This window comes from Pinus tabuliformis, chromosome 3_1 (assembly GCF_031772625.1).
Source record: "Pinus tabuliformis cultivar Carrire ecotype Pingquan chromosome 3_1, CPIR1, whole genome shotgun sequence".
Taxonomy (NCBI): Eukaryota; Viridiplantae; Streptophyta; class Pinopsida; order Pinales; family Pinaceae; genus Pinus; species Pinus tabuliformis.
The window spans coordinates 768,606,572-768,750,750 of NC_142301.1; the positions used below are offsets into that span (position 1 = coordinate 768,606,572).

The 144,179-nt window shown below is 38.3% G+C and overlaps 1 pseudogene; it reads left to right on the forward strand.

The window, feature by feature from the left end:
* The first annotated feature begins 5,745 nt into the window (after nt 1-5,745).
* LOC149189642 (potassium channel KOR1 pseudogene) lies at nt 5,746-109,369 on the forward strand (annotated as a pseudogene).
* The last annotated feature ends 34,810 nt before the right edge of the window (nt 109,370-144,179 follow it).

The window sequence follows — 144,179 nt, forward strand, 5'->3', positions numbered from 1 at the left end:
TTAGGGTCTCAAAATGGTTCAAGACACAAAAAGCTATAGACAAAATTCCAAAATAGAAAAATATGTTATGAGATAGTGGAATAGGTGGGTGGCCACTGATATCCACTAGGATCAATCCTTCCCCCTTAAGAAGAAATGGTCTCCATTGTGTTAAATGCCTCCATTACATAAGGAAGCTTATGCTAAATGTTATGAAACCAGCTCAAGAAAAGATAGAAAAGATATATCAACGCCTTAGAATTCAGCCTCTTCGAGGGGGCAACCTCTTTTACATTACATAAATGAACAATTCTTGGATGATACAAATGAAAAGACCTCCTTTCTATATATAGGAGTCTAAGGGGTCATAACATAATCAGAGCCGACATAACAATAATAATGTAAGGGCACAATAATAACAATAGTGGGCTTCTATGTGGCACAATAGTAACAATATGGGCACTACATGGGTACAACAGTATAATAAGTGGGTTGTACTAATAATAATAAGGGGTTACACTAGTAGTATAGAGGCCTAACACTAAACATGGCCTCCGATGACCCACTTGCCTTGTTATAGGATTTGGCTTGCTTTGACAACCCAATGAGTTGGATCATCTATTGGAATCCATGTGTCAACGATTTGATCAATTGTTCTCTTTTTAATGCAATCTGGGTTGAGCTCTATCAGTGTCAGTTACTCTGCAATTTCCGATGTATCCAACAACGATGTAAAGTATGATTGAAGGAGGTCCACATTGAACACTGGATGCAGGGCAAGGAAGGGGGGGATACTTAGCTCAAAAACATTGCCACCCCATTGACGGTGCAAAATTGCATTGTTATATCTTAATGGTATCTCAAATATGAGGTCCCCATTAGACCTCACACCATTTGGGATAAGATTCCCATTCGAAAATGTTGGCCAAACTACCATCTCGTGTTTGGTGAAGATTAGATTTTGGATGAATTAAACAAGGAAAGGGAAATTCTAATAAAATTACTAATGAGATACAAGTAATAATAGTTTTGTGGAAGCATTTTAAATGAATGATGCAAAGAACATTGCAGCATATTTACAAAATAAACATGCACCTCAAAAAAATAATGATAACAACTTTAATTAAGATACATGACAATCAAAGTGTTCTAGCTATTAATTGTAAAGTAGCTTGCAATTAATAACTAGCATGTAAACATGAGGAGAAAAATTATGGCAAGAGCGATGGAGTCGAGGGTTTCGATGGTTTGTGGCTCTCATTTGCCCACCACGTTGAATGATATCTCTGTCACAAACACACTGCCAGTCCCATGGTGCGTAAAATGGCTTCTGGTTAACTACATGGAATCCATAACCTGGAATACTCTTGAAGTATTATTGCATGAAGAGGGGTACATAGATCTTTGCTGTTTCTTGGTCTCCATGCCAGCGAAACTCATAGTTTCGAAGGCGGAAGACACCTTTGCGGTGGCCTGTGGAATTTGCCTTAGCGCAGAAGAAATTGAAGGCACCAAGCTCGATTCTGGTGCTCGAGCCACTCAGCGCGTAAAGGAAGGGGAGCAGTTTTTGAAGAAAGACTTCAGGGTTATCCAAGTGGGGGGGTTCAATGTCACAGATCTGCACAATGGGGTCACCCAATACATAATTCATCGAGTCCTCAAGAGCAGACGTCAAGACACCGACACTGTGGCAAGGTCAATAGCGTTTTTTCCATATCCTTCCTATACACCCAATCTAGTCCAAGATGCGTTTGCAGGGTCAAGGCACAGTTTTGGATCTGGCGTCTTGACCATGGATGGCAGTCAGATGCTCAGATCTGCAGTTGAACCAATAGATTAGAAGCCCAGAAGAACAAGAAGCCTTAAAAAAACCCAGATCTGTGGGCAAGCAACTGTCAGGCGGAAAATTCAGACAGGCACAAATCTGAAGCAGCTTCCTCTCTTGAACCAGCCAAATCTGCTTGAGGAAACACATGCATTTCAGATCCAAGTCAACCTCTCAGGCAAAACGACAATGCAATGGGTATGCGCAACAGATCTTGTGTAAGATCTTCTGCAAAAACTTGAACGCCGACTAGGGATCCCCTCCTCTTACCTTAGACTGTTATATAAGGGTAAGCAACTTATGAATCCCCTTCCTCTCTCCTTTTACAACATTCAAAAGGACGCTTCTCTTGGGGCTTCTTTCCATTTAAGAGGTGGCTCCTTTGGGCAAACCTCCTCTGCTCCCTCTTTCTCTTACAAGGATGCAGCCCGCAAAGACGCTGCTCAACCTCAGTTCTCTTCAAAGGCAGCCCAGATATTCCCTCCATTAGCTTCTCTAATCCCGGGATTGAAAATCGCTACCAGATATTTGCAAAATCAGCACTCATATGCAGATTTAATGGGCTATGGCCTCGCACAACAGATCTTTACCAATGGGTCCATTCCTCTTGGACTAAAAAATGCAAGATCTTCTTATGTTCAAAAGGTTTCTTCCTGGTGGTTTTTGACTCAAATGAAGACTACCAGAAAGCCTTAACGGGAGGCCCTTGGTTCTGGGGTTTGGCTGGGCTTTTTCTTACCCCTTGGTTTCCAGACTTCGACCCTTCTACAGTTGTCATCTCCAAGCTTCCCATTTGGGTCAGGTTCCCGAATCTTCCGGCTCATTTTTGGGATTTCTGTGTCTTCTTAGCCATTGGAAACACTTTAGGACGCTACCTGGCTACAGATACCTCAAGAAAGGAAAATGGTCTCTACACTTACGGCAGACTGTGTGCAGAAATACATATCAACAAAGGACTGTTGGATCAGATTAATCTCAAGTTTGGAGATTTCCACTAGACTCAGCCACTGGATTACGAGAATACAGCCTTCCGCTGTCGCCATTGTCATCAAACAGGGAACCTCCAGAGCACATGTTCCCAGTTCATAGATAAAAAGAAGAATCTGAACCGCAAGCCCAAATCCAAGAGATGGAATCCTTTTGAGCCTCCCCGCCCTTTAGACGATTTAGATTTCTCTAGTTTGGAGGAGGAGGAATCTGAAGTAGATGTGCAGATTGATGAGGAAATTGAAGCTGATATGAAGAATGATGAGATTCCGATGGACGCTCTCTCGGTTGGTCCGGAGGTTCCCTCTAACCCTCAGATTTCTTAGAAACGTTCTCATTTATCTTCGTCCTCAGACTCTGATAAGGATACTCAGCCGCCAGAGCAGAATAATCTACAACTTGTTATGGCTCAACCAAACTCCACTGGGTGGGTCAAAGTGAGCAAGAAAAAAGGCAAAAAATGTCGTATTGCAGGAACTAACCCCTCGGGGTAGCTTTTTCTGCGCAGTGCTATCCTTTTGTCTTCCTGTGCTTTCTATGGCCCTTTCCTTGTCTGTCTCTAAGGAGCGAGGTTGATAGCCTATCACCTCCGGCTCCCTTGCTTCTCTGCTCTGCTTGTATGCAGGCTTGATTGTACTATACTTTTCTTCTCTTAATAGAATTAGTCTTTATTCAGAGAAAAAAATAACTAGCATGTAAACATACAATATCAATAAACAATTCAAAAAATGTAAGCCTACGATTAACAAAATAGTTCATTATCTTTCAACAAGTGAACAAAAATCACATACCATCAAACACCCATCAAGAGTAGTCTTACAATGTTCAATAAAATGTGAAAGAAATGCTTGTCATGGCCCTAGAGACTTCTAAATATTATAGCTGAAATATTCCATACACAATCATACAATATCTCCATGAGACCCAATAGTGGGAATGCAAAACTGGAACTTGATCCTCAAATAAGTTTAAAAGCTTTCCCTTTCAAGTGCTCTAAGAGTCACAAAAGCCAAAAGTCCCTTTCTCTAGCGTAGAGGGTATATTTATACAAAAGTGGGTGACCGTTCACCTTCCATGACTTTTCATATACCCTCACGTATATTTTCTATTTCGCTTTATTTCCAATTCTATTTTCTTTACATATTTACATGTAAAACTAAAATAATAAAGTAAACATCCTTTATGGGAATAATTTCAAGATCACCAAGGAAAGGGCTTGGAATTGTAATTCTTGTGTTAGGTAAGCAGGCCATTCCTTTTAATCAGGTGTTATGGACAAAGCTTTGTTTGATATCAGCCTTTCATATGTGATCTCACACTCGAAAGAAGTAGGCACTATTATTTTCATGCCATACTGTACCAAGTGGAATAGTGTGGAGAGCATCGTGTGCAACTTTGTTGGTTCCACCACGTGTTCTTTGATGGCCTCCTTGGTAAGCTTCATGTCCTTTTGATTGATTGACATCTTGTGTTTGTTATCATTTCTTATGTCTCCCACTGAATCTCTTATTTTGGTCTTATTCCTCCACGTGCTCCAATGAGAACTATTTTTTGGGATTTGATTAGAACATCCATCATGTTATGAAGCTAATAAATATTTAGAGTTCTATTTACGTCCCTCCCTAGCTTCTCTTGGGCTTGGATGGTTAATTTGACTTTTGCCTTATCTTGTTCTTTGTCCATCTCATCTCTTCTTGGTAATTTTCCTGGTGCATTTAGGTGTTCCGTGTTCCACCATACATTATGTCCACAACTATTAGGGTTATTTCTGTACTAGAACTTTTTCTTTGAGGGAATTTTGAATGGCCATAAGCATGGATGCTGCCTTTTCAAGTATAATTGCTTCATCATATCTTCTAATAATTTGTTTTCTTTTAATGTTGCTACTTGGAAATCATCATTTTTGGAATTGAGGTTAACAAATCTTGATTCTCTTTATGACGCCTCTCATTTTCCTATTGTGCATTGCCAAGGCTCCTCTCTAGTTCCTTGATCCTATCCATCAAGTGCTCGATGTTTCTTTCAATGGCAGCTAAGAAAGTTGATCTTGCCAAAGAAATGACTTTGATCTTAAATTACTTGTATAAATTTATAATTAATAATGATAATAATTTAATTAAAACATAATTTAAGTTTTAAAGGAAAAAATAAATTTCAAATTTTGCTTATTTTTATTTTTTAATTTATTTCATAAAAGTTTGTTTAATAAAACAAATAATAGACATTCGTGATAAAGCGATAAGTATTATAAAGACTTGGACAAATACCCTTAAATCTAAACTATAGAATTCAGTTAGAAGATGCTTCTTTTTACTGTTAAATATATGACTCTAAACACTAGTCACTATTGACCCAGAGGCAAATTTACTCGGAAAGCAAAATTTCGCTAGAATCTCTACGTCGCTGCTAGAAAAGAGATGAGCCGATCGACACAATGGAGGAGGAGCACGAATTTGTGGAGGCCTAATCTGCCTACTATCCAAGAGATCAACCTCACTTGTTGAACTCATTTGGGTGATCACTTGTCATTTTAGTTCATTTTGGGGTAATTTAGTTTTATAAAAAAATTATTGATCTTCTACTTTAAAGAAAAATCCAAATGTCTATTAATTAGACTACAATGTGCATCACATTGGAATTTATTAGAATTTAGATAATGGAGGAGTAAATGAAAAGAAAATTTCAGATTTATGTTGTTTATGAAAATAAAATTTAATGATGGTTATTTGATTTTCATATTTTTATTTTAAATTTTACACAGATTATGAGCATTAAATATATTTTACACAGATTATGAGTCTTTGATCTTCTTTAAGCTTGTTTTGTTTTTCTTCCTTGGATGCTTATTTCTCTATCTCTCTCTTAGGTAACCTTCTTGTTTTAGCATCTTTACTCTTGGATGACTCTCCATTAGTAGGTTTAACGCCATCTGTGGGTTGAGAGCCAATGTGTTGATGGGGCTGGATTCAATGAAGTCATCAATTGGGAGCAGTTTGTCCTTGTTCATTAAAGAATTGGGTCTGGATCGAACCTGCACTGACTAGAGTCAGGAAATCAAAGGCTGAAGTCAGGAAAGCGGACTGAGATTGGTTAAGGGTTTTTGTCACAACTTTATGAATGGATGTTTCTGAGATTTCATTATAGAAGACGATGGTTCAATCTATAGATGGTGGTTGTGGTTTATCCTGGTTTCGACATTTTATTCCTGTTGCTTTACACCCTTTGAATTTGGGTTTTTTCGCAGCTTGCCGAAGCGTCTATGGGATCTTGACATTTTGGCACAAGTTGGTTTATGGATAGACCTCTTTGTTCAGTTCTTTCTTTCCTGCAGAGATTCACATACTTACAACATGGTGTGTGATTGTCGGAAAATTGCTATTCATTATGAAAAAACAAGTTTCATTCTGGATGTTCTTTGTTGCTTGCCATAGGATGTTATTTACAAATGTTCAAGTACAAATGAAGATGTGAGGTATCTGTTGTGGATCTGGGTTTATCAAGCGCGGAAGTTAATGGAACTTCTCAAGAAACTAGAAAAATATATCTGTATAAACTATCTGTTCACAAGGATTCTAAAACTTATCTCTGTGGAGTTGTATTGCACACATACTGCTGCTTGCATCTTTTATATTCCGACCACAAATATTCCAGAGGCAAATGAAGGGTCTACATGGGTTGGAAGTTTAAGTTTGGGAGATTACAATTATACTCATTTTAGGGAGATCATCTTGTCAAGATTGTACATAACCTCTTTGTATTTTGAAATAACTACCATGGCCACGGTAGGATATGGAGATGTGCGTGCAGTTAATTCCAGGGAAATGATCTTTGTAATGATATATATGTCTTTTAATATGATTCTTGGGGCCTATTTGATCGGTAACTTGACTTCACTCATTGTTAAGGGATCCAAGACAGAAATATTTAGAGATAAAATGGTTAATCTGATGAAATACACGAATAGACATAAATTGGCCAACCATATAAAGGCTCAAATCAAAGGTCTTCTCAGGTTGGACTATGAGAATAGCTATGGTGAAGCTAGCGTTGTAGAAGATATTCTAGTTTCTATTAGGGCAAAGGTTTCAGAGTCATTACGTATGTCAGAAGTTGCACAGGTTCCTCTTTTCAAGGATTGCAATGCAAAATTCATAAGCCAGATTGTGACTAGATTGAAAGAAGAGTTTTTCCTTCCTGGTGAGGTGATAATGGAACAAGGAAACACATGAGATCAGCTCTACATTGTTTCTCTTGGGTCTTTGGAAGAGGTAATTGTTGGAGAGGATGGGTATGAGGAGACCATTGCATAGATTGAGCCCTATGGTATCTTTGGTGAAATCCTTGCATTGTGTAACACACCTTAGCCATATAATGTTCATGCTCATGATCTCTGCAAGCTGCTAAGACTAGATAAATAGTATTTTGCAAACATTATACAAATTTATTTCAAGGGTGGAAGGCAGATCCTCACTAATCTGCTTGAGGGAAATGATACAGATTTGAGAATTAAACTGCTAGAATCTAACTTCAGTCTTCTTATTGGAAACCAAGAAGTTGAATTAGCCTTGAGAGTTAATAATGCTACTTATTATGGTGATATATACAGTTTGAAGAACTTGATTACATTTGGTGCAGATCCAAATGGCACTGATTATGATGGAGGGAGAGCTTTGCATTTAGCTGCATGTAAAGGATATGAACATATTGTACAAACCAAAATAAAATCCACAATGAAAGAACACAATGAAAGAGCATGATATTAATTATAAAATTACTTATTTATACATGTGCAATCTAGGTACAAGATAATTGTGTCTCGGTAACTTATTAACCATACAAATGGAATGTAAAACTAATTACATATTATACAATAACAATCCCGAAGGATTAGTTAACATTCCCCCTTAATACGAAGGGGCATCTGACATGTCGAGTAACATTTTGAACTTTTCAAACTTTTCACATCCTAGTGGCTTTGTAAATATGTCTGCGATCTTCTTTGAAGTAGGACAATGTGTCAGATGAATAATTTTGACCTCTACATAATGTCGAATCAAGTTATATTTGGTGTTAATATGCTTGCTTCATCATGAAAATTGGGATTCTTGGCCAACGGAATTGCAAAAGAGTTGTCGACAAGTGGTGGAGTTGAAGCCTTTTGTTTCTCCTGCAAGTCTTCAAGTATTCTGTGAAGCCAAATGATTTCTTTTGTAGCTTGAGCTCCTGCAACATATTCAGCTTTGGTGGTAGAATCAATAAGAACAATTGCTTGCGTGATATCCAACTAATGGTTGCTGATCCAAGAATCATCAAATAACCAGAAGTAGAGATTCCATTCTCCTTATCTCCATCAAAATTAGAATCTAAATAGCTGGTGAGACAGAAATCTACAACTTTGGAATATTTGATGCCATATGTTCGAATGCCTTTCAAATACTTGAGCACTTGCTTTGTTGCATTCTAATGCCTTCACATGCTTATGCATGAACTTAGAAAGTATCCCTACAACAAAAGCTACGTCAGGTCGAGAAGTGGGTAGAAAATTCAAACTTCCAACAAGTTGCTTGTACTTTGTTGGATCTTCAAACATACTTCCTTTAGTGGAAGTAAGCTTCAAATTTTGCTCCATAGGAGTAGCGACATGATTACAATCATGCATCCCAAATCTATTCAATAGCTGTCCAATATACTTTTTCTTAGAAATGAAAATATATTTGGGCTTTCTATCAACCTCAATCCCTAAATAATAATGTAATAAAACCAAATTTGTCATGTCAAAATATTTTAATAATTCTCTTTTAACGGATGCTATATGTTGGTCGCTTTAATTGTTTTCACAATTCAAGCTCCACATAAATTGTCAACCCGAGAAGGTCTTTTTATTTCAAAGATAACCGCGCACTGGATATGCTCAATTTCAAAAGCAGAATCAATGTTGTAGTAAAAGAAAGACACACGATTATTAATCTCACTAATCTACTGATTCACACTCTACTTAATTAAAGCTGAAGTCAATTAAGTTATGGCAGAAATGATTTCTCTGTTGCAGTTACAATCCAAACAAAGGAAAATCAATCTACAAGGAAAGAAATCAATCAACTACAGCAGGAACAGGACCCTATTCCTTAGTGAGGAACTTCAACACCTGATGCCTGACACTTAATCACACTGTGAGAAAAGTAGCTTCAAGAGATCAAGACCCTATTCCCATGAACAGGAACCTTCAGCACTTGTCCTCTTGTTCCTAATCACACTGCAGGAAAAGGAAAACAATCAATGGGAGCAAGACCCTATTCCTTTATGCAGGAATCTTCAGCACATGCTTCCCAACATCATTCATTCATGCATTCAATACATGTAGTGCTAAAGAAACAGAGTATTACTAAACTGTGTAACCAGTGTCCAACAACAGAATTAAGGGAAGTGCAAACACACAAAGAATTAAACAAACTACAGGAACCAAGAGGGTGAATCTTGTGAGGAAGGCGGGCCCTTTCCTTCTCACAAGATTCCCCAAGAGAAAGAATTAAATTGGAACGCTCAAAAGAAGATTTTATTCATCTGTCAAAGTAACCGATACATTACAGATGGAGACTAGCTCCAGTTCTCCCACAATACTCTCCTGTAGCTTTTACAAAAAAGATAACTCCCTTCTAATGATGATGTCTCCTCTTTTTAAAGAGGAGACATCTTTTACAATTTACATGAGAGCGAATCTACATTATCTCAATTCTGTTCTCTTTCCCAAAACAGGATTATTCTGTTCTTCCAAAAAAAAGATGCTGTTACAACAGAGACCATAACAGTGCTATCTTCAGAATAATCCAGATAACCGTGTCTTCGTGCTGCTGCTACTATTCCACAAAAAGTTCTTCCAGAATCGCAAATTACGCATAACGGGATTTGCGTGCTTGACGGCTGTTTCAGCAATTGAGTCCGCTGTTTCAGCATCAGAGTCAGCTGTTTCAGCAACGGAGTCAGCTGTCTCAGCAACGGCCGCTTGTTCCCAACAAGGCATATAACTTATCTGTGATCTTTGGACTTGTGTTAGCAACAATACACTTCAATTAATGATAAAATATAAGAGTATTACGGAATTAAATGTAAAACAGATTAAACATATAATAAAGAAGAGGTTTCTATATACCTTGGGATAAAGTAGATGAAAAAGATAATGGAGTTCATGGTTATAAGAGTAGAATGGTGTCAAAATATATAGCAAAAATGATACATAGTGGAGTCCTAACACTATATAGTCATCATTGTTTCTTGTGATCATCAAATCATCTACATACACAACCAAATATACAACTGACTTTCCAATTTTATTAGCAAAAGGAGTTGCATCATATAGATCGAATAACTTATAATTCAACTTGAGAAGGTTTTCAATTAACTTTTCATACCATGCATGAGATGCTTGTTTCATTCCATACAAAGCCTTAACCAATTTGCATACCTTTTTCTCTTTGCCTTTAATAGCAAAACCTTCAAGCTGAAACATATAAGCATCCTCCTTCAAGTCGCCATTCAAAAAAGTTGTTTTAACATCCATATGGTGTATCTTCCAGCTATTTTGAGCTGCAAGAGAAAACATAGTTCTAATTATGCCCCATTTTGCTTTAGGAGCAAATGTCTCTATGTAGTCAACGCCTTCCTTCTGAGCGTAGACTTTTGCTACAAGTATTGCCTTGTATTTATCAAGTGAACCATATTATTTTTATTTGATATTATACAACCATTTGCAACCAATAGGTTTGACCCCTGCAGGAGGATCCACTAACCTCCAAGTTCCATTCTTAATAAGTGCATCATATTCCTTTTGCATTGCATCCTTCTGTTGGTGTCTGAGTGTGAATAACTATTCAACCCTTTTCCACATTTAATTTATCAATCTGGGTGTGTACATTATTTCAAGGTAACGCACAAAATATATGCAGGTAGCAATGACACAATCCAATCACCAATCTTAGATTCAATAATTGAGTTAACTAAAGAACCACTGTGACAATAAATAAAAATAAATTGTAGAACTATAAAATCATTCACAGTAATTAATTAAAGTACTGCAACAACAATTGAAATAAACCATAAACAAAATAATAGCACACAGAAATAATGCAACACCTGATCAGAAGAGTGGGCCCAACTCTTTAACCAGGCTGCGATGGATTCACAACTTATAGAGAGAATGAGAAACTAACTTGCATTCAATTAATTAAACAATATTCTGTTATAATCTCAATCTCTTGCACGACTAACCCCGATTCACCACATTGAAACACTTCTTATACAATACTTAGAGAAAACCACCTCTCAATATGGCAGCTATTGTTTATCAATATACAATCATTGAAATGACCAACTAGTTGCCGAGAGAGAGAGAACAAGAAAGGTCTGAAATAGGCCTAGAATCCATTATGCTATTACAACGCTCCTAATATGGTGTTGAAAGTTTGGAATAGCTTCTCTGAATTGCATCTGTGACCTTTGACCATTGGATCTACGGAAATGACAAAATTAGCAACTCACATAGGTAAAATCTCCATGACTATTACTTCCTTAATTAAACATTCTGTGAAGAAAATCGAAGAGGGTTTACCTTATGCATTTAGAGCAATTAGTGAATATAAATGATACAAAGGAGTGAGAGAGAGAGTAAAAATGGAGGGAAAAAGTATGAAGATTTCGCACCCAACATCTCCCCCCAACTGGTCTTTCTGCATGTCCTCATGCATCTCATTGTCTCTTCAAATTTGGGTTGGATTAGCTGTGGTCAGCATGAATCTAAGCAAGGTTGTATTCCTCAGCCATCTCTGTCCCTGGAGGTTTATATCCTTCTGTCATAAGGATATCCTTCCACCAATCATTACTCACATTGTATGCTGGAGTGTAATGCATTGCTGGAAACCAAATGAGGGGAAACTTAAACCTCAGCCCCATCCACCAAACCCCACATGTCTGAATGCATGCAACAGAACGTGGCACTCTTTCTAATGCTTGTGCAAAATTGGGTGCTCCAAAAGTTTCCCGGCTTCTGACAGTTGATGTCGACATCATCCATCTTCTTTGGAAACTGTCAAGGGCTTCGTCCTGAAAAGTGACTATTTGTTTGACACAGAGGTTAGTACACCATCTCTGTGTTGCCAACATTCGTTCCTTAGACCCCTCAATCTGTAGAAAGGTGGAGTGCTTGTTATAAATAGTCACTGATTGACCATTTTCCCTCCTTATTATCAGTGGCTTTGTAGCTTGATTCTCTTCAAAAGTATCACATGCATTCCTCCATTTAACCTGGTTAATGGTGTAGGAGGTGAATATATCCCATGAATGGAACTGGGTTGAAGCTCTCGTCATCCTTCAAGAAACAACCATGCATGTAGAGCTCACACATCAAGTGTTGGTTCATGATATCATGGATTTCTTATAATGAAAAGGAATTGTATCGGGTCCTCGATCTCATGGCTGATCTCCTTGTAGATTCTTTCCAGGAAGAAGAAAAATAACTGCTCATGAAGAAACAAAGAGTAACTATGGGCAGGAGGCTGGCATGCCATTACTTGCTATGCGAGGGGTGAACATCTGTTCCTTATTTGCCTTCAACACCTGTACCTACCCTTCTAAATCCTTTATATTTTTTTGTTGTTTCTCCTACCTCTGCTTTTCTCTATCTAACTGGTCTACAAACTCAGTGATAATATCAGCAGCCTGCTCTCGAACCCTCTCTATATCCTTCTTTTGTTCATTCACGGTAGATTGCCACTTTTGAATTTCAGCCATTAAGAAGAATTCTCGGGCCTCAAACAACTGTTCTACATGACCATTCTATGTAGTGGTAGAAGTTGTAGGAACATCTTTTGTCTGTACAGCTACTGAGGAGACCTCGAACTTAGGCTTTATAGCCTTCCATTTATATTTCCTTGCCTTCTTCTTCAGCTAAGATACCTTCTTTCTCAGCTTCCAAATGTTATGAAACCAGCTCACAAAAAGATAGAAAAGAGAGATAAACGCCTTAGAATTCAGCCTCTTCGAGGGGGCAACCTCCTTTACATTACACAAATGAAAAATTCTTGGATGATTCAAATGACAAAACCTCCTTTCTATATATAGGAGTCTAAGGAGTCACAATATAACCCAACCGACCTAACAATAATAATATAAAGCCACAAAAATAACGATAGAGGGATTCTATGGGACACAGTAATAACAATATGGGGACAATAGGGGCACAACAATATTAATAAGGGATACAACTACAATAGTAATGGGGTAATCACTAGTATTGTAGGGACCCAACATGCCCCTTTCCTTCAAAAAAGTGTTGTCCTCAATGCTTGAGTAGTTCTGGATGCTTCTGTATAAAATTCTCATCCTCCCATGTGGAATCTTCAGTGGATAAGTTCTTCCACTTGATAAGATACTCCGAAATTGATCGATTTCGTAACTGTTGAGTTCTTGTTTCTGTGACTGCTTCTGGTTCCAATATAATTTTTCCTTCCTCATCAAGTTCTGGCAATATTGTTTGAACTGGGAGCTTGTCGCCTATAACCTTATTTAAACATGAAACATGGAAAACTGGGTGCAATCGAGAAGCTGCAAGAAGCTCCAATTTGTATGCCATAGTACCAATCTTTTGCAACACCTTGTACGGACCATAATACTTTGGTGATAATTTATTATCCTTCTTAGCTTGCTTGAGGGACATTTGTTTATATGGTTGTAGCTGTAAGAATACCCAATCACCTACATCAAAACTTCTTTCACTGCAATGTTGATTTGCATGTTGTTTCATTCTATTTTGTGCCAACACAAGGTTATCCTTTAAGAGTTGGAGGACTTGTTGTTGATGTTCGATGTGATGTTCCACTGCTTGAATCTTAGAATTTTCTCTTAAATATGATGTGATGGATGGTGGCTGATATCCATAAAGTGCCCTAGATGGGGTCATTTTTGTTGCTTTATGGAAGGAAGTGTTATACCACCATTTAGCCAGAGACAACAATTTGACCCATTGTGTCTGTTTATCAGATACAAAGCAACGAAGATATCCTTCCAAACATTTGTTTACTATCTCAGTTTGCCCATCAGATTGAGGATGATAAGATGAGCTATGAGCTAACTGAGTACCAAGACAAGAAAATAATTCCTTCCAAAAATTTCCAGTGAAAATGGGATCTCTGTCACTTACAATAATCTTTGGGTTTCCATGTAGCTTTTGAATTGTTTCCATAAATGCAGTAGAAACTGTACTGGCTTTAAATGGATGTGATAATGCACAAAAGTGTGCATACTTGGTAAGTCTGTCAACTACCACCATGATGACACTCTTTCCCTCAGACTTGGGTAAACCTGTGATAAAATCCATTGAAACCTCCTCCCAACATTGGCTTGGAATGGATAAAGGTTGTAATAGACCTGGTGTCTTAATTGTTTCAACTTTATTTTGTTGGCAAGCCAAACATTCCGCCACAAACTTTTGAATATCTGATTTAAGGCCCTCCCCAAAAGATTCCTTCTTAATCCTGTGGTAAATTTTTAAAAGTCTTGAGTGCCCTCCTAAGGGAGAAGTGTGCAATTCCATAAGAATCTTTTGTTTTAGCTAGGAATTCTTACAGAGGTATAAGCAATCTTTGTACCATAACGAATCATTTTTCCAACTAAATGTATCAGACGTACTGGAGTCTTGTTGTAACTTTTAAATAAGTGCCCACACTTCTTTGTCGTTCTTCCATTCCTCCCTTGCTTCGTTTATCCAATCTAGTTGGATAATAGAAATGGCGCACAACAATGCTTCCACATCCTCATCCTTTCTTGAGAGTGCATCTGCCACCACATTTTGCTTCCCTTTTTTGTAGATGATTTCAAAGTCATAACCCAACATCTTTGTGACCCACTTTTGTTGCTCCTCAGAGGATAATCTTTGTTCTAAAAAGTATTTAAGGCTATCATGATCAATTTTTACCTTGAAGTGTCTTCCCATTAGGTAGGGTTGCCATTTCTTAAGTGCATGGAGTATTGCAAACATTTCCTTCTCATAAATAGCTTTGTGTAAAAACTTTCCCTTGATTGGACAACTTTCAAAAGCAATGGGTCTTTCATCTTGTATTAAAACAGCACCAATTCCATTTCCTGAAGCATCACATTCCACAATAAAGGTTTTTGTGAAGTATGGTGTAGCTAAGACCGGTGCTTGGCACATTGCCTCTTTAAGATGCTCAAAGGCCTTTGTTGCTTCTGGAGTCCATGAAAATGCATCTTTCTCCAATAATGTTGTTAGAGGTGCTGCTATTCTCCCATAATTCTTAACAAACTTGCGATAATACCCTGTCAACCCGAGAAATCCTCGCAGATGCTTTATGGATGTGGGGATTTTCCATTCCTTAATGGCTTTAATTTTGCTAGGGTCTACCTTAACTCCTTCATGAGATACAATATGACCCAGATATTCCACCTCTTGTACTCCAAAGAAACATTTGGATCTTTTTGCATATTATTGTTTCTCCTCCAATAGTTGTAGCACCCTGTCAACATGTTCAACATGATCCTTCCAAGACTTGATGTAGATTAGTATATCATCAAAAAATACTAACACAAATTTTCTAAGGAATGGTTTGAAAATGGAATTCATCAAATCTTGAAATGTTGAAGGTGCATTGGTAAGGCCAAAATGCATGACCAAAAATTCATAATGACCCTCATGAGTTCTAAATGCTATTTTGGGAATGTCTTCAGTCTTCATTCTTATTTGATGATATCCTGAACAAAGATCCAACTTGGTGAAGTAAATTGATCCATGCAATTCATCCAGTAATTCATCAATGACGGGAATGGGAAACTTATCTTTAATAGTGAGCTTGTTGAGCTCCCTATAATCCGGACACATGTGCCATGATCCATCCTTCTTGTGCACCAATACTACTGGAGCAGAGAAAGAACTTTTACTCGGTTGAATTATACCAGCCTCTAGCATTTCTACAACCATACGTTCAATTTCACTCTTTTGGGCATAGGGATATCTGTATGGCCTGATGTTTGGAGGAACACTTCCTGGAATCAGATGAATAGCATGATCATGATCACGAATAGGTGGGAGACCTTTGGGAGTCTCAAATACCATGGAATGATTGTCCAAGACTTTTTGGAGATCTAGAGAAATAGATGATTCCAACGTGGAAACATCTAGTGAACATAATTGTGCAATTACACCTCTTTTTTTCCTTTTCTATAAGCTTTGTCATACCATTAGAGCTGATTATATTTCTCGGTTTCCCTGCAATACCCCTTAATTCAACTTCCTTTCCTTCCACAGAAAATTTCATGAAAATTTCTTGAAAATTAAAAGCTATTGTACCCAAGGATTGTAGCCATTGGACTCCTAGTACAACATCAACACCTCCCATTGGAATGGAAAGCATTGGGCTAGTCAATACATATTCTCACATGGATAGCTTGATATTATGGCACTTTCCAGAGCAATTTATTTTTCCTCCATTTGCAACCATCACTTGACACTCTGGTGCTGGATATAAGAAGCAATTCAATTCTTTTTCTACCTTACAATGAATAAAATTGTGGGTACTTCCTGAATCAATCAACACTATTACCTTTTTCTTCTTGATTTGTACTTCTATCTTGATGGTTTGAGGAGTGGTAATTCCCGCCAATGCATTACAAGATATGGTCAGAATCATTTCTTCTTTATCTAGGCTTTTTTCCTGGAGTATATCCTCTTCTTTTGACCTTTCTTGCTCCTTTTCTTCTTCCTCTTCACAATCTATGTAGAATAATTCATTCTTAGCACACTTAGGACCTTTAGTGTATTTGCTATCACAACTGTAACAAAGCCCTTTTGCTCTTTTTTCTTCCAATTGTTGTGGTGTCAACCTTATAGGTTGTGGAAGACTAGGAGCAACAACACTTCCATCTTTATAGTTGTGAGTGGTATGCTTCATGGTTGCCATAATTTTGCTTTCCATTTTTCTTGCTAACATGAATGCCTTCTCTAATGAATCAGGTTCCCAAAGGCAAACATCATGTTGGATATTATCCTTTAAATTCCCTATGAACACATCAATCCTATGCTCCTCTAGAATATTTTTTACCCTTATGTTCAATTTTTGGAACTCCTCAATGTTTTCCATTATTGAACCCTTTTGTTTGAGACTTATCAATTGGCTAAAAAAAGTGTTGCTTTTTGTATCCTCATAATATGTTGTCAATTCTTCCGTAAAAATTGCCCAAGTGATAATTTGTTTACGAGAGCAAAGCCATTGATACCATACAAATTGATTTGGTTCCAAATATAAAGTTGCAATATGTACCTTTTGCGTGTTTTGCACATTATTGAGATCGAAAAATTGCTCCATCTGTAATATCCATGTTGCGGGATCCTTGCCACCAAACTTCCTCATATCGATTTTTGGAATATGGCGGGTCTTCAATCCAACATTAGAGTCTATGGAATCATGATTAACATTTCTTTTGTTCTCATCATGAGTTTCCTTTACTACCCTTTCACCATTAGTGACCATTTCTTATAGCAACTTATTCATATTTACCTTCAATTCTTCCATCTTATCATCCATGCCATCAATTTTAGCGTCCATGCCATTCATCTTAGCTTCCATGCCATCCATCTTAGCTTCTACACCTCTCTTTAAACAATCCATCTTAGCTTCTACACCTTTCTTTAAACCATCCATCTTAGCTTCTACATATTTCCTTAAACCATCCATCTTAGATTCTGTTGCTTTTTGTGCAAGTGACACTTGTTGCACTTGGTCTCGTAATTTTGATATATCATGTTGCATTTCTTCCTCTTCATCATGAGTCATGCTAGAGCTTTCAGGTTGATTACTAGGTGTTTGCATTTTCTTTGCTTGGGGCATCAATTATCGATTCAAACTAATTTTTCAAACCAAGCTTATGCAAAAATTAAAAAAAAACTACACACCTTTTTTCACTATGTAGAAGCTTGATATTGAATCTGATGTATCTCTATAATTTCGGATCATCCAGTTCTGAAATTGCGATCAGTAGTAGCCATCTGTGTCCTCTTTCCAATGCTACCAGTCTGATCCAAATTGGATTCTCCAAGGAAGAGTTATGCACAATCTCCCAAGATGACCTGATTATAGACTAGTTCAGTAGAGTGAACTTGTACGATGTGCCACGAGTCAATGTTTCAACCTTTGGCTCTGAAAAATATATAAAAAAAACTACAACCCATCCTCTTTCTGTACCTTCTTACGAAATTTCAATCCGATGCTCAGAGCAAAAGTTATGACGATTTTCCCCAGGTCACCTGTTTGGAATGTAATTCAGGAGTCTGCAAAAAGACCAACTTCCTCAGATCATATCTCCGCAAATATAGTGTGAAAAGATCTGAAATTCAGACCCGAGATTCAGCGCGATTTCTTCTCAAATGGGTTTCTTTTTAGCTTCCTAAAAATTGCAGAAATTTTTTTATAGAGAAATTGCCACGATGACCTGTTTGGAGCAACGAAACCCTAGAATCCAAAGCTTTGATACCAAATGTTATGAAACCAACTCACAAAAAGATAGATAAGAGAGATCAACGCCTAAGAATTTAGCCTCTTCGAGGGGGAAACCTCCTTTACATTACAAAAATGAACAATTCTTAGATGATTCAAATGACAAAACCTCCTTTCTATATATAGGAGTCTAAGGAGTCACAATATAACCCAGCCGACCTAACAATAATAATATAAAGCCACAAAAATAACGCTAGAGGGATTCTATGGGACACAGTAATAACAATATGGGGACAATAGGGGCACAACAATATTAATAAGGGATACAACTACAATAGTAATGGGGTAATCACTAGTCTTATAGGGACCCAACACCAAACTTCCATCTTTAGCAGCATGGTCTCTCCGAATTGAAGTTGACACCTTTCCTTGAGAGGTGGTCTCCTCTCACACTGTTCTATCCGCTCTTGTTTAATAGTAAATTCATTTCTCATCCCTGTAGCTGGTTCAAAAAGCGGTGGATTGCCATTAAACGCATCGACTAGCTCCTTTACCAGGTCTTCCTTACTTGGTTTTCTGTCCTCAGGAGCACTTTCTTCATCAACTCTTCTCAATTCGGGAACATCTGTCACCTGGACAGTGCCTTCGTCGACCACCCTCTGATCCAATCCTTTTGCAAAAAATTCTTTTTCAGCCTATCCTTCAGGAAGCCCTTTCTGGGAATCTTGAAGTAATGAGCCAACAGTGACTGCGGCCTCCTTTGAGTAGACGAACTTCAATATGGGAGGAACACCAATTTATTTTGTTAAAACACGGGGGGAATAGACCTTCCTCGCTCCTCTTGGCATTGTGGTCTGAAAAGGAGAGTGGGGTATGTCTTCCACCTGGTCTATACCGATCTTGTATTTTACCTCTAATTCTTTTTCTTCCTCACCTTTATTTCTCAATTGGGCCAAGCCTTCTTCATGTGGTGCCTCTTGTCCTGCGGTTGACGTCGGTTTCTGTGGAACAACGTCATCCTGAGGGTTTGTCTCTTCCACATTTTCCTTCCCTGACTCAGTTGGTGGTGGTTCTTGTGTGGCACCCCTACTCATTTCAAAATCCACATCTGTTTGGGAAACTGATGTTGTTTCTTGTGTAGTGGCATCACTTGCCAACTCCTTGACCGAAATTTCTTCTCCTTATGCTTCATTAATGAAAGTTGATTCCTATAGAACAACATCAACTCCACCCATTATCTTCATTTCTTCATCGAAAGGTTCCATAGGCGAGGTTGGTTCTTGTGTGACAACCTTGACTATATCGCCAATCGTTTCCTCCACTTGCATTTATTCATTAATAGTCTCCACAGGTGGGGCCGGTTCTTGTGTGGTAGCCTCGACTGTGTTGCCAATTGTTTCTTCCAATTCCATTTCTGCATTAATAGGTTCCATAGACGGGGCTGGTTCTTGTGTTGCAGCCTTGACTATGTCACCAACCGTTTCCTCTACTTCCACTTCCATTTCTTCCGGCTCCTCTTCTTTTTTCTCCATTTCCTCGGGATCTTCTTATTCTCTTGCTATATCAGTAGGGGATGCTGGTCCTTCCTCTGATTCTTCTGGTTCTTCTTCTCCTCCTGCTGTACCAGTAGGAGATGCTATTTCTTCCTCTTTTGACTCCTTGGGCTCTTCTTCCTCTCCTGTTGTACCAGCAGGAGATGTTGGTTCTTGTTCCTCCAATTCCTTAGGCTCTTCCTCTCTAGAAGTTATAACAACTGCTACTTCCTCCTTCGTCATCTCAAGGAATTGTGCCCAAGGAACTTGTAATTGGGTCAATGCATGAATAACCAACAGCCAAACTATTCTGTGATTTGTGAGGACCGCCAGCACCTGGCGTGAGTGCCAAGCGGACTGCACCATAAGTTGAAGACTCTTCATCAAGAATAAAGGCATGTTCAGAGAATGAAATTCTGTGTGTGGGAATCAAAGATGGGCTAGATTTTGAAATGATATTTGAACAAGGTGGTAAACTGCCCTTCGCAGGTTATATATTTCATGACAAAGCCTGCTACCTCACTCCATGTATGCGGAAAAGACTTATGGTCATAACCCCCTTCCTTTCAGGACAATGCTTTCTCCAGCTTGTAAAAATAATTCCGGAAACTCTAGAAGGGGAGGTTTCCTTGAGAACCACTTCTATCCTTGCTATGTTAACTCACTGACTTCTTCAATGGCCTTTTCTATGATGGGACTTTTAATCCTCTAACTCGCGAGGAATTCTCATCCATATTCATCACGAATTCTACCGTGATCCCATCGTTGAACCCCTGCAATCTGTTGAAATAAATGTCCCATCCCTCCTCTACAAAAATCTGCCATACATCTGCATTGCCGCGAACCAGGGTTGTATCCTTGGGTTCATGACGCATAGCCAGTCCGCCCATCCTGTAGAAACTATAACAGCACTTTAAACATAGCAGACCGTTGGGAGGAGTGACAACAACCAACTTCTTATAGTAACAACATGGTAAAAAAATGAATGAGGTGGAACAACGGTAAAACGATAGGTGATTTCTTGGGAAACGAAGAAAATCATGGTGAATTAGGGTGAGTACAGTGAATGGTGTGGTAATTATTTTGCATTAAATGAGAAGGTACATGTTTCAAATCCGAACGCTTTCCAATGATTATACGAAATAATGATGAGGATCGTGGAGTGTACCATTGCACAAGGTTTAATGATGGTGATGGATTAATCATTAGTGCAGTTTGATTATTCTATTGTTTAATTTTGACAGAACCCCCCCCATCTTATAAATAGCCATCCATGGCATGTCAATGTCTTGTCCACAAAATATTTAATTAAATCCGTAAAATTCAATGGATATGTACATAGCGACCTACCTGACAGTTGGCAGAGTAACAGTGGAGTAATAGCATCTGAAGAGTAGCAACATCCAACACTTAGAAAATTTTTAGGACTAACAACAACGGTTGCGTAACAACAACCAAGGAGTAATGGCATCCGAGGATTAACAACATCGGTGGAGTAACAAAACCCAAGGAATAACATCATCCAAGGAGTAACAAAACCCAAGGAGTAACAACACCCAAGGAGTAATAGCATCCGAGAAGTAACAACATTCGATGAGTAACAACATTCGAGGAGTAGCAACATCCGAGGAGTAACAACATCTGAGGAGTAACATCATCCGAGGAGTAACATCATCCAAGCAGTAACAAAACCTAAGGAGTAACAACATCCAAGGAGTAACGACATCTAAGGAGTAAAGACATCCAAGGAGTAACAACATTTGAGGAGTGACAACATCCGAGGAATAACAACATCAGATACTTAAAAAAAAACAAGAGTAACAATAGCAGCAGAGTAACAACATTAGCAAAGTAACAACACCCCAAGAGTAACAACATTCGCTACTTAGAAAATTTTCAGGAGTAACAAAAAGCATACTTAGAAATTTTTTCAAGAAGATCAGTATTAGTGGATTTACTGTCCCAATTACTCAAGAAAATTTTCGGCTCCACAATTATTGTTCCTAAATAGTAGCTCTTGCAAAAAGAAAAACAAGTGAGTAGTAACAACATATATATATATATATATATATATATATATATATATATATATATACATATTCAAGGTTGCAAAGGAGGTACCTTCTGCACCAACAACCTTCAATCCAGGTTTTTTAGAGAGATGTTTGATGAAGGCTTCTCTAGAGGCTGGGCAGTGGTAGAGTCTAAGTCGATGTCCATTTACAGTGAGAGAAACATGGGATTCATTGATTGTGACAAATTTGACAGTCCCATTGTCAAATACTGCATCAAACTCATATGGTCCCAGCCATCGTGAGTGAAGCTTTCCTTTAAAATCATTAAAGCGAGAATCATACAATAATTCCCAATCACCTCTATGAAACACCTTATTTTTAATAAATTTATCGTGCCATTTTTCTCTTTGCTACTATATGGCAGCAGTTCTTTGGACAACCATTAAACAAATTTCATCGAGCTCATTTAGTTATTCTAGCCGGTGTTTCTAGCCTTTTGAGAGGTCCAGTCCTACTTACAGAGTTGTTTTGAGCGTACTTATTTCAAATTCCATCGGGAACAACGGGGATTTTCCATAGACAAGTTCAAATGGTTAGAATCCTGTCGTGTTCCACCATGTTGTTCTATACGCCCAAAGAGCTTCAAGAATTTTTTCAGCCCAATCCCAGTGATGATTTTCCATGGTCTTGGTGAGAATATTTTCCAATACTTTGTTTGTGCTCTCCACTTGACCATTTTCCTGAGGATGATATGGGGTTGTTATCCTATGCTTAATCCCATATTTTTCCATAAGATTTGCTATCATGTGTGACGTGACCTGTGCTCCTCCATCTGAAATTATCTCTCTCGGAGTACCATTTATAGCAAAGATTTCTTCAAATAAAATGTCTAAGACAACCTTCTCTGTCGCTTTTTCTATAGCCTTGGCTTCTACCCACTTCGTCACATAATCTATGCAAACTAAAAATGTGGACTTTTTGATGTGAAGGTGGGTTAAATGGACCCACAAAATCAATAGCCCATCTTTTGAAAGGCTAAAGAACTACTTGTGGTTGTAATGGAATTTAATCTGAGCGACCAGGCTAACCCATCCATTGGCAGTTATCACATCTTCAAACATAGTTCCATGCATCACTAAATATAGAGGGCCAATAATATCCCATATATAACACCTTATGGCTAGTTTGCTTGTTGAAAAATTTCCTCCACAAGGGCCATCATGGGAATATCTCAAAACCTCATAGATGTCACTTTCTGCTACACAATGAAGGATCTATCGATCACCCCCTGTATAAAATAGATATCCTACTATTCAGTACTAATGGGCACTATGATGAATAATCCTCTGTTGTTCCCTTATGACAAATGCTAAGGTACCTTTCCTGTAGCCAAATAGTCATTAATGTCTGCATACCAAGGGGTATTGGTAGAAATTGAAAATAAATGTTCATCCAGAAATCTATCTTCTACAGGTTCTCCTTCATTATCAACATTTAATTTAGACAGAAAATCAACAACTATGCTATCCTTGCCTAGTTTATTTATAATGGTGATATCAAATTCTTGAATTAATAACAACCACCTTGTTATACACCTAGGAGTTACAGGTTTGTTCATCAAATACCTGATTGAAGTGTGATCAGTGTGTACAAAAGTAGGATACCCAGTAATAGTTTCAAAATTTATTAACAACATAGGTAACAACAAAGAACTCCTTCTCCATTACCGTATAGTTTAGCTCAATAGACATTAAATTCTTGCTTACATAATAGACTACTTATGGCTTCTTATCTTCTTTTTGTTCTAACACTGCCCCTACAACCATTTGAGAGGCAACTGCGTGGATGTGAAACGGAAGTTCCCAATTGGGACCACGTAAGATTGGAGTTTGGCATATTAGTTCCTTGATCTTCTTAAAAGTTACCTCACAATCATCTGTCCATAAAAATTCTGCATCTTTAGTTAACAACTGAAAAAGTGGAAATGTGGTGGGCTCCAGTATTGCAGCAATAATGCTGCAACTCTTGGGACTCCCTTCTTTACTTTTATCAACCCGGTAGTTCGTAACAAACTTGGAAGCGACGGTGCTGTATGCACAAGTACTAGCTCTTGCCGCAGCTGTCACTTGGTCAGCTGGCACAAGTCCGCTAGGGGCTTAAGCCAACTTCTATGAGCTCTTAGAAGAAGCTTTTTAACTGATGGATGGAAGCTAACTCAAAGGAAGCTGATCTACTTGCAGAAAGAAACTGAAAGCCAAAAAGTAACATAAACCCTAGCAAACCCTAATTCTACCAGCTAGTCCTACTGATGCAAAGGAGAGAATGCAAACTATTGAAAGAGATGCCATTACTTCTATGAAGGTAAAATGCACATGTCTATGCTATCTCTATCTGAAGAACACATCTTTTTGTATTTTTGAATAAGTTATCAGAATTATCATGCATGTACTTTTAACTGGCTTTTTACTGTGCAGGGGTGGATCAAGGAAGGGGAATGCTTGGAAAAGGTTGGGAAGGCTCAGAGAGGGTCTAAGGAGTCCCTAACACCCTTCTAGAGAGTTTCACAAAGTTTGGCTATCCAGAAACCTCACTTGTGAGCTTCTACAGGAAGTCTGCAGGGGTTCTACAGGATGTTTCAGGGATTTCTACAGGATGTTCAGAAATTTCTACTGGATGTTCTAAAATTGGATTTTGGAGGATGGGTGAGTGAAAGAGGATGCATGAATGGATAGGGAGGTAGGGTAGGGGTCTGAGATGACCCAATGACTGATGCATGAAGTGATGAGAGGATGTGGAAAGCTAACTTGAATTAAGGAAGGCTAAGGCAATGGAAGAGCAAGAAGGTAGGGTTACGTGGGCAGAAGAGTAGTTGTGAGACGAGGAAGCTAACTAGGAGATGGAGCAGCTGGCCTAGACGAAGCTTAGGTGGATGAGAGAGAGAGATGGATATGCCCTGCACGGTGTGTACTTGGCCGAATCAACCAAATCCTGCACACAATCAAAATCTTAGCTAATCTATCCTAACTATCAATGAAACAAATGAACAACAGCTTTATTTCTAAAGAGAACCATGTACAACACTTAATCAAAGAAACATCCACAAAGGTCTGAACACATGACTAACTTCTACAACTGAAGACATTACACCAAAGATTGCATGGTCAAGCAAACTAGTGTTTTTGTTGGGCAGCACTGTTTCTACAATTCCAGCCCCTGATCCAATAAGGGAGAGGTGAAACTGAGAGTGCAGGCAACCCTTTTTTCTGGAGCTTTATCAATTATTATCCTATCAATCTATTCTACACATCTGAAGCAATTCTATTCCTCAATAATGACCTATTTAACCAACACAACTAAATCTTGCTCAACAAAACCACGTTTCAAATGCGTAAAAGGAAAATCACAGTGCTGAAAGGAAAGATAACAATACAAAGAAAGAGGCCCTAGGCTCTCAGGTTGGGCCCAACCCTGAGAGCTATGGCTCCTATAAAAAACTCAGAGCTAATATCAAATCTGACTACTTCCCATTATCAAAAAAATAACCATAAGTCAAGAGTTATGCCAACAATGGCTACAAAAGAAAAAAACAGAGCTAGCAGCACTATAGTGCAAACTATGCAAGAGTTTTTCGAAAGTCCTTTTCGAAGGCTGAGGCCTTAACATTTATACACCACGAGGCCCTAGCCAGCCTCCTAAATCTATGGGACTTGGCTGCCCAAACTGTGAGTGAACAGCTCCTTCCAAGAAATCTGTTTGGCTACCTTCTAGATCTGGTTTTGGTGGCCTTTGGAGCTCGGAGTTGGGGGTGAAGATCCCGAGGGAGGCTATTTAATGCCATAGACAAACCTCCTATGAATCCTCAACCCAAGCTTGGCTGTCTCCTAGCCCATGTTTGCTCGGTTTTGCTCCAACATGTGTCAAAAATTCCTGAAATGAGCACGTGTTAGCCACCTAGGAATAGTGACTACCCTTATTCGTACAAATGACATAAACATACTAAAAAATAATGCATAAGTTATGAAAAATGAAGGATTGAACAAGGGTAATTAGGTTAAATGAGCCCAAAATGTTACCAAATTTGGGGCTCATCATCACCCCCCTGCTAAAATGATTGCTCATCCCTGAGAAACTAGTCCAGCTCCTCGTCCTTCATTGCTTTAACCGCCACCCTCACATCCCAGGCTTCTGAAGTAGTATCCTCCTCACTGTCATGGAACCCGGCCTTCTTTTCCACCTCTTCCCACTACTTATGCTCTTCTTTTTCTGTGCTTCCTTCTACCAATCCCAAAAGCAAAGGTGGGCTTAGCTTGAGGCAGATCCAGCTGGCCTGGAGGTTCTGCATGGACTTCTTGTAGAGAGGTACTCGTACTAGGCCCTCCCTCATTCTAGTTGGAGTGTGATACTCCCTGATTTTGAGGCTGTGGGACAATGTGTTCCACCTTCGGGTGCAAGCATGAACACAATTGTCCCCTAATAATCGCTCCATATCCTCGAAATGTGCTATAGCCTGAGCCTGCTGATCCATGTATTTTAATAAGGCCTGCAGGTTGGTTGCTAGGTGTTGGTGGGCTGATATCAATGCAGTGGGGTCCCTTGGCTCTGCTCTAATTAACAGTGGTTCATGTAACTCTCGGTTCATAACATCTTTGACCTCTGTCGCTCTTTTTTCTTTGTGGTTTAACCATGATGTAAATGCCATCAGATGCATATCTCCCATGACTGTGTTGGGGTCCCATGAAGTTACGTTAGGAAGGGCCAAATTATGGAGGTAGAACTCTGATAGCTTGGCCCTGTCCTTTGTTGAGCTGTTGTTGCACAAATCTGTGAACTGCTGGGGGTTTTGGATTTGGGAGATACCCCTCTGTGCCAATGCATTAATTTGGAATTGCAGCCACTGGTCCCGTAGGTATAGGCCATAAGATTTGGTCGGTTGCCTACATTGTAGAGCATCCATAGCCCAACTGGCCATGCAGGCCAGTTGTGCCTCTCTTTCTTGCAACTGCTGTTTGAGAGCTTGTATCTCTATGTTTGCTTGCAATTCCATTTCCTGTAGATGTTGGTTTAGTTCCTCAAGACCAGCTTGCATTCCTTCTTTGCCTTGAGGTTCTGCTGTAGTGTCCTCTGATGCTGTGCCCCTTTCTTTCCTCTATTCCTGTAGCTGCAGTTTGAGCTTCTCATTCTCTTCCTGTAGAAATACTCGCTGGCAGTTTCCCACGTGTTTTTCCATAGCTAATTCCCTTCTTGCCTCCTTGAGTTGTTCCTCCAAGGGGCCTATATCTGCTACTCCTTTAGATTTAGCTATCCTCATCCATGTGTGGGTCCACACTCTTTCTTCCTCCAGTGCAAAGAAAAGCGGCACTGTGAATTTTTGTGGAATAATTTTCCCAGCCTCCAAAAAGTTATAATAAGAGCTCAAGCTGGGCTGGGGGCTAGGCTCCATAATGTGCTCTACCTCTTCTTCCCTTTGTGGTGAGGTGGCTGCCTCCCCCTCCATTCTTTCGGTCTCCTTGAGCCTGGCTAATGTTTCCTGTAGAACTGCTTCAGCATCCTTTAGAGGGGTTTTTGAAGCTGACCTTTCCATTCTCTCCCTCCAGGTAGTTGTCTTCGGGCTCCCCCGCTCATAAGTGACTGATACTTTGGAGGGGGACTTCTCCTTTGGCGAGGTAGGGGTGTCTTCAATGGTAATTGGGTCTTTAGATGGAGGTTGGGGCCTGCCGGTTTTAATTCTTACACTCCTCCTTGCTTTGAAATACAGAGGAGTCTCCCTCTTTTGTTTTTCCTTTGGCTTGGGAGAGGTACCTAGGGTGGCCAGCACAGCTGCTGCCTCCCTAGCAAGAATTTTGGCTGTTTTCTCCTTCTGTTTTCCTTTCTCAGGACTTCCTGTAGAAAGCCCTGTAGTGGCTGATTTCTGGCTTCCTGTAGAAGTCGTTTTTAACTTTCCTGTAGAAACAGACGACACCGTTTTAGCTTGCTTGGCTGAGGGTGCTTTTTCTTTCAATTTTGCTAAGGCTGCCTTAGAGGTGCCCTCACTGACATGGACTTTTTCAGTCCTTTCCACCCTGCTCTGTAGTCGTTTCTCCCTGGGTGTTAGTATGGTTTTGTCACCCTCTGTTTTGGCATCTTGGTTTTTCTCTTGTTTTCCATTCTATTCTTTCTGTGGTGTTTTGGCCATGGTTTCTTGGCCTTTACCTTTCTTCTCTGCTTGAATGGGTTCCTTCTCCTCGCTGCTGGAGGGGGTGAGCTCCTCAGCCAACACTCGGATGTCATCCTCCTTAGTCAAATTTCGAAAGGTTTCCCAGGAGAGAGGGACGGTGTATGTGTGGAGTGCATCTTCCACGAGGAGCTTAATGAGCCCATGATGGGCTATCTGGTTTGGTGTTCCCTCTCTCAATTTAGTGGCACACTTAGTCATGGACTGTAGGAGGAAGTACGAAACGCTCAACTTTTTCTCTGAGGGTAGGTCCATTTGGTGCCTAAGTTCTGTGAGCAACCGGAAATGATATCCATACATAATGCTGAATCGGAAATGATATCCATACATAATGCTGAATCGCCCCTCGCACGTGATATACTTCATAATCTAGAGGCTGACCTCACTCCAGAATGGCTGTAAGCTGGTTCTTCGAACTCCATTCTTGTCTTCTGAGAATTGCTCCTCTGGCAAAAAGAACTCCTTCTTAGCTTTCTGACCCAGTTTTCTTTCCTCCTTATCCCAAGGTACCCCCATCGGTAGATCAGTGACTCTGCTAATGAACTGTGGGGTGAGTCTGAGGGTCAATCCTCTGAAGTTGACAATGGCCAACGTCTTTGACTTTGGCTGCAAGGATCGCAGGAATTCTTCTGCAACCTCGTCATCGTGACCTTGAAGCTTGTCACAGAATGACATCCACCGTGCACGAGAAAACAGGTCCACCACCTCAGGGGTTTCCCGTAGCTTCTTTGAGTCTGTAGGCTCTTTTCTAATGAACCCACCCGACATGGTAAAAGCTTGCTGTGTTGGCCTGAGCTTGCTTGCGCGTATACAAAAGTGGATCTTTGGGATTTCCTTAGACAGAGCGCAGAGCTATGCCTCTATTATGCACACAGTTTATAAAATTCACGACTGTCTACGGGTGAGCCTTGACAGTGGCTCAATTATGAATCAAACCCTGGAGAAAATCCTGCATACACACTACGACGACAATTCTCATGCAGCAATAAGAAGACGCTTGCAAATTCATGCACAGAATGTAATTCACGGTTTCCTACCCCTTTAATACGTCGACTTCACCACCTTTCGAACCAATTGCATGGGAGGACTATGTTCAGGCTTACCTCATTCCAGAATTGCCACCTTTGACGTGAATAGCTCAATTTCCTTTGTAACGTTGAGCTTCCTATAGCGCAGCTTCCTGTAGAAGTCGTGCACGGGTTTTGGGGAGCGCTTCAGTGGTTATGGGCCTTATGTGCAGCTACAGGATGTTTGAACAGGCCGAGAACTCGGAGTAACAGCCTTCAGAAAATTTAGGATACGTACTCGGCTGCAAAACGGTTGAGAATAAATGAGTGCAGTGCGCCATACGTGATCTAGCCGGCGGATTTGAATTTCTGCGGAATTCGTGGCGCGGGGGTGAGCTGTCCCCGTCGGCCAGTTGGCCGATGTCACCTGCTATCATTCTGCTGCATGTCTGCCTGACCGCCGAATCATTCCCTGTATATCTACCGCCGCCACTCTTGTTAGATCGCCGCTTCTCTCGACTGGAGGCTTCCCACATGTCCATTTCCTGTCTCGTCGACACAACCAAAGCTTTTCGGATCGGACGAGGCCATCGGGCTCGTTGTGGTGGCCAGTTGAATGGCTACCCGACTTGTTCAATCCATTCATTTTCATATTTACACACATTTTAGAGCATCGTTTATGTAATTTGACGAAACAGGTTGAGGCACTTACCTGTGCGGACGTGGACGTTATTTTTCTCATGCTTCAGGATGAGGGGTGACGGATCCACTTGCTGCCGCTTCGTGCACAGGCACGGGAGCTCCTTTTCGTTGACTACTGCTGGTTGCGAGACCGGTTTCCTGGCTGTGGATGGTGAATGCGCCGACTTCATGAGTGCAGGTTCCTTCATGGTGTGTGCTCTAGCCGGATCAACTGCTACAGGATTCCTGTAGGATATCCTGTAGTCGTTTCTCCTCCTAGGGTGCATGCCGAAATGGTGGAGTTACGTTCACAGGTGCAGGGTCCTTAGATCGCCTTGACAGGTAGTGCATTGGGCCTCTGCATGCTTTATTTTCCACTGAAAATTATTTCTTTTGAGAGTCCAACGTTCTGGTATGACTGCGCAGGTATTTCAATCATACGGCAGCAATGGTGGTGAAAGGAGGCAACAATAGTGGGTGATGGAGAAAAACATTGGTTGCATGCCTCCTTATTGGACTTCGAGCTTCAAATTCTTCTACATAGTCGGTCCTGGCCCGTCCCAAGATTCTACAGGAAGTTTCCTGTAGAAATACATAACTTCCTGTAGAAAGTCCTGTAGCTTCCTGTAGAAGGCTAAACTATGACCAAATCGTGCCCAAACCTTGGAAGAGATGAGTGTTTCTGGAGGGAGTGCTGGTGAGGTCACCTAGTAGCATGGTAGGGACCCTTATCCTTGAGTTGAGAGGCCTCCTTTTTTGCATGGAATACCTGCAACCTGCATTAATTTCCAAAGCCTGAGCCTATTTTTCTGTTTTTGCCTCCTTCTTTTTTTTTTTTTGAGGAGACAGCAGGGGCGCCTCAATGAGGTTTTCACCCCTACTATCTGCCTTGGGTGCCTCAGAGAGGTTTTCACCTAAGGGTCTTTTTTATTCCAATTTTTTCAGAGAGATAGCAGGGGCGCCTCAATGAGGTTTTCACCCCTACCATCTGCCTTGGGAGCCTCAGAAAGGTTTTCACCCAAGGATCTTTTTATCATTATTATTATTATTATTATTATTATTATTATTTTATGTTGCTCAGGGTATGCCCAAAACAGAGGCAGAACCCTTCTCTATGACCAGCACTGATTTTTCCACAGTTTTGATGAACTCTTGCCTCGAAAGAGGTTTCCTGTAGAGCTTTAGTCGATGCCCATTGACGAGCATGGGGATGGCTTCCTCATCGATGGTCCGAATAAGAACAGACCCATTATCATTACACTTCTCCACTGCATATGGTCCTAGCCATCTTGTCCTCAGCTTCCCCTTGAAATCCTTGTGTCTGGAATCATACAGCAGCGCCCAATCTCCCAGTTGGAATTGCATTGAGGTTCCGGTCATGCCATATCTTCCTCTGAAGTTGAACCACTTCTGAGTGGAGAAGGGCCTGCATTCGGTGTTCATCTAGCTCATTTAGCTGTAGTAACCTTTCTTGTTGGGCATGGCTGAGATCTAGGTCCAGCTGAGCTGCCATCCTCAATGTGTTGTACTCGAACTCAATTGACAGCAAAGCTCTCTTCCCATAGACCAGTTCATAAGGTGTGAAGCCGGTTGTGGTCTTCCAAGTGGTGTTGTAAGCCCAGGTGACCTCAACCAGGCGATCTGCCCAATCCTTTCTGCTGCTGCTCACCACCTTAGTCAAAATCCCTTCTAATGCTCTATTGGTGGCTTCCACCTGCCCATTTGCTTGAGGATGATAGGGGGTGGAAGTCCTATGCTTGATCTTGTGATGACCAAGCAAGTCTTCAATTAAGTTGGAGGTGAATTGGCTCCCTTGATCGGTGACTAACTCTCTTGGGTAGCCAAATTTGTAGAAGATTTTTTCTCGAAAAAGCTCAGCCACCTTCTCTTCTGTTGCTGCTTTGATTGCCTTGGTTTCTGCCCACTTCGTGAGATAGTCTGTGCACACAATGATGTAAGACCTTTGCCTTGAAGGAGGGTTGATAGGACCCACAAAATCCATACCCCACTTCTCAAATGGTTCAAGAGTCACTTGAGGTTGGAGAGGCATTTCGTCCCTTGGGGTCGGCTTCCCCATCCTTTGGCATCGGTCACATTCGCTGATATATCTCTTGACATCTTGATGAAGTGTGGGCCAATAGTAGCCTGCCTGTAGAATTTTGAAGGCAGTCCTCTTGGCTGCAAAATTTCCTCCATAAGGCCCATCATGACAGGTTAGGAGGATGTCAAAGACTTCCTCCTCCCTTACACAATGCCTTAAGATCTAATCGGGGCCAAGTTTGAACAGGTTGCCCCCGATCCAAGTGAATGAGGAACTCTTCCTTACAATTCTGCTTTTCCCTTTTGAAGATAGATGCGGAGGGAACTGTGCTGAGAACAAATAGTTTTCTATATCAGCAAACCATGGAGAGAGTACTGAGATAGCAAACAGATGTTCATCTAGCATCTGGTTGTCCACTCTTCCATCTTCACCTGCAGGTAAATCCAGTCTAGACAAGAAGTCAGCAACAACATTTTCTTTACCTGGTTTGTCAACGATAGTCAAATCAAACTGTTGCAACAGAAGTAACCATCTAATAATACGAGTATTCACATCTGGTTTATTCATTAAATATCTAATTGCATCATGATCAATATGTACAAATGTTTGATAGCCAGTGATGTAGTGTTGGAACTTGTTCAGGGCATGGACCACGGCCAAGAACTCTTTCTCAGTTACAGTATAATTCAGTTCTGCCTTGGATAAGTTTTTGCTGACAAAGTATATGGCATATGGGAGTTTTTGTTCAACTTGTCCTAAGGCTGCCCCTATGGCTTTGTTTGAGGCATCAGTGTGGATGTGGAAAGGTAGGGCCCAGTTTGGACCTCTCAATATCGGGGCGGACACCAACTTATCCTTTAATTCATTCAGAGCCCTTTGACAGTCGTCCGTCCATTTGAACTCAACATCTTTTGCTAAGAGGCCAAATAGTGGCAAGGCTAGCTTACTGAAGTCTTTAATAAATATTCTATAATATCCTGCTAAGCCTAAGAAACTCCAAACATCTCTTACCTTCTGAGGAGGTGGAACCTTTTTGATGAGAGCAATTTTATTAGGATCCACCTGCAATCCTTGGCGAGAAATGGTATGTCCTAGCACGGTTCCTTCAGTCATCAGGAATTCACATTTTTCAGGACTAAGGGATAGGTTCATCTCAATGCACTTGGTTAGAACTTTTCCCAAATTGGACAATGCTTCCTGGAAGTTGGACCCATAAGGAGTGAAGTCATCCATATAGATTTCCACTGAATCATGGACCAGCTCAGAGAAGATGCTCAATACTTCTCTTTGGAAAGTGGCAGGAGTGTTGCATAGCCCAAAGGGAAGGACTCGGTAAGCAAAGGTACCCCAAGGACAAGTGAAGGTGGTCTTATCTTGGTCTTCCGGGCTGATTTGGATCTGGTTATACCCGCTGAACCCATCCAGGAAAGAGAAAAACTTCTTCCCTGCCAGTCCATCCAACACTTGATCTATGAAAGGCAGAGGAAAGTGGTCTTTATTGGTGGCTTTGTTCAGTTCTCGGTAGTCCACACAGATTCTCCACTTTCCATTTTTCTTGGGTACCAACACCAGAGGGGACACCCACTCGCTATCCGAGATGGGGTAGATGAATCCTGCATCCAACAGTTTTTGCAATTCTTCTTTGACAATGTCCTTAAGGGCTGGATTCATTCTCCTCTGAGGTTGCCTAACCGGTTTACAATCTTCTTTGATGTAGATGTGATGGGTACAGACCGAAGGATGGACTCCTTTCATCTCCTTATAGTTCCAAGCGAAAGCATCTAGATGATTGGCCAACAGACTATACAGTTCCTTTTCCTGGGAAGGAGATAGGGAGGAGCTGATCTTTAACGTTCTCTCGAGGCCAAACTCCACATTTTTGACTCTGGGAGAGATTGGATCGGTCATACAAAGGTCCACTAAGGTGCTGGCTTGAGTATCCTCCACCAATTTCTCTAAGGACAATGCACTGGGGGGCGGATTCTGAATCAAGGTCTCAATCAAATCATCCTCGGTTTGAGGACCTCCCCTGGTGGTTTCTAAGGTGCACAAGGGTGCAGAGTACACCTCATCCTCTTCTCCTTCTTCCACCCAAAGTGGTAAGTCATGTTCTAATAGAGGTTGGGCAGGAGGGTATAGGACTAGCTGCTTGGACATAGGACCATTTTTGATGGTCATGTTTCCTGCTCGGCAGCTTATGTAAGCATCTGCAGTGGCTAACCAAGGTCTTCCCAAAATAAGGGGGTATCCAGTAAGCTTTGCCTTTGGTTGAAGAACCAAGAAGTCCGCAGGATACTCCCAAGAGTCAACAGAGACCAAGACATCCTCCACAATCCCTTCGGGAGTCACGGTGGAGCGATCTGCCAACTGCAGGACTGTCGAGGTCTTCCTTAAGGAACCCTGAAGGTTGAGTTTGAGCATGGTATCCCTGGTCATCACATTAATGGCAGCCCCTAAATCAATCAAAGTGTGGGGTATGATGGTGCCATTGATGTGGACATCAACTACAGGACTCCCAGGATCCAAATACTTTGGATAGATTACTTGCCCCAACATAAGATCTGACAGTTGTCCTATGACATTGATGGTTGAGGCATCTCTTTTTCGCCTGCCTGGGTGCCTGAAACACTTTTCCTTAACCAATTTGTTGTATATCGGTACATCTTTGATGGCTTGGAGAAGTGGTATTCTCACACACAACTGTTTGAGTTCTCCCAGAAGCTCATTCTCCTTTGGGTCGGGTTGTGTGGTTACTGTTAGTCTCTTAGGAAAGGGTGGAGTGGTCTTAGGTTCACTTTCCTGTTTATCTTCCTCGTCCTCTAAGGGAGGAGGTTGGCGATCCGGAAGAGTCTTCCCGGATCGTAGGTTGATCTCCTGGATCTCCACAGCATAGGTAGGGCATGTTGTTTCCCTGGTATATACCTGCTGGGCCTGTCGGTTGTTGGGATTCGGGTTCGGTTGAGCAGGCATTTGGGGTTGTCTTGGAGGAGCAGGAGGTAATGGTTGTGGTTGAGCTGGTGGTGGAGGCAAAATGGCGGGAGGAGTGTTGTACTGGGGCCTCCACCCCGGTTGAGGTGCATTCCACTGAGGCTGTGGCTGGACATGTGAGTGAAACGAATGAGTAGTGGGCTGAGTATGGTATTGAGGTGGGTAAGACCATGGAGGAGGCACAGACCAGGAAGGATGAGCAGGGGGACCCCAAGAAGGCATAGGAGCAGATTGGTTGGGGCTATAATAAGCTTGGGATGTCCCTTGCATCCCCTGCTGGTAAGGTCTAGGTCCATGCGGCCTCCTTTGGTTGAGGAAGTAGAGAGGTTCAGTGGGTGCCTCAGTTCCTTGGTACATGGCCTTAAACCCAGGTAAGGTTGGGCATTGGTTTGTGGGGTGGCCCTCCTCACAAACGAAGCATACCTCTACCGAGTGTAATGGACACTCGTTCTTAGGGTGCTTCCTTGTACACCTAGCACAGAAGATGGCCAAAGCCCTCTCAGCTTCCTCTTTCTTTTGCTGGATTTAGAATGTATCAATTTGCATGGCAATGCTCTGTCTCACCTCACTTTTGAGGTCCTCCAGCTGATTAACAAACTCATGCTTGGAGAAAGTAGCACTAGCAGAAAGGGGGTTTCCCCTACCTCTTTTCCCGGCTGCCCTAGAGTGGTTTCTAAACATAGTCTTTATATCCTCATAAGGTAGTTGGTAAATATCTCCTCCAGCTAGCATGTGAAGGGTATCTAGAAGGTCTTCAGGGACTCCTCGGAGCAGGACCAACTTGAGAGATTCAGGGTCAAGTGTGCACCTGGCCCGTTTATAGCTAAGTTGGAACCTTTCCTCATAATCTTCTAAAGACTCATCATTTCCCATGGTCATCCGAAAGATCTCTCCCTTGGCTTCCTTGGACCTACAGTAGTCCCGGTATTTGGTATTGAAAGTTTGCTGCATCTGAGCCCAAGTGGTGATACAATTTCCAGGTAAGCCCATGAACCAGCGTAATGCTGCATCCTTAAGGGTAGAGGGAAAGAGTTTCAGTTTTTGCTCATCTTTTGTATAGTCATAGGTTCGAAAAAGGACAAAAAAGTCAAACAGGAAGGTATCAGGGTCTTCAGTAGTCAATCCATGGAAGTGAGGTAAAGCGGAGGGGCTTATGTTTTTCATTTTCATGTCTCCATTGGTCTCTCAGATGGGAAAGGCACCTTCTATTCTCTCATCTTCTCTTCCATTCTCAGCCATGGCTTCAGGTGGAGTGGTTTCTAACTCTTCTTCTGGTATAGGATCTTCGTATATCTCAGGAGGCTCGCCTATAAGTTCTTCTGGGTCACTGTCACCAAAGAAGAGAGAAGGGTGACTCAGTGAAGTGGTGGGGGTGTTGGGTAAGAATTTGCCGGTTTTATCTCTGTTCCTATGAGGCATGAAATGGAAAGGCTTTTGATTGCTTTTTGCTTTTTCTGCTTGTACTTGCAAAACTAAAATGGATTGAACTGCAACTAGCTATCTTGTTGAAATGAAGATGCGGAATTGAAATGAAAGTAGGAAAGGACTAAGCTATGTTGCTCAAATGAAATTGCAGGAATGAAATGCTAGTCTACACTTGCAGAATTGAAATTGCTAATCTACGCTTGCAGAATTGAAATTGCTAATCTACACTTGCAGAATTGAAATTGCTAATCTACGCTTGTAGAATTGAAATTGCAGAATTGAAATGCTAATCTATGAAAGCAGGAAATATCTATTTTACTTTTGCGGAAATGAAATTGCAGGATGGAAATGAAATAAACTATTTAGCAGAAGGCGAGTGTAGAAAAATAGAAGAAAAGCAACAATCACCAATACTCTGACGCTTCCCCGGCAACGGCGCCAAAAAGATGGTGGGCTCTAGTATTGCAGCAATAATGTTGCAACTCATGGGACTCCCTTCTTTACTTTTATCAACCCAGTAGTTCGTAACAAACTTGGAAGCGACGGTGCTGTATGCACAAGTACTAGCTCTTGCCACAACTGTCACTTGGTCAACTGGCACAAGTCCGCTAGGGGCTTAAGCCAACTTCTATGAGCTCTTAGAAGAAGCTTTTTAACTAATGGATGGAAGCTAACTCAAAGGAAGCTGATCTACTTGCAGAAAGAAACTGAAAGCCAAAAAGTAACATAAACCCTAACAAACCCTAATTCTACCAGCTAGTCCTACTGATGTAGAGGAGAGAATGCAAACTATTGAAAGAGATGCCATTACTTATATGAAGGTAAAATGCACATGTCTATGCTATCTCTATCTGAAGAACCCATCTTTTTGTATTTTTGAATAAGTTATCAGAATTATCATGCATGTACTTTTAACTGGCTTTTTACTGTGCAGGGGTGGATCAAGGAAGGGGAATGCTTGGAAAAGGTTGGGAAGGATCAGAGAGGGTCTAAGGAGTCCCTAACACCCTTCCGGAGAGTTTCACAAAGTTTGGCTATCCAGCAACCTCACTTGTGAGCTTCTATAGGAAGTCTGCAAGGGTTCTACAGGATGTTTCAGGGATTTCTACAGGATGTTCAGAAATTTCTACAGGATGTTCTAAGATTGGATTTTTGAGGATGGGTGAGTGAAAGAGGATGCATGAATGGATATGGAGGTAGGGTAGGGGTCTGAGATGACCTAGTGACCGATGGATGAAGTGATGAGAGGATGTGGAAAGCTAACTTGACTTAAGGAAGGCTAAGGCAATGGAAGAGCAAGAAGGTAGGGTTACGTGGGCAGAAGAGTAGTTGTGAGACGAGGAAGCTAACTAGGAGATGGAGCAGCTGGCCTGGACGAAGCTTAGGTGGATGAGAGAGAGAGATGGATATGCCCTACACGGTGTGTACTTGGCTGAATCAACCAAATCCTGCACACAATCAAAATCTTAGCTAATCTATCCTAACTATCAACGAAAAAAATGAACAACAGCTTTATTTCTAAAGAGAACCATGTACAACACTTAATCAAAGAAACATCCACAAAGATATGAACGCATGACTAACTTCTACAACTGAAGACATTACACCAAAGATTGCATGGTCAAGAAAACTAGTGTTTTTGTCGGGCATCACTGTTTCTACAATTCCAGCCCCTGATCCAATAAGGGAGAGGTGAAACTGAGAGTGCATGCAACCCTTTTTTCTGGAGCTTTATCAATTATTATCCTATCAATCTATTCTACACATCTGAAGCAATTCTATTCCTCAACAATGACCTATTTAACCAACACAACTAAATCTTGCTCAACAAAACCACGTTTCAAATGCATAAAAGGAAAATCACAGTGCTGAAAGGAAAGATAACAATACAAAGAAGGAGGCCCTAGGTTCTCAGGTTGGGCCCAACCCCGAGAGCTATGGCTCCTATAAAAAACTTAGAGTTGATATCAAATTTGACTGCTTCCCATTATAAAAAAAATAACCATAAGTCAAGAGTTATGCCAACAATGGCTACAAAAAAACAAAACAGAGCTAGAAGCACTGTAGTGCAAAATGTGCAAGAGTTTTCCAAAAGTCCTTTTCGAAGGCTGAGGCCTTAAAATTTATACACCACGAGGCCATAGCTGGCCTCCTAAATCTATGGGACTTGTCTGCCCAAACTGTGAGTGAACAACTCCTTCCAAGAAATCTGTTTGGCTGCCTTCTAGATCCGGTTTTGGTGGCCTTTGGAGCTCAGAGTTGGGGGTGAAGATCCCGAGGGAGGCTATTTAATGCCATAGACAACCCCCCTATGAATCCTCAACCCAAGCTTGGCTGTCTCCTAGCCCATGTATGCTCGGTTTTGCTCCAACATGTGTCAAAAAATCCTGAAATGAGCACGTGTTAGCCACCTAGGAATAGTGACTACCCTTATTCGTACAAATGACATAAACATACTAAAAAATAATGCATAAGTTATGAAAAATGAAGTATTGAACAAGGGTAATTAGGCCAAATTAGCCCAAAATATTACCAAATTTGGGGCTCATCAAAATGTGATCTTGGAATTTTTTTCTAAAAAACACCTATAGTAACCAGCACAACCAATAAAACTACGTACCCGAGTCAGTGTCTTGGGTACAGGAAAATGAAAAATTACCTTTACCTTGGTAGGATAAACTTGTATTCCAGCAGGTGAAAGTAAATGTCCTAGCACTACTCTCTCTTCTCTCATCATATGACATTTTGTTGTACTTAGAGAAACATGCAGTTGTTTACACCTTCTAAGGAATTTCTCTAAGTTTGCTAATCCTTCTTTGAATGATCCCCCATATGGTGTGAAGTCATCCATGTAAATTTCAACACTGTCATTGAGTAAATCAGAAAAAAATCCCCAGTATTTCCCATTGAAAGGTAGCAGGTGAATTACGAAGACCAAACAGAAGGATTCAGTAAGCGAATGTTCCTCAAGGGCATGTAAAGGTAGTTTTGTCATGATCCTCAGGAGCTACCTAAATTTGGTTATACCCACTAAACCCGCCCAAGAAAGAGAAAAAATTCTTACTGACCAAGGTATCAAGGACTTGGTCGATAAATGGCAGAGGAAAATGATCTTTCAAGGTTTCTTTATTCATGTCCCTATAGTCTACACAAATCTGCCATTTACCATTCTTTTTAGGAACGATGACCAGCAGGTGTTACACAGCATTTTGACACTGTCCCTGTACTCCCCGTTCCTTGATCCTAGAGGACCTCTACAGTGAACCCCACATGCTTTGCCTTCATGGAGAAACTCCCCTCATGTCCCTCTTCATGAGCAGATAAATTCCCTTTTGCACCATTTCCCCTGAAACTCTTGTTTTGCCCAGTTTACAAGACCGACACTAATGACCTTTGTCTCCCCCGCACCGATGTGCATAGATTAGCACAATCCCTAGCATCGATTGGAGCAAATGAGCTATGTTCCAGTCACGCCAGTCCTATTATGGAAATTTTTTAAATTAAGAGCTGAAGCTTCTAGCTCTAGAAGCTTTGTAACGGAAGTCTGGTAAATGGTTTGGCCGGATGGGGTTGAGAATGTCAGTTTGGGCTCCTTTCACCTATAATGATGGAACTACCTCAAGGGATAAGACCTTATCCCATGAGGAGTGGATCTATCTCCCATCCATTCGTCCTATATAAACCTCCCTTCTTCCCAAGCACAAGCTAGTGTTAATGTTGGTGTGCTAGTGCTATTTTGGTTTGGAGTAAACAACAAGCTATTCATAATTGTAGCTACCTAGTTTTCTGAGGGAGAAGTGTGATTTGGTTTGTAGTGAAGCCTAAAGGGAAGAGTCTTAAAAATATTGTTGATTGAGGCCATCATGGAATGCTAGTAGAAGTGTGTGGGAACTTGGCCTTGTTAGAGGAGAATTGCAACATCAAGACAATGGTTGTAATCTCTCTTTGATATCAATACATATGCAACTATCGATTGATTTCCTACAGGTTTTTTCATCCTACATATTCAGGGCTTAATGTTTCTTGACTTGTCAAGTATGTGGAATTACAATTTGTCTGTTATCACGGTTATTGTTTTCTGTTGTTTACTTGTTTTAGGTGCTTGAAGAAGGAAGTGAGAGATAGCTGGAGCAAGCAAGCAAGGACATAATCAAACGGGATAAGCGTACTAAGAGGTATGCCCTCTTAATTGGTTCTAACCTAAGGAAATCTTCCATAGAATGTATTTGTTGTGGCTAGACCCATCATCGGGCTAGAGGAATTTTTTTGTGTCCACACTTATAATTTTACTTCACCACAAATTGGTGACTCCACTGGGGACAATGTCCTTTTGTTTGTCTTGGATTTCAAGATTTTGTGTGAACTTTTCTAGTTCCACTTTTTCCCTTAGGTTCTGTTTCTTTTCTCCTACTTACTGGCCTGAGTTTGAAATTCATAGTAGAAAATCTGGTCCCTGTTTCAATTTTTATTTTTTATTTTTTTCTTGGCTCCCTTGATTAACGCACTTAATCCACTGACAGTAGTGCGATTTGCTAAGAAACAGTCGCGTCGACTAGCCTCTGGTGCTTTTTGTCAGTTAGGCAGTCGTGCTGATGCCTATGAGTGAAGATTAAGGTTTGTCCCAAATCTTGGCCAGTGTGTTTTTCGCTCATGATTTAAACTTCATAAGCCTTTTAGACCATCTTCTCCATGACTAGAGAGCTTCGTTTAGCTTGGTCTGTGTGCTTGCTTAGTTTAGCCCACCCTCTGATGTGTTAAGTCTGGCCCTGTGTGAAGTTCTTTTTTACTTTTTCTTTGAATCCCTTGATCAACACTATTTTTGGCCAAACAGTCGTGCCGATCAAGCTTGATCTGAAAATGAGATCTAAGACAATTAATAAGGTATTACAGACTTATGTGCATGGATTAGTATATGTCATTATATGCGATGGATCGATAAGATTACGAAATGCACAGACTATGAAGCAGTAAACAAACATAATAGATAACACATGACACAACAAATTTAATAAGGAGTTCACCCAATACTCTTGGGCTACATCTCCTGGTCCAGCCTTCAGTGGTGGCCTCTCTATCATGTCTTCAAGTAGAGTGTTGTTTACAATAGTGAGCTCAATTTGAGCCTCACACACAACAGATTACAATAACAAGAGCTTCACTTGAATCCCTCAAGCTTCCTCTGAGTACACAGACTCCCACACAGCTCTCAATCTGGTCTAAACTCTATCTCGCATTTGCTTTTGAACACTACTTGCCTGTTTGCGCTCTGTCTGTGGCTTTTAAAGCCATTCTGGGCTGCTTGTTCGTTTCATCTCCTTGTCCTTTAGTCTCCCGAGCCTCTGTCCATTTGGATCCCTCTTCCAGCATTTTCCAGATGTGGCATAACTCCTGAAGGGGAGGTGGCCACCAATTCCGTAATAGAAGGATCCCTGGGTCCCTTGAACTCCATTGGATTCCCAGACGCGATAGTTTTTCATCAACACAGAAAAATAGGCATAAATAGGAAAATTCCACCAAAACATGATATGTCGGACTTCAAAGTCCTTTAAATATGGTTTAATCCCCTATTGGGTCCGCCCACAGGTCACATATCGTATATTAGGATGGCTCGGTCTCTATGTATTTCATTTAATATGAAAATACACTAAAATGTTGTAAATCCCCGCATTCCACACTTGAAATTCTGTTTAATATTGTTAATGAACCCTCTCGGGTCCGCAACATCGCATCAACGCCTTTCCCTTTGGTTTTTTTTTTTTGTTCACGAAAATGTGATTTCCAAGGGAAAACATAGTTTTCCAGACTTCAATATGTATGCAATTCCACTTATCATATTATCAGGTCCATAATATCACTACCCTTATGGGTATCGACCCCGCTCCACTGCATAGTTCCAATGCGATGCGTTGATGCGATATATCACAATAACCCTTGAGCCATTATAAAGCGCTCCTCTGTATACTCCAATGGCGATCCACTGATTTAATATGGGCTGTCGATCTGCACGCTTGATTTATGGTCCTTGTTGACCTCGCCAATCGCTATCGCATCGCTTATAAGTTCCCCGCCGATCGTAGTCGCAACTCTTATGTGGGCTTTGCTGATAGCGCTGAGAGCCACCGCCGATAGCGATTCGTCGATCACAGTTGAAAGACTCATGTGGATCCCGTCGATCTCTACTGAAGGTCACCGCCGATTGCGATTATTGATTCAATCTGGATCGTTGATTGGCTGGATCAGATAGTTACTGTGCATCACTTATTCCGCCTATCTTTTTATTGATTTCATGGGTTTTGGGCCTCCCGATAGTGTTTCTCCACCCCACTAAGGGTGTCCCTCTTTCGCTGTTTTCGATCCTTTAAGGGAATTTTGGTTTTGGCATGATTTTTAATAGATTCATGAAGAATTAGAGGGCATTCTTGGATCCATTTGGATCATGCCTTCCCACTAAAAAAGGCTTTTGGACCACCAAAAGTTGGGTTTCAAGCACTAATCAAGTGAGGATATTGCTACCTCACTTGTTCAATCTCTATCCATTTTGTATTGCTGGGTTTTTAACCTTTGAGTATAATCCTTAAGTACTCAATATCTCCTTTGTGCGTTGTCCTCACCTTCCTGTCCAAAACTCTATCTTCCTGCAACTCATTGAGGTATTCAGGTAACAGATGATCAATGGAAGGCAATTGACTTTGCTCTTTAGGATCTTCAATTAATGAAGGTTCAAATAGTCTTAAATTTTCTACATTTACCAATGAATAGATGTGCATGTATGCTGGCAGATCAAGGTGGAAAGCATTCTCACCAATTTTCTCAAGTACCTTAAAAGGCCCATACCTTATTGGTTTCAGCTTCTTTCCTTCACCTTGAATTTTGTCTTCGCTGATATATAGCCATACTTGATTGCCAACTTGGAAGTTGTGCTCCACCTAGTGTTTATCATGCCTTGGCTTGTATTTGGCTTGGCTCTTTTCCAGCTATTCTTGCACTACCTGGTGAATTTCTTGGATCTGTTCAATGAATCCGGTTGCTTTGTCCACATCACTGTGTCTAGCAACTGTTATGTCTTTTTCAAAGACAAAATCCAAGGGAGACCTTGGTATAAAATCAAAACGGGTCTCAAAAGGAGATCTCTGTGTAGAAGAATGTTTATCATGGTTGTAAGCATGTTGCACATAACATAAGTGTTCATCCCAAAGATTGGGATGCTTGCTGCAATAACCCCTAAGCAACTAGATTACTGTCCTATTGGCTACCTCTTTTTGGCCATCTGTCTGTAGATGAAAGGCTATGCTTTTCATCAGTCTGGTATCCATTAATTGCCATAGACTTGACCAAAACTTCACAACAAATCGGGAGTCTCGATCAGATACTATGGAAGTGGGTAACCCAAAATGCACCCAGACATGCTGAAAGAACAATTTCACTGTTTGTTCAACTATAATCTGCTTATTACAAGGTATTAAAATACACATTTTTCTGAATATGTCTGCAATAACATATAAATAGTCATGACCATTTCTAGATTTTGGCAGTCCTCCAACAAAATCCATGGAAACTCTTTCCCAAGGACGGGAAGGGACTGGTAGTGGAGTGTACAAGCCTAGTTTTCTATTGCTGGGCTTGCTTTTAGCACACATGGTACACCCCCTCACATATCTAGAAACTGTTTCATGCATTTTTGGCCAATAGTAGTATCTTTGTAGTTGTGCAATTGTTTTTCTTACACCAAAATGACCTGATATCAGAGAAGTATGTGCTTCCCTAATTATATTAATTCTCTCTGTTTGTGGAATGCATAACTTTCCCAAAAGATACAAGAGTCATTCCTTAACATAGTAATCCAATTCTTCTACCTTTTTGCCATACTTAAAGCTGCATATACATCTTTAAAGTCTATGTTATCACTTAGACTTGCCTCAGGCTGAAGAAGGCAAGCTTCCAGGGTAACCACAAACCACTTAACCTCGTAGCTAGCCCTACAAGGTTGGGAGAGGGCTCTCTCCTTTAGGATCTCAGTCAAGGTGACTAAATCAGATAGGGATTTTAGGCTAGGTATAGTAGCTCGAAAGGTTTTGATTGAATTTGTTGGTGTTTGTTGGATCAGATGGTGCTGGGCAGTTTAGGTCTGGGAAATTAGGTCAGAATGCAGGGTGTTCTATGGGGAAAAGGTAGGTATATGATTTAGCACTTGAAATTAAGTGAGGTTAGGTGTCTAAGACTGGTGAGTAGCTGAGTAGGGCATGTGGAAATCATGGATCCTTCTCAAACAACAGAAAACATAGAACACTGAATGATTTCCCAAGGTAGAGCACTGCAAACAATGGATTCTATCTATCTATCTTGATATCATTCAATTAGAAGCAGTGAAATAGATGATGGCATACATAAAATATGTAAACAACTGATAACAAAAGAAGAAAATATGCTAAAACACCATACCACAGGGATCCCATTTAAATAGCTGCAATTCCTATTAATTTCCTTGCCAAACTGCTTACAATGGTGTACAATCAAGCTCAGAGCATCCAAGTGAGTCCAACCCCACAAAATGACTAAGAAAACACAATATAGAAATATAATCTACTCATGCTGACCTTCAGGTTTCGAATCCATGAGAAGAGGGGTTGTTTCAACCATTTCCAAACAGAGAACTAGAATCTAGGTAGTCAAACAACTTGCCTCTAAAAGAGGGGAAACTGATACATTTGCCTCAAAACCACCTCTAACTAATGAATATACCCTCTAACACTGTTTTACCATTACATTTACATGCCATGTCATCAATTACATCAGTAAAATCATCAATGATGAGAGAGAAATCAAATTCATAGCCAAAACAGGCGAATTTTCGCTTCCTGAGCAAAATGGCCCTAAGCGCAGCACCGCTTTACACCTAATTTTGGAGGCCTTACCATTAGCCAAATTGATCTCATGATAGCTCATTGGAATGGTCTTCAAGTCTAGTTTCTAGAACAACTGGAATTTTTGAATTTGGAAGTCATTTCCCCCCTCAAAGCTTGAATCTCCCAAGACTGCTTCTGTGTGTCCAAAAAGAGGCAGAAAGGTCATTTTTGGGTAGTTTTTGGACCTTTTGGTGGACCAGATCTGCTCCAAAACTTCTAAAAATTTCTGGGGTGCATATACTCATCATTCTGAATCCAAAAATGTCAACTTTTTCTCCAGTGGATGCTCCAGGAAAAATCGGCACTGCGCTTCTGGGCAAATTTTTTGTGTTAAGAATTTCTAAATTACAAAAATGAAAAAACTCCTCAAAATTTTCCCAAATTTGGCATGGAGCACCACCATCAAGTGCTTTGGTTGGCCAAGGAGGCTCCTGCTAACATTTTGAGTCTATCTTCCTCCCTTGTGTGGTTTTCTCTGTTGCCTAGCTCTACCTGCTGAGTGTCACTGCCTATGTTTTCCTCCTCATCATACTCAAAATCACTTCCTCTGTCCATGGTTTAATCAATCTGATAGTTTGCAAAGTTTTGGCAATGTATGGGATGAATGGTATGTGCAATGGCTTAGAGGAATGGGTGTGAGTGAAGATATGGGCAAAACATAAGAAGGAGTGGGTTAAGGGAGTGATAAATGAGTGGTAGAATGTGATAACAGTGGTGGGGATAAGGGTTTAGTTATAAGGTGAGTGGTGGGGAAAACCAAAGAAATAGGGGTTTATAGTGAAAGTTAGGGTTTTATATAGAGAGTGGAAACTTATGAAAATCTGTACATGTGCAAACTAAATTGCAAGGAGAGGAATAATACTTACTTTCCAAGTGTGGAATTGGAGGAGATTTGACATAAATTTGAAGTTTGGGAGCATTTTTTGGTTGGATAGCCTAAGTGTAGTTCCAATAACCAGGAGTGCAGTGTCATGCCCTAAGTGCAGTGCCCGTTCAAAAATACACTGGCAAAAAACTCCCTAAGCACAGCGCCTCCTTCCCTAAGCGCAGCGCCACTTTAGGACGACCTTTGACTACCTTCCTGATGTTTGAATTGGGCATGGGATAGCTCGTTGGAACACTTGTCGAGTCTACTTTCAAAAAAATCTTTAATGTTTCAATTTGGAGTTCATTTGTTTTGTCAAAACTCCAATCTCCCAAGACCGGTCAAAATGTACAGTATGAGGCTACCAAAATGCAGAGTGTTGTTTCAGTCAATGTTTGGAGGTCTTCCTGAACTCAAAATTGAGCTCAAGATAGCTCATTGGAAAGATATTTGTGTCTTTTTATCATTTGACTCATCAAAAAAGTCATTTAGTCATTCCATCTAGGAGAAAAATTGATTTTCTCAAGGTCACTCCAGAAGTGCAGCAACTCTCTTGTAGAGACTGCATTTTTGACATTTCTCTAAAACCATGACACCTGTGTACAAAATAAAGGAGGTGTTTGTTATTGGGTCTATGATGGACAAAGCCCGCTCTCACTTTTGTCAAATTCATCTCTATTTGTTCTAGAATACAGTTTGAAGAAAAATCGGCCCTTATGTGTGGTGAATGGCTTGTTCCTTGGAATGACTTCTTAACAAATGATGGAGACCTGATGTTTGATGATATGAAATGGACTCATACCTTAAAATATACCTTATACCTCCTCTTCTTAGATATCTCTAACCCCATAGCCAACCCTAGCTCAGCGGGAGAGGGAATTAGGGTTTAGTGCTTGTTCTCTCTTGCTTTTGTAGGTGGATTTGTGCTCATGATAACCTGATTTTTTGCAGTGGCAGGTGCTTGGCAACATCACAAGATGTTTAGGAGCAGATGGGAACCAATATTACATATGAAAACATAAAATTACATCATTAATGGAGATAAAAACAAAATACCCTGTTTTCACCTCAAAACAAGTTTTGAGGTGAGAACTACATTAGGTTTTCAAAATGATAAATTATGGCTTTGCTAATCATTATTGGCCTCCTCATGTCCTTGTTGATCATTATTGGCATGTAATTATTGGATTTGACCATGGTGGGACCCTAAAACCTAATGAGACCAAACCCTAAGACCTAATGAAATGAATTGCAAAGGGAACATGAGCCATGACTGAAATATATGGAAGAGGATCAACAAGTACAGATCATGAGGGAAAATTGAAGTAAACCCTACCATCAGTGAATCCATGACCTAATGGAATGCAAACTCATCAGTATGGGACTCCTACTATGAAATGCAAAAGCGCAGATTTTGATCACTGATGGCAGTGTGAAACACTGAAACTAACATTGGCTCCAATGGGGATGGTAGCTCCTTGGAGGTGCCAAGAACACCATAGACCTAGTAGCCTTATCCATTGGGCATGGAGTAAAAAACTCAAACTGAAATGCGTGACTGAAAATTGAAGACTTGATGACACAAACTAACTTCTACTCAACTAAAAACTGACTTGATACTAAAACGCAACTGACAAACTGGAAAAGATGCTCAAAATGGAGTTTATTCAATAAAACCTACTCTAACTGTTCCATTCATCACTTGATCAAGTGAAATGAAACAACCAATTCAACCAAGTAAGTATACTGGCTGCTATTTGAATTCTCCACAAGCGCTTGCTTATGAACAATAAGAGAGAACTACTAAAAGGCAACTCCCATGAAAACTTGTAAACAGATCCAAATTTTCCCAAATTGAATAATATGGAATCTCTATTAGATTCCAAAAACACTGCATGAGGATCTTGATTACTCATCCAATTGATTACTTTGCTTCTCCTCATACCATGAATGCGAACTTTCATCTGAGCTTTGTGACGAGACTCCTGCTAAAAATGACAAATAAACCGGTGGCTGGATCCAGTTTGTATCAATACTTCTTTCAAGCTCACAGTTAGCTAATGGAGAAGGATTTTGACTGCAGATATCATCTAACACATTAGCTATTGGATCGTGAAAAACTTGAAAAGACCATTGCAACCCATTTTCTATTAGTTCTAATGAGATTGCATGATTTTCTACAAGATGCTCATTTAAAGATATACTATGCAACATTCCCTTCAAAAACTGAAATGATTCAAAACATAATGGTACGAAATCATCTTGCATCATTTGATCATATGTTCCAGCTTCCAAGTCTTCATCTGCAACTTGATAATCAATGGCTTTCGGGCGCTACAAGTCTAGATATGAGAAGTCTTGAACAAGGATTTCATTGCCCTCTAGATGGTCTAGATCAAAACATATCGACATTGATTTCTGATTGCATGAAAGTTGTCTCTGATGAACTAAAACGAAGTAAAACAAAAAGGAAAAGATCCTTCACTTACTTCAAAATTTGCTACACTTTCCTCCTCACTTCCATAGCTTATATGCATCGTTTGATCACTATATTCGAGCTGTTGAAAGTGAACTTCCTCCTTCCACAAACCAGTTGCTAATTTGTCTGCAAGACTAGCTTCTGTTTGGAGATCATAATCATCATCATATTGATCAAACTGAGACAAATCATCAATATAAAACACATCATCAAGCATACATGTCATATCAACAGATCTCTCTTCTCCAATTGATTGCTTTGCTTCTCCTCATACCATGAATGCAAAATCTCATCCGAGCTTTGTGACGAGACTCCTGCTGAAAATGACAAATAAACCGGTGGCTGGATCCAGTTTGTATAAATACTTCTTTCAAGCTCACAGTTAGCTAATGGAGAAGGATTTTGACTGCAGATATAATTTAACACATCAGCTATTGGATCGTGAAAAACTTGAAAAGACCGTTGCAACCCATTTTCTATTAGTTCTAATGAGATTGCATGATTTTCTACAGGCTGCTCATTTAAAGATATACTATGCAACATTCACTTCAAAAACTGAAATAATTCAAAACATAATGGTACAGAATCATCTTGCATCATTTGATCATATGTTCCAGCTTCCAAGTCTTCATCTGCAACTTGAAAATCAATGGCATTCGGGGGCTGCAAGTCTAGATATGAGAAGTCTTGAACAAGGATTTCATTGCCCTCTAGATGGTCTAGATCAAAACTTATCGACATTGATTTCTGATTACACAAAAGTTATCTGTGATGAACTAAAACGAAGTAAAACAAAAAGGAAAATATCCTTCACTTACTTCAAAATTTGCTACACTTTCCTCCTCACTTCCATAGCTAATATGCATCGGTTGATCACTATATTCAAGCTGCTGAAAGTGAACTTCCTCCTTCCACAAACCAGCTGCTGATTTGTCTGCAAGACTAGATTCTGTTTGGAGAACATAATCATCATCATACTGATCAAACTGAGGCAAATCATCAGTATAAAACACATCATCAAGCATACATGTTATATCAACAGATCTCTCTTCTCCAAGATGATCTATAAAGAAATCATTATCAGATCTATGACAACTGGGATAAGAAAGAAAATGTTTTGGATCAATCACTTGTTCTTATTCAATCAACGAGCCATGGTCTTGAACATCATACTCATTCCTTGTGGTGATCCTTTGCATCATATCTTCCATTGCACTTACCAAAATGTCGAGCTTTACCTCTAAAGATGTCGATTCCTCTGGATCCATGTTCTTCATCTTTTCTTCCTTCAGCTTTGCCCTTCTGATCAACAGATTAGCCTCGACATCTACTGCACTGTTTTTCATCTCTTCAAGTGTTGCAAGGTTCCTTTCTCTCAACTGAGACTCCATTTCCGGATTAAAGGCTTCCGGATAATGCAAGAGAGTGGATCTAGGAGGAGGTCTTATATTAGTAGGCATCAAAAAATAGACTTGGTTAACCCTGGTAGAAAACTGTTGTATTGTTTCCCCTGGCTATCTTTTCAGCTGGTTATACTCTTCTAGAATCAATAAAGGGTTTTGTCTGACCACCCACTTGTCGAGGAAAACTTTGACGAACTGCTGGAAATCTGAGATGCTTGAATCAAGTAGGGTTTTGAACCAACTCTTGACTTTTCCTTTCAAAGAAAGAGGAAAAAGCATAATACTGACATCTTCTTCATCAATTTCATAAAGGTCAAGAAAAGACTTAAAATTCAGTACATGTCTCTCAATAGTGATATTGTCACATTCAACATCAAATCTTGGTAGATATAGGTAATGATTTTTAGGGAAAGCATGGGATATAGGAGGTAAAATCAGAGGCTTGTATCTATATGGAATTTTACAAGGTGTAGGAGTATGTATAGAGGGTGTAGAATCAGTCTTGGTCTCTTGAGGCTCATTAATTTGAAGACGATCATCATAAGATTCGGAAGAAGGGTCTTGATCAAGATCAAAGGCATTCAAATCTTTGGTATTCACAATATTCAAAGGGAAAAACTCAAATGCAGGTCTAGGATCTTTTCTCGAATAAAATATACTTTGTAAGGCCTTCTTGAAATTTCCGGGAAAAGAGAAGAAATAATTTATAACAAAGAACACAATGTCTTGGATGAAATTCCAACTTGAATACCTGATCTTTCCATATTGTCCTTTCATGTTTCTACTGGTCAGGTTCATCCTCCATTGGAGTCCTTGGATCTGATCTCGAAACTGTTTTGGTGTCGCCAGGTGAATGATTTCATCCTTCCAGTGTCTGATCATTGTCCACCATCAACAATCAGATCTAAACTTGATACCCTTTGCTGAGGAACATAAAACTACGTTCCCTAGTATGGTCGCCACTATGTTATCACCTAGATTTTCCTCAGGCTGAAGAAGGCAAGCTTCCAGGGTAACCACAAACCACTTAACCTCGTAGCTAGCCTTACAAGGTTGGGAGAGGGCTCTCTCCTTTAGGATCTCAGTCAAGGTGACTAGATTAGATAGGGATTTTAGGCTAGGTATAGTAGCTCGAAAGGTTTTTATTGAATTTGTTGGTGTTTTCTGGATCAGATGGAGCTGGGCAGTTTAGGTTTGGGAAATTAGGTCAGAATGTAGGATGTTCTATGGGGCAAGGTAGGTATAGGCTTTAGCACTTGAAATTAAGTGAGGTGAGGTGTCTAAGACTGGTGAGGAGTTGAGGAAGGCATGTGGCAATCATGGATCCTTCTCAAACAACAGAAAACATAGAATACTGAATGATTTCCCAAGTTAGAGCACTACAAACAATGGATTCTACCTATCTATCTTGATATAATTCGATTAGAAGCAGTGAAATAGATGATGGCATACATAAAATATGTAAACAACTGATAACAAAAGAAGAAATTGTGCTAAAACACCATACCACAGGGATCCCATAAAAATAGCTTCAATTCCTATTAATTTCCTTGCCAAACTGCTTATAATGCTGTACAATCTAACCTACACCAAATGACCAAGAAAAAACATAATATAGACATCTAACCTACTCATCCTGACCTTCAGGGGTTGAATCCATGAGAAGAGGGGTTGTTTCAACCATTTCCAAACAGAGAACTAGAATCTAGGTAGTCAAACAACTTGCCTCTAAAAGAGGGGAAACTGATTCATTTGCCTCAAAACCACCTCTAACTAATGAATCTACCCTCTAACACTGTTTTACCATTACATTTACATGCCATGTCATCAATTACATCAGTAAATCATCAATGAGGAGAGAGAAATCAAATTCATAGCCAAAATAGGCGAATTTTGGCTTCCTGAGCAAAATGACCCTAAGCACAACGCCATTAGTCCTAAGCGCAGTGCCGCTTTCGACCTGATTTTGGAGGCCTTCCCCTTATCCAAATTGAGCTCATGATAGCTCATTGGAAAGGTCTTCAAGTATAGTTTTTGGAACACTTGGAATTTTTGAATTTGGAGGTCATTTTCTACCTCAAAACGTGAACCTCCCAAGACTACTTCTATGTGTCCAAAAAGAGGCAGAAAGGTCATTTTTGGGTAGTTTTTGGACCTTTTGGTGGACCAAATCTGCTCCAAAATTTCTCAAAATTTCTAGGGTGCATGTCCTCATCATTTTGAATAAAAAAATTGTCAACTTTTTCTCCAATGGATGCCCTAGGAAAAAGCGCAGCGCCAAATTTTTTGTGTTAAGAATTTCAAAATTTCAAAAATGCAAAAAATCCTCAAAATTTGCCCAAATTTGGCATGGAGCACCACCATCAAGTGCTTTGGTTGGCCAAGGAGGCTCCTGCCAACATTTTGAGTCTATCTTCCTCCCTTGTGTGGTTTTCTTTGTTGCCTAGCTTTGCCTGCTGAGGTGTCACTGCCTATGTTTTCCTCCTCATCATACTCAAAATCACTTCCTTTTTCCATGGTTTAATCACTTTGATAGTTTGCACAATTTTGACAATGTATGGGATGAATGGTATGTGCAATGGTTTGGAGGAATGGGTGTGAGTGAAGCTATGGGCAAAACATAATAAGGAGGGGGTTAAGGGATTGATAAATGAGTGGTAGAATGTGATAACAATCGTGGGGATAAGGGTTTAGTTATAAGGTGAGTGGTGGGGGAAACCAAAGAACTAGGGTTTTATAGTGAAAGTTAGGGTTTTATATAGAGAGTGGAAACTTATGAAAATATTTACATATGCAAACTAACTTGCAAGGAGAGGAATAATACTTACTTTCCAAGTGTGGAATTGGAGGAGATTTGACATAAATTTGAAGTTTGGAAGCATTTTTTGGGTGGCTAGCCTAAGCGCAGTGCCACTAAATAGGAGGGAAATGCCATTCCCTAAGCGCAGCGGCCGTTCAAAAATACACTAGCAAAAAACTCCCTAAGCGCAACGCCTTGCCCTAAGCGCAAAGCCTGCTTCCCTAAGAATAGTGCCGCTTCAGGACGACTTTTGAATGCCTTCCTGACATCAAAATTAGGTGTGGGATAGCTCGTTGGAAAGCATGTTGAATCTTCTTTCCAGAACATCTTGAATTTTTCAATTTGGAGTTCATTTTCCCTATCAACTGTCCAATATACCAAGACCGGTCAAAATGTGCAGAATGAGGCTGCCAAAATGCAGAGTGTTGTTTCAGTCAATATTTGGAGGTCTTCCTGAACTCAGAATTGAGCTCATGATAGCTCATTGGAAAGATATTTGTGTCTAGTTAACATTTCACTCATCAAGAAAGTCATTCAGTGATTCTATATAGAAGAAGAATTGATTTTCCCAAGGTCACTCTAGAAGTGCAAAAACTCTCTTGTAGCAACTGTATTTTTGAAATTTATCTAAAACCATGACACCTGTGTACAAAATGAAAGAGTTTTTTCTTCTTGGGCTATGATGGAAAAAACCTCTCTTGATTTTGTCAAATTTATCTTTGTTTGGTCTAGAACATAGTTTGAAGAAAAATCGGCCCTTATGTGTGGTGAATGGCTTGTTCCTTGGAATGACTTCTTGACAAATGATGGAGACCTGATGTTTGATGATATGAAATGACCTGATACCTTTTGATATCCCATTTGACTCCTCTGCTCAGATATCTCTGATCCCATAGCCAACCCTAGCTTAGTGAGAGAGGGAATTAGGGTTTAGTGCTTGTTCTCTTTTGCTTTTGTAGGTGGATTTGTGCTCATGATAACCTGATTTTTTGCAGTGGAAGGTGCTTGGCAACATCATAAGATTTTTAGGAGTATCTGGGAACCAATATTACATATGAAAGCATAAAATTACATCATTAATGGAGATAGAAACAAAATACCCTGTTTTCACCTCAAAACAAGTTTTGAGGTGAGAACTACATTAGTCTTTCAAAATAAATTATGGCTTTGCTAATAATTATTGGCCTCCTCATGTCCTTGCTGATCATTATTGGCATGTAATTATTAGATTTGACCATGGTGGGACCCTAAAACCTAATGAGACCAAGCCCTAAGACCTAATGAAATGAATTGCAAGGGGAACATGAGCCATGACTAAAATATATAGAATAGGATCAACAAGTACAGATCATGAGGGTAAATTGAAGTAAACCCTACCATCAATGAATCCATGACCTAATGGAATGCAAACTCATCAGTATGGGACTCCTACTATGAAATGCAAAAGAGTAGATTTTGATCATTGACGGCAGTGTGAAACACTGACACTAACAGTCTATATCTTGAGCATATTGTTCAATGTAGCTTTCATGAGTTACCGAGTTATGCTTAAGTATAGTAGATGCATTTATGATTGGTCTAGACAACATATCTACAACTTTATTGTGTATGCCTTTTTTTATATCTGATGACTTAATGAAACTGCCGTAGGAAACCCATCCACCTATAGTGTCTTGATTGTTGCAACTTAGTTTGTGAGTGTAAATGTTGAAGTGGTTGATGATCAATATGTATAAATATTTCTTTGCCCATTAAGTAATGTTTCCACTTTTTCACACTTTGGACTAATGCATACAATTCTTTATCATATGTAGGATAGTTAACTACTGTAGAATTAAAAGTCTCAGAATGGTAGCATATGGTTTTACCATGTTGCATCAACACTGCTCCCATGGCATAATCACTAGCATTTGTTTTGATATCAAATGGTTGTTGAAGATTTGGCAATGCTAGTACTGGTGCTGTACTAATTTTTTCTTTCAAGGTGTCGAAGGTTTTCTGCTATTTGCCTCCCCACTAAAACACCTTGTTCAATCCTATCAATGCATGTAACAGAGCTGCGATTAAGGAAAAGTTAGAAATAAACTTTCTCCAATATTGTGCTGCCCTTAGGAAGCTTCTAACTTCAGTAATAGACTTGGGCTTAGGCCAGTTTACAATGACTGCAACCTTAAAGGGATCTATATTCAATTCACCACCCCACACTATGTGACCCAAATAATTCAAAGATGTTTTTCCAAATTCACATTTTGATAATTTAACATACAGATTTTCCTTTTTCAAAACATCTAGAGTCTGCTTTACATGCTGCAAATGTTCTTCCCATGTTTTACTAAATACAAGAATGTCATCCAAATATACAATTACAAAATCATCAATAAAATGCCTGAATACATCATTCATTACTCTCATGAAAGTGGCAGGAGAATTAGTTAAGCCAAAAGGCATAAATAGCCATTCATACAACCCTTCCTTTGTTTTGAAAGTAGTCTTCCATGCATCTTGCTCTGCTACTCTGACCTGATGGTAACCACTATGTAGGTCCAACTTGGAAAAGTAAACAACTTCTTTCAGTTGATTCAACAGATCATCTATGCTAGGAAGGGGATAACGATTCTTGATTGTTATTTTATTCAGTGCTCGGTAATCAATGCACATCCTCTACGAACCATCCTTCTTTATCACCAACATGATTGGAGATCCGCATAGTGATGTGCTTGTTCTTATGAACCCTTTCTCGAGAAGCTCCGAACCTGCTTCTTGATTTCTGCATTCTCTAAAGTGGATAACCTGTACATTTCGATGTTAGGCAATGGAGCATATTGCTACAAGTTAATATCATGAACAATTTCCCTTTTTGGTGGCATACCTTTAGGTTCTTGAAATAAGATATCATATTCTGAAACAATTGTTTCTAAATCAGCTTGTTGTTTAGCATCAGAGCATTCAAATACATTGGTCTTATTAGGTTTCTTTTCCTTTACAACCATCAGTAAAATTTGCTTGCATGGATTTACAATTCTTTTCATCTGCCCTGAGTTTATGAGAGTATAATTATTCTTCAGTTTATGAGCTCTTACAATATATTCGATTCCATCTTTAACGTTTTGATACTTATTTTTAGCTCTATAGAATATGGCTTTTCTATCAAACACGTAAGGACTTCCTAAAACAATTCCACATATATCCAAGGGAATAATATCTAACTCAACCTCATCCACCAATGCTGACCCAAAAGAAAACCTAAGTTTACATTGTCTAGTCACTTGTAGTTTTGCTTTATCACATACCCAACCTAATGGATATGGCTTCTTGTGAGGTGTGGTTAGCAGTCCCAATTTCTTTGCAACTGCTTCAGAAATTAAATTTACTTGTGAGCCACTATAAAACAAAGTATCAATCTTTTGATGCTTGGAAATAACTCTAATATGAAAAAGCTCATGTCTTCTTCTCTCATTTTCTTCACTATCAATAGTTTGTACAAACTTACTAGTAGATGCTTCAGAATTTTTACCTTTTATACCCGTGGTTGCAACTATTGTTTCATCACCTGAGTCTGACCCCAAATCTTTTTGTATTGTAGTAGCAGTCTTCTTCTTCTTGCCATCGAACTTCTTGGGTTTCAGCTCTAGATGCAAAGACCAACAATGTTCATCATCATGTCCATCCTTCTTGCAGTGAGTGCATGGGGGTTTTGCCTTTTGTACAGTATTGGCCTTCCTCTCTTTCCATTTTTGCTTCTTCTTTTCCTTGTTCTTGCTTGTAGTGGGTTTTGATGATCCCCCAATCTCTGGGTTCACATTCTTTCCTCTAGCCTCTAGATGTGTAGCCTGAACAGATACCTCATCTATGCTTGTAGGGTTAAACATGAGAATGGTATGTCTCAAATAGCTGTGTAGACCACCTATATACTTCAGCAAAGTTTCAGGTGAGTCTAAGGAAATTCCTAGAATCAAAGCTCTCTTTCTAAACTTTGGGTGTAACTTTGTACACTTTGCCCTTTTAATTGGCAAAGAGTTTGCCAAATCATCATAGCTTGCTGCATATAAGCTAGTGAATAGAATTGTTTTCTAATTGTAGAAACAAATTCACTCCAGACAGAAAGAATTTTACCATGCTTCTTCAATTCAACTTGTGTTCTGCCTTGCCACCATACCAAGGCAGTTCCTCCATGGCGTAGGCTGGCCAGCTGAATCTTCCTTCTGTCTGAGTCAATGCTTTGCACCCTACAATACACATCAATCTGCCTAATCTAGTTATCTAACTTCTCTGCATTTAATTCTCATCATATATTAGCAAATAAAATTTAACATCTAATTTAATCAAATATGTTTTCTTCTTTTTATTTTTAGGGCTGTCAGGAGGTGTGGGCAGAGGAACCTCTTTTCCTTTCCCTTTGCCTTAAGAATGGCCATCTATAAGAGATTCTTTTATTCCTTTGTCTTGTTTCGAAGTAGAAGAATCTTCACTTCCACTTTTCTTAAATTCTCAGTACATTTCCTCTACCCTGGCTCTCATGGTGATGGAGGTGTCCATGAACCGAGAGTTTGATTCCAAGGAAATTTCCTCTGTCATTTCCTCTTAGGATAGACTCTACTAATTTCTGGGTTAGATTCAACCAATTCTCCTTTTCCTAATTTAAGCTTTGATCTAGTTATCATTCACAAACAGTCCAACACAAGCTTGTCTAACATTAGCAACCTAAAGCTTTGATACCACTTGATCTGAAAATAAGATCTAAGACAATTAATAAGGTGTTACAAACTTATGTGCATGGATTAGTCCATGTCATTATATGCAATGGATCAATAATATTTCGAAATGCACAGACTATGAAGCAGTAAACAAACATAATAGATAACACGTGACACAACAAATTTAATAAGGAGTTCACCAAATACTCTTGGGCTACATCTCTTGGTCCAACCTTCAGTGGTGGCCTCTCTATTATGTCTTCAAGCAGAGTTTTGTTTACAACAGTGAGCTCAATTTGAGCCTCACACACAAAAGATTACAATAACAAGAGCTTCACTTGAATCCCTCAAGCTTCCTCCGAGTACACAGACTCCCACATAGCTCTCAATCTGCTCTAAACTCTGTCTCGCATGTGCTTTTGAACACTGCTTACCTGTTTGCGCTCTGTCTGTGGCTTTTAAAGCCATTCCGGGCTACCTGTTCGTTTCATCTCCTTGTCCTTCAGTCTCTTGGGCCTCTATCTGTTTGGATCCTCTTCCAGCATTTTCCAAGTACGACATAATGCCTGAAGGGAAGGTGGCCACCGATTCTATAACAGAAGGATGCCTAGGTCCATTGAACTCCATTGGATTCCCAAACGAGGCTGTTTTTCATCAACATAGAAAAATAGGCATAAACAAGAAAAATCCACCAAAACATGATATGTCAGACTTCAAAGTCCTTTAAATATGGTGTAATCCCATATCGGGTCTGCCCACAGGTTGCATATTGCATATTGAGATGGCTCGGTCTCTATGTATTTCATTTAATACAAAAGTACACTAAAATGTTGTAGATCCCTGCATTCCAGACTTGAAATTCTGTTTAATATTGTTAGTGAACCCTCTCGGGTCCGCAACATCGCATCAGTGCCTTTCACTTTGTTTTTTTTGTTTGTTCGCAAAAATGCGATTTACAAAGGAAAACGTAGTTTTCCGGACTTCAATATATATGCAATTCTGCCTATCAGATTATCAGGTTCGTAATATCGCTACCCTTATGGGTATCGGTCCTGCTGCACTACATAGTTCCGATGCGATGCGGCAATGCGATATATCGAAATCACTCATCGTAATAATGCTCAGGCCATTATAAAGCACTCCTCTGTATACTTCGACAGCGATCCACTGATTTAATATGGGCCGTCAATCTGTGCGCTTGATCGATGGTCCTCGTTGACCCCACCAATCGCTATCACATCGCTTATAAGTTCCCCACCGATCGCAGTCGCAACTCCTATGTGGGCTTTGTCGATAGCGCCGAGAGCCACTGTTGATAGCAATCGGTCTAGCAGTTGCAAGACTCATGTGGATCTCGTCGATCTCTGCCGAAGGTCACTGCCGATTGCGATTACCAATCTGATCTGGATCATTGATCGACCAGATCAGACGGTTACTTTGCATCACTTATTCCGCCTATCTTTTTATTGATTTCATGGGTTTTGGGCCTCCTGATAGTGTTTCTCTGCCCTGCTAAGGGTGTGCCTCTTTCACTGTTTTTGATCGTTTAAGGGATTTTTGGTTTTGGCATGATTTTTAATAGATTCATGAAAACTTAGAGGGCATTCTTAGATCCATTTGGATAAAGGCTTGTCAATGCTTGTTTTTTCATGAAAGTCTTGCTGGTCGTGCCGATCGGTGCTACTTTTGGCCCAAAAGTCGCTCTGGTCTCTGGGTTAAGAAAAAATCAGAATTTCTCCCATTCCAGTGCCAATGTGTCTTGACCCTCAGACTCTCCTCTTCCTCCCGGAAGTGACTAGGATGCTTTGTTTGCTTCATTTTCAATTGAATGAGTGAAAGAGTCTCGTTTGTTCTCTTATTTCAAGTGTATCTTTTCTCTTTGCAAGCATAAATTACATTTCTTGGTTTGTCGATTGAAGCATTTATGTGTTTTGTTGGTTCGATTCAGGGAAGAAGTTGTTTTTAGTTTTATTTATATTGCTTTGGATTTGATTGATGCTTGTTTGTTTGGAATTGTGAAAATATTCATTTAAAGTTCTTTATGTGAAAGATTCATTTTGCATTTTATGAAAAGGAGAACATCATTCTAGTGAAAATATTGCATTAGTAGCATTATTGAGAAGCTAGAATTGCATCATCATAAGCATTGGAAATGAAATGAAACTTCTTATGTTGTTATATGAAGATTAAGTGCATTCAGGAGATTTATTAGTGAAAGATTTCATTCTTTGATTGTTACACTACTTTTGTGTTCTCTATCTCTCAATTAGTGATAACTTTCATCGAAGACAAAGATCTTTTTCTCATATAGCTGCATATAGGAGTTTTTAGATGACATCGGTAGGGCCTTGTAATTGAAACCTAATTCATGATCAACCATTAAAATTTATTAAATTAACCTAAGGAAGCACTAAACCTTAACGCTCACATTTAGTGGTCTAGGCTAGAGACGTGTTCCGGCGTGTTTAAACCTAGCAGCTGTATTTCGCTTCGACACTAGACAACGCTAGTACGGACTTGTGCTCCTAGTACCATCGTGTATATGAAGGGAGACCCCATTAGGTCTACAATCCTTTATCCATAGGAAGTCGAGTCTGCTACCTTGTAAATGTGATACACCAAACATAACATTCGGGGAGATTGCCTGCCCGTACTTCTCGGTTTGCTGGGAGGTATTCTGCAGTTCACGGTTCCCTAGTAATCCTTTTTCCTAGAATACCCTGAGTAGTCATTTTTGATCTTTACTGACTCTTTAAACTTGAAAATATCATCGAGCACTTGTCCTTTCGAGCTCTTTAATTTCGAAAGTGACTAGAGTCACCTTTCGTCCTTTTCTTGCCTCTTAAAATAAGAAAAAGCAAAGTTTTGTTTTAGTGTCTTAAAATTAACTACCCACGAAATATTCCTGGTTAAAGTTATCTTCCTTAGTAATTCTTTAAGGTCGATTCCAATGGCAACATTCTCAAGTATACCAGTCAAGGGTTCCCCTCGGATGGGAATCCTAGTCCTTTTCCTTCTTTTGGAAATGCTGGTGCTCCTTATATGGCGACATTGTCCCTACCTGGGTTAACCATCAGTTTATCTGTCAAGTTATTTTTGACCTTGGTGGTCCTGAGTGTCCCAACTCCTGCCCCTCCATCTCCTTCATTTGATTCACATCACATTGATTCTAAGGTTGACCTCTCCCCTTATTCTTCTACTTCGCCTGGTGAAAGTTTGATATCTAGTAACCAGGAGGCTAAGAAGAAGAAGAAGACAAAGAAGAAGAAGTAAAATAAGCAAGAGGCAAACCGTGCAGTTATTTCTCCCAATTCACTTCCCATCGACAAACCTTCTGATCCTTCGTGGAAGGTAAAATTCCCTTGCAGGCTTTGTAAGGGTGACCATATCCTTAGAGACTGTCCTGGCATTCCCAGAGTCTTAGAGGTATGGTCTCAAAATCTGGATCGACCATCCCCATTGACCTCTAGAGATCATGTTGATGTTGCACCTTCGGTTAGCGATGGTAAGAAGAAAGGGAAGATTAGATTCCCCTATAGGTTATGTAAAGGAGAGCATTTTCTTCACCTTTGTCCTCTTATGGATAAAGCTTCCAAAGTTTTGGAAAACCTTGCAGCTCCTCAACCCCAACTTCCTATTGGTTATCAGAGGCTTTCTTTTGACCGTCTCCCGGTTAGTAAAGAGATTGACATGGATCCATCTCTTGCCCATACTGCTCTTCCTGAGCGTGACTCTCTTGTGTCTGTTCTCAATCAATCATTGTTCGAAAAGAGTGTCGACTTGTCTCCGCCTTTAGTTGATCACTCTGTTCTAGAAAAGATTGGTCATCATACTACTCATGGTCTTCTCGTCTCCTCTGATTCTCATGAATAGAATTTTTATTGCTAATGGAAAACCTGTGCGCAATTTAGGAAACCGACGTTTCGGACTAGCTAGGTGAGTCCATCATCAGGGCAATAGAAGCGTGACCCTCCCCTCCTGGTTGTTTAGGAGAGTCCTCCTATTCCTGTAAATCATGGGGGAAATCATATGATACCCCAACCTAGTAGTTATGTCGTCTCTTTCGATTGGGGTCCATTGACTGCTTTCCGCCTCCCATATTATATGCCTTTTAAGATTACAGTACAAGCCTATAATATGGTAGTACATGGCACTATATTAGATGAAGGCACGTCTGTTAGCATCATGTCATCTACTACTTGGCAAGATTTGGGTTCCCGACAACTTATGCCTATCACCTAGAATCTATTGGCTTTCAACGGAGGAACCAGTCAACCCTTAGGGATCCTTCCGAAGTTCCCTATTACTTTGGGAGGAAAGATCGTCTATATAGATGTGATGGTAGTCCAAGGTCCTTTAGATTTCAATCTTCTCCTTGGACGTGACTACATTTATGTCATGGGAGCTCTTGTTTCTTCACTTTTCTATGTGGTTTGTTTTCCACACGAAGGGAGAAAAATGACCATTGATCATTTGTCGTTCATTGGTCACCAGGTGCCTCCTTTACAACCATCATCCCCTATTAGCTCTTGTTTTCAAGAAGTACGTTCCCTGCCATAGGTCATTTATGTGGCTACCTGTTTCATCTCCACATCTACTAATGATCACACAGATGGTATCGTACATTATGTACTGGCGACATTGGAACCCAATCTATCTTTGATACAAAATGACATGTATTCCTGTTAGAGCATGGTTCTTCCGTCTAGTGAAGACCTCTTGGGAGCCATGTTATCTTATGGATCATGAATATACGTGATGAGGATGGTTCCTAGTCTTGTGTCAACCTTGGTTAAAAATGAAACAAAGGATGAGGATAGTTCCTGGTCTTGTGTCAACCTCGTTAAAAAATGAAACAAAAGGTTGTAAGCATATTTCTTTTTCTTGTGTCAAGCTCATTAAAAAATGAAACAAGGGTCTCGAGAATAGTTCTTTTACTGTGTCAACCTCATTAAAAAATGAAGCAACTCCCTTTCCCAAATCAAGTATTTGATTAAAATCTTGTAAAATCCCAGTTGAGTCTTTCCAAGATCTTGAAAGTGAACCTTCATTCCGTCCACCTAGTTGACTGAAATGAAGCTTGGGGGGCATGTACCTCGATTTTAGTCATTCTTCTGGTGGCATGCGAACTTATAGCAAGCATATTTTTTTTGTTTCAATCTTTTGTAAACATGAAACCGAATCCAAGCAGAGTTCTCCATGGTTCAAGCTTGTGTAAAAATGAACCCTTGGCCATTTTATATCTCGTGATTGCCCTTTTTCAGCTAATTTCTGCTAGATGAGCCTTAGTTGTTTCATTCCATCGCCACCATCTCTTTGGCCAATCATATGCTTTCACTTGGTTGTTATTCCTTTCTCGAGGGACCGTAGCCATGAGTGGTTTCATTAGCCAATCAGTTGACCATTACATGTTTTGAGCAGTTCCACCATTTTTGGAACTAGTTGCTACCTTTTATAGCACTCATTCCTCCAGGATGAGTCACCTTTAAGCTCTTTTCTCGACTCGTTAAGCTCATTTGAAAAGATTACTGAGTATTCTTACCTTTTGAATTGTAAAAGAGAATAAAATGGGGGTTCACTTTGAAGTTCTTTTTCGACCCTTTAAAAGCGAAAATATGGCTGAGCCCTTGTCATTTCGAACTCGTTAACGGATGTGAAATGTTGTGTGCCTAGTATAAATTTACCCCTTTTTTTGGGTTGGGAGGCACTATTTACGAAAAAGTTACTCCTTGACGAAAATGGTCAAGCAGTTATCTCAAGTATTGGTTTCTACCTTTTCGGGCTCAAGAGACACCAACGTACTAAAAGGGACCATGTGGAGTTTTCTTTTACGTGTCTTTTTCAAACTCTCTAAACATGAAAAAGGTATTGGGTTACACCTTTTTTGGACTCGTTAAAATTTTAAACAAAGTCGGATTCGTCACCATGACGAACATGAGCTTCTCCTTCCTAGGGCTCGTTAAACTTAATAGGTTGGATTCATCTGAAGGATGAACTTATAGTGCAAGCATATGCTATCCCCTTCAAGCTTGCGATTCAAAAATAATTGGGGTACCTGCCAGAAATGGTGGGGGGAAATTTCTAAATATAATCAGTTGTGTCAGCAGCTCACTCTTGAACATGACACTTTCTACTTCATGTCGGGTTGGGATATCCTCCTTTGTATCGTTGACCTTCCTATGTTGGGCCATTCATTTTTTCATTCCATTTGATCTCTGCCACATCATCATGACCACCGATTCTATGGATCCAAAAGCTGCCAAACTTCCAAGATGTGTCACCGATATGTTTAAGAGTTGTCCTTATGCAGTTACATTTTCCTCTGATTCATCCAAAATCATTTTGCATCCTTTCATCTTGTGTCAATGATGTGGGAAACATTATGGCCCTCCTTTGGCACAGCCATTTCCCTTCTACTTTAACTAATTATTTGAAAAGTTGACCGAGAGAATCCCTTCCAGTACCTTAGAGCTTGCATTCCCTAATGGCAAGTTCTTCACACTCAATGACAAGTTCACATCATTGGCTTTTGATCGAGTGATTTCACGGGTGCTCGACTTCAGTTCCTTTATTCACATTCCGTGAATTGTATTATTAGTACCTTGAGGACCATTGTCATTATTGGTGGTTTCTCTCGCACTTGTTAACAATTTACATCATTGGCTAGTAATCAAGCAACTTTCTAGCATGTTCGACGTCAACACATCTATTCACATGTTAGAATTTATACTTTGATCGAGTCGTGTTGGAGTGCAAGACCCTAGGCTCAGATAACAAAAATCCAGGTTGCGAAGGGATGTGAAATGGTTATGTTGATATACATGTCTCTTTTAGATGGATGGTTGTGACCATACCATGAGTTATCATCTGTGATCCTTCTCAATATTGGATGGCTGTGACCATACTCTGGCTTCATTATGATCCTCTTTGATGGATGGTTGTGCCCATACCTGTAGGAATTTACAGGGTAAGTTCCTTAGACAGAACACCAAAGGACACCGCTCACAACCAGATCGCAGATCAATACACCAGTATTTTTGACGTGGTTAAAACCCTCAAAGAGGGAAATAGTCCATGGCCTGAGCCAACGCAGCCACTTCAGGCAATTTATTAATAAAAGAATGAAAATTTACATATGCTTCTCTCATAGACGGATTACCATACAAATGACCCTCCATGCACTTTAAATAGAAATCATGGACCAATCGGGTGTTAAGCCACGGATCAAGTGTCGGTAATACCGAGGAGAGAATGAACCGTTGGATCACTACATATCGTGACCGTCGGATTGTAAGTTACAAAATGTACAAGGTAAAGAAACACACTTTACCTAACTCTATACCTAACTCTATACTAGACCAAGTTGTACTTAACTATTTCCTATGTGTCGGAATATCCTAACATCCCCCCTTAAGAACAACTTGGGATAGGATTGAAGGATTTACAAATATGACACAATAGGAGAAGGAAGGAGGCACTAGAGCCTATCCCCCCTTAGTGACAACTTCCTGAACTCCAACCATAAATCGAAGTTTGGTGAACTTCGCCTCTGTGAGAGCCTTTGTAAAGATGTCTGCAACTTGATCATCTATTGAACAATATTGCACTTCAAGAACATGGTCATGGATGAGCTTTCTGATGAAGTGCATGTGCAGTTCAATGTGCTTGCTGCGCTGATGTTGGATTGGATCTTTGCATAGCTGAATGGCACTTTGATTATCACACCAAAGTGTAGTCGGATGCTGCTGCTGAAAGCCAAACTCTAACAGGATCTGACGAAGCCACAAGGCTTCCTTACTAGCTTCTACAACACCACGATACTCTGCTTCTGCTGAAGAAAGAGAAATGGCACCTTGTTTCTTGCAAGCCCATGTAATAGGTCCTGAACCAAGAGTGAACACATAACCTGCAGTAGACTTCCGATCATCAGGGTCACCAGCCCAATCGGAATCAGTGAAACCAACCAATAGAGGAGATGCTTTGGCACTGTAATGAATCCCAAACTGAACTGTACCTCGAACATAACGAAGTATTCTTTTAGCTGCTTTCCAATGACTTTCACGGGGGTTTTGCATAAACCGAGCAACAAGGCCAACAACAAAGGAAAGGTCAGGTCGAGTATGGGTTAGATATAGAAGTTTTCCTACAAGTTGACGGTATAAGGTAGCATCAACTTCAGGAGAAGTACAAGTGACTGAAAGTTTGACTCCAGACTGGAAGGGAGAAGGGGCTGGCTTACAGTCTTCCATGTGAAAATGGCGTAGAATATCACAGGCATACTTGGACTGGGAAAGGGAAATACCCTCCTTGGATTGCAAGACTTGAAGACCGAGAAAATAATGTAAGTGTCCTAAGTCTGTCATTTCAAATTTCTTTTTAAGGCTAGACTTCACATGGTTTATAAGGTTGGGATCACTACCAGTCAAGATAAGATCATCAACATAAAGAACAAGAATGATAAGAGACTTGCCCACTTTCTTGGTGTAGACAGTATTGTCAGAATGACACCTAGAGAAGCCAGATTCTAAAAGAAAGTTATCCATTTTGGCATACCAAGCTCGAGGAGCTTGCTTGAGACCATAAAGGGATTTCTTAGGACGACATACAAGGCTGGAGTCTGTTTTTATGAAGCCAATGGGTTGTTCCATGTAGATTTCTTCATGCAAGTCCCCATGCAAGAAGGCAGATTTAACATCCATCTGATGGACTTCCCATTTGAACGAGGCAGCAAGGGAAAGAACAAGGCAGATAGAGTTCATTTTGGCAATAGGGGAGAAGGTTTCAGTGTAGTCAATGCCTTCAACTTGTGAAAAACCTTTAGCAACAAGACGAGCTTTATGTTTATCAACTTTCCCATCTGGTCCATACTTGGTTCTGTAAACCCATTTGCATCTAACAAGTTTTTGTCCCTTTGGTAGAGGAACAAGATCCCATGTATCATTTTCCAATAATGAATGATATTCTTCATTCGTAGCTGCTTCCCAATCTGGATGGCCTGAAGTTTCTGCAAAGGTGTCAGGATCATAATTTACTGGAGCTTGAGCCAGTAAAGAAGAGGCTCTGTCAAACTGAGAACGTGTGCGTCGCTGAACTGTAGGATCACCGGCAAGATCACCTGCTGCATCTCGAGTAGCACGAACCCATTTTGGAAGCTGAGGAGCTGAAGGAGGATCCTGAGATGGTGGGGGAGGATTTTCATCCTCACTTTCATCATCTGAAGAAGAAATGTTTTCAAAAGTAGAAGAGATAGGGAGAGGTGGCACATCCGCCAGACTAGGCTCGCAGGCCGATATATTTTCATCAAATTTTACATCTCTTCTAATGATAACATTTTTGGACTTAAATGGAATAAGTCTATAACCTTTGACATCTTCAGAATATCCAACAAAAGTACATTTTTCACTCTTAGGTTCTAAAGCTTTATGCTTTTCATCTGGAATATGGGCCCATGCTTCACTTCCAAAAACACGAAAGTGACTTACATCTGGTTTGATTGAGCTCCATGCTTCTTCTGGAGTGATATTCTTTAAAGCCTTAGTAGGAGTGCGATTTATTATGTAATTTGCACAGTTAATTGCTTTTGCCCAAAAACTAAGACCAAGTCCTTTAGATTGTAGCATACAATTAGCCATTTCCTTTAAGGTGCGATTCTTCCTTTCAGCTACACCATTTTGTTGTGGAGTATATGGAACAGTATGTTGCATTTGAATTCCATTCTCAGTGCAAAAGTTGATGAATGTGTTTTTAACATATTCTTCGCCATTATCAGATCTTAGCTTAAGAATTTGATGTCCAGATTGTTTTTCAACAAAGGCCTTGAAGGCCAAAAATGTGTTAAACACTTCACTCTTGAGTTTTAAGAAGTATACCCAAGTGCGTCTGGAGAAATCATCAATGAAAGTTAAGAAATACTTGCAGCCAGAGAATGAAACAACTGGAAGTGGACCACATAAATCACTATGCACAAGCTGTAAAGGGGCTGAGGCGTGCCAAGAGGCACGTTTTTCAAAACTGTCCCGATGATGTTTTCCGAGTACACATTCGGAACAAACACCATCTCTGCAAGATACCATAGGAAGACTTGTCACCATATTTTCTTTACATAGATGCTGAAGGGAGCGATAGTTTAAGTGACCAAATCGCTCATGCCAAAGTTTGCTCATTTCGTCGTTATGAGCAACAAATACTGAGGGAAGATTTGATGACCCAAAGTTGTGAAAATTATACAACCTTGTAGAATCATCATCAATGCCAGTAGCTAAAATCTGTTTAGGATCTCTTAGGTCCTTGATTACAACATCATGAGGTGAAAATTCAACGATTTTACCTTCACCTGAATGAGTTATCTGATATATAGATAGAAGGTTGCAGGATAAGGTTGGAACACATAATACATCATTAAACTGACCATTGTCTAGGTGAACAGTTCCAGTCCCTAGAACACTAAGGGATCTATCATCACCAACATATATATTTTTGGTGTTACAATCATTTAAAGAAGAAAACATGGCTTTGTTTTTGGCCATGTGATAAGAAGCTCCAGAATCAATGAGCCACTCATGAGAATGAGAAGAAGAAGATACATTTAGTGCATAGCCAAACCGAGATGCTTGACAACCACATGCAGAAAGTGCCATTCCTGAAGATGAAGTTGAAGTTGAAGATTGCTCCAAATGGATGTTATGTTTCTTCATCGCTGCTTCCAAGGCTTCCATCTTCTTAAAGCATTTGGATTCTAAGTGGCCATCTCGATTACAAAAGTTGCAATGTCTATCAGTCTTCTTCCATTTATTTTTATTTGTCTTATCATTTTGTTGAAATGATTTTTCATTTTGAGGCTGAGATTGCTTAGGACCCTTTTTGGTTTAGGACCATTCTTTTTAGGATATGAATTCTTAGGATTCTTTGAATTTGGTTGCTGCTGGGTGGCTAACGCTTTCTTGGAAGAATGATTAAGAAGACCAAGGTGTAAGAGTTTTTCTTGTTCTCTTATTAAAGAATCACAAAAGGAGTCAAAGGAAGGGGACTTGTAGTCTGTTCCTTGAGAAATGAAGGCTTCTCTTGTAGAATGGAAGGTGGAAACAAACAAAGAGTAGGCTGGTCCCAACTTAGTAAGAATGGAATAGATAAGGTTACTATCTTCTTCCTTAACCTTAACACCTTCCAAGAGATATCTAAGGGTCTTGAACTTGGAAAAGAAATCTTCAATGCAAGAAAAATTATTAGGGTCCAATGTAAGCAACTCATTTTCAAGTTGATGGGCTCTAAGTTCATTTTTAATCCCAAAAACTTTATTGATTTGTTTCATTGCTTCATCAGGAGTATCAAGTTCTGCAATATGGAATCTAAGATCTGGAGAAATAGACATCCCTATCAATCCACGTGCTTGATCTTGCCTATTTTCCCATTTAGCAGCCTTATCTTCATCCTTCGGTTTCTTTTCTTGGCCTGAGGCTATTCTGTAGAGACCTTTACTTCTAAGTAAATCCTCAGTGTAGGACAACCATTGGAAGTAGTTGGTGCTGTCAAGGGTAACTTGGTATTGAATTTCCATTTCAATGGAAACTGAAGCTAAAGATGCTGAAACTAAGTGTTCCAATGGATAGATCTCGAAAAATTAGGCTGGTTTAAAAAAAATGGCTTTGAAAACGGCTTCCGGATGAAGAAGTTATGACTTTTTGAAAAAACGTTGATGAAGTTGCCGACGAAGTGCGGGAATGTGTGGAAATGAAAAAATCCGCCCCCAAAAAATGGAGACTTGAACCCAAGACCTCTACTCTCATAAATTAGCTTTACACCAAGTGAGCTATACAAAAAGTTTGAGAGAGAGAGAGAGAGAGAGAGAGAGAGAGGGAGGGGGGGGGGGGGTTGATGCTTTGGGTTGCGTGCTTGCTTTGAGAAGGCTCTTTTTCCCTACAAAACAAAAAACACAAAACCCAACACGGACATACAAAAAAAACGAACCTTGTGGCTCGAAGTTAGCTTTAGCCAAAAAACTAAATATTTTCAAAAATGAACCTTGCGGCTCAAAGTTAGCTTTACCCGGAAACTAAATATTTTCTTCAATGTTTATGATTTTCCGAGATCACACTAAGGCACAGGGAAAAGAGCATACGCATGAGAAAAATCCTTCCTTTCTGTTTCTGATTTGCCCAGATCGCACAGAGTTGCAAGGCAAAGAGCATACGTAGAAATGAAAGGTATAGATCCGGTAATAAAAAAAGCTAAATAAACCAAAACCGAAATAAACAGAGAGAAAATAACTGTAAATTGCAAATAAACACTTTATACCTCCAGATCTTAAAAATGATGCAACTAGGGCTATCGGAAACCTTTTCGCGTGAAACGAAAGGGGTTCCTCACTGGAACAGATGCTCCCAACACAATAGAGCAGTCCTCTCGGCCCGAAAGTAGTAAGAAACAGTAGATCTGGGAAACAACAGTCAGATGCAGTTCACCGGCTTCAGATTTGGATCACCAACGGACGCGACCCTCAAATAGCTCTGATACCATGTAGGAATTTACAGGGTAAGTTCCTCAGACAGAACACGAAAGGAAACCGCTCACAACCAGATCACAGATCAATATACCAGTATTTTTGACGTGGTTAAAACCCTCAAAGAGGGAAACAGTCTACGGCCTGAGCCAACGCGACCACTTCAAGCAATTTATTAATAAAAAAATGAAAATTTACATATGCTTCTCTCATAGATGGATTACCCTACAAATGACCCTCCATGTGCTTTAAATAGAAATCATCGACCAATCGGGTGTTAAGCCACGGATCAAGTGTCGGTAATACCGAGGAGAGAATGAACCGTCGGATCACTACATATCATGACTGTCGGATTGTAAGTTACAAAATGTACAAGGTAAAGAAACACACCTTACCTAACTCTATACCTAACTCTATACTAGACCAAGTTGTACTTAACTATTTCCTATGTGTCGGAATATCCTAACAATACCTGGATCCATTTACATGACCATTCTCTGCATGGCTGTGTCCATGCCATGATTCATGTATCATTTGACATAGTTCTCAGTTATGTATATGTATTTGTACTAGCTTGTTGGTTTTTCGACGGTAGACTATGGTTCCCCGCACTGATTCATAAAGAATTTCATCCCTCACTCTAGCTCGGCCTTCACGCTTTAGGGGGCTTCTGTTACTGTTTGGACTTCAAAATGTCATACAAATATCACTCATTACCATACATTTTTCACCTATGCTTCCATTATATCACTCACTATTCACCACCTTGTCACTCCATTTTCCCTATTATTCACCATTAATGGGTCTCATTTATATTTTCCAAATATTATTTATTTTTAAGCATTTTTAAGAGAAATTCTTGATTAAATATTAGAAAATAATATATTTTACTTTATATATGGAAAGTGGGTTGTTTTTGTGACATGTGTAGGTGCCAAGGAAGCTTCCAAGACACCTTTATGTGGCCTTGAATGATCAAATTCGAATTTGAAGAGATAAACCTCATGGAGAAGATCATGATCTCATGGAGAAGATCAAGGACAAAAGGGGGTTATGTGTCTAGATGGTTGAGAGATGTATGGAACTAAAGAGAGATTAGTGGATCATCATTATGAGTTTGTTACTCATCCCATTGTATAAATAGGAGTACAATCTCCTCCATTTGTAATCTTAGAATGTTGAAGTTTTTGTAATCTTAGAATTTTGGAGTATGTAATCTTAGAAGCTTAGAGTTGTAATCTTAGAGTTGGTTTGTAATGGAGATTTTGAAATAAAGGATCATACTTCAATTTTTCTTCTACATTTGAGTATCATTGAAGTGGTGTGCTTGTGGAGTTATGGAGGGCCCCCATGGCCTCACTTGCATGCTTATTTGCTTATTTTAGGTATAGTTTGTTTTATGTTTTTTTTGTTTGATTTCAGCTTTCAAGTTTTATTAAATGTTCTAATATTGGAAGGATCTTATTTGAAAGTGTTTTTGTAAAAGAACCATAAGATCTCATACAATGATTAGATCTAGGGTTACTTCATTTCAGCTTTTAAGTTCTTATTAGATGATCTAATTTTTTGGAAGAGATCTTGTAGAATATGTTCTTGTAAGAGAATCATAGATCTCAAACAATTGTTAGATATAGGTTTGATTAGTTATTGAAATAGATCTTAATGAATATGTTCTTGTAAGGGGACTTTAAGATCTTGGACAAATTATGAATCTTTCTAGATCTATATATTTTAGATAGGCACTTCTAAGTTTACCTTCCCGGGTTGACATTAAATTAAGCTCTAATTGACATCGTCAATTGGAACCAAACATTTTGGCGCCATTGCCGAGGAAGTGCAACTAGAAGGATTTAGTAATTATTTTATGCATTTGTTTTTATGGACTAATTTGTGGAACTTGGTGACAGCGGGTACATAAAGGAGTTCAAAGTTTGGAGCATTTTTTATTTTATTTTCGCACATAGTTAATTTAAATTAAGTTTTTATTTTAAAACCCCCCATTTCTCACTAATCCATCTACGGATGAGGAATCTGATAATGTTGAACAGGTACTTCTTGGAGAGCAAGGACAATAACCTTGAGCCAACTCTAAGACATGATTCTCACATACTTGCAAACATAATGTAAAATTTTTAAATCTTGATGTGAGCATGTTTGAATTTTTAGTTCGTAGATGGCTTCATTGGAAGCATTCTTTTACTTAGAAAATAAAACATCTTTTAAGTTAATGTAGAATAGATTAGAAAAATAAAAATGAGATCTCATTAGAAGTCATTAGAAATCATTATCATTAGAAGTTTTTAGTCTTGTTTTCAAAAAAATAAATCATCATGAATAAATTCAGTGGCACATCTTTGCATCTTTATGTCTTGTTTCTGTATCACGGGTGAGCTAGGAGCTTGATTATCGGAAAGCCTTGTCTTCCGAGAGTCTAAACGCCCCCGTGACATTGCAGAAAGAGTGTAGACAATGAAAGGTTTTGTCGCAAATCTTAATTGTGTTTTATCCATCCTCGCTAACCTGCATAAATAAAAAATCAAGAGATTACTATGCTCTCTTCCTACGATCAGGAAGATCAGAAAATATATTGATTTATTTCAAATAAAAATACTTTTGTTGGAAAATTGATTTATGATATGACAATAAAGAATTTTTTGAATGAGCAAAAGACCATCTTAAAAGATTTAAATAAAATTTAGTTTTAATTTTGGTTTAAATAAAAATAAATAATTTCCCCAAATATATATATTAAAAAAAAAAAACACTTTTTGAAAACTAACCATTTTTTAGAGATAGGTTCAATTTCATTATTTTATTTTTTTTAAAAAAACTTAAAAAAAAAATATAAACCAAATTCTTTGCCTTCTGAGATGTTGATCGGTTTTTCTTCATTAATTGAATAACCCAATACCATCTTCTGTCACAGCGCGAGCAATTGGATACTTCTGATAGTAAATGTATAAGAAATGCTTGTAGTTTTTGGCCATGTGCAATATGGATTTGTAACCAATTTGTTGGATCTTTGCCACGACGCTTATCACAAAAATCTTGCTAAATTCATCTCACCAACATGAAGACTGGGAAAATTAAGTTTGGATGACTATGAATGAACCAAATTCCCAATTACTCCCACCGCTCTAGGGCTTCCAGCTGATATATACTTGTTGCAGAAGCACAGAACTCTTCGAAGTTCGTTCTTCTTGAAGCAAGATGTTCCATCGAATTGAGAATATCAGGAACCTTAGATTCCTTCATCGCATCAATCGCATTCTTCATTAAATCCTTCCATCTTTTTTGGGTTCAAGAAGTTTAAACTGTGATTTGAGGTAAAATAATTCATTTTCTGTCAGTGATTTTGACAGTGCCTTCAAAGCTGCCTTCGACTAATCTGAAAATCAAAATATCCAACGGAATTGCATGCTAACCTCGAAGCCATGGATGTGTAAGGGCCTGTGCAGCTATCATTCTTTTGTGCAAGTCTTTGTGAAGAAGCCCCATAGTGGATGCCAATATCATCGGAACGCAACCGCTTAAAAACGTCAGTTTTCAAAAGTGGTTTGTGGTTGAACTAGGACAAATTTGGAAAAACGAAGACATGGGTTTTTTCCATAATAGAATGAATTATATAATTCAAAAATCATTTGCTTAAATTCCTAATGGTCTAAGAGGAAATTGTGGTTCTTCCAGACCCTATTTTGGTAACTACGTGAATAAAAACGATTTTTACAATTAATGTGCAGAGAATTATGGGTTTTGCTGGAAGTGAAGCGGATTTTGAGAGATTTGAGAGATTAGAATTTCGTTGCTGGCTCAATCAATGATGAAGATTAGATTCTTCCTCCTTGCCATATATTTCTAAACATATCGGTGAACTTGGTGGGGTTTGAGGGCGGTTCGCTACCCTCTTTTGCCATTTTTGGTCCACATCAATTCAATGCAAAACAACCAGTTGATTGTGAAATCAAGATACCATGCAAACAAGGGGTTTTATGTGCTAATTCAAATAATATCCACTGTTGGAATTTTATTTTATTTTATTATTTTATTTTATTTTATTTTTTATTTTATTTTATTTTTTTCTATTTTTTTTTTGTACGTGCAAAACCTGAACGATATTGCCTACGAATTCGTCAACGATATCTACTTGAACAGTGACTATGTTTCCAAATACGTGGCCGACGATGTGAAGAGTGAGATCATTGGCCTTTTCTACCACAAGGAAATGCACGTGTGGCAGTGGAATGACCAAGGTGTTGCGTGGGTGGCATTGATCGAAGGCACTGCGGATTATGTTCGCCTCAGTGCTGGCCTCGCCCCCAACATGGGTCAAGCCCCGCGCCGGTAACAAGTGGGACGAGGGATAGCAATGAAGACACTGATTGCTTTGACTTAGATTGTCCAGGATTTGTGTCGAGCGCAGGCCCCAGCTCTTCCAGCACACCTATAGATTCTATATAAGTGTATGGAGGGAATCAGAGTTCATTTACAACAAAGAATCAGAGTGTAAGGAGGGAATCAACTGCAGGGGTCGCATCTGCTGCACTCACTGCTCTCAGCGACGACGAGATCAGAGTCATGACATCCTCTATGGCGGCCAAATAAAAGAATAATGACATGTTTGTTTCTCAGACTTCGACTGCTAAAAGCGTCGAGGAGGCTTTCGTACCATGGTTCGACGGGCTACGCTGTATCAAAACCCTAGTGACTACTCACAGAGAGGGATGGTGATTGAAAATAGGGTCTACTGAAACCAAAGAGTTTTTTTCCTTTTTTTTAAAGCAATTTATTATTGGCGTTATTTTACCTTCTAAATTTAGAAATTCCCAAGCCGCACAACTTGTAGATAGGATATTTCTCATGGAATTGGAAAGGCTGGTCAAAGTAGTTGATGCATTAAATGTGTGGATGGAGTCCAGAGTTACAGGGACTCTCAATAAAGTTTCATCTCTCACAACTTATCGTTGTTCAATTCAGAAATTTTGCTTCATCCACCAAATTGAGACTGCAAAAATCAGAACTGCTCAAATTGCATAAATCAGTGGTTAACACTGCTCAATCCAAATTCAATTTTTTTTTTAAACGCTAATGAGTTTGCAAGAAAAAAAAAAAAAAACTTCATTTTAGTGTTTGTTTATTTTTATAATTTTTATTATTAGTTTTTAATAAATAAAATTTTGTTGATTTTACAATTTCAAAAAAAAAACAAAACTCAAATTAAATAATAGATTAAAAAAGTTTATGTTTTTTTAATTTGTTGTTAAAAAAAAAATAAAAAAATAATAAAAAAATCTATATCTTCATTTATTTATTATTTTTGATAATTTATTTTTAAATTTGTTGTTTAAAAAAGAAAAGAAAAATTCACACAATTCACGCAGATTTGAAAATAGAAAAAATGGAATACTTGGAAATAAATTTCAAAAATCGATTTATCAAAAATTTGGAGGGTTCTATAGATGATCATTATCATGTTTCGATAGCTTCAAGTAGGCATTAAAATCATAACAGCTTTCTGTTGAATGCTTTTATGTGACATACTAATATGCAGAACACAACAGATTTTTCTAATGCCAAACTTTTCGCTGAACACATTTCATGGGTTATCTGACACAAACAGGGAGTATTACTTTGCATGGTTATTTTTTCAGATTGATACTAATATCATGAATTGAGTTAATTTCAACACTTTGATTTTTCTTAAATCTGTTTTATTTGGTATGAAATTTTTGCATAAGAATCATGAAGGAAATGCGCAATTCTTCTTGAACACACTTATGTTTTCTTTCTGCCAAGTTTTTTTTACAGGTTACAGGATAATAAAGTGATCATTAAGGAGATTATATTGTGACGACAATTGGTCTTCCAAAGTTCTAAAGACAAATCCAACTCCACAACCACTACCTTGCACCTCCCTTTTTGAAACAAATTTTGAATTCCACCAATTGTAAATCCATAAAGCATGACATTTCCATATCCATTTTTCATAGCAAGAGTTTTTATTCATACACCATGCATTTCCTTACATCCATTCCTTACAAGCTTATTGTCATTTTCCATGTCATTACCATTCCCCTTCATTTCCACAAATATAACCTTGCTTCTATGGATACCATTGAGTCAAAGTCCTAGAGTCTAATTAACTTTATTTAAAAACACCTAGAGGCTTGCATGCCTTAATGGCAAGTACTCTTGCCAATGAAAAATGGGAGTACATTAATATCCATTGTTCGTTGGATCTTGTAGGTGACTCGACCATGACAAATTCATTCGTACCTACAAAGATGTGTTAGGCATCTTGACTCCCATTGGAATCAATGGTGGGAGCTCTCATGTTGGCTAGTGGCATTCATTAATGGCCACTAAGTCAACAAATTCTTACTATGTTCGACACCAACACATTTAATCACATAGTAAGATTTGTGCCATCAACCATTGAAGACTTGAAGACCCATATTTTGTAGTAAATGAAGCAAATTTCCTTTCATTGTTTTTCAGTTTGTCATGACTTGAGGACAAGTCAATAAATAAGGTTGAGGGGAGGAAAATGTAACTTATATATTTTGTATACCTTCCAAGCCTTATAGTTTTTCAGCCATATTCAGCAGACTCATCAGATTCATCAAATTATCCAGCAGCAAATATGACAATACAGATCCATTTTTCATCCACAACTTGCAGAAGAAGCTTTAGATCAGAATTACAGCAGCTGAACATGCATGATTCATCCACTTTTGTAGGTAAGTAAGGTATGATGTTTTCTAACCTTTAATCTTGAAATTCTTTTTAGATGCTAAAATGATGATATTTGGAAAATATTCCACTATTTCACTATTCCCTTTCTCATTAAAAATTGCCAAAAACCATCAGTTGGGGAGGGGGGAATTTCACACTTCATTTTTTCCCTCATTCATATCACATCTTAACCCAAATAGTCTTCCCACAATAAAAACTACTACAAAATGATGAGCATATTAAATGACTTCTTAAAATGATTGGTCTCAACAAAGTAAATAATGATTGTAAACACAAGAACCAATCATTAAAAAGAGATCTCAACAAAGTAAATAATGATTGTAACACAAGAACCAATCATTAAAAGATGAAAATGCTATCCAAAGATGTGCAAAGTTAAAAGGAAGTCCATGATTGAAAGATGTTTGTTACACGAGAGCCAAACATCTTGTAAAAGGAAGCTCATCTAAGAATCAAATCAAATAGGTCATTGTAGTAGCTTGCATGAGGACATGCAAGAGCTTAAGTTGGAGAGTATGTTTGGACTTCAAAATGTCATACAAATAACAGTCATTACCATACATTTTTCACCTATGCTTCCATTATATCACTCACTATTCACCACCTTGTCACTCCATTTTCCCTATTATTCACCATTAATGGGCCTCATTTATATTTTCCAAATATTATTTATTTTTAAGCATTTTTAAGAGAAATTCTTGATTAAATATTAGAAAATAATATATTTTACTTTATATATGGAAAGTGGGTTGTTTTTGTGACATGTGTAGGTGCCAAGGAAGCTTCCAAGACACCTTTATGTGGCCTTGAATGATCAAATTCGAATTTGAAGAGATAAACCTCATGGAGAAGATCAAGGACAAAAGGGGGTTATGTGTCTAGATGGTTGAGAGATGTATGGAACTAAAGAGAGATTAGTGGATCATCATTATGAGTTTGTTACTCATCCCATTGTATAAATAGGAGTACAATCTCCTCCATTTGTAATCTTAGAATGTTGAAGTTTTTGTAATCTTAGAATTTTGGAGTATGTAATCTTAGAAGCTTAGAGTTGTAATCTTAGAGTTGGTTTGTAATGGAGATTTTGAAATAAAGGATCATACTTTAATTTTTCTTCTACATTTGAGTATCCATTGAAGTGGTGTGCTTGTGGAGTTATGGAGGGCCCCCATGGCCTCACTTGCATGCTTATTTGCTTATTTTAGGTATAGTTTGTTTTATGTTTTTTTTGTTTGATTTCAGCTTTCAAGTTTTATTAAATGTTCTAATATTGGAAGGATCTTATTTGAAAGTGTTTTTGTCAAAGAACCATAAGATCTCATACAATGATTAGATCTAGGGTTACTTCATTTCAGCTTTTAAGTTCTTATTAGATGATCTAATTTTTTGGAAGAGATATTGTAGAATATGTTCTTGTAAGAGAATCATAGATCTCAAACAATTGTTAGATATAGGTTTGATTAGTTATTGAAAGAGATCTTAATGAATATGTTCTTGTAAGGGGACTTTAAGATCTTGGACAAATTAGGAATCTTTCTAGATCTATATATTTTAGATAGGCACTTCTAAGTTTACCTTCCCGGGTTGACATTAAATTAAGCTCTAATTGACATCATCAATTGGAACCAAACATTTTGGCGCCATTGCCGGGGAAGTGCAACTAGAAGGATTTAGTAATTATTTTATGCATTTGTTTTTATGGACTAATTTGTGGAACTTGGTGACAGCAGGTTCATAAAGGAGTTCAAAGTTTGGAGCATTTTTTATTTTATTTTCGCACATAGTTAATTTAAATTCAGTTTTTATTTTAAAACCCCCCATTTCTCACTAATCCATCTACGGATGAGGAATCTGATAATGTTGAACAGGTACTTCTTGGAGAGCAAGGACAATAACCTTGAGCCAACTCTAAGACATGATTCTCACATACTTGCAAAACATAATGTAAAATTTTTAAATCTTGATGTGAGCATGTTCGAATTTTTAGTCCGTAGATGGCTTCATTGGAAGCATTCTTTTACTTAGAAAATAAAACATCTTTTAAGTTAATGTAGAATAGATTAGAAAAATAAAAATGAGATCTCATTAGAAGTCATTAGAAATCATTATCAGTAGAAGTTTTTAGTCTTGCTTTCAAAAAAATAAATCATCATGAATAAATTCAGTGGCACATGTTTGCATCTCTATGTCTTGTTTCTGTATCACGGGTGAGCCAGGAGCTTGATTATCGGAAAACCTTGTCTTCCGAGAGTCTAAACGCCCCCGTGACATTGCAGAAAGAGTGTAGACAATGCAAGGATTTGTCGCAAATCTTAATTGTGTTTTATCCATCCACGCTAACCTGCATAAATAAAAAATCAAGAGATTACTATGCTCTCTTCCTCCGATCAGGAAGATGAGAAAATCTATTGATTTATTTCAAATAAAAATACTTTTGCTGGAAAATTGATTTGCGATATGATAATAAAGAATTTTGTGAATGAGCAAAAGACCATCTTAAAAGATTTAAATAAAATTTAGTTTTAATTTTGGTTTAAATAAAAATAAATAATTTCCCCACATATATATATATATTAAAAAAAAACACTTTTTGAAAACTAATCATTTTTTAGAGATAGGTTCAATTTCATTATTTTTTTTTTTTTTAAAACTTAAAAATAAAAATATATATATATATATATATATATATATATATATATATATATATATATATATATATATATATATATATATATTTATTTATTTTTATATATAAACCAAATTCTTTGCCTTCTGAGATCTTGATCGGTTTGTCTTCATTAATTGAATAACCCAATACCATCTTCTGTCACAGGGCAAGCAATTGGATACTTCTGATAGTAAATGTATAGGAAATGCTTGTAGTTTTTGGCCATGTGCAATATGGATTTGTAACCAATTTGTTGGATCTTTGCCACGACGCCTATCACAAAAATCCTGCTAAATTCATCTCACCAACATGAAGACTGGGAAAATTAAGTTTGGATGACTATGAATGAACCAAATTCCCAATTACTCCCACCGCTCTAGGGCTTCCAGCTGATATATACTTATTGCAGAAGCACAGAACTCTTCGAAGTCCGTTCTTCTTGAAGCAAGATGTTCCATCGAATTGAGAATATCAGGAACCTTAGATTCCTTCATCGCATCAATCACATTCTTCATTAAATCCTTCCATCTTTGTTGGGTTCAAGAAGTTTAAACTGTGATCTGAGGTAAAATAATTCATTTTCTGTCAGTGATTTTGACAGTGCCTTCAAAGCTGCCTTCGACTAATCTGAAAATCAAAATATCCAACGGGATTGCATGCTAACCTCGAAGCCATGGATGTGTAAGGGCCTGTGCAGCTATCATTCTTTTGTGCAAGTCTTTGTGAAGAAGCCCCATAGTGGATGCCAATATCATCGGAATGCAACCCCTTAAAAATGTTAGTTTTCAAAAGTGGTTTGTGGTTGAACTAGGACAAATTTGGAAAAACGAAGACATGGGTTTTTTCCATAATAGAATGAATTATATAACTCAGAAATCGTTTGCTTAAATTCCGAATGGTCTAAGAGGAAATTGTGGTTCTTCGGGACCCTATTTTGGTTACTACGTGAATAAAAACAATTTTTACAATTAATGTGCAGAGAATTATGGGTTTTGCTAGAAGTGAAGTGGATTTTGAGAGATTTGAGAGATTAGAATTTCGTTGCTGGCTCAATCAATGATGAAGATTATATTCTTCCTCCTAGCCATATATTTCCAAACATATCAGTGAACTTGGTGGGGTTTGAGGGCGGTTCGCTACCCTCTTTTGCCAGTTTTGGTCCACATCAATTCAATGCAAAACAACGAGTTGATTGTGAAATTAAGATACCATGCAAACAAGGGGTTTTATGTGCTAATTCAAATAATATCCACTGTTGGAATTTTATTTTATTTTATTTTATTTTTTTCTATATTTTTTTTTTTGTACGTGCGAAACCTGAACGATATTGCCTATGAATTCGTCAACGATATCTACTTGAACAGTGACTATGTTGCCAAATACGTGGCCGACGATGTGAAGAGTGAGATCATTGGCCTTTTCTACCACAAGGAAATGCACGTGTGGCAGTGGAATGACCAAGGTGCTGCGTGGGTGGCATTGATCGAAGGCACTGCGGATTATGTTCGCCTCAGTGCTGGCCTCGCCCCAACATGGGTCAAGCCCCGCGTGGGTAACAAGTGGGACAAGGGATAGCAATGAAGAAACTGATTGCTTTGACTTAGATTGTCCAGGATTTGTGTCGAGCGCAGGCCCCAGCTCCTCCAACACACCTATAGATTCTATATAAGTGTATGGAGGGAATCAGAGTTCATTTACAACAAAGAATTAGAGTGTATGGAGGGAATCAACTGCAGGGGTCGCATCTGCTGCACTCACTGCTCTCAGTGACGACGAGATCAGAGTCATGACATCCTCTATGGCAGCCAAATCAAAGAATAATGACATGTTTGTTTCTCAGACTTTGACTGCTAAAAGCGTTGAGGAGGCTTTCGTACCATGGTTCGATGGGCTACGCTGTATCAAAACCCTGGTGACTACTCATAGAGAGGGATGGTGATTGAAAACAGGGTCTACTGAAACCAAAGAGTTTTTTTCCTTTTTTTTAAGCAATTTATTATTGGCGTTATTTTACCTTCTAAATTTAGAAATTCCCAAGCCGCACAACTTGTATATTAGTGATGTTTCTAAATTTAGGTAGATAGGATATTTCTCATGGAATTGGAAAAGCTGGTCAAAGTAGTTGATGCATTAAATGTGTGGATGTAGTCCAGAGTTACAGGGACTCTCAATAAAGTTTCATCTCTCACAACTTATCGCTGTTCAATTCAGAAATTCTGCTTCATCCACCAAATTGAGACTGCAAAAATCAGAACTGCTCAAATTGCATTAATCAGTGGTTGACACTGCTCAATCCAAATTCATTTTTTTTTTAAACGTTAATGAGTTTGCAAGAAAAAAAAAAAAAAAAACTTCATTTTAGTGTTAGTTTATTTTTAGAATTTTTATTTATTAGTTTTTAATAAATAATTTTTTTTGATTTTACAATTTCAAAAAAAAAAAAACTCAAATTAAATAATAAATTAAAAAAGTTTATGTTTTTTTAATTTGTTGTTAAAAATAAAAAATAAAAAAATCTATATCTTCATTTATTTATTATTTTTGATAATTTATTTTTAAATTTGTTGTTTAAAAAAAAAAGAAAAATTCACACAATTCACGCAGATTTGAAAATAGAAAAAATGGAATACTTGGAAATAAATTTCGAAAATTGATTTATCAAAAATTTGGAGGGTTCTATAGATGATCATTATCATGTTTCGATAGCTTCAAGTTGGCATTAAACTCATAACATCTTTCTGTTGAATGCTTTTATGTGACATACTAATATGCAGAACACAACAGATTTTTCTAATGCCAAACTTTTCGCTGAACACATTTCATGGGTTATCTGACACAAACAGGGACTATTACTTTGCATGGTTATTTTTTCAGATTGATACTAATATCATGAATTGAGTTAATTTTAACACTTTGATTTTTCTTAAATCTGTTTTATTTGGTATGAAATTTTTGCATAAGAATCATGAAGGAAATGCGCAATTCTTCTTGAACACACTTATGTTTTCTTTCTTACAAGTATTTTTTATAGGTTACAGGATAATAAAGTGATCATTAAGGAGATTACATTGTGACGACAATTGGTCTTCCAAAGTTCTAAAGACAAATCTAACTCCACAACCACTACCTTGCACCTCCCTTTTTGAAACAAATTCTGAATTCCACCAATTGTAAATCCATAAAGCATGACATTTCCATATCCATTTTTCATAGCAAGATTTTTTATTCATACACCATGCATTTCCTTACATCCATTCCTTACAAGCTTATTGTCATTTTCCATGTCATTACCATTCCCCTTCATTTCCGCAAATAAAACCTTGCTTTTATGGATACCATTGAGTCAAAGTCCTAGAGTCTAATTAACCTTTTTTTAAAACACCTAGAGGCTTGCATGCCTTAATGGCAAGTACTCTTGCCAATGAACAATGGGAGTACATTAATATCCCTTGTTCGTTGGATCTTGTAGGTGACTCGACCATGACAAATTCATTCGTACCTACAAAGATGTGTTAGGCATCTTGACTCCCATTGGAATCAATGGTAGGAGCTCTCGTGTTGGCTAGTGGCATTATTTAATGGCGTTTAAGTCAACACATTCTTACTATGTTCGACACCGACACTTTTAATCACATAGTAAGATTTGTGCCATCAACCGTTGAAGACTTGAAGACCCATATTTTGTAGCAAATGAAGCAGATTTCCTTTCATTGTTTTTCAGTTTGTCATGACTTGAGGACAAGTCAATAAATAAGGTTGGGGGGAGGAAAATGTAACTTATATATTTTGTATACCTTCCAAGCCTTATAGATTTTCAGCCATATTCAGCAGACTCATCAGATTCATCAAACTATCGAGCAGCAGATATGACAATACAGATCCATTTTTCATCCACAACTTGTAGAAGAAGCTTCAGATCAGAATTGCAGCAGTTGATCATGCATGATTCATCCACTTTTGTAGGTAAGTAAGGTATGATTTTTTCTAACCTTTAATCTTGAAATTCTTTTTAGATGCTAAAATGATGATATTTGGAAAATATTCCACTATTTCACTATTCCCTTTCTCATTAAAAATTGCCAAAAACCATCAGTTGGGGAGGGGGGAATTTCACACTTCATTTTTTCCCTCATTCATATCACATCTTAACCTACATAGTCTTCCCACAATAAAAACTACTACAAAATGATGAGCATATTAAATGACTTCTTAAAATGATTGATCTCAACAAAGTAAATAATGATTGTAAACACAAGAACCAATCATTAAAAAGAGATCTCAACAAAGTAAATAATGATTGTAACACAAGAACCAATCATTAAAAGATGCAAATGCTATCCAAAGATGTGCAAAGTTAAAAGGAAGTCCATGATTGAAAGATGTTTGTTACACAAGAACCAAACATCTTGTAAAAGGAAGCTCATCTAAGAATCAAATCAAATAGGTCATTGTAGTAGCTTGCATGAGGACATGCAAGAGCTTCAGTTGGGGAGTATGTTTGGACTTCAAAATGTCATTCAAATATCACTCATTACCATACATTTTTCACTTATGCTTCCATTATATCACTCACTATTCACCACCTTGTCACTCCATTTTCCCTATTATTCACCATTAATGGGTCTCATTTATATTTTCCAAATATAATTTATTTTTAAGCATTTTTAAGAGAAATTCTTGATTAAATATTAGAAAATAATATATTTTACTTTATATATGGAAAGTGGGTTGTTTTTGTGACATGTGTAGGTGCCAAGGAAGCTTCCAAGACACCTTTATGTGGCCTTGAATGATCAAACTAGAATTTGAAGAGATAAACCTCATGGAGAAGATCAAGGACAAAAGGGGGTTATGTCTCTAGATGGTTGAGAGATGTATGGAACTAAAGAGAGATTAGTGGATCATCATTATGAGTTTGTTACTCATCCCATTGTATAAATAGGAGTACAATCTCCTCCATTTGTAATCTTAGAATGTTGAAGTTTTTGTAATCTTAGAATTTTGGAGTATGTAATCTTAGAAGCTTAGAGTTGTAATCTTAGAGTTGGTTTGCAATGGAGATTTTGAAATAAAGGATCATACTTCAATTTTGCTTCTACATTTGAGTATCCATTGAAGTGGTGTACTTGTGGAGTTATGGAGAGCCCCCATGGCCTCACTTGCATGCTTATTTGCTTATTTTAGGTATAATTTGTTTTATGTTTTTTTTGTTTGATTTTAGCTTTCAAGTTTTATTAAATGTTCTAATATTGGAAGGATCATATTTGAAAGTGTTTTTGTAAAAGAACCATAAGATCTCATAAAATGATTAGATCTAGGGTTACTTCATTTCAACTTTTAAGTTCTTATTAGATGATCTAATTTTTTGGAAGAGATCTTGTAGAATATGTTCTTGTAAGAGAATCATAGATCTCAAACAATTGTTAGATATAGGTTTGATTAGTTATTGAAAGAGATCTTAATGAATATGTTCTTGTAAGGGGACTTTAAGATCTTGGACAAATTATGAATCTTTCTAGATCTATATATTTTAGATAGGCACTTATAAGTTTACCTTCCCGAGTTGACATTAAATTAAGCTCTAATTGACATCATCAATTGGAACCAAACATTTTGGCGCCATTGCCGAGGAAGTGCAACTAGAAGGATTTAGTAATTATTTTATGCATTTGTTTTTATGGACTAATTTGTGGAACTTGGTGAGAGTGGGTACATAAAGGAGTTCAAAGTTTGGAGCATTTTTTTATTTTTATTTTCGCACATAGTTAATTTAAATTCAGGTTTTTTTTAAAACCCCCCATTTCTCACTAATCCATCTACGGATGAGGAATCTGATAATGTTGAACAGTTACTTCTTGGAGAGCAAGGACAATAACCTTGAGCCAGCTCTAAGATAGGATTCTCACATACTTGCAAACATAATGTAAAATTTTTAAATCTTGATGTGAGCATGTTCGAATTTTTAGTCCGTAGATGGCTTCATTGGAAGCATTCTTTTACTTAGAAAATAAAACATCTTTTAAGTTAATGTAGAATAGATTAGAAAAATAAAAATGAGATCTCATTAGAAGTCATTAGAAATCATTATCATTAGAAGTTTTTAGTCTTTTTTTCAAAAAAATAAATCATCATGAATAAATTCAGTGGCACATGTTTGCATCTCTATGTCTTGTTTCTGTATCACGGGTGAGCCAGGAGCTTGATTATCGGAAAGCCTTGTCTTCCGAGAGTCTAAACGCCCCCGTGACATTGCAGAAAGAGTGTAGACAATGCAAGGTTTTGTCGCAAATCTTAATTGAGTTTTATCCATCCATGCTAACCTCCATAAATAAAAAATCAAGAGATTACAATGCTCTCTTCCTACGATCAGGAAGATCAGAAAATCTATTGATTTATTTCAAATAAAAATACTTTTGCTGGAAAATTGATTTGCGATATGACAATAAAGATTTTTGTGAATGAGCAAAAGACCATCTTAAAAGATTTAAATAAAATTTAGTTTTAATTTTGGTTTAAATAAAAATAAATAATTTCCCCACATATATATATATATATTAAAAAAAAAAAAAACACTTTTTGAAAACTAACCATTTTTTAGAGATAGGTTCAATTTCATTATTTTATTATTTTTTAAAAAACTTAAAAAAAAAAATAAAAAATATATATAATCCAAATTCTTTGCCTTCTGAGATCTTGATCGGTTTGTCTTCATTAATTGAATAACCCAATACCATCTTCTGTCACAGGGCGAGCAATTGGATACTTCTGATAGTAAATGTATAAGAAATGCTTGTAGTTTTTGGCCATGTGCAATATGGATTTGTAACGAATTTGTTGGATCTTTGCCACGACGCCTATCACAAAAATCCTGCTAATTCATCTCACCAACCTGAAGACTGGGAAAATTAAGTTTGGATGACTATGAATGAACCAAATTCCCAATTACTCCCATCGCTCTAGGGCTTCCAGCTGATATATACTTATTGCAGAAGCACAGAACTCTTCGAAGTCCGTTCTTCTTGAAGCAAGATGTTCCATCGAATTGAGAATATCAGGAACCTTAGATTCCTTCATTGCATCAATCACATTCTTCATTAAATCCTTCCATCTTTGTTGGGTTCAAGAAGTTTAAACTATGATCTGAGGTAAAATAATTCATTTTCTGTCAGTGATTTTGACAGTGCCTCAAAGCTGCCTTTGACTAATCTGAAAATCAAAATATCCAACGGGATTGCATGCTAACCTCGAAGCCATGGATGTGTAAGGGCCTGTATAGCTATCATTCTTTTTTGCAAGTCTTTGTGAAGAAGCCCCATAGTGGATGCCAATATCATCGGAACGCAACCCCTTAAAAATGTCAGTTTTCAAAAGTGGTTTGTGGTTGAACTAGGACAAATTTGGAAAAACGAAGACATGGGTTTTTTCCATAATAGAATGAATTATATAACTTAGAAAAAGTTTACTTAAATTCCTAACGGTCTAAGAGGAAATTGTGGTTCTTCGGGACCCTATTTTGGTAACTACGTGAATAAAAACAGTTTTTACAATTAATGTGCAGAGAATTATGGGTTTTGCTGGAAGTGAAGCGGATTTTGAGAGATTTGAGAGATTAGAATTTCGTTGCTGGCTCAATCAATGATGAAGATTAGATTCTTCCTCCTTGCCATATATTTCCAAACATATCGGTGAACTTGGTGGGGTTTGAGGGCGGTTCACTACCCTCTTTTGCCATTTTTGGTCCACATCAATTCAATGCAAAACAACCAGTTGATTGTGAAATCAAGATACCATGCAAACAAGGGGTTTTATGTGCTAATTCAAATAATATCCACTGTTGGAATTTTATTTTATGTTATTTTATTTTTTTATTTTATTTTTTATTTTATCTTATTTTTTTATATATATATATATATTTTTTTGTACGTGCAAAACCTGAACGATATTGCCTATGAATTCGTCAACGATATCTACTTGAACAGTGACTATGTTGCCAAATACGTGGCCGAAGATGTGAAGAGTGAGATCATTGGCCTTTTCTACCACAAGGAAATGCACGTGTGGCAGTGGAATGACCAAGGTGCTGCGTGGGTGGCATTGATCGAAGGCACTACGGATTATGTTCGCCTCAGTGCTGGCCTCGCCCCAACATGGGTCAAGCCCCGCGCCGGTAACACGTGGGACAAGGGATAGCAATGAAGACACTGATTTCTTTGACTTAGATTGTCCAGGATTTGTGTCGAGCGCAGGCCCCAGCTCTTCCAGCACACCTATAGATTCTATATAAGTGTATGGAGGGAATCAGAGTTCATTTACAACAAAGAATCAGAGGGTATGGAGGGAATCAACTGTAGGGGTCGCATCTGCTATACTCACTACTCTCAGCGACCACGAGATCAGAGTCATGACATCCTCTATGGCGGCCAAATCAAAGAATAATGACATGTTTGTTTCTCAGACTTCGACTGCTAAAAGCGTCAAGGAGGCTTTCGTACCATGGTTCGAAGGGCTATGCTGTATCAAAACCCTGGTGACTACTCACAGAGAGGGATGGTGATTGAAAACAGGGTCTACTGAAACCAAAGAGTTTTTTTCCTTTTTTTTTAAGCAATTTATTATTGGCGTTATTTTACCTTCTAAATTTAGAAATTCCCAAGCCGCACAACTTGTATATTAGAGATGTTTCTAAATTTAGTTAGATAGGATATTTCTCATGGAATTGGAAAGGCTGGTCAAAGTAGTTGATGCATTAAATGTGTGGATGGAGTCCAGAGTTACAGGGACTCTCAATAAAGTTTCATCTCTCACAACTTATCGTTGTTCAATTCAGAAATTCTGCTTCATCCACCAAATTGAGACTGCAAAAATCAGAATTGCTCAAATTGCATAAATCAGTGGTTGACACTGCTCAATCCAAATTCATTTTTTTTTTTTTTTAAATGTTAATGAGTTTGCAAGAAAGTAAAAAAAAAAAAACTTCATTTTAGTGTTAGTTTATTTTTAGAATTTTTATTTATTAGTTTTTAATAAATAAAATTTTGTTGATTTTACAATTTCAAAAAAAAAAAAACTCAAATTAAATAATAAATTAAAAAAGTTTATGTTTTTTTAATTTGTTGTTAAAATAAAATTAAAAAAAAAACAAAAAAAATAACAAAAAATCTATATCTTCATTTATTTATTATTTTTGATAATTTATTTTTAAATTTGTTGTTTAAAAAAGAAAAGAAAAATTCACACAATTCACGCAGATTTGAAAATAGAAAAAATGGAATACTTGGAAATAAATTTCGAAAATCGATTTATCAAAAATTTGGAGGGTTCTATAGATGATCATTATCATGTTTCGATAGCTTCAAGTTGGCATTAAACTCATAACATCTTTCTGTTGAATGCTTTTATGTGACATACTAATATGCAGAACACAACAAATTTTTCTAATGCCAAACTTTTCGCTGAACACATTTCATGGGTTATCTGACACAAACAGGGAGTATTACTTTGCATGGTTATTTTTTCAGATTGATACTAATCTCATGAATTGAGTTAATTTCAACACTTTGATTTTTCTTAAATCTGTTTTATTGGTATGAAATTTTTGCATAAGAATCATGAAGGAAATGCGCAATTCTTCTTGAACACACTTATGTTTTCTTTCTGCCAAGTTTTTTTTACAGGTGACAGGATAATAAAGTGATCATTAAGGAGATTACATTGTGACAACAATTGGTCTTCCATAGTTATAAAGACAAATCCAACTCCACAACCACTACCTTGCACCTCCCTTTTTGAAACAAAATTTGAATTCCACCAATTGTAAATCCATAAAGCATGACATTTCCATATCCATTTTTCATAGCAAGAGTTTTTGTTCATACACCATGCATTTCCTTACATCCATTCCTTACAAGATTATTGTCATTTTCCATGTCATTACCATTCCCCTTCATTTCCGCAAATAAAACCTTGCTTCTATGGATACCATTGAGTCAAAGTCCTAGAGTCTAATTAACTTTTTTTTAAAACACCTAGAGGCTTGCATGCCTTAATGGCAAGTACTCTTGCCAATGAACAATGGGAGTACATTAATATCCCTTGTTCGTTGGATCTTGTAGGTGACTCGACCATGTCAAATTCATTCGTACCTACAAAGATGTGTTAGGCATCTTGACTCCCATTGGAATCAATGGTGGGAGCTCTCGTGTTGGCTAGTGGCATTCATTAATGGCCACTAAGTCAACAAATTCTTACTATGTTCGACACTAGCACATTTAATCACATAGTAATATTTGTGCCATCAACTGTTGAAGAATTGAAGACCTATATTTTGTAGCAAATGAAGCAAATTTCCTTTCATTGTTTTTCTGTTTGTCATGACTTGAGGACAAGTCAATAAATAAGGTTGGGGGGAGGAAAATGTAACTTATATATTTTGTATACCTTCCAAGCCTTATAGGTTTTCAGCCATATTCGGCAGACTCATCAGATTCATCAAACTATCCAGCAGCAGATATGACAATACAGATCCATTTTTCATCCACAACTTGCAGAAGAAGCTTCAGATCAGAATTGCAACAGTTGAACATGCATGATTCATCCACTTCTGTAGGTAAGTAAGGTATGATTTTTTCTAACCTTTAATCTTGAAATTCTTTTTAGATGCTAAAATGATGATATTTGGAAAATATTCCACTATTCCACTATTCCCTTTCTCATTAAAAATTGCCAAAAACCATCAGTTGGGGAGGGGGGAATTTCACACTTCATTTTTTCCCTCATTCATATCACATCTTAACCCACATAGTCTTCCCACAATAAAAACTACTACAAAATGATGAGCATATTAAATGAATTCTTAAAATGATTGATCTCAACAAAGTAAATAATGATTGTAAACACAAGAACCAATCATTAAAAAGAGATCTCAACAAAGTAAATAATGATTGTAACACAAGAACCAATCATTAAAAGATGCAAATGCTATCCAAAGATGTGTAAAGTTAAAAGGAAGTCCATGATTGAAAGATGTTTGTTACACAAGAACCAAACATCTTGTAAAAGGAAGCTCATCTAAGAATCAAATCAAATAGGTCATTGTAGTAGCTTGCATGAGGACATGCAAGAGCTTCAGTGGGGAAGTATGTTTGGACTTCAAAATGTCATACAAATATCACTCATTACCACACATTTTTCACCTATGCTTCCATTATATCACTCACTATTCACAACCTTGTCACTCCATTTTCCCTATTATTCACCATTAATGGGTCTCATTTATATTTTCCAAATATTATTTACTTTTAAGCATTTTTAAGAGAAATTCTTGATTAAATATTAGAAAATAATATATTCTACTTTATAAATGGAAAGTGGGTTGTTTTTGTGACATGTGTAGGTGCCAAGGAAGCTTCCAAGACACCTTTATGTGGCCTTGAATGATCAAATTCGAATTTGAAGAGATAAACCTCATGGAGAAGATCATGATCTCATGGAGAAGATCAAGGACAAAAGGGGGTTATGTGTCTAGATGGTTGAGAGATGTATGGAACTAAAGAGAGATTAGTGGATCATCATTATGAGTTTGTTACTCATCCCATTGTATAAATAGGAGTACAATCTCCTCCATTTGTAATCTTAGAATGTTGAAGTTTTTGTAATCTTAGAATTTTGGAGTATGTAATCTTAGAAGCTTAGAGTTGTAATCTTAGAGTTGGTTTGCAATGGAGATTTTGAAATAAAGGATCATACTTAAATTTTGCTTCTACATTTGAGTCTCCATTGAAGTGGTGTGCTTGTGGAGTTATGGAGGGCCCCCATGGCCTCACTTGCATGCTTATTTGCTTATTTTAGGTATAATTTGTTTTATGTTTTTTTTGTTTGATTTCAGCTTTCAAGTTTTATTAAATGTTCTAATATTGGAAGGATCTTATTTGAAAGTGTTTTTGTAAAAGAACCATAAGATCTCATAAAATGATTAGATCTAGGGTTACTTCATTTCAACTTTTAAGTTCTTATTAGATGATCTAATTTTTTGGAAGAGATCTTGGAGAATATGTTCTTGTAAGAGAATCATATCAAACAATTGTTAGATCTAGTTTTGATTAGTTATTGAAAGAGATCTTAATAAATATGTTCTTGTAAGGGGACTTTAAGATCTTAAACAAATTAGGAATCTTTCTAGATCTATATATTTTAGATAGGCACATCTAAGTTTACCTTCCCGGGTTGACATTAAATTAAGCTCTAATTGACATCATCAATTGGAACCAAACAGTTACACATCATTTTTTCATTGTCCCTGTACTCCCCATTCCTTGATCCTGGAAGACCTCTACAGTGAACCCCACATGCTTTGCCTTCATGGAGAAACTCCCATCATGTCCCTCTTCATGAGCAAATCAATTCCCTTTTGCACCATTTCCCCTGAAACTCCTGTTTTGCCCAGTTTACAAGACCAACACTAATGAACTTTTTCTCCCCCACGCCGATGTGCAAATATTAGCACTATCCCTAGCACTGATAGGAGTGACTGAGCTGTGTTCCAGGCGCACTGGTCCTGTTATGGAAAGTTTTTTAAATTAAAAGCCTTAGCGTCCAGCTCTAGAAGCTTCGTAACGGAATTCTGGTAAATGGTTTGGCTGGATGGGGTTGAGGATGTCAGTTTGGGATCCTTTCCCCTATAATGATGGAACTACCTCAATGGATAAGAACTTCTCCATGAGGAGTTGATCCATCTCCCATCCATTCATCCTATATAAACCTCCCTTCTTTCCAAGCACAAGCTAGTGTTAATATTGGTGTGCTAGTGCTATTTTGGTTTGGAGTAAACAAGAAGCTATTCATAATTGTAGCTATCTAGTTGTGTGAGAGAGAAGTGTGATTTGGTTTGGAGTGAAGCATAAAGGGAAGAGTCTTAAAATTATTGTTGATTGAGGCCATCATGGAATGCTAGCAGAAGTGTGTGGGAACCTGGTCTTGTCAGAGGAGAACCACAACGTCAAGACAATGGTTGTAATCTTTCTTTGATATCAATGTATATGCAACTATCGATTGATTTCCTACATGTTTTTTCATCTTACATATTCATGGCTTAATGATTCTTGACTTGTTAAGTAGGTTGAATTACAATTTGCCTGTTATCACTGTTGTTGCTTGCTGTTGTTTACTTGTTTTAGGTGCTTGAAGAAGGAAGCTAGAGATAGTTGTAGCAAGCAAGCAAGGGCATCATCAAATGAGATAAGCGTACTAAGAGGTAGGCCCTATTAATTGCTTCTAACCTACGAAAATATTCCATAGAATGTATCTGTTGTGGCTAGACCCATCATCGGGTTAGAGGAATTTGTTTGTGTCCGCACTTATAATTTTACTTTACCACAGCAGGGATACCAATTAGCTGTGCGAAATTGGGTAAATAAATCCTGCAGCCAATAAATTCTAGAGCTCCTCTTTGACAATGTTCTTCAAGGCAAGGTTCATCATTCTTTGAGGTTGTCTCAAGGGTCAACAATCTTCTTTGATGTAAATATGACGAGTACACAGATTAACAGAGATACCTTTCATATTAATATAATCCCAGGTGAAATCTTCTTTCCATTCTCGAAGGATCTTGAGGAGTTGTTCAGTATGGGCATGTGAAAGATTCGAGTTGATATTCAATGTCTTCCCTGGTTCAATCTCCACTAGTATGTTGTCAGAAAGTGCTGTTACAGGAATGTCTTTGCCTTCGGTTTTCGATCCGATAGTTTCCTATGTTTGACATCTCATGATTGATTCCAAAAACTGCCTAGTTAGATCTGCAACAGCATGAGTACTGCTAATAAAATTTCTTATAGTATCATCCTCTGTATCATTGGATGGAGTTCCTGGATGGAGTTCCTGTTGTTTAGTTTCGATCCCATCCAAATACAAAGAATTCTATTTTGAATCTTTTTGCGAGCTTGGTTCTGCAGGGGGATGGAGAATAAGATTTTCGTATTTCCCCAATTAGAAATGATCATGTTTCTTGATCACTAATTCTAAGACTATAAGGGTTGGCTTAAGATCACGCAAACCCAATGTAAGCATGGTTTCAGAAGTAATTACATTAATTGCGGTGCCAATGTCTACCAGTACATTTGGAATATCTACCCCATTAATCTAAACTGTTAGAATTGGGTTCCCAGGATCCCCATATTTTACAGCCATAGCCTTTCCCAGCATAATATCTGATAATCTCCCCATAACATGAATTGTAAGCAGATATTTTGTTTTCTTCCCAGGTCTCTTAGAACAATATTCTCTGATAGTTTTAGCGTAAATAGGTACATCTTTCATAGCCTAAAGCAGGGGGATTTTTACAAACAAATTCTGCAATTATCCTAAAAGATCAAATTCTAGTTGAGGGACTGGTTTACTCAAGGATAATCATTCTAGATAAGGAGGATTAGTTTGACAGGCCTGAGTAATAGTCAAATGAGAAGGATAATGTTCCACAGATGGTTGGGTTGTCTCATCCCTGACTGCTTGAGATTTTGGATTCTCATCGTCAAGATGTTCAACAATAACGGGCGATGTAGGATCATTTACTACCCGGACACATTGAAAATTTATCTCATTAAACCCCAGGGTATAAATGTTGTACGAAGAAAGGTTGAGGGTGTCTGCTTGCTGAGTGCCCTTATTGTTTGGATTTGGCTTTCGATGAATAGGAAGTTGAGGCTAGAGAGGATGATTATTGGAGGGAACGTTAGAGGGTAGCTGTAACTGTTGTTGCTGTGTAGGTTGACGAAATTGAGCAGCAGGGGGAACAGGACTACGCCAACTTTGAGACCATGAAGAGCTTGAATTAAGTTGAGGAAACCATGGTTTCCAAGGTAGGTATTGATAATATTGAGGCCAAAAAGGAACCGACTGAGGATTCATATTATAATATTGAAAAGGATCTTGAGACATACCTGGATTTAAGCTTGATGACCGTGGCTACCATGGTTTCTTAGACCCCATAAATCATAGCTTGTCTGGTTCTTCATTCACCCCCTGAAATAGTACCTTTAGTGCTAGAAGAGATGGACATGCACTGATGGAGTGACTGTGTTCACAAATAGCACATGTCTCTATAGTGTCTAGTGGGCATTCCTTCAGTGGATGTTTCTTTCTACACTGTGGGAAAAAAATAATCATAGTTCTGTCCAACTCCATTTGCTTCTACATTGTCTGTAATGTGTCCATTTGGGAGGATAATGTACTTAGGATATCAGTTTTCAAATTATCTAGCAGGTTCCCAATTTATGCTTTTGTGATTCCCCCACTTGATGCTTTGAAAGTTCAGATTCCTTGTTTATTCCTTGCATCCCCTCTTGAACATTGAATACAAAGCTGACAGATGGTGTCAGAATATTCCTTAGATATATCCCCCTTACCTAATATGTTTAATAGCTCCAAATATTCTTCCCTCAAGGGTTGGAGAAAAATAATTTTAAAAATATCCTTATCCAGGTCACTATGGACAGACCTCTGGAGAGTGTACTTAAAACGCTCTACATAGTCCTCTATATTTTCATCCTCCTTCTGCATAAATTTGAAAATTTCTTCCTTAATGTCCCAGGATTTACATTAATCCTGATATTTCTCCAGGAAGGCCTTCTTCATGTCATCCTAGGTAGAAATGGTTTTCCTCCTAAAACCATAAACCATCGCAATGTTGTCCCTTTTCATGTAGCAGGAAAAAATTTCAACTATTGAGCATTATTGACATAGTCATATCCTCTACAAATGATATCAAACTTGAATAGGAAAGTGTCTCGATCCTCCATGGAAAGCCCACAAAAGTTTGGCAGTGCAATTAGTGGAATAGGCTTCATTAGTGCATCACCCTTAATTTCCCCAATTGGGAATTCATTTGAAGATGTTGCGGGTCCCATCAATATCCTCCAATACTTGCTTGGAACTTCAACAGGTTCTTGTTTTGTAACAATTGATGGTTGTAAAATTTTAACAGCACTCCCCTGATCACGAGGTGAAGAAAATTCTCTGAGGTTTCCTTCTTCAGTCCTTGAGTGGATTTCTTCTTCTTACCCTCTGCTGGCCACCTCCTTCCTGTCTGATACTAGAGGAAGTGTTTATTCTTTCTCTGATGCCCTGCTTCCTGCTTCCCTTGCAGTTGTTGAAAGGGGTACTTCCACCCCTGGAGGCTGTATAGGTTATTCCATAGAATGCCCTTCGGATCTTGTTTGAACTTTCACCCTAGCAGTAGCTCGTGAAGAGGCTTCTGATGCAGCTTTTGTGATAATTTCATGGATATAGGTATTCCTACCCAAATCCTTGCTTGCTTGCCTTTGGTGTCCTCCTCTACCCCTTTTATTCAAATCCTTGTTCATACATTTATTGGAAATAAAACATTAAAAATTTCATAGTCAAGACCTGGAGCAGGGTAGAAAACTCTTTTCCCTCCCTAGGATGAGAGAATGATTCAAAAAAAATAAACCAACAGAAAGAAAACTAAAGCTCAGGAACTGGAGTAGGGTGAGAAAACTATTTCCCTCCCTGGGATGAGAGAGTGGCCCCTATATAAAAATAGAAAAAGAAAGCAAAAGAAAAACCAAAGAAAATAGCTAAGGCTGAGGATATGGAGCAAGGTAACAATTCCCTCCCCAGAAAGAGAGATTGGTTTCTAGGAAATCAAAAAAATAGAAAGCAATCAAGAAGAAAAGAAAACAAAATACTACGTTCAGGACTTAGAGCAGGGTAAGAAATTCCCTCCCTAAGATGAGATATTGATCCGTAGATCAATGTAGATCATGTTCTTGCACCTTGTTAGCCTTCCCGACAACGATGCCAAAATGTTGGTGTCCGAGTGTGAATAACTATTCAACCCTTTTCCACATTTAATTTATCAATCCGGGTGTGTACATTATTTCAATGTAACGAACAAAATGTATGCACATAGCAATGACACAATCCAATCACCAATCTTAGATTCAGTAACTGAGTTAACTAAAGAACCATTGTGACAGTAAATAAAAATAATTTGCAAAACTATAAAAAGAATTCAAAGTAATTAATTAAAGTACTACAAAAACAATCGAAATAAACCAACATAAAAAAATAACAGCACACAGAAATAATGCAGCACCTGATCAAAGAGTGGGCCCAACTCTCTGACCAGGGTTGCGATGGATTCACATCTTATAGAGAGAACAACAAAATAACTTGCATTAAATTAATTAAACAATCTTTTGTTACAATCTCAATCTCTTGCACGACTAACCCCGATTCACAGCATTGAAACCCTTCTTATGCAATACTTAGAGAAAAACGTCTCTCAATATGGAAGCTAATGTCTATCAATATATAATCGTTGAAATGGCTAACTAGTTGCCGAGAGAGAGAACAAGAAAGGTCTAAAATAGGCCTAGAATCCGTTATGATGTTACAGCGCTGCCGATATGGTGTTGAAAGCTTGGAATTGCTTCTGTGAATTGCATCTGTGACCTTTGACCATCGGATATGTAGAAATGGCAAAATTAGTAACTTGCATAGGTAAAATATCCATGACTATTACTTCATTAGTTAAACATTCCGTGAAGACAATCGAAGGGGTTTTACCTTATGCATTTAGAGTGATTAGTGAACATAAATGATACAAAGGAGTGAGAGAGAGTAAAAATGTAGGGGACAAGTATGTAGATTTGACACCCAACACCTTCCATTCATCACAATTAGAAACTTCTTCAAAAAAATTAGGTTCGCTAATTTTACAATATTGGATTCCCAGTCATGAGAAACATTACCCGAATCATCCTTAGAAGACATTCTTGTTTCAAAATCATCATACTTGCTTGGAACATTTCGAGCACGTGTATATCTTTGTAAAGGTTGTTGAAGTGGTTGTGATGGTTGCTCATCTTGAAAAACAGGCTCAAGAACAGGCTCTTCAAGAGCAATTTAAGGTCCTGCAGAAACATTACTATCATCCAAATTTTCTTTAGCAATAACATTCTGATAAGTCAATGATGGAAGAACCATAGACTGATCCAGAATGGGAGCCCCCCCATCATTATCAAATTCAAAATAGAACTTCTCAGATGCAAATTTCTCTAAATAAGCCAGTTGCCTATCAACAATAGAATTACTTTTATCTGATTAAAGGGAAATAACATCTCTGGAAATAATGAACTTCTTGTTCTCCTCATCATATAAACTATAAGCTTTGGAAGTAGCAGAATATCCCAAGAAAATACATTTTCGACTTCTAGCACCCAACTTGTTGCACTGATGTTTAGGAATTAATGCATAGCATAGAGAACCAAAGACTCTAAAATGTTGAACAACAAGAAGACAATTATACCACATTTCATAAGGGTATTTATTATTGATGATAGGAGAAGGAAAACTATTGTGCATATAAGATGCACAAAGCACTGCTTCTCCCCAAAACATCAACTTAACATTGTTAAGGAACATCATAGACCTAACCATATTAAGAAAAGTTATATTCATACGTTCTGTGATTCCATTCTGTTGTGGATTATAAGGTATGGTAGTTTGATGTTTGATTCCATTGTCCTTCAAATATTGTTCAAAAACATGAGAAGTGTACTCGCCACCATTATCAGTTCTAAGAATGCCTATATTATGTTGAGTTTCATTTTTAATCATCAAATGAAAAGTTTTAAAAACTTCAAATACTTGTGACTTATTCTTCGACAAATACACTCAACACATTCTCGAGTAATCATCAATAAATGTCAGCACATATTTATTTCCATTTGCAGTTGTGACAGGCATAGGTCCACATAAATCTAAATGTATGAGACCTAATTTTCATGAAGATCTAAAAGAAGAACTATGAAAAGGTTGTTTACAATGCTTTCTTATAATACAGGCATCACAAGTTGTAATATTTCTTGGAACTATCGGAAGACCTTTAATACCTTGCTTTTTCATAATTTTGATGCTGTCTTAATTGATGTGACCAAATCGAGCATGCCACAACAAGCTGAGAGACAAGATATCACTTTGTTGTGCCAAAAGAATAGAACTTTCACAAGAATTAGTAGATGAAGTACCATTTAATTTTAAAATCGTACCTTCTTCCACACCGGTCATAACAACTGCATGATCATATGCTCTTCTTATCTCGATGATGTCATCAAATATATGAATAGAATGCCCCTGCTACTGAATATGGATAAGAGACATCAAATTTCGTTGAAACTATGGAATATAAAGCACATCCTATAGAACATAATATGGAAGATTCAGTATCTTCAAACGAATAGACCCAATTCCATATGGTTTAATTTGAGACTTGTCAGAAAAGTAAATAACACCATCAATATCATCACTAAAAGTTTCAAAAAATTCTCGCCTAAATGTCATATGACAAGTGGCTCCTGAATTATCTAGTGGTGGCTGATCTTTCTTTTCATCAACTATTCTCTCCTTTCACTAACATTCTCCCAAGGGATTTTATAGTTAGTAGCAGTATGACCAATTTTACCACATCTAAAACATTTGATAGCTGGTCTATCATTAAAATTCCTTTGTTGTCTATAATTTTGTTGTTTGTCTCCCTGATTATTCCCCCCCTTGCCTCTATAATTTCTCCTACCATGACCTCTACTACTTTGATCACCTCTAGAAGTTTCAGCGTGAGACTTCTGATCCTTTTGTGCAAGGCACAAAGGTTCTACATTATAGTTAGATGGAGCCTGTTTCTTCCGAAAGGCTTTTTCTCTCTCAGCTATTTTTATTACTAGTTTATCGAATGTAATTTCTTTTAACTATCCACTAGCTTGGAAAGAATGCAAATAGTTTGAATAGACAAGGTGAAGGACTTTTATAAAAGTTGTAAGTTGTAAATCTACTTTAATTCCAATGGATTCTATATCATGAAAAGTGGATTTTATTTCAGAGGCACTCTTCAAAGGATCATTATCCTTCATCTCCAAATTAAACAACTTTAACAATAACTGAATAATTTCAAGTTTTGAGTGTGAATCATACAATTCTTTCAATTTCTTTAATGCTTCGAATGCAGTACCACAAGAAACGATACATCTGATTACCTCTTCTGTCACCAATGCACTTATTAATTCATATGCCTTGTTCTCTTTTATCTCCCAAATTGCACATTTCTTTTCATTATCAAGCGGTTTCAGTGCAATTTCTTTTCCATCGCTATCCTTCTTTCCTTGACAAACTTCCCACAACTCATTAAAAAAAAGGGCACTATTAAGCTTTCTAAACCAATCTTGATAACTTTCCTTTCCATTAAGAACAAATCCAACTACGAAAACTTGAAGTCATAATCGTTATGCAACCAAATATTCTTCAAATCCTTTCAAATTCAAAATATATGCAATACTTTTGAAAAGATATAAATTCATTTCTTCTCTTTTTCAAAGAAAGTTGGCTTTGTGGTTTAATTGTAAGTTTCAAAAATAACCTAGTAGAGAGCTAGGTTCAAATCTTATTAGCCTCCATATTTTTTTAACTTACCATTGGCCTCTTATTACTATTTGCAGTAAATGTATCTTATTATCCTTCATAAATTTTATTGTCATTAAACTCATGTTTACTGTGGTAAATGCAAATACTGTGATTAAAAATATGTATTTCAAATCACTAGAAAATTGACCACTCTTCAATTAAAAATTTAATTCAAACCACCAAAAAATATATATCCTTCATTTTAAGTATCCTTCACAAATACTTCAGTAAAAACTTTGTATTCTTTAGAAATCTTTCTGTAAAAAACTTTGTATCATTCAGCTTCAGTAAACCGTTTGCAGTAAATGTATCTTATTATCCTTCATAAATTTTATTGTCATTAAACTCATGTTTACTGTGGTAAATGCAAATACTGTGATTAAAAATATGTATTTCAAATCACCAAAAAATTGACCACTCTTCAATAAAAAATTTAATTCAAACCACCAAAAAATATATATCCTTCATTTTAAGTATCCTTCACAAATACTTCAGTGAAAACTTTGTATTCTTTAGAAATCTTTCTGTAAAAAACTTTCTATCATTCATCTTCAGTAAAAACTTTGCATCCTTCAGACATCTCCCGTTTCCAGTAAATGTATCTTATTATCCTTCATAAATTTTATTGTCATTAAGCTCATGTTTACTGTGGTAAATGCAAATACTGTGATTAAAATTTTACTGCAGTAAATGCAAACATTGTTTTTCAGAAATTTCACTATAAGTAAACTCCCGCTTGATGCAGTAAATGAAAATAAAGCCTCCAAAAATTAAAACAACAAGCGACCCTTGGATGCATGGAACTGAGACTTTTAACAAACAATCCAACATTCATTGGCATTTGACTTAGTCTTGCCAATTTTTATTGAGAACAACAAGCACTCAAAACTCCAACATGTATTTTAACTTCCAAGGATATGTTAAAAAAAAATTATGCCACTAAATTTCTCCAATCGTCTTTCATTATGACTAAAAGATATAAAAATTACAAAGAGTTAATAGTTTTGACATCCTACTACATTGTTCCACTAGATTAACCTTTTGCTGCACTCTATCTTCACAGTCTTCACACTCCTCATCTCCTTTACGCCATAGAATTCAAATACATGGAGGTTAGGAACAACTCAACCAAGGCTTTGATACCACTATACAAACCCAAATAAACTCCACAATGAAAGAACACAATGAAAGAGCATCATATTAATGATAAAATTGCTTATTTATACATGTGAAATCTACGTACGAGACAATTGTGTCTTGGTAACTTATTAACTGTAAAAACAGAATTTAAAACTAATTACATATTATACAATAACAATCCCAAAGGATTAGTTAGCTCATATCACAATTTTTCTCATTCTAGTTGGAGTAGAAATCAATGTTATGGACAAATTTGGAAATACGCCATTATTGGAGGTTGTTAAGGTTGGGCATGATAATATTGTTTCTATAATTGAAATGAATGGAGAAACTTTGGGCTTAGAAGGTGCTGGTAGTGTTCTCCGTAAAGCCATAGAAGATGGGAATACAGAGTTGTTAAAGAGATTGTTAGCCAATGGTATAAACCCCAATTCAATGGACTATGTGTTGTTGGGAAAAGTATCTATTCAGAACGCCCCTATCCCACTCTAAGGTGTGATAGTGCCTTAGCAACAAACAAGGAAACTACTTGAGTATTTCTTCTTTATGAAATGTAAATGAGGAGGAAGGATGTAACTAACCTGTGTCTTCCGCTAGTTTGTTGATCCAATCGCTCCTCTCTTCAATAGTTCCCAGCTCCCTGCTCCCTCACCGACCCAGCTTCACTGAATTCCTGCAAGATCACAAGAGAGAGAAACTACACGAAGATATAGATATACATTCATAAAAAGCTCAAGATCAGATTAAGCTAAACATGCAAATATAACAAAACATCATTGATACACAGCATGTAGGAGAAACTCAAATAGTTTATTGATAGAATAAGAAAGTCCAAGAGGAGATACAACTAAGTGAGTTCCGATCCAGCATCTACCTCCCAGCAAAGGAATCCCTTCCTCTCCTCCAACAAAGCATAAATCACCCAATGTACTAATCTCAATCTCAAACCAACAACAATTCTCTACAAAGTACAAAATTCCAGCCTCCTGGGTCTCTGGGTGAGAGACCCATATATAGATGTAAGCAGAGAGGATGAGTCAGCTTATGTTTTGACTTGTGGCTTCTCTCTGTCAGTTCTTGCTTCCACTTAGAGGTTGAGAGCCTCTTACTCATCACTAGTCGAATTCATTGAGGCAAGTGTCACTGGAGAAGATTATGGAAGCTTCCATGGTCTTTCCACCTCGTTGAATGAGCTTGCCATTTGTCATTTCTCGCTCAGCGCACCCTGGTAGTGCATTTAGGTGCATTGCAATGCACCTAGCTAGTGTACTGGGGTGCATTGCAACACAGGCAGCTAGTAGAGCATCTGAATTGATCTTGAATTGACTGTTTCTGAGTGGTTTTTGGTGGAGAACTTCTGGGAGAAGCTGTCATTGGTTGACCTTGTTCCTTTAGGGGCAGGAACAACTCTTTTAGGGACTTTGGATCCCTTGGATTATGGACATTTCATGCTCAATGATGTAAGGCACAAAAATGTCTATAACAGTTGCCCCCTAAAGTATGAGGCCGTTTATCGGGTGAAATTCTTTATTAGGAGGATCCGAAGTTCATTCAATGCTGGGAGGAGACCTGTAATAAGATACAATACAATACATTATTTTTCATACTGTTTTCATGATCTAGATGAGGCGGGCATTCCCATGCTCAGCTTTATAAATTCATTTTATGTACATAGGACAGACAATCGTCTGATGGTAGACTAATGATTGTGATGAAATCATCATCCTTTTGGTAGGATGATTATCTGTTCTGCAGTGCTGTACATGTCAATGTCTTTATTTTTCCTGAATATATATCGCAGCCCGGATGGATGAAACTAGATCCGGGGTCTTCAATCTCGTCCGATCTTCACTCTAAGTACAAGTCGATCCATGTGAGAAATGTTTTGAAGTCGAACATGGAAAGACATCGCTTGATTACCAGTCAATGATGTAAATTGTTAACAAGCGCGAGAGGAATCATCGATAATGATAATTACCCTCAAGGTACTGCAGTACAATTCACGTGGTGTGAATAAAGGACTTGGCGTCGAACACCACGCAAAATCTTTCGGTCGAAGGTCATTGATGTATACCTGTCGCCGGAAGTGAGAAACTTGCCATTGAGGCATGCAAGCTTCAAAGTACTGAAGGGGGTGTTCCTAGATCAACTTCTTGGATAATGAGCTGATGTCGACAAGAAGCGATCCGTCAAAGGAGGGCCTTGATGTATCCCACATCAGTGACACGGAACGGAGCAAATGATTTTGATGGAGGTGAAAACGATCTGATGATATATGGTTCAGGGTGGCGGTCATGAAAGAATGAAGTATAATGTATGGTAGTGGATGGGACACGGTTGACTTCTCTGGATGACTTCTCTTGAACATACGACGACACTTGTGTGATGGATTGGTAGCATTTACCCCAAAGGTGGATGGTATGGCGAGACCATGGTGATGTGACCGGTGAATGAAACAACCCAACCCGACTCAGGCACGGAGTGGAAGTGTCATGTTCAAGAGCGACTTGCTACCAATAAAGGTTCTTTGAGTTTCTTCCCAATTTTTCCCCAGTCATTGCTGACCAGTACCTCTTTATTTTTGTCAAGCTTGAGGAGGATAACATATGCTTGTTCTATAATTTTCCCTTCGGGCAAACCCATCGCTATGTTTTAACGAGCCTAGCGATAGTGAAACTCGTTCTCGTCTAAAGACAAGTTTGTCGCTATTAATGTTTTTAACGAGTCTAACGACAAAGATAACTCGGTCCTTTTCATTTTTAGAGAGTCTAAAAAGGTACGTAAAGTTAACTCCAGAGTTCCTTTTTCGTCATCTAATCCCTTAAGTCCGAAAAAGTATAAAACAATACAGAAGGGATGAATTTTCGATAGTTTTAACGAGCCGAACAAAACAAGCGCTCGATCGTTTTGTGCAATAATCCCTCAGGTCCAAAAAGATTAAAATCTAGAGGAGGGATAGCTCTTCCGGTCGCTTTAACGAGCTGGAAGGCCAAAACTCGGAAATCTTTTCATATTTTACGAGTCAGATGAAAAGAGCTTAAAGAAGACTCGTCTTTTGAGGAACGAGTGATAAAATGGGTAACAGCTGATTCCAGGTAAGGGTTGGAATTTTCCAAGCATGGCAGTGTCACAAGGATGGCTAGTGAAATCACTCTTCGCAGCTGTTCCTCAAAATGGGTAAACAATCATATGGAGGTGAACGATCGGCCAATGGAAAAGTGGAGGTGACGGTGCAAACACGACCAAGGCTTTAATGGCTGATAATGTTACATTCATGGTGGTTATTTACCGGAGGATAGTTCATTTTTTAACGAGCTTAAACGCGGATTGAAACACTTGCTCGATCTTATGTTTATTTTTTAACGAGCATGAACTATGTGCTAAAACTGCTCGATAATCCAGTCATATGATAAGAATGTCTCATGTAAGATGCCATTTTTTATGGAGCTTGCGCCTTACAAAGCTATGCCCCGCATCCTTTCGTTATGCAAGTTCGGAAACGACTAATCCTACGAGTTTAAAGGGTTAGACCTACAGGTTTAAAGGGAGGACCTAAAAATTTAAAAAATAAATAGCCGCCCCTTGCTTGCACTCCAAAAGGTTTGCATGCCCCCAGGTATAAAGTACGATCTCAAGGTTACCCCTCAATTTGCAGATAAAACATTTGTTCTACCAGGAAAGGCCTACCTCTTTCAGGTTACCCAAAGATTGTTTTATTAATCTTTCAAACAAAACACTTCTTCGGCGATGTCTATCGAGATAGACAAAGGTGAGTGACAACGAGCGCCAAACACATAACTTTGACAAAAGAATCTTATTCTAGAATAACCCCTCTTCCAAGACGGACGGGGTATAGACTAGTCATATTCTCCCGCGGAAACCTACCCTATACCCGGAGTTTTCCTACCGAAGCAGACCAGGACGCATGCCCCCTGGGTTCTAGTCATATCCCTCCGAATTACTCGCGCTCATCGGGAGGACGGACCGTGGGTTGAGACATTTCTTTCATGAAGATACCATTTAGGGACGGTATATGACTATTTGCGATGCATGATCCGGGAAATGAAATCTGGTCCACGAGCTTGACCACTCTTCCTTCGTGCGGAAAACACATTACTCTAAAGAGTGAGGAGACGATGGCTCCCATGCAAGATATATAGTCTCGTCCAAGGAATAGGTTATAATCCAAGGGTCCTTGAATGACCATCACGTTCATTTGAATGGTCTTCCCTTTCAATGTTATGGGCACATTGGGGAGGATCCCTAAAGGTCTACTGGTTCCTTTATCAACGTCTGTCAGATTTCTCATTTCAGGCAAAAGCGATGGCGAACCAAGCGCTTTCCAAGCAGTAGAGGAAAGGATACTCACAGATGCCCCCTCATCAATGATGGTGCCAGCCATGACCATTCTGTATATTTGGACGATAATTCTGAATGGTATGCTTGCTGGCAAACGGGGTCTGCCTAGTTGGTTCCAGTCGAAGGAGACAACTAGGTTGCTTGGTGGTGGGACCGAGTAGACGACCGGGTATCGCTCTGACGAACTTCCTTCCTGCGATAAAGGAATGGGTGGATTGCCCCCGTGTTCGTCGGAGTCTGTGTTGATGAAGAGAATTTGGACGGTGTCATCCTTATTCTCCTCAGTGACTGTATCATTCGAAGATAAAACCTCTGAAGGCAAGACCGGGTCAACTGCCGCCTCGAGCTTTTGACTTTCGTCGGGTATGGATTCAGCTGGTTCATCTTCAATGACCAGTGCTTCAGCTGACCACTTGAGCGGGCCAGCTGGATTCTCAACTAACGAAGGACTCGGCAAGAGTTTTTTACATCTAGGAGGAAGTCGTAACGGTGAAACCGGACGATCATCCAAAACTCTTTTAGCTTCGTCTAAGAAGGGACAACGGTGGATGGCGTGATTGCCTTCGTACAGTTTATAGGGAGATCTAGCTCTCCCTTTTTGTCCTGGGACTTCACTTTCGCTAGTTGACAGTGTGTTTTCAACATGGCTATCAGAGGTTGATGCCACCGAATTATGCAAACGGGGAGACCAGTCCCTTAGTATCCGAGGGATGCAGGGACAATCTCTGTGAAAGTGGTCTCCCTTGAATATGACACATGGCGATTTAGGCCTAGTCAGTGCTGTGTGTGGATTTTCGTTAGACGACACTCGTTTGCCCCCAGTCGCTTTTGGCTCCTTCTTCTTCTTCTCTTTCTTCTTCTTTTCCTTCTTCTCCTTAGGAACTTGGTTTTTATCTTTACCAGTCCCGTCAAGTGAAGAGGAAGGAGGAGAAGAAGAATTAGAGGAAGTAGAAGGCTGGTGGGTAACTCTGGACTGGTCTAACTACTGATTCGACTGTTCAGGAATAGTGGTGTTCTGAACGACATTGGTTGAGAAGAGCCAGACCGGCAAGCCAATTGTCAGTCCTGGAAGCGACAATGTGGCCATATGGGGTGCACCAACATCTCCCCAAGAGGAGAAGGGACTAGGATTTCCACCAAGGGGAATTCCTTGGTTGGTAGGCTCCATTTTCTCAACCTAAAGATCAACGCAGGAAGAAGGGTATGAATATTCCGTTTAAAATAAATTTTAACGACGCTTAGACACAACTTTCTTTTTCAATTTTAAAGAGTCGAGAAAAAGCAAAAGATGACTCTAGTCACCTTTGATGTTTTAACGAGCCTGAAGTGACAAATGCTCGGATGGACTTTTTCTGTTATAGAGTCTGAAAAAGGCCAAAAGGAACTGCTCTGGAGTTCTAGGTAGAGGGTGTGCCAAACCAATCGCAAAACCGCAAAATACTTTTTAAGGTACGGGCGGTCAATCTTCCCGAATGCTGTGTTCAGTGCATTGCGATCAGTAGGGCGGCCGACACGGCTTCCTATGGATAAAGGTTTTATGCCTATAGGGGTCTCCCAATATATACTCGACGGTATGTGGGAGCACAATCCGTACTGGCGCTTATCGTCTCTCAGGAGGAATCACCCAACCATCAGCGAGATCGACAGTCACTAGGTTTTACGACGCCGGAACACGTCTCTAGCCTAGACCTCTATGTTGTGCGTTAAGTTACAAAGCGTTGTTAAGTTCATTCAATTTATTTTAGGTTGATCTTTCTTAGAAGTTTGCCTTTTTGGATCACCACGAGATGTATATACAATTCCTAAATGCAGTCTAAAGATGATAAGCAAGCATTTATCTCTTTTCAACAATGAAAATCCTAGCTACAAGGGGAAAAGAAAGACACAATCTTTTCTCAAAGAGCAAAGAGCACACTGTAAATGCACTTTCCCTAAATCAAACCATACAAACTATCAATATGCAAATGCACAAATGCATGTATTTGTTTTCACTTTCTTAATATTGATGCCTAAAAAGAAAGCTGTTGTACAAAATTTGAATTCGATTTCAAGTGAAAACACAAACAAGTTTCTTTTTGAAACCAAAAAGACGATTACGACACTTTATGATTTTGAAGTAAACACTTGTTTCGACACTAGAAATTCATAAATTCAAACCAAAAGACAAAAGTAAAAGCGCAATCAACTGTCAACAGCAAACAAATTTACTCCTAAGATCAAAACGACACTTACGACAGGTCTAGATCTAAGGGCGACAGTATGACTAGTTTACTTTTGTAATGGGAAACTGCAAATGATGTAACAAATACACAAAAACAAATACAATTTCTTTTATACAACTGAGGCAGGCAGAGAAAAGGGGTTTTCAGATAGGTACACACACTGATAACAGGCTGCAAAAAACAGAGATAAAACTGAACACAAGGATGCAAAGAACCACAGCTGCACAGGGCAAAGGTTGATCAGCACACCTACAGAACAGAGAAACTGAATTGCAGCGCAGGTAGCCCTCTCGGGACCTGCGTTGAAATGCAGAGTCTCTTCACAGAGCCTGCGCTGAAGCAGAAACGAGAATTGTCTCTGGGTTCTGGGTCACGGTTTGCAGTTTAATCTACAGTTTTTGGCCGGATAAAAGCTATCAATTAGGTACAATTAGGAGGATGATTTAAAGGAGGACTAAGATCTATCACAAAGGGCTATTAGAGCACTTGTGGATCAGCTGTTCAGATCATAAAAACAGGCCCAATGAATGGACTAGAGTAGCAGATCTCTACTTTGCATTTGTAAAGGGCAAATGCAGTTCAATTCAACACTCCTAAGTTTATGAGAAGAACAACAATAGAAACACAAATAAACTAACTAGATACGATCCCCAGCGGAGTCGCCAATTTGTTGTTGGGAAAAGTATCTATTCAGAACGCCCCTATCCCACTATAAGGTGTGATAGTGCCTTAGCAACAAACAAGGAAAACTACTTGAGTATTTCTTCTTTATGAAATGTAAATGAGGAGGAAGGATGTAACTAACCTGTGTCTTCCGCTAGTTTGTTGATCCAATCGCTCCTCTCTTCAATAGTTCCCAGCTCCCTGCTCCCTCACCGGCCCAGCTTCACCGAATTCCTGCAAGATCACAAGAGAGAGAAACTACACGAAGATATAGATATACATTCATAAAAAGTTCAAGATCAGATTAAGCTAAACATGCAAATATAACAAAACATCATTGATACACAGCATGTAGGAGAAACTCAAATAGTTTATTGATAGAATAAGAAAGTCCAAGAGGAGATACAACCAAGTGAGTTACAATCCAGCATATACCTCCCAGCAAAGGAATCCCTTCCTCTCCTCCAACAAAGCATAAATCACCCAATGTACTAATCTCAATCTCAAACCAACAACAATTCTCTCCAAAGTACAAAATTCCAGCCTCCTGGGTCTCTGGGTGAGAGACCCATATATAGATGTAAGCAGAGAGGATGAGTCAGCTTATGTTTTGACTTGTGGCTTCTCTCTGTCAGTTCTTGCTTCCACTTGGAGGTTGAGAGCCTCTTACTCATCACTAGTCGAATTCATTGAGGCAAGTGTCACTGGAGAAGATTCTGAAAGCTTCCAGGTCTTTCCACCTCGTTGAATGAGCTTGCCATTTGTCATTTCTCGCTCAGCGCACCCTGGTAGTGCATTTAGGTGCGTTGCAATGCACCTAGCTAGTGTACTGGGGTGCATTGCAACGCAGGCAGCTAGTAGAGCATCTGAATTGATCTGAATTGACTGTTTCTGAGTGGTTTTTGGTGGAGAACTTCTGGGAGAAGCTGTCATTGGTTGACCTTGTTCCTTTAGGGGCAGGAAAAACTCTTTTAGGGACTTTGGATCCCTTGGATTATGGACATTTCATGCTCAATGATGTAAGGCACAAAAATGTCTATAACACTATGATCATTGTACACCACTCCACATGACAACTGTAGAGGGTTTTCATTTATTGGAAATGATTTTTCTTGATTAAGGTGCAAGTGTATTTTCATTGGATAGATGGGGAACCACTCCACTAGATGAAGCACAAAAATGTGGCAGTAGACCAGTCATTCAGATGCTAGAGTAAGCAGAAACTAATTCTTATGGGATAGTATCAACAAAATGCTTAACATATTCATAAAATCAAGAAAGTTCCTCTTATTTTCAAGATTCAAGAAGAGAGATATTTGATCCCAGGGAATAGGCCAAGGCCAAAATATGCATAGTGTTTCCTTTTCCCCCATGGACTCCCAGAGAGAAGAGAATAAATGGCCTTTTCATGTGTGTCCCTTAGACAATTGAAGCCTTGCTTCAAGCAACAACACAACATTGGTTCTGTTGTTACCATTGTTTTAACGAAAACAACAGGAGAAGTTTTGCATGCAGACTTAATTCAAGATAATCAAGAAATTTATATTGTTAATTTGGTGAGTATAAATGAAGTACATATACAGATACAGATAGATACAAACAAATATAATTTCACCAACCTTATAAAGTACAAAGAATTCATCAAGATTGAAATGTATTGTCGACTTTATTGTATTTGGATAAAATGTATATTCAGAACAGAAATATAGAAAGGTACCCAGACCTTTGCATATAATACTTTCTTTATTTTTGTTTAAATGTGGTCTCTTTGTTTTTGTTTTTATGTGGTTTCTTTATTTTCTTTTGGATTGGAACCAAGTTTCTCATTAATCAAATTGCAACCCAATACATGTTTGCAACTTCACCTACATAATCGAAATGCAGTATTAATAACTGATAAATATAATTTCACCTTCATAGTTTAAGTGCACTGTATGGTTTGAATGAATAAAATGTTTACTCTTGGATCCTTGAAGCGAAAGATAATCCTATATTTTTTCACATATGCTTTTGAATTATTACATATATTTCTTATTTTAATTATATCTTCTGCATTAGTATTAGTATATATATTGCTTCATTTGGTTATGTCAATCCATAGTTTATCATGCTTGTGCCTGCCTATAATTCTGGAAAAACTTTTGGTATGCAACATTTGAGCTTTTTTCACAAGAAATTTATCTCTTCTAGGTAAGTCACATGGGAATTCTTGGGAGTCTTGTAGACCACTGAGGTTCATCTATTTGAGCTCAGTTATTGAAACTACACTCTATGTATGCAGTTCTCACTCGCACCAATTTCCCATTTACAATACCCTTTGTTTGTTAATAAACAATATGTCACTATCTCTCGTCAATAAAATTCACCATAACTGTGACGTTTCTTTTTAATTTTCCCATATTGATTGGACTCTTAACGGGCATTTGATAAGGCACATGCTCTAAAATAATTCCATTACCATATCTAGCAGAATATTGCATATAAAGAATTGTTTAAAAATCAATTTGATCGGATGAAAAATTGCTCAATTTACCTCTGCACAATGAGGTGGGCTATGGAGAAAATCATGGACAATGTCTAGGAAAGGTTAAATTCGGTTGGTCTTATTACAGGGAAATGTTATCTGTACAACTTCTCCTGGTCTGATACTATATTTCTTTAGTTGGGTTTGATGAAATCTTGGGCTCTCCATTTTGTTTTAGTCCCAATATTTTATGTTCAATAGCGCAATAAGAGCTGCTGTTAAAAATATATTTGGTAAAAGCTCAAGTTGTACAAGAGTTGTTGTTAAGAATATATTCTGAAAAATCTCTAGCTGTTCAAATCAAATTAGATTTGATTCAGTGGTCAGTTTATACTGTAGGGAATCCAACTAAATTACGTATGTACTCTATTTTTGGGAAAAACAGTCTAAGATGTTAACCAATAAAAATATTATATTTTTCTTATTTTACAGATATTTGTTAGAAATTGGGTATGTATTTGTTAAAATTTAGTAGAAATTTGTTAAAGTGGGATAGGCATCATGAAGAAATATAATTTGCACAATCCAATCATTCCAAACAATTTTTAGGGTAAAAATATATTTTAAATAACCAAATATTATAATTTGGTTCATGATTATTTTTCATTAAAAATAAATAAATTTGACTTCTACCTTTTTTGTTTTGTTTTGTTTTTTTTTTTGACGAAAAAAAATCTAGTTTATTTTATGTACCAGTGTATATATTCAATGTATTATAAGTACAAAAAGCTTTATAGATCTACTAACAGACCAGAAAAAAAAAAAAAAAAAAAAAAAAAAAAAAAAAAAAAAAAAAAAAACGTTTGATACATATCTTTCCATAGTCAAAAGAGACTTAACAACATTGTAGACCCGACACAAATGAAATAGTGACTTTCCATCAAAATGTCCTATAATGAAAATGAGGAAACATAACCATATATACTAGCATAATTCAAAATTTGTAAAGTCAAAAATAGTAACTATGGGAGGCGAAAGGAGCCTTTAACCGATGTTATCTCATCATCCAAATAAGTAAAATGTATGATACCATAATTATCAGCGATCTCTAGTTTAGACAAAGAGTCAACAACCTAAATCTTCTCGTGAAATATGTGTCAAAGAGTGATTGCACTGAAAATGCCTTTGAGAATGTTAATCTGGGTGATCCAAGTAGAAAGATGTGGGAGAAGAAGTCAAGGTTTGACGATAGACTGTTAATAAGAACTTATGAGTTCCCTTATAAATATAAAATGTCAATGAACAATGACCTGGAGATCCATAAAAATGCCCAGAGTACCAAAGTTTTGACCTTGGTATGGGTATCCCGTCCACTATTCCAATGAAACCTGTATTGTTATACTTCCCTAGCTCCGCTTATTTAGAGACATGTACTTAAATATTAGCGTGTGCCTCAATTCTGACTAATGAATTTTATTTCATGTTTGATCTATCTAAACTTCTGAATTGTAATTTCGCTCATGATTAATTCTCATTAAAAATAAATAAATTTGACCCATACCTAGCGCTGTTTATTTAGAAATATATACTTAAGTATTAGTGTGTACCCGAATTATAACTAATGAAGGTTATTGATAACCATTCCATGTTTGATATATTTGGAATTCTGAATCCATGATAAAGATAATAACAAGAAAGTGGATTTAAGATATGAGGTTGGTCAAAGATAGTATTGATAGAAATCAGCTTAAGGGAGTCTATAAAATAGATTGTTCATGTGGAAAAAGCTACATTGGTGAAACAGGTCACTCCCTGCAGACTAGACTTAAGGAACATGGAGCTGATATTAAGAATGAAAGGTCTCGTACCTCGGCCTTGGCAGAACACTCCTCAAAAACAAAACACCATGTCTGTTTGGAAAGCGCCTCAATTGTCGCAAGGGAAGAACAACATCATAGACGAAAGATTAGAGAAGCTCTTGAAATTATGAAGCATCCGCATAATCTCAACAGAGACAATGGTATGGAGATTAGTGGAAGCTGGCTTCCCCTAATCAGAGAAATTAAGGTCAACAATACTTCTTAGGCATAGCATTTAGTGGTAGATTTCCCTCTCCCTTTCTATTTTTTAGTAGTTAGTAGCATTGCTATAATAATTTAATTATGATAATAATAATAATAACTAGTACTTAATTACAATATTTACATTAGTAATTATGATAATAGCTATTACCTTATCATTAACTATCATTATAAATCCTTATTATGATGTATTAATTAAAAGATATTAATTAGTTATACTATTCATAAAAATAAATATATTAATTAGTTAAACTATTTATTAAAAATTAAAAATTAAACACTTGACATGAATTATCAATTATTATTATTTATTATTTATTAATTATTTATTATTATGATTACTACTTTGAGAGTGAGACATCCCAACATACCATGTTAGCAACTATCACCACTCATAATAATCACCATGACATTCTGCAATCGGTGTGAGTCTATCACCACTCATACTTTCCTCCTTTGCAAGTCTTAAGCCTCAGTTCTTCATGTCAAGCCTTGAAAATAAGAGAAAGCCCTTAAAAGTCTCTAAAACTCTGGTTCCGCACTTTCTCTTAGCATTACTTGCGGTCCCACACCTAATGCTCATGTCCCCTCCACACCTGACCGCTCTGTCTCTGTGTAATGGGTGCGGACCCCTATAAAAGTAAAAAAGGTGCAAGTACATTCTTTAAAACTCACTTTGAGTCATTTATGGAAGCTTCTAGAAGGAATCTTGAGGTGGCAAGTTCGCTCCTTTAAGGTTCATGCATTCCATACCTTAAGGAGCTAACCCCTTGATGTGAGGAGCTTATCCCTTTGAAGGAGGACTGTTGAGTCCCTATAATACTAGTGATTACCCCATTACTATTGTAGTTATACCCCTTATTTATATTGTTGTGCCCCCATTGCCCCCATGTTAATGTGCCCATAGAATCCCTCTATTATTATTTTTGTGGCTTTATATTATTATTGTTAGGTTGGATGGATTATATTGTGACTCCTTAGACTCCTATATATAGAAAGGAGATTTTGTCATTTGAATCATCGAAGAATTGTTCATTTATGTAATGTAAAGGAGGTTGCCCCCTCGAAGAGGCTAAATTCTAAGGCATTGATCTATCTTTTCTATCTTTTCTTGAGCTGGTTTCATAACATTTGGTATCAGAGCTTTGGATTCTAGGGTTTCGCTGCTCCAAACAGGTCATCGTGGAATTTTCACTAAAAATTTTTTCTGTGACGTTTCAGAAGTCACAAAAAAAACCCATTTGAGAAGCAATCACGCTGAATCTTGGGTCCAAATTTTAGAGCTTTTCGCAAGATATTTTCGGAGATATGATCTGAGGAAGTTGGTCTTTTTGCAGACTCCTGAATTACATTCAAAACAGGTGACCTGGGGAAAATCGTCATAACTTTCTCTCTGAGGATCGGATTGAAATTTCGTAAGAAGGTATGGAAAGAGGACGGACTTTAGTTTCTTGTATGCATTTTTCAGATCCATAGGTCGAAACAATGACTCGTGGCACGTCGTACAATTTTGCTCTACTGAACTAGTCTATAAGCAAGTCACCGTGGGAGATTTCGTATAACTATTCCTTGGAGAAACCAATTTGGGTCAGACTTGTGGCATTGGAAAGAGGACTCAGAAGGCTACTACAGGTCAAAAATTCAGAACTGGATGATCCAAAATTACGGAGATACATCAGATTCAATATCAGGCTTCTACAAAGTGAAAAAAGGTGTGTAGGTTTTTTTTAAATTTTTGCATAAGCTTGGTTTGAAGGAATTCAAAGGGCATAGTAAAGCATTATTATCGGTAACTGATGCCCCAAGGAAATAAAATGCAAACACCTAGTAAGGAACCTGAAAGCTCTAGCATGACTCATGAAGAAGAGGAAGAAATGCTACATGATATATCAAAATTACAAGAACGAGTGCAACAAATGTCACGCTCACAAAAGCTAACAGAAGCTAAGATAAATGGCATGGAATCTAAGATAAATGGCGTGGAATCTAAGATAAAGGGCATGGAAGCTAAGATGGATGATTTGAAGACAGATTTGAGGACAGATTTGAAGACAGACATGGCATATTTGAAGACAGATTTGACAAATTTTCTACAAGAAATACTTACTAATGGTGAAAAGGTTGTAAAGGAAACTCATGATGTGAACAAAAGAAATGTTAATCATGATTCCATAGACTCTAATGTTGGATTGAAGACCCACCATATTCCAAAAATTGATATGAGGAAGTTTGATGGCAAGGATCCCGCCACATGGATATTACAGATGGAGCAGTTCTTCGATTTCAATAATGTGCAAAACACACAAAAGGTATGTATGACAACTTTATATTTGGAACCAAATCAGTTTGTATGGTATCAATGGCTTTGCTCTCGTAAAAAATTTATCACTTGGGCAATTTTTACGGAAGAATTGATAGCACATTATGAGGATACAAAAAGCAACACTTTTTTTAGCCAATTGATAAGTCTCAAACAAAAGGGTTCAATAATGGAGCACATTGAGGAGTTCCAAAAATTGAACATAAGGGTAAAAGATATTCCAGAGGAACATAGGATTGATGTGTTCATAGGGTCTTTAAAGGATAATATCCAACATGATGTTCACCTTTGGGAACCTGATTCATTAGAGAAGGCATTCAGGTTAGCAAGAAAAATGGAAAGCAAAATTATGGCAACTAGGAAGCATACCACTCACAACTATAAAGACGGAAGTGCAGTTGCCCCTAGTCTTCCACAACCTATAAGGTTGACACCACAAAAATTGGAAGAAAAAAGAGCAAAAGGGCTTTGTTATAGTTGTGATAGCAAATACACTAAAGGTCATAAGTGTGCTGAGAAGAAATTATTCTACATAGATTGTGAAGAGGAAGAAGAAAAGGAACAGGAAAGGTCAAAAGAAGAGGATATGCTCCAGGAACAAAGCCTAGACGAAGAACAAATAAATCCGACCATATCTTGTAATGCATTGGTGGCAATTACCACTCCTCAAACCATTAAGATAGAAGGACAAATCAAGAAGAAAAAGGTAATAGTGTTGATTGATTCAGGAAGCACCCACAATTTTATTCACTGTAGGGTAGCAAAAGAATTGACTTGCTTCCTATATCCAGCACCAGAGTGTCAAGTGATGATTGCAAATGGAGGAACAATAAATTGCTCTGGAAAGTGCCATAATATCAAGCTATCCATGGGAGAATATGTATTGACTAGCCCAATGCTTTCCATTCCAATGGGAGCTGCTGATGTTGTACTAGGAGTCCAATGGCTACAATCCTTGGGTACAATAGATTTTAATTTTCAAGAACTTTTCATCAAAATTTCTATGGAAGGAAAGGAAGTTGAATTAAGGGGTATTGCAGGGAAACCAGGAAAGATAATCAGCTCTAATGGTATGACAAAGCTTCTAAAAAAGGAGCAAAGGGGTGTAATTGCACAATTATGTTCACTAGATGTTTCCACATTAGAATCATCTATTTCTTCAGATCTCCAAAAAGTCCTGGAAAATCATTCCAAGGAATTTGAGACTCCCAAAGGTCTCCCACCTATGCGTGATCATGATCATGCTATTCATCTGATTCCAGGAAGTGTTCCTCCAAACATTAGGCCGTACAGATATCCCTATGTCCAAAAAAGTGAAATTGAACGTATGGTTGCAGAAATGCTAGAGGCTAGTATAATTCAACCGAGTCAAAGTTTTTTCTCTGCTCCAGTAGTATTGGTGCACAATAAGGATGGATCATGGCACATGTGTCCAGATTATAGGGAGCTCAACAAGCTCACTATTAAAGATAAGTTCCCCATTCCTGTCATTGATGAATTACTGGATGAATTGCATGGATCAATTTACTTCACCAAGTTGGATCTTCGTTCAGGATATCATCAAATCAGAATGAAGATTGAAGACATTCCGAAAACGGCATTTAGAACTCATGAGGGTCATTATGAATTTTTGGTCATGCCTTTTGGCCTTACCAATGCACCTTCAACATTTCAAGGTTTGATGAATTCAATTTTCAAACCATTCCTTAGAAAATTTGTGTTAGTATTTTTTGATGATATACTTATCTACAACAAGTCTTGGAAGGATCATGTTGAACATGTTGATAGGGTGCTACAACTATTGGAGGAGAAACAATTATATGTAAAAAGATCCAAATGTTTCTTTGGAGTCCAGGAGGTAGAATATTTGGGTCATATTGTATCTCATGAAGGAGTTAAGGTAGACCCTAGCAAAATTAAAGCCATTAAGGAATGGAAAATCCCCACATCCATAAAGCATATGTGCGGATTTCTTGGGTTGACAGGGTATTATCGCAAGTTTGTTAAGAATTATGGGAGAATAGCAGCACCTCTAACGACATTATTGAAGAAAGATGCATTTTCATGGACTCCGGAAGCAACAAAGGCCTTTGAGCATCTTAAAGAGGCAATGTGCCAAGCACCGGTCTTAGCTACACCAGACTTCACAAAAACCTTTATTGTGGAATGTGATGCTTCAGGAAATGGAATTGGTGCTATTCTAATGCAAGATGAAAGACCCATTGCTTTTGAAAGTCGTCCAATCAAGGGAAATTTTTTAAGAAAAGCTATTTATGAGAAGGAAATGTTGGAAATACTCCATGCACTTAAGAAATGGCGATCCTACCTAATGGGAAGAAACTTCATGGTAAAAACGGATCATGATAGCCTTAAATAATTTTTAGAACAAAGATTATCCTCTGAAGAGCAACAAAAGTGGGTCACAAAGATGTTGGGTTATGACTTTGAAATCATCTACAAAAAAGGGAAGCAAAATGTGGTGGCAGATGCACTCTCAAGAAAGGATGAGGATGTGGAAGCATTATTGTGCGCTATTTCTATCATCCAACCTGTTATCACTCAGGTTGTCCCTCAGGTTGGAGTAAAGGGATACGGCCGAGGTAACCACAAACCAACTTTGGACTGCAGGTTCTAGCCCACCTGCAATCAGAGAGGACTCTCTCTTTCTGATTTAGCTTTATTGATGATGATTTTAGGCTAGCTATTGAGTTCAGGGGTTTTGTTTGTGTTTTGGTGGGAAGATTGATGTTTTCAGGTAAAGAGGTAGGTATAGTGTGAAAGTTTCAAACCATTGGGCATGGAGTCAACAAGTAGGACTGATGGTGCGTTTTCTTGGTGACAAGAGGAATAAGGAGCAAGGTAGCTGCACATGGAACAATTTTTCAGGTTTAAAGGATGGAAAGAATGCCAAGGAAGGAGAGGCAATTAAGAATCTCTCAATCAACTTAACAGAGAAGGGGGAATGAGCTCTACCCAGGGGCAGTAAAGAATCCCTAGATAACTGTCAAACACATGTGAATTAGAGTAAATATGAGCCACAAGGAATTCATATTCATGTCCAGTTCAGTTCAGATGAAAAAAACATAAAGAAACAACAGAAATTGAGCCTAGAGTGCAATTAAACAAATTCTAAGCTAATCTTTCTTTCTGCTATTTAGATGGTGAAACAATGAAAACAGAGGTAAGAAGCACTTATTGAGTCATGTTGCAGCACGAGAATTCCACATTCACTTCCTCAGATCATTAGACACAGAGCAGACAGTCATTCCTCCAAATCTCTTCAGCAATCTTTGATTAAGTAAAACATATCAGGTATACAGTGCGAGTCTCTAGTGAAAATTATCAATCGACCAACCCTTGAAACAATACAGAGGGTGGTATATATAGGAAAAATTCTCCAATATTGTTTATTACAGCTTTGACCTAAACAGGTCTGAAAGTAAAAGATTACTTTAACCTAAACCTATCAGAAATAAATGCAAGAAAATATCTATGGGCTGCGCTGAGGGCAGCCGTATCAAAACTGAATTAATGCATTGTCCTTGGTGGCTTGGTGCAGTGTTTCTGTAATAACTATGCCTGGGCTTCTGCTCCATTGTAGTTCGGTGGTTTTAAGTGCTTTCACTGTGATTTGAGAGATGGGATGGGCTTACACCATCTGATTTGACTTTGTTGGAGGCCATTTAATGTTGACCTACTTTGGGAACTGAAGATTTTCATTAAAAAATGAACTGATACTCTTTGCCGCTTCATCTTTCCTCTGATACTCTTTGACAAATGAATCGGGTCGGTTCTCTCTTTCGCTGTGGGTCAAATCAAAACTTAATGGCTGTTGTTCGGCCCTCTATTTCCTCTAGCACTTCCTTTTGATCCTTTCTGCAAGCTTCACGAAGAAAAACGGGTCATTCGGCGCCTTTTGGGCTTCCTGGGGGCTGCGCAATGAGGGGTTTTCCATTTCGGCCCTTTTCCCATAGCCATGCACGATTAGCGCTAGGCGCTAATCGCGCATGAAAAACTGCCTCAGAATTTGAATCCAGGCTTCCTAAGCACGATTTTCGCCTCTCGCGCAAAAAATTGATGATGACATCAGCATGACGTCAGCGGGTGGGACCATGGTACGGCGGATGACGTGGCAGGATGACGTCAGCAGGGTGACGTCAGCATGTACGGTGGATGACGTGGTAGGGACACGGTGGCAGCGAAGTGGCAAGGGTGACTCGGCAGGAGGCCGACGTGTGCAGATGATGTGGTAGTGCCTGGTGCAGTCGTCAGGGGGAGGGACAGAAGGCAATTTGTGGTTTTCATCGGACCGCCTTCTGTATGAGGGCGGTAACTGTCAGAGCGGCTCCGATGCAATCACAGGCGGACGTGCGTCCTCCTGTACGATGGAAAAATCGCCAAGCCATCGGGCGCTAACGGTTGGGCAACGGGACGGCTCCGAAATCGTCGAGAGCCGTCGGATCGGGGAGGGGCGGATCGTAGGGTTGACGGATGACGGAGCTGGCGGCAGGTTTATACGGGGGAGTCGCTGGAATATTTGAATCTTCATAAAATGCCGCGGGGAGGATTAAACTTTGGTTTCGTGGGTTTTATGGGTTTATACAAGCGGGGGAAAACAAAACTTAATGTTTAATAAAACTTTTTGATCATTATCTTTGTTCAATGACTGCGGGGGGGGTAAGATTACAGGGTCTTGAGGACGAAGAGGAGGGTAAAGGTTCTTGGTCTAACCAGACTGAAAAAATACATAGCTATAGTGCTACAAGGTGGGATATGTACATAGGGGAGTTATTAACATAGATTTAGTAGGGGAAGGGGAAAACAGATGGGGATTTACATAGTAGAGTCAGTAGTTAATATGAAGATGATGAGAAAGTGCTAAGGTAAGGAACCTTAGGCCGTTTTGGGGGAATAAAACTTTGTAAAAGAAGAAAGGAAATCCTTTAGTGAGGCAGATCTTCACCAAGGCCAATGTTATGGAACATGATGAGACTAAGAGGCTCAAGCAGATATTGACCTCTTTGGGGAAATTAGTGAGTGATTTGGGGAATAAGAAGAAAGGGGGAGTTAGTTATGTCCAACTTGATCTCCTCCAGATGCAAAACTGCATCATGACTGTGATCTGAAAAGATATAACACTTAGAAACACAAATTGATCATGAATCATCATTTTGCAATCTCAAAAACTACCTACCCAGCCTACTTTCCTAACATTTTTTCTTCTTTTTGGTTTGGGTGCACTTAGACTTGCAGACCCAGCTTTACAATTTTTTCTTTTGATTGCCTTCCTATCTAAATCTACACTTATTTCTGCCAAGGGCCCAGATTAAGCGATTGGGCTCCTTTGATTCTCTACCTATCTACAAATCTGCCAAGATTAAGCTGTTTGGACAGATATCATTCTCTATATTCTAAAATAGGAAATTGAAACCTGGGGAGGCCAAGGTTAAGCTGTTTGGCCCTCCCTTTTATAGAACATTCTTCAAAAATGGTTAAGTCATCTAAATTGGAATTCAGCAGTGGCATTTGGACTAGCACACTTTCACAGCTTCTTCTTTGATCTCTTCTGGAAATATGGAACATTGCAGCATGCAAAGTATGACATATTTGGCATGTAAAATGTCAATCATGAAAAATCAACACCTGTCGCAACAGGAGGCTAACAGTGGCTCCACTTGGGGATGGCTTTTCCTTGTGAAAAGCCAAGAACAGCAGGTCAGACTGCCTTGATCTTCTGTGGTTGCTGTGGATTGAAAGAACTTCTTTATGCTGGCTGTTAGATAATTGAAACTTTGTAATATGAACAACCTTCTCCTTAACTGAAATATTGTGAAATGCATAGGACTGCCTACTTTCTTCTGTGTGCTTGCGATTATGTAGAATGTTGCTTGAGCATTGCCTTTGAAGCATTCTCAAAACATGGATCAAAACTGATGTGTTTTCTTTACTTTTGCTTTGACCAAGGGTGCTGATATAAAAGTAAAAAAAATTCCCCTGTTTTGATATTTTTGACTGAAGACTGCAAACAACTCCCTTTACCATGAATTGTTGTGATGTGACTGTGCCACTCTTGCTGTTTTGTTGAAATTAGTACAGAGACAGAGCTTTTAAAACTGGAACACTTGTATTGGCTGTGTCTTCACAAGATTTATTGCTGCTCCTCTAACATTCAGAAAAATAAAACAAAACATTGATATATACAAATATTACTGTACAAAAGATATATACAAAGCTGCACTGTGTCCCTTAAAAGGGATCATGGTAATGTTTCAGCATACGGCCATTGACAAGGCCTTCTTCAGCAGAACTATCGTCTACAGATTTGAGAAAATAAGTGTTATTTCCCTGAACAACAGAAATAACAAATGGCCCTTTCCATAAAAAATCAAACTTTGCATGTTTTCGCTTGTCTTCTCTTCGTGAGTCCCACCTTAGAACTTTGTCACCAATGTAGAAATCCTCAGCTTTAACTCTCTTATCAAATATCTTTTTGAGTTTTTCTTGCAAAATTTTAGCTCTGTCATAAACTTGCTCTCTGGTTTGCCGAAGATGAATGGTCTGATTAATTCTTCTTTGGATATCATTTGGTTCAGCCTGAATCTCCTGTAACAACTTGATAGTAGGGATGCCCAAGGATGAAGGAAATCTAGCCTCCATGCCATATACTAGCTCATAAGGGCTCATCCCAATGGACCTTTTAGTTGAAAGTTTGTCTGCCCATAGGGCATTTACCAGCTTTTTGTGCCAGTTCTTCTTGTTCTCTTCTAGCACTTTCTTTATGATGTTGACGAGGCTCTTGTTGGAGGATTCGGTCAAGCCATTGCCTTGAGGGTAATAGGCTGTAGAGTGGCCCAGGGTGATATGGAATTTGTGGCAAAAACTAACCATATTTTTGGATTTGAAGGCAGCAGCGTTGTCAGTGATGATTTTCTCAGGGTAGCCAAATCTGGAAAGGATATTGCACTCAAGGAATTGGATAATGATGGTGTCATTTGCTTGCCTATAGGGAATGGCTTCAACCCACTTAGTGAAATAGTCGGTGGCTGTTAAAATCCATTTGTGCTGGCCTGAGGAAGAGGGATGGATTTCTCCAATGAAGTCAAGACCCCATTGTTGAAAAGGCTTTTCGGTTGAGATGGGTTTCAAGGGCAAGGGTAACAACTTTCTTCTGCCCTCAAAGATTTGGCATTTGTGGCATGACATGGCAAACTTCTTTACATCTGCAAAAAGAGAGGGCCAATAGAAACCAGCCCTTAAGATTTTATCAGCAGTGGACTTCCAATATAGATGTCCTCCATAGTCACCTGCATGGAATTCTTTCATGACATTGTTAGTTTCATTCATGTTTAAACAATTAAGCAATATACCTTCATGATTTCTCCAAAATAATGCACCATCTATGGCACAAAACTTTAAAGCCTTCATTTTCAAAAATATTTTCTTGGTTCTGGACAATCCTGGGGGAGAAAACAGGTTTAACAGTACAAAACATATATCATCATACCATGGAGATTGCAAAAAGGTCTCACTGATCTGTGGAGTCGCCAACTCCTGTTCATTGTCCAGTTGGTTAATGTCTAAGGCTTGAAAGTTTGTTTCGGACATCAGTTTGGCTAAACCTTGTCCCTTTATTAGCTTGGTTGGTTTTATTTCTATGTCATACTCAACGATGTTTGCAATCCACTTGCCTCTTTTTCCCTCTAATCCCTATTGGGTTAGTATGTCTTTTACAACAACATTTGGGACATAGGCAATCACATGCAAATATAAAATGTACACTCTGAAATCCTTGATGGCCTTAACAAGCGTGTAGGCCTGCTTCTCCATTATTGGGTACTTTAAAGGGGCTTCTCTTAAGGCTCGGTTGAAAAATGCAATTGGATTTTCAGCTCCCTGTTCATCCTTTTGCAAAAGGACAGCAGCTATAGTATGATCAGATGCAAAAGAAAAAATGATGAAATCTTTGTCAAATTGTGGGCTGGTGAGGACAGGGGTTTGGGTTAAGGCAGATTTTATACTCTCAAAGGCCTGCTTGGTCTCAAGAGACCATTTTACCTTGGCATCCTTTTTTAACATGTTGCTTAATAATCTTATCAGTTCAAATAGATTTGGAATAAATCTCCTTAGGAAATTGATCTTTCCAAGGAATGCTTGCAACTCTTTTATGTTTCTTGGATATGGGATTTGGAGGATGGCTTGGATTCTTTCAGGATCAATTCTAATCCCATCTTTTGATATGATGTGGCCAAGTAATTTGCCTTCTTCAAGGCCAAAGAGAGACTTCTTGGGATTCAAGGAAATGCCATATTTCCTGCATGTCATGAATATTTGCCTTAAGTGTTTGAGGTGTTCCTGATCAGATTTGGAAAATGGGGTCAAGTCATCAAGGTAAAAAACTAGGAAGTCATGTATTTATTTGGCAAAAGCAATATCCATTTCTCTTTGAAAGGTAGCACCAGCGTTTTTAAGTCCGAATGGCATCTTGACATACTTAAATGCTCCCCACGGTGTGGTAAAGGCTGTCTTGTCTTGGTCATCCGGGTGAACAAGTATTTGATTGAAACCTGAAAAGCCATCTAGCAAAGAGATTCTAGATGACCCCACTACTCTTTGTAGGATGTGATCCATCTTGGGCAAAGGATAGTGGTCTTTTAGGGAGACTTGGTTTAAATTTCTCAGATCTACACAAAGTCTAATCTCACCTGTCTTCTTTCTTGTGGGAACAAGATTGGATACCCATTCAGAAAATCTGATGGGTGCTATTATGCCTGCTTCAAACATCCTCTTTACTTCCTTCTCAATCATGGGAAGAAGCATAGGGTTAATTCTTCTAAGTTTCTATTTGAAAGGTTTCTGGTTTGGTTTTAAGGGAATCGTGTGTTGAATTATGAAGTGTCATAGGACTTCAAGTCCTCATAACTCCAAGCAAATACATCTTGGAACTATTTAAACAAATCAATGTACTCAGGCTTTTGATCAGGTGGTAAATTTTTGGACAATTTGATCATTTTGGGATTCTCTGCTGTCCCAATGTTGTGTTCTTCTATAGCAGCATTCAATGGTTGTAATTTTGGCTTTCTGGGAACATCATTAGCGTCAAACATGTCTTCTAATGGGGTTAGGCCAGCAGGCAGAAAATTGTCCTTTAAGTCAATGATCTCTGCCTCTGTTTTGGCAATTTCTTCCAAATGCATTTGTTTCAGCTGTTCTATGTTTGTTTTGTAAAAAACAGTCGGGTTTAGGATTTGTTTGGCTGTTGTAGCTGTTACAGCCTGCTGGTTTTCATTTGTTTGCTATTGGGCATCCTTCATAGCATCCATGTCAATGTTAATATTCGAAAACTCATGCTCAAGGGTGAGGAAATTGTTGATATGGGCGTCATTTTCAAAAACTTGCCAATCTTTAACGTTATTTGGGACAGCAAGCCTATGTTTTATTTCTGCAGTAAAGTGATGGTTTGGCTCAAAAGGAAGCTTACATGTACTAGCAAAGGTGGCTAGGCTGTGTGCATGAATGTTATGCTCTCTTGAAATCTTGGTCAGCTTGAATTCTGTGAACGCATTGAGTATATTAGTGGCAGCAGTCCTATAGGCCCTCATTCTATTGTCATTGGTTACAAAATTAACTTTCATCTGTTGCATGATTAAGTCAGAGTCCCCTAAAATAGACACTTTTGCAGATCCTAGAGCTTTGAGCAGTTTAAGGCCTAAAAGCAGAGCCTCATACTCTGCCACGTTATTTGTGCATTTGAAATTCAGTCTGTAGGCATGACCTTCTGCATGATTCTTATGTGTATTGTGAATCCATACACCTGCCCCTGCTCCTAACTTGTTGACAGAGCCATCAAACTCTAAATACCATGTGATTTCTTGCTTGTGTTTAGTACTGAGAGTTTCAGTCATTCTTGCAGTAGGCAGATTTGAAACTTCTGTTTGGGGAGTTTCTTCTTGTATGCTGGTTGCATTAACTGTTTTGACAATTTCATCAGTATGTGCAACTGATTCTTCATTGATGTGTGCTTGTTGCTCTAGAGCCAAAGGCTCATCATCAGTTGGAGAATTTGCATCATCATTAAACAAAATAAAGGAATCCATATCAGAATGGATTGAGTAAATGGGAAAATTTTCAGGCTTGCTCTCACTTCTTACCACATATTTCATGAATTTTTCTCTGTACAGTCTCTTTGGTTGCCCAAAGACTGAAATGGTGGCATAGGAGAGGTTTAACTGAAGGGATCCTTGGAGCTTTGCTCCCCATGATCTTGATAGGAGCATACCGTACTTTGGTGGGATGTCAGCCACCACCACATCCATGAGGATGGTCTTGTTGGGGTATTGAACTAAGGAGACACACAAGTATTTGATGAGGCCTAAACACTTGACTTGACTTGAGTCAAATGAGTACAAATCTTTGTAGGGTCTTGTAATATCAAGGTTCAGCTTTTCCATAACTGTTTTGGGCATAAGATTGTGTGATGCACCTGAGTCAAACATAGCGTTGTGCAAAACTTTGTCATGTATATGCAAACTGACATAAAAGGGTGGAATAGGTCCATATGTTGATTTTCCATTAACTTCTGGACCAAACAACAGTTCAGGGGTATCATCCAGAACATTTACATCGTCCTTATTCTCTGGGATTTGAAGTGATCTTTGAATTTGTTGCCTATATACATCGTGCTTGGCAAGTTCTGAGAGGGGGATGGATATCTTCAACTTAGCTATTTCTGCCTCTAAATTAAATGGCTTTTCCAATGGAGTCTTGGTGTTGATAATGGCAGTTTTTTCTGTTTCATTTGAATTATCTGCTATTTGCTCTTGTTTATCAGCGTTATGGGAATTGATTGCTTGCGGTTTTTCAACTTCAGGAGGGCTTTTTGGAACGCTGTTCGAGTTTTGCTCAGAGGAAGAAGGTGGCAAAAGCTGATCTACAGAAGGCTGCGCTTCTGTAATGTCTTCTACAGTCACTTGATGCAGGTTTGGGACAGTTGTATTAGCTGGTTCTGCTATGACAGCCTTGCTCTTAATCTTGTTAGGCTGTTTGCCATCCTTTGCTTTGCTAGGTTCAGAAATGTCAATGGTCCTAGTTCTCAGCTTATATTGTTTGTGTACTTCATACATAGCAGTATCGTAACCTTGTTTAAAATCAAAAGACTCACCAGACTTAGTCTTAAATTGACTTAGGTTATGCTCATCTTGGTCTTCTTGGCTCAGGAAAGTTTGTTGTTCACCCTTTAGATCCATCAGGTTCATATGAGTGTCTTCTAAGGATTCACTAGAAGTAGATCCTTCAACATAGTTATCTTGAAAAGGGGGTCTTATGTCATGATCTGGGCTTGACCTGCCAACATTTGTGTTCTGCGTTTTCCTAAAATTTGGGTTCCTTATGGTATTGGACTGTTGTCCTTCCCATGATGATCTCCTCTCAACGCTTTCTACTCTGTCTCCCAGCCTTTGCATGCCACTGATAATAGCATCAAGCTTTTGTTCTAAGGCTGAGGGTTCTTCCTTAAAGGTGGTTCTTCTTTCCATTCTAGCTCTGTTTCTTTTGGCAATTAGGTTTGTCTCTATGCTGACAACAACATTTTTCATATCTGCAAGGGTCTGAGGAGCTCTTTCTTTTAACTGGTATGCCATATCTGGGTCGAATCCATCAGGGAATTTATACAAGGCAAGGTCAGGTGGGGGTCTTAAGTTCTGTGGTATTGCATTATAGACATTGTTGAACCTTGCACAGTACTCCAAAACAATCTCTTGAGGACCTCTTTTAATTGTATCATATTCAGCTAGTATGTGCAAGGGGTCTTTCCTTTTCTCCCATCTGTTGGTAAAGGATTGGTAAAGCTCATCCGGAGTAGTTATGGAATTAGTAGCAGGTGATCTAAACCAAGTTCTTACATCACTGGTTAAACTTTGAACAAAAATTCTCATTCTCACGCTATCATCATCTATCTCGTAGTTTTCAAAATAGTCTTGCATCTTTTTGGTATGCTGAAGGGCTGTGAAAGGACCGGTACTGTCAAAATAGGTAATTTTAGATTGGTACTCCTGAGGTAAAGCCCCAGGATTAGCAGGCAATTGCAGGGGTGCATATCTATTAGCCATATTGGCAGGGATAAGTGGGACAACGGGGATAAATGGAACAACAGGGATAACAGGGATAACAGAAGTAACTGGAACAGCAGTAGTGGTATTTGTAGTATGTGCAGTGAATGGAGGTGTGGATGGAGTGCTTTGAGATGTGGATGATGAACAAGGGGAAGTAGGGGTTGAACGAAATAAAACCTTAACAGGAGTTGGAACACAACTTGGGAGAGCTGCTTCAGGACTCAAATCAGCAAAATCTTCTCTTTGCTCTTGCTTCCTAAGGATCTTTGGGATTAAGTTCAGATTTTCAAAAGCAGTTGGGGGATTTGGGTCTGGATTTGACCTTGTATATTGTAGATTCTTCTTGGGAGCCAGCTTCTGAACTGTTTTGGTATTTTTCTGGGAATGTTTCTAGAATTAGCAAGGAACTGATCAAATTTTGGAACCACTATCTATAGCTTAAAACTAGCATGAAGATTGACTGAAGTAGCTTTTGTTTACTTCTGTCAATGCAAAGCAAAGACAGTTTCAAAGGCTACCAAGTATGCACACCTTTGTGCATTATCACATCCATTTAAAGCCAGTATAGTTTCTACTACATTTATGGAAACAATTCAAAAGCTACATGGAAACCCAAAGATTATTGTAAGTGACAGAGATCCCATTTTCATTGGAAAATTTTGGACAGAATTATTTTCTTGTCTTGGTACTCAGTTAGCTCATAGCTCATCTTATCATCCTCGATCTGATTGGCAAACTGAGATAGTAAAAAAATGTTTGGAAGGATATCTTCGTTGCTTTGTATATGATAAACAGACACAATGGGTCAAATGGTTGCCTCTGGCTAAATGGTGGTATAACACTTCCTTTCATACAGCAACAAAAATGACCCCATTTATGGCACTTTATGGGTATCAACCACCATCCATCACATCATATTTAAGAGAAAATTCTAAGGTTCAGGTAGTGGAACATCACATCGAACATCAACAACAAGTCCTCCAACTCTTAAAGGATAACCTCGTGTTGGCACAAAATAGAATGAAACAACAGGCAGATCAACATCGCAGTGAAAGAAGTTTTGATGTAGGTGATTGGGTGTTCCTACGGCTACAACCATATAAGAAAATGTCCCTCAAGCAAGATAAGAAGGATAATAAATTATCACCAAAGTATTATCGTCCGTACAAGGTGTTGTAAAAGACTGGTACTATGGCATACAAATTGGAGCTTCCTACAGCTTCTCGATTGCACCTAGTTTTCCATGTTTCATGCTTAAAGAAGGTTATAGGCGACAAGCTCCCAGTTCAAACAATATTGCCAGAACTTGACGAGGAAGGAAAAATTATATTGGAACTGGAAGCAGTTATAGAAATAAGAACTCGAAAGCTACAAAATCGATCAATTTCAGAGTACCTTATCAAGTGGAAGAACTTATTTGCTGAAGATTCCACATGGGAGGATGAGAATTTTATGCAGAAGTGTCCAGAACTACTCAAGCATTGAGGAAAACACTTTTTGAAGGCGAGGGGCATGTTGGGTCCCTATAATACTAGTGATTACCCCATTATTATTGTAGTTATACCCCTTATTTATATTGTTGTGCCCCCATTTCCCCCATGTTAATGTGCCCATAGAATCACTCTATTGTTATTTTTGTGGCTTTATATTATTATTTCTAGGTCGGCTGGATTATATTGTGACTCCTTTGTAGAAATTTTGAATAATTTAACACATATTCAACAGAGATTATCCTGATCATACAATTATAAGCGGAACATGTATAATACATAATCTCCTCTACGTTGATCATCAATTTACAGAAGCAAAAACATTCGCAGGCACACATAGAAGCATCAATCAAACTCATAAACACAGTATGTATCCCGGGGAAAGCATCTCACTAAAAACCCCAACTATCTTTATATTATATTGATTGAATCATGTAACATTACAAAGTACAATGCTTATCACAAGCAATCCAGTACCAGCTCCACCTGTTACACACTATACAGCTCAGATCTGATCTCCAAATCTATTCCACTGCTTGCCTGCCTCTACTGCTCAATACTTGCTCAAGAACTGATGAGAATGGCTTCCCAAACTCGTATTTCACCTCAAAATAATCACTCACACTTTGTTGGACGTGAGAAAAGGCTACAATACTGGGAAAATACGTGAGAAAACTCATTGGCATACTCAATCCCTTGATTGTGCAAGATCTGGTGCACAACTATAGTCACAACTGATAGCAATCTGATTCTCTACCACCTGTCCCTGTTGAACTGAACATGCACTGACATGCAACTGAGTTAACTGATGTATTCATTAGTTGCATCATGAGTTAATAATTAGTTTAACAACTCATCATTAGTCTATCTGCAGTTAGACTAACTACAACTAGTTTAACCAAGTCAAACTGAACACAACTCCATCAACTCCACAATCAACTCCACCAAACTCAACTGATTGAGTTCTAACTGAAGTCATGCATGCAACAACTCAACTGACTCATAAGAAAAGCGTATTTCCTTCTGACAGCTACATGTGCCACCTCTGTAGCTCAAACTAAAGTGCTCCAAGAGAATAAGATCAAGTTTGTAGTCCAAATATTATTATGAGACAATAATATTTGACTTTTCTATTTTTGATAGCCAGTCTAAAAATAGACTTTGATCACTCACACTGTGATCACTCACACTTTCATAAAAAATAGAATTCCATCTATTTTTCCCAACTTGAACAATCATCCATAAACAGCAACCTGCAATCCATAGACATGATCCATATGTCTAAAAATAGACATAGTCTAAAAATAGACTTGCGCCAAAAATAGCCTGCAGGCCCACTTAGTGAAGGCGACTCTTTTCACTAAGCTCCATCATCTTGTTGCACTCTCAACAAGGATTTCTTGTTGCACACTTTTCAACACTCCCTCTCAACAAGAAAGGCTTCCTCTCAAACCCAATCCTGTAACTCTAGAATGTTCTCCATGCAACACATCTGGCCGGTCCACTTGCTCTGTCATCAAAGTCTCTGACTGCTATTGCCTCTGTCGACTGAAACTCTGCATCTCTATGCTCTTCAGTATCTGATTGCTCTAGCCTCTGTCACTTTGATCTCTGACTGCATCCGTGCTGCTGCTGGTTCTATCTCCTAGCATTGCATCCGCACTACACCTCCCAACTGACCTCCCTGTTGGGCCAGAAACATCCTCTGATGCTGAAGCTCTACCTGCTGCTGAAAAGTGCTCCCTCTCTGACATCTGCGCTACTGCAACATCTCCATGCATCTCGCACCATTGCACACCTCTCTGTGCCACCTAGCACTGTGCAAAACACTTGTGCCTCTCACATTGCTACAACCTGCTAGCTATGCACTGTCCTGGGATTCCCTGCATTGTCGCTCTCTCTGCCGCTCCATCCGCATCTATCTCTACCCAATCAGTCAGTTCCTGCTACTACACATCTGGGGCTCCCGTAGCAAGGTCTCATCCAAGAGGTTGGGTACCTCAAGGATCCTGCCCCTCCTCCTTGGGATGATCAATCCACATCACCCCACCTCCTACCTGGAGGTATGGCTGCATGCGATACCTCAGCCCACTTGGCTCGAAGTTTCCCCCTATTGGAGGTATTTGGATGAGTATATGTCTCTACTCGATCTCCTCTCAGCTTCCCCTGTTGTGGCTCCTCCACAATCTCCTGAAGTTGCTGCACCAATCGTGGCTCCTCCACAATCGTCTGAGACTTCTTCTGGCTCTGCATGTTGATAGGTAATATACGCTCCCTCTCAACCACCAAGTCTCCATCAGTTGCCTCGCTGCTCAAGGCTTTGCATGCATCTTGAACCTCAAGAGCATACAGGTTCCTGACCCGTGAACCAATCTCATGACAATGAAAGCATCTCACCTTCGACTTGTCAACCTTCTTCCCATCATTGGAAGAACTGGATTCAGAAAGAGAAACCTTCCCCTTCCCCTTCTTCGCCTTACTCGCTAAGGCATAGTTCTCCTCATCCTGCATGGATGAAGAACTGTCTCTGGTGCGCCGTCTAATCTCCTCCTGCATCAAATCTGACCATGGTTGTTCCCAATTTGGCAGTTTCTCCCTTCCATTCACCGAGTCCTGGTAGCTATGCCAACTCTTAGGAAGGTCAAGGAGTGCTAGACTCACCATCCTCATCTGACAGTCACCCCCACACTTCCCAGCTCATCCCGGGATTGGGTGAACTTCGTGAGATACTGGGGCATACTGTCTCCATTCTCACACTGAATGTTTTTGAGTTTATCTCTTGCTTTGGAATTAAATTCGAATTCCACCAGCTCAAAAACTCAACCACTTCCGATCTAAAATTCGTGAGAACAAAGTATTTCTTGTACAGAGATCGACTGTATGGGCATTCACCGGATATCTCACCTTCCAAAAGAAGGATGAACCCAGAGGTTACCTGGCCTGATTACAAACTCTGCTTGAAGAAATAAAATGTAAACACTTCCTGAATAATAGATCTGATGATCAATCCTTACTTTGATATCCTGTAGAAATTTTCCTACAAATCAAAGGGCTCTGATACCATGTAGAAACTTTTTCTACAATTATCTAGCTCTGATACCATGTAGAAATTTTGAATAATTTAACACATATTCAACAGAGATTATCCTGATCATACAATTATAAGCTGAACATGTATAATACATAATATCCTCTATGTTGATCATCAATTTACAGAAGCAGAAACATTCACAGGCACACATAGAAGCATCAATCAAACTCATAAACACAGTATGTGTCCCGGGGAAAGCATCTCGCTAAAAACCCCAACTATCTATATATTATATTAATTGAATCATGTAACATTAAAAAGTACAATGCTTATCACAAGCAATCCAGTACCAGCTCCACCTGTTACACACAATACAACTCAGATCTAATCTCCAAATCTATTCCACTGCTTGCCTGCCTCTACTGCTCAATACCTGCTCAAGAACTGATGAGAATGGCTTCCCAAACTCGTATTTCACCTCAAAATAATCACTCACACTTTGTTGGACGTGAGAAAAGGCTACAATACTGGGAAAATACGTGAGCAAACTCATTGGCATACTCAATCCCTTGATTGTGCAAGATCTGGTGCACAACTATAGTCACAACTGATAGCAATCTGATTCTCTACCACCTGTCCCTGTTGAACTGAACATGCACTGACATGCAACTGAGTTAACTGATGTATTCATTAGTTGCATCATGAGTTAATAATTAGTTTAACAACTCATCATTAGTCTATCTGCAGTTAGACTAACTACAACTAGTTTAACCAAGTCAAACTGAACACAACTCCATCAACTCCACAATCAACTCCACCAAACTCAACTGATTGAGTTATAACTGAAGTCATGCATGCAACAACTCAACTGACTCATAAGAAAAGCGTATTTCCTTCTGACAGCTGCATGTGCCACCTCTGTAGCTCAAACTGAAGTGCTCCAAGAGAATAAGATCAAGTTTATAGTCCAAATATTATTATGAGACAATAATATTTGACCTTTCTATTTTGATAGCGAGTCTAAAAATAGACTTTGATCACTCACACTTTCATCAAAAATAGAAGTCCATCTATTTTTCCCAACTTGACCAATCATCCATAAACAAAAACCTGCAATCCATAGACATGATCCATATGTCTAAAAATAGACATAGTCTAAAAATAGACTTGCGCCAAAAATAGCCTGCGGGCCCACTTAGTGAAGGCGTCTCTTTTCACTAAGCTCCATCATCTTGTTGCACTCTCAACAAGCATTTCTTGTTGCACACTTTTCAACATCCTTAGACTCCTATATATAGAAAGGAGGTTTTGTCATTTGAATCATCGAAGAATTGTTCATTTATGTAATGTAAAGGAGGTTGCCCCCTCGAAGAGGCTGAATTCTAAGGCGTTGATCTATCTTTTCTTGAGCTGGTTTCATAACAAGGACTCTATCCCTTCATGGGTGGACCTGTAACCTCCTTCCTTTGCACTATAAAATGAAGCATTGGGCTGGTTACTTGGGAGGTTGAAAGCTGAATATTTTTGAGGTGAAATGTTGTTGGAACTTAGTCTTCCTAATTGAGATTTTGTGAGGAAAGATTACATACCTTGTTGATCTCATTTGGAAGAGTGTGAGGCTTGTCAAAGTAGAGGAGATTCTTGTTTTGGACCTTGGGAGGAGCTTGTACAACATCAAGGCACCAAAGGTTGTAAAGTTCTTCTATTTTCAAAGTTAATACAATCAAGTTTATTTTTCTCAATAAGCTATGTTTTATGGTTTGTTTCATGGATTCCTTGATCACCATGATGAATATGATTTATTATATTAGCTATGCAGATGTTATTTGATATGTGCTTGTTTGTGATTGCAGGTTCTCAAAACGAAACTCTTTCAGACGATCAAAGCATGGCTGCCACAAACTAGCGTTGGACTTAAGGTAGGGTCTAAAACACCTCTTTAGTTTTTATTAATGAATCGTAATATGTTTAGAGAAAGGTAGATTTGCTTGTCCTGTTTGTTGCTAGATATCTTTTGATACTAGGGAGATCGGCCTTGTCTGCAAGAACAATTTATCTGGCCAACAAATTAGCGACTCCACTGGGGAACTGAATTTGGTTTTTTGGTTTTCCTTTTTCTTTGACTTGAGAAACTTGTCCTTGTTTCTGGTTTTTGCTTGATGTGTGTGATATTGGGTAGTTTTTAGGATCTAGATTATTTTTTGTTTCTCCGAAGTTTACAGGGAACCACACTTTCTGTTTACAGACAGTGCGGACTTCTCTGCAATTTTCCTTTAGTACACAGAGCGGTACCGCATCTGGTTCTACTGGAAGCATGCAGACCCTATTAAATTTTTGAGAAACTTAAAATGTTTTCTTCCAGTTAATTTTAGGTTTTATTTATGACTATTAGTGTCTACCCAGATCTGCATGTGTTCTGTCAAAAATCTCTTGCAAGTAAGTTCCATTGGCATTTTTGTTTTAGATGATTTTCTAGAAGTTTTGCATGCCTGGATTGGTTTTCACTTGGTCTTTGTAGTGACTCAGAGATTAGAAGCCTAAGAAACCTTAGATTACCCTGGTCTTTTTTGTCTTCTTGATGAGTCTGACTGGTTTGTGAAATCTGCCCTTGGTGAGAAATAGATTTCGTTTTCTCTTTGCAAAGCTTTGAACGAACTTGCTTATAAGTTTTGAATTTCATTTTTATAAAAGAAAACACATTTGGATGTTTTTTGATTGATTTGTTTTTCTGAATGAATTAATCCTTAGTTTCCTGAATAACTAAGTAAAACATCCTCAAAAAGATTTGAAGCTTTTATACATTAGGTTTTTCAAGTTTTTAGATCTCAAAATTAGTTTTTTAGTTTTGAGTGTTTTCTAGAAATTGTAGAATCTCTTTTGAAAGAAAATTGTTTTTGTAGTTTTTGAGTGTTGAAAAAGAAAAGGAATTTTTTGTGAGCTTTAATTAGTAGTCTCATTTTGAGTTTATTGAAAAAGACAAAATATTTTCTTTTATTTCTATGTTGAAAGAAGGATTTGTTCTAAAATAATTGCATTCTCAACTCTTTCTTTTAGCTAAGGTAGGAGTTGTCACTGAAGAGCAAGTCATTGCTCAGGCTCAGTACCTTGACCTTGTCTATACATAGTCAGGTACTTTACATGAAAAAATCCCTAATCTTCCGAAAACTACAGCTCCTTCAGGGTCTCATGACGCTAATGGTATGATTGGTTTAGTTAGTATTAAAAGCAAGAAGAAATCTTCAAAGAATTCTTCTCCTACAATAACTTTAACTGATTCCCTGAAAGGAGATTCTTCCACTGAAGTTTCTGCCGACGTCCATGTCATAGATTCATCTACGACCAAATCTGGTAGTAAAGAGAAGGGGAAGAACAAAAACAATCAAAATTCAAAAGATAAAACAAATAAAAATGAATTTATTTATGAAAAACGAAAACATCGCTATCATTGTTTCATCTGCAACGAGGATCATTTTACTAAAGAATGCCCATATCGAGCAGAGTTTTCGAAATTTGTTAAAGGTTCTCAAATGCCTGCTGTCTTGAAGGATCCTTCTCCTTCTCAAGATAGTAAAGCGGTTTCTTCTTCCTCGAATACCTTGGAAGAACCCATTATGATGATGTCTCATGTCAGGATTGCGTCGCGATTGCAAGATTATGGTAGTAAAAATCCTGTTGATTGTAAGGAAGTAGAATATTCTAATTCAAACCCATCAACTACACCTCCTCCTAGGTCTGCTCCACTACAGATCGAGAAACCCAACCAAGACTTAGTAATCAAACCGCATACTAAAGGTATACTTCAGAAGTCAGCTTTCAATCCATATGCGAAAGCTGCTCAGAATTATAGCTTTGGATGTGCTCCAATCATGCCCAGCACAGCGTAAATTACTATTGTCTGCTATAGGAGCTTTTGATCTTTAGGATTTGAACCTAATAATCTTCGATTTAGAGAATAGTACACCCCGCCTTCCTCATCAAATGGCTTTCCAGATTCTAGTGTTAGTAAAAAACAGACCTTGCTTTAGGACTATGATTGATGAGGGAGCTTCTATGTGTATTATGTCAATCCAGTGTTGGAAATCGCTTGGTTCTCCTACAATCAATCGGTCTCTGACAATTCTAAAGACTTTTAATGGCTGAGGGTTCCATCTTGTTGGTATTTTGGAAGATTTACCTATAGGGGTAGAAGGAAAAACTGTAAATCTAGATGTGGAAGTGGTTGATGCCCCTCTAGATTACAACATTCTTTTGGGTCGCAATTGGTCTTATGTTATGACTGCTATTGTTTCATCGGTCTTTCAGCTTGTTAAGTTTCCTCATAACAGAAAGATCGTTACGATAGACCAGCTGAGTTATTTCTCATCCGACCCGGCCTCTACAGATAGTGTTTAGCATGTCGGTAACACGACTATCCCTTACAAGGATGTTGGGGTAGGATTGATTAAAGACTCTGGTTTACTAGGAACTTTTCCCGTCCCTCCTCCTAACGTATCACCTTCTATTCATATGATTTCATCGAACACTATTGCTTTTTATGATCCTTGGATCGCACCTTCCGATTCCAAGGTGGATTCATTTGATGGCGCGATGCCTTTGAATCCCTTTGAAATTTCATATCAGGTAGTACAGTCGTTTTATGATTCCTAACCTATCATGAGGATAGTTTGTTCCTGTCTCAACCTCGTTAAAAAATGAAACAAGGAGTCATGAGCATAGTTCTCGGTCTTGTGTCAAGCTCGTTAAAAAATGAAACAAGAAGTCAGCGAGAATAGTTTGTTCCTATCTCAACCTTGTTAAAAAATGAAACAAGGAGTCATGAGCATAGTTCCTGGTCTTGTGTCAAGCTCGTTAAAAAATGAAACAAGAAGTCAGCGAGGATAGTCTTTTCCTGTATCAACCTCGTTAAAAAATGAAACTAGAAGTCTCGAGCATAGTTCTTGGTCTTGTGTCAAGCTCGTTTAAAAAATGAAACAAGGAGTCATGAGAATAGTTCCTGGTCTTTTGTCAAGCTCGTTAAAAAATGAAATAAGGAGTCAACGAGGATAGTTTGTTCCTGTATCAACCTCGTTAAAAAATGAAATTGGATGTCATAAGCATAGTTCCTTGTCTTGTGTCAAGCTTGTTAAAAAATGAAACAAGGGTTTTGGAGATAGTTCTTTTCTTGTGTCAACCTCATTAAAACAGAAATGAAACAACTCCCTTTCCAAGTCGAATCTTTCCAAGATCTCGAAACTAAACCTTCATTCCATCCACCTTGTTGAATGCAATGAAGCTTGGGGGGCATGTACCTCGTTTTTCATCATTATGTTGGGGGCATGCGAACTTATAACAAGCATAGTTTTTCGTTTCAAGCTTGCGTAAACATGAAACCGAATTCAAGCAAAGTTCACTATGGTTCAAGCTTGTGTAAAAATGAACCTATACCCGATTTACATCTCGTGATTGTCGTCTTTATCCGCTAAATTCTGTTAGATGAGCCTTGGTAGTTTTCATTCCATCGCCCCCATCTCTTTGGCTGATCATATGCTTTCACTTGGTTGTTTACCCTTCCTGAGGGACCGCATCTATGAGTGGTTTATTAGCCAGCCTCTTAACCATTACATGTTTTGAGCAGTTCCTCCATTGCCGGATCCAGTTGCTACCCTTTATACCACTCGTTCCTCTAGGACAAGTCCTCTTTAAGCTCTTTTCTGACTCATGAAATATGAAAAGATTGTCGATTTTTTCCTTTTTAAACTCGTTAAAACAGAATTAAAAGGACGGTCCACTTACAACTCTTTTCTGACCGTATAAACATGAAAAGATTGCCGAAATTTTGTCATTTCATGTTCGATATTGGTTATAAAACGACGTGTCTTTGATCAATTTTTTACTTTTTCGGATCAGGGCCACTAATTATGAAAAGTACTCCTTGATCATAATGGTCAAGTGGTTCTCTCAAGTATTATTTTATACTTTTTTGGGCTTGGGAGACACAAATTTACAAAAAAGGACATCCATGGAGTTTTTGAAGTTTTTCTTCTAACTCCCTAAAATTGAAAAACACCGAGTTTTTCCTATACGGGACTCGTTAAAATTAAATAGTAAAGGAGCTGTTCAATTTTAAACAGGAACGAACCACTCCTTCTTAGGGTTCTAATTTTAAACTAAGTTGGACTCATCCGAAGGATGAGCTTATAACCAAGCAAATGTTATCCTCCTCAAGCTTGTCAAAAATAAAGAGGTACTTGCTAGAAATGGTGAGGGCAAATTGAGAAAAATGAACTTGTTTGTTATACTTAATGTCTTAGAAAAGCATTTAACCACTCTTGAACACGACACTTTTTGTTCACCTGGGCTGGGAAATCCTTTGCCTAACAGTTAATCAAACCATATTGAAATTCTTCAGCCGGTTTTTGGGTATTAGCTTTGGGTCAATTTTCACCAAACCATCTGCAGTGTCGTTATGTGTTCAAGAGGTCAGTTCAAATAAACCGTTCATCTACAAAATATCTGTCATCCATTTTGACAATCCCTGAGTTAGTCCTTGCCAAATATATTTCTTCAAAACTTGATCTATGATTTCGTGTTGTGGGCTTGGCTATGACAGATCGCTTTCTATCGAATTCAGCTCATTATCTACAAAGGTGATCTAGAAATCATCAGTACCTTGGAATCTGCATGCCCTAATGGCAGGTTTCTCGGTTTCGACAACAGGTTGCATCATTGACCTTCGATCAAAGGATTCTATGACATGTTCGACATCAGCTCATCTATTCACATTTCATGGATTGTACTGAGTACTTTGAGAGCCATTGACATTACTGGTGGTTTCTCTCACACTTGTTAACAATTCACATCATTTAATGGTAATCAAGTGCTTTCTACCATGTTCGACTTCGACACATTCATTCACATGGATAGAATCATACTAGTTCGGGAAGTAGAAATCAAGACCCTGGATCTAGTTTCCACCATCCAGGCTGCAAGGAATTTTGTTATTCATTATACAGTGGACTATTCATAAACAGATGGCTGCGTCCATACTATGTCTACATATGTCTATACTCGTGATGTATTACAAAATCATTCCTGTATCAGAGCAGTTTAGTTAGCTTTCTAGTCAGTTTTGATCTGAGCATGGGAATGCCTACCTCAGCGATGCTATGTTCACATATATATATTTTGTATTGAATGTTTTTACAGGTTCCGACTGGGGTGTCCACAGGATGATCCTTGAAATGATAAAGTACTTCACTCTTCTTAGATGACAAATGCTATCCTCATCTATTACAGACTTCGCACTTTAGGGGGAAATCTGTTGCACAAAATATTGTCACCAAGACATTCTGCAATCAGTGTGAGTCTATCACCACTCATACTTTCCTCCTTTGCAAGTCTTAAGCCTCAGTTCTTTATGTCAAGCCTTGAAAATAAGAGAAAGCTCTTAAAAGTCTCTAAAACTCTAGTTCTGCACTTTCTCTTAGCATTACCTGCGGTCCCGCACCTAATGGTCACGTCCCCTGCACACCTGACCACTCTGTCTCTATGTAATGGGTGTGAACCCCTGTAAAAGTCAAAAAGGCGCAAGTACATTCTTAAAAACTCACTTTGAATCATTTATGGAAGCTTCTAGAAGGAATCTTGAGGTGGCAAGTTCGCTCCTTTAAGGTTCATGCATCCCATACCTTAAGGAGCTAACCCCTTGATGTGAGGAGCTTATCCCTTTGAAGGAGGACTCTATCCCTTCATGGGTGGACTTGTAACCTCCTTCCTTTGCACTACAAAATGAAGCATTGGGCTGGTTACTTGGGAGGTTGAAAGTTGAATATTTTTGAGGTGAAATGCTGCTGGAAATTAGTCTTCCTAATTGAGCTTTTGTGAGGAAAGATTACATACCTTGTTGATCTCATTTGGAAGAGTGTGAGGCTTGTCAAAGTAGAAGAGATTCCTGTTTCAGACCCTGGGAGGAGCTTGTACAACATCAAGGCACCAAAGGTTGTAAAGTTCTTCTATTTTCAAAGTTAATACAATCAAGTTTATTTTTCTCAATAATTTGTGTTTTATGGTTTATTTCATGGATTCCTTGATCACCATGATGAATATGATTTATTATATTAGCTATACAGGTGTTATTTGATGTGTGCTTATTTGTGATTGCAGGTTCTCAAAAGGAAACTCTTTCGGACGAACGAAGCATGGCTGCCACAAACTAGCGTTGGACTTAAGGTAGGGTCTAAAACACCTCTTTAGTTTTTATTAATGAATCGTAATATGTTTAGAGAAAGGTAGATTTGCTTGTACTATTTGTTGCTAGATATATTTTGATACTAGGGAGATCGGCCTTGTCTGCAAGAATGATTTATCCGGCCAACAGTGTGCAGCGATGCCCTAGCCTAAATGACTTTCCTTATGAAAAGCCACCTATGATTTTATTGGGTTGAACCTTTGATAAGTCTATAATAAAGCTCTATGTTATTGGTCCTTGGGGATACAAATCAACCAAGGACTTATATGGATCATACCCAAAGTAAAATTCCCAAATGTTATTAGAAATTAACAACCTATTATTGATTCATATTTATGAAGGGAACAAAATAAAATATAGATTTGTAATAAAAATATAGAGATATAATGAAACTTGAATTATATTAATAAATGGAAAGTGTTGAAACTATATAAATGCATAATGAAAATAGACTAGCTTGAATGGTGGTAACTTATCTCTGAGAATATATGTGATAGCTATGTGCCTTCCCAAATTATCTTACAATGAGGGTTCAAGGTCTTTTTATCAAATCTTTATTTGCTGTTGCAAGGTGATGGTTTGGTGTTCTGTTTTCAGAACTTTCGTTTTGGTTTTGTTCATGTATTTGCATGTGAAAAACAGTTATAGACTTTGTTATGTTGATAGTGAGTTGAAGATAATCTTTTTATTTTGGAATGAGTTGAAATGCAAACATAGTGACAAGGAAATATTTTCTTTGAATGCACAATACTTTCTTTTTGGTTGGGTGGGGTGCATACACTAGTTGATTCAATAGATAATTTATTTGATGAAGTTTGAAGATAAATCTAATTTTTTTGTTATATTTAATCAAATTCAGAGAGTGAGATTTATTTTGGTTTGAGAAATCTTTCTGGTAGGAAGTAGTTTCGAGGTTGAAGGTTGAAATGTAGATTAGGTTTTCCCATTAAATAAACTGCCAGTATTTGAAGGATTGATAAACTAGTGTAGGATTAGTGTTTTATGTAGTTAATGGTTTCTGTACTGATGAATTCTTTCAAGTGAAGGATTAATTAGTGTTTGAAGGAATCTAGAAGGGTGTTGATGAGCAAGTTATTGTAGGAATTTGATTTGCAGGTTGCTAGGGGCTCTCTTTGGCATTTACAATGTTGCATCTCGAAGTCCACAAACCATGGATTGAAATTAAATGTTGGTCAATTAAAATACCCTATGCTACACCCAACATTTTTGCATCGTTAATGGGGAGGAGTTCAGGGGATTGACCTTGGTGACCTGTTCCAGTTTAGTTTTCTCTTTACCTATTTTTTCTTGCAATCTTTTATTTCCTTCTTGCATATTTTGATTTTATTTCTAGGGTGTTGTAAGAACCCTCCTATATATATTTAACCACGTTTTAAAGGAATATACCAACTAGCTTGTTCAAGATAGAGAAATTGTAGTTCGAGGCATTTTTCAATGAGGTGATTGAGGTTAATATCAATCATCCAATGCACCTATATCACTAACTGGTTGGAAGGAACATTTGAAGAAGGAGTCTCGAAGTACTACATGAATAACCTCTTCTATTTTGGGATGAAATGGCACAAATAATTACCTTTGAATTCCGTATCAAAGATTGAGGAGGAGTGGTACAAATTCATAGTATTCCCCTATCTTCTTTTCCAAAATTTCATGGTTGGGAAAATGAATACCCATGCACAATTTTATTTGAGTTTGATGTACTTTTTAGAGGGTATGGTTATTGTACTAATGAAAAAAGGTTGTAAGTGCTTCCTCATACTCTTAAAGGATCAGTTGTCTAATGGTTCACGAGCCTTGGGGGGAACTGATTTAATACATGGGAAGAGATGAATAATGATGTAAGGGGAAGATGAAATTTTGGAGGACTATGTGGAGTGATTTCAATACAACCTTCAGAAATAAAAACATAAACATTTGGAAAAACAGACCTTGAAAAAAATCCTACTCAAAGGAATAAGATATGAACTTTTAGAACCTTTAAATATGATAGGCGCAGGTGATGTTTTTCACTAACCATATGATGATGTTTGTGAATTATGAATTAGATATTCAAGAGGAATCTCCAAGATTGGTAAGAATTCTCAAGAACTTTCCTCTCAATTTTTGAAATCTACTACGAACACCTCTCTAAATTTACAATGGATGGTTCGTAGGAAGAAAAAAAGTAGTACAAGGAGGATAAATTGATAAATTATTGCCCATCATTGTTAGGGATACAACAATTACTTAATGAATCAAGGAAGGAAATAAATAGACCATCAGTTATAACTCAAAACTCGTCATCTTTGCCCACGGGGCTTTGGATTGACGGTGAATGGGTGTACTGTTAAGGAACTCCTTGCGATAGGTCACCGGTTCAAATCCCTCGTGGGTGGTTAGGTAGTATTATATATATATATATATATATATATATATATATATATATATATATATATATATATATATATATATATATATATATATAAACCTCTTCATAATTTAATACTTGAACTAAGATTTATTTTCCGAAACAAGTTCCTCAATAGACCTATAACTTACAGTTCCATGGAATACTTATAATCAACCTCTAATTCAATACCCCACCTAATGGCCATAGTGGCCCTCTCCCTCGAACCAAATATTCCTGCAACCTTAAGGATGGTTTGGAGCCTCCTCACTAGGGAAATTCCCCATGGAAACTCCATTAACTGCACCACAACAACTATAATTCTTTTCCAATACCCCACCATTTTATCTTTCTCTATGGTCTCAGTCATTTGTGCAACCAAATCCTAATTATAATAATCAAGTTGCACATCAATTTAAAACAACTAATTTTCCTACTCACTCCCCTATTGAATGTAATTTCATACCTTTTATAAAGGGGGGAGGAGTGAATTCTTAAACCTCCCCTATTACCACACAACATTTAGCTCGGGAAGAAACTTTAATCCATAAACCATTAGAGGAGAAATCTATGATTAGATTTTGTTTTAAAACCATTGTTGAAGCTCATGAACAATATCAAGAGAAAAACCCTAGAATTTCCCTTAACCATCCTTGTGAATATGAAGAGAGAAAACATCAAGCTATGGAAGACTTGTACAAGTTGGAAAACCATGAATATGTGGGTCCTATTGAATCATGGTTCCAAACAATCATCATCACACCCCATTCTCTCATCATCCAACAAGCCTTGGTACCATATCAGTTAAAGACGTTGATTTCTCATACTTTATTATGTGTTGAAGTTTACATTTTAAACTCGAGTGTGAGTATGTTTAGCATCTTGTTATGCACAAGGTTACAATGGAAGTACTCCTACACTTGAAGGAAATGTTCCTTTCTTTAAATTAGGGTGGGTTAGTATTAAAACAATAAAGAAAAATTCCATTTGGAAAAAAATTATTATACCAACACTCTTTAAATTGCAATTCCCTAAGGAAAACCTATTGAAATTTCTATTAATATGCACTCTTGTGGTAAGTCTTGTCAGAATCAGTTCACTCTTAATACCTCATGTCGTGTGAAGTGACATTGATCATTTATTGGGTGGTTCTTCTTCATATTGTTTTGTCATCCATGGAGTCACTCAAGCGGATGTGTCATTTTTTTTCTTAGCACTTTCCATTAACAAGCCAAAACACTAACCCTAGCCTAGTCATTTGAACAAATAGTCATGCAAGAAATATTTTCAAGTTTCTCTTCGAAGGTATTGATGAAACACATCTTATGTTGGACCACTCATATAAAACACTAATGAGATCTCATGAGAACCCTAGCATGATTAAGTTGAGGAGCCTTTCATTCAATATTATAGATGCTTTCTTTAAAATGAGTATTTAAGGTAGCAAGAACAACCAATAAATATTTGTCATTAACAAGTTTTCACGCCATCCCATGCTCTTAAGAAGTAGATTTTCCTCCCAACCTATTAAGTAACATATTTAAGATTAATGATAATCATAGTTTATTTTAACATAAAGGTATTAATTGAGAGATAGGAGGTCTCATTACGAGCCGACCTACCACAATCATGGGTACTAACGAGAATGACATTACCGCTACTAGTCACCAATTCGGGGTAATGGATTTTAGTTGAAAATATGAAAGACAAGAGGTCTAATCACATGTCAGCTTGTTCATTCTTGTTAGTTCTTGTGAATGACATTGTCGTTAGTTGGTTACCAAGGAAGGACTGTGGCCTTTGATTAATTTCTAAAAGTAAATTATTTTAAATGAATCTGAATCTAGAACTAATATATGGGACACAAGAATTTCATTGGGTTAAAAGACATCCCTCTTGAGGATATAGACGCCCGCTGGAAGCAGGTCCATGCCTATGGTATTAAAGTTAACT